The 121,896-nt window shown below is 40.0% G+C and overlaps 1 protein-coding gene across 1 annotated transcript; it reads right to left on the bottom strand.

Annotated features, from left to right (window-relative positions):
- Positions 1 to 2,395: 2,395 nt before the first annotated feature.
- On the bottom strand, positions 2,396 to 58,379 carry LOC126203631 (Golgi SNAP receptor complex member 1). The gene is made up of 6 exons (XM_049938004.1): positions 58,232 to 58,379; positions 57,554 to 57,659; positions 46,475 to 46,553; positions 27,569 to 27,762; positions 17,698 to 17,772; positions 2,396 to 4,408 (listed from the first exon to the last, which is right to left on the bottom strand). The coding sequence occupies exons 1-6, from the start codon at positions 58,263 to 58,265 to the stop codon at positions 4,171 to 4,173; spliced, it is 726 nt and encodes a 241-aa protein (XP_049793961.1). The 5' UTR covers positions 58,266 to 58,379; the 3' UTR covers positions 2,396 to 4,170.
- Positions 58,380 to 121,896: the final 63,517 nt, after the last annotated feature.

Raw genomic sequence — 121,896 nt, 5'->3', positions numbered from 1 at the left:
AAGTGTGATGCAGTCAAGCTGTGCCATCCTAGAGACGCAGAAAGTAGACCATGTTCTACAGAAAATTGATATTAGTGCCATGTTAGGGGACTGAACTGTGGCTACAGATATAACTGGAGGCTGCAATGATCTATTAGGGAGTATTAGTTTTATTCCAAGTAACATAATACTCAATTTTACTGTGCTTTCTAAATTTATCTTTTCCACACATAGGAATAAATGTTGATACTGGGCCTGCCAAGACTGAAGTAACTACTTTGTTTTCACGTGGAGAGAAAATGGCAAAAAAATGTTGCTCATATTTGTAAGGCAATGCAATATGTTACAGCAACACGTAAATTATAGTTCACAATAATTTCACTGAAAGGATTTGTATCAGAGTTGGCTGTCACCACCACAACCTCATTACCATTGATGTCCTTCTGACTGAAGTCCATTTATTCGTACATTAATAACCCACTGCTGCCATCAGATACAAATTGTCCAATTATCCTCCTGCAACACCCTATTCATTGCACATCATCAGCCATTTGGCATCAACTGCACGATACAGGTTGCCTCCTGACTACTTTGTGCACTAAGTTGTTCTTATATGAACCTATGTTACTCCTGCATGTTTTCTGTCCTCCTTTACTACGGTCACTGTGTCTTGTCTATGGTTAACTTAAGGAATCTAGCAGAGAAGTTGCTTGGTTTACTTAACATCCACTTATGTGGATATATGCCAACTGTTGCATTTTCATTACAGTCATAAGCATGTCTTTCACACCATCCTTTTTTAGTGCTTCATGTAAGTTTTTCAGTTCCTCCTAGTAATTAACAAGATGCACCTCTCCACTGCCTGTTGAGGAAGTGTAAGTTTTTGCATGGTTTTTATGAAAAGTCTATACCTTTAACTGCCGCAAGTCAAAATTAGTAATACATGCTGATGGTTAACTTTCCGTTCCAGATATTTTACTATATAGCTGCACTGTACCATCAACTAACATACTTCCTTGAAAGCACATACCTACAAACAAATCTGCAGTATAATATTGAGCATTAGTATGTCCTCCCCAAATGCCTCTTCTCTTCATGAGCTGCCTGGTAGAATCTTACCTACACTCTTAGATCCACACTTCATGTGATTCAGGTTCATTGACACTACCTTTGTCATTTGCACAGAGTCCTAGTTCCTCTATAACCTCAAGAATTTTTGTTCAGCTAGTTTCACTAGGGTTCACTAGTGACCTAACATCTTGGACGTTGACATCTGTCTGTTGGAGCTCTGTAATAGCCTTACCCCATCAATGAAACACCAAAAATGCTGCTAATCCATCCACACCATAAATACCCTTCCCTTCAGTCTTACTGTCTGTGGCTGACATATCTGCTATCACAAGCAACACCTCTCCGGGTACGGTTAACACGACATGCCAAGGCTTTCATAGATCGACACTACCCACCAAAAATGGTACATTAAGGGGGATAAGGGAGGAGAGGAGGGGCGAGTTAAGTTTGTCTTTCTTCTAACACTTCTTTAATCCCTGAGAGATGTAATGGGATTAATGCATAATACGTAAGCAATGGCGGAGAAATGAAAGAAGTTACATGCAACCACAATTGAACTTTTCCACAACCTGAATACATGTTTCATGATTGGACTTATCCAATTTCAGAAAGTTGCCTATAGGTTAAAGGCCTGTTGCATAGTGTGCATGTCCTTTGAACACATGATATCCTTCTCACACAACTTTTATTATTTTGGTTTATCACAGTAACTTATGTCAAACAGTATAATTTTATATTCACCTGTTCTAAACTTGTTCTTGACTTCTTACCTGTAAGGTTAATGCAATATTTTTGCATTACAAATCTGTCTTTGTGCATATAGTCACATACCGCATGACTGCAAGATTATCACAATGTAACCCATACCTACAGTTGTTCTAATTGGTAATCTATTGCCAGGAACAATATATGAGGCCAGACAATGAGTGTGGAGAGATACAGCAACTGTTGGAAAGTCATACTCACAGTGAAATGAATACTAAATGCAGAGGCGACCAAATTAAGCTTTTATCACAATTCATTTAGATAACATGCACAAATTTTACTTACAGGAATGGACAACTTCAATCATTCTACAATGGAAACAGTCTTCAGCCTTACCTACCTTCCTTATTTCACTTTATATCATCCCCACTTTTAGTAGGTTTGTTAATAATCACAAAAACACAACTGAAATCTGAGAACAAAGTTACATGTACTATTGTTACATTTGTTTGTACATAGTGCCATATTTCTGAATACCAGTGTAATTAGGCTATGTTGGTACCCATATTAAAGAATGCTGCAGAAAAGTAAAGACAAAGGTGATGTCATCGAGGGAAATATACAAGAATAACACTGTTAATATCAAAATAAATAGCCTTTAATATGAAAAAAGTTTATTACATATGTAAGTAAACTGCAAATTCTTGCAGTTCTCTCTCTCTCTCTCTCTCTCTCTCTCTCTCTCTCTCTCTCTCTAACACACCAATTAACAGTACATGTTATCTTTAGTTGTTAACATCCACCATTCCTACAATATTTACCAAAATAACTAAATGTGCACACATCACAGTTTCTGTCCCAGATACAAATTTCCAGGGTGTTACAATTTTGTATATGTTTTATGCAAAATACCAAACTGCTGAGCAGCATTTTATTTACAATACAGCAGCGAATAACTTCAATTGTAATGACTCGGTATTTATGAAACAATTGAGAAATGATAATACACGTTTCTTCAGGAGTATTAAAAATTAAGTGGCATGATACATTGTGAATGCAACCATTATTTGCTTTTTATTCTGCTTATACAATGAGCTCTAGTCTTTGAATTGCAAGCATTTCATAGACAAAATTTTCAACTGAAAATGTGAAAAACTTTATGACCTATAAAGAAAGTTCAAAGCACATTTACTTGATACAAATGTAAATAATAGTAAATTATTTTATAACTTGTAAAATGATACACACAAAAAAATTTACAATAGCAGCAAGTAATTATGGACCACATAAACATTTATGATGGAGAAAAATCAACACATGTTAAATACATCAATTTTTACATTGCATGACCATTAATTTTGACCATCAATCCACACTGAAATCTGTTTGTTTACAACAGGTTTGGTATTAGATCACTGCTATCTAAGATAATATGCAACTCCAGTATGTAATGTGATTTGAGACTGGAAAATCTGAAAGAGTGAACCACACAAATGTTATGCCATCAAATCTCTACAACATTACATGAAGACTAATTACAGAAGAGAGAGAGGAATGTAACAAATTTCACGTAATATAATGCTTCACTAGTGATACCCAAGAAGAACAAAAATTGACCACCTGGGGTAATATCTGCCACATCCATTAAGAGCACTTTTTGTGTTGGTATGTCAATTGACTTATGTTCCTAAAATGATGGCACAGATGCTTTTGCTGCAAAGAATTTTTAATTGGAACACAGAGGACTGTATGAGGGTTTATAACATACAAGGTATTATAAAATAATTACATGAACCCCACGATTTAAGATCCAAATGTAATTCTTCATGCTTGTGGACTGTTCTAGATATCTTACAGAAATCACACTCTTACCATAAGCTGTCATGAAAGCAAGAAAGAGGGCAACTAAGTTTGCGATAGATGATCTCAACTCAATGGCCATGATACAAAAACTTTTGAAACACTTTCAGTTCTATGGTTTACTACAAAACACAATCCTTCAAATTCACTTAATGAAGAATTTAAACTAATGCTAATTTACGAAGTAACTACAGTTCAGAATATAAATTAAATAATGAAATTAATCCAGCCAAGAATAACTAAAAAAAATTTTAAAAAATCAACAAAATTTAAATGAATGTACACAAAAACAAGAATTAAATCTTTACATTTTAAAATACACAACCATGACAATAGTTCTTACTTTTAGCAATATCTGTTGTAAAAGAAACTAAACACAAGAAGAGAGAAAAAATTAAAGCCAACTACTGTCATCATCAGTTTCAACATGGTGAATTTCACAACTTAGCCTTTTAGAATGATGCATAACAGTTTAAAACTTAATATCTGAATGTTCTTCTTGGAGAACAATTCAACTATTGTGGACCCAGTTTTTTGACAAATATTTTTGCACTGCTAGCGAAATGCGTACATTAGTAACAGAATAACGCACACACTAATGACAACACCCAAAATGATAGAATCTCTACGTTTCCTGAAGTTGATCCTCTGCACGAGGCTGCTGATCATTGGGAAGCGGTTGGATAAATCGTGCATCCTTGTCTGAAACTTCTTAAAAGCATGTCTCTGAGAAACTAAGTGTTCCCTCGTGTCCAAAGCAATTGAAATCTGCTCGTCTATTAGACGATCAGAGCTGGAAGAAAAATTAATTTTATTACACTCTACGTAATTTGCAGGTGACTATGGCATCTTAATTTAATTACAGGGAGTAACAAAAATATATTTGTAGAACATATGATGGCTGTCACAGAGGACTCAGTAGAGTATTTTCATGCAAACAACTTAGTTACAGTTCTACAGGGGGAAAAATTACAATGTAACATCAAGCTCAAAAGTGTTCAAACGACCTGAATTGCATTTCACCTGATCTGTATGCAACCCACATAACACACCCATCTTGTAAGTGGTCTGTTCTCTTTCCAGTACAGGCGTTTGACCATACAAAATGGTTACTGCAAGAGACTGCAAAAGGTAACTGCTCTGTATGGCTTTCAATCCAGATGCAAACTAATGCCATGATAATGCAAATATCAGAAAACAAGTTATTAGACATGATACAACCATTAAACTTGTAAACTCAAATTTATTACAATAAATGACATTTCAAAAACCAACATTAACCTTGAAATTATATGCTGAAAATGTTGCAATAGACTAGGATCCCGCACTGTAATCCATCAACTATTGTTCATGTTAACTAACCACAAAAGATCTTAAATATGGCTTCAGTCATAAGTAACAAAGTTGCACACTTTTAAAGTTGAAATAATGTGACTACAGTTTCGTGTCGGATGGAGATTTGAACCCACTGGATTGTTAACTAAGCAGAAACAAATGTTTAAAAAAATCATAATTTTTCAATAGTAGTGAGATGACTGATACGACAAGATGAAAAAATTTTGCATTATTGGGATTCGATCCCAACACCTATCGTTGTTGACTTCTAGTCACTGACAGACTTTGAAAATATGTTTACTTCACCAGCAGATGTCTAAACAGGAAATAACACAACCAAAAGTTCTATGTTGACTGGGAATCAAACCCTACACATATCATTATTGTTGACTACACAAGGAAAGGGATTGAATATCATATACTTTTTCACCAGTAACTAGGAGTGGCATTTTTAAACCTGAAATGATAAGATGAAAAGTCTGTGTCTGATTGGTAGTTGAAACCAGTACCCATTGTTATTGTTGGCAAAGTATGGAGAAACATCAAAAAATTATAATAATTTGACACCTGTAGTTTGGTGCGCGCATGCTACAACTTGAAATAACAGGATAGAAACTTTTGTGACACACCGGGATTTGAGTAGTTCAGTGTCATGGGCAAACAATGAAACACTGGAAATTTATTACCTCAAAAGGGTCAAACCCAATTAAAAGGAGATGTGAGTGTGAGTCTAGGCCAGTATCAATATTTTCAATATTTCATGTTCCAGCACAAGGAGAAATAAGTGCTCTATGACCTTACATGATGACTGGCTCATTAATAAAAGAACTCTTGTACAAAAGCTTACTGGTGACATAGTTTCAACATGGCATGACTTCCACCACTGTCGTGGCCCAATCTACATCAACTCACTTTCAGTACGTAGCGATGGGACGCCACTTTTAGTGTGAAGTGGGAACCTTGGTGCAACTATACATTGGTCAACAAGCATTACCAGACGTGAAGAGGGGATGTTTCTGCTTGTTAAAGTGATTGTCTGATGTGAGAATTGGACCCAGACCTTAAGCATACATAGCTAGAATCTTTCCAACAGACCACCAACCTACGCAGAGCACTGGTTCACAATTGTATCGTAAAGAAGGATGATCCATGCTGAAAGAGAATCCAGATTCCCTTGAGGCTGATTACAAACTGCAAAATGTTCATTTCCTTGTTTGTTCACATCAATCTTTACTAGCTGTCTTGGCCACCTAATATGTGCTTTGTACTTTATTTTATAATCCCTGAAATAAAATCACATAACAGCCAGCTGCATGAACTGGCATTGTGGTAGGATGCAGAAATTTGCAGAAATTTCTGCAGGTAGTGTTGCTGCTTACCACTTGCAATTCTGTATGTTCTTGTAACCTTGGTTCAACATGTGTCCAGTTGTCTAGTAGGCAAAGATCCACCATAGGCCTTGATAACTTGTTTAATGCATGCGGGCATTGATGCATGTAAGGCACGAATGGTGTCCTGTAGTATAGCCATCCATGTGGCATGCACCCATTGTTTCACCATATCCTAAACATTTTCGACTGGTGACAAGTCTGGTGATCTCGCAGGCCAGCGCAAAAAACGGACATTCTGTAACACCAAGAAGGCACATGTTTGTGAGCAACATGTGGTCAGTCATCACTGGCTTACTGAAAAATCGCATCTGGGGTGTTGTGCAGAAAGGGTATGGCCACAGGTTGCAGGATGTTATTCACATAGGTCATACTGGTCACAGTGCCCTGTACCCAAAAGAGCTCCCACAACAATAAAGCCTCGAATTGGCACTATTTACCTCAAGCGAATGAGTCACAGTGATACCACTTGTCTTTTCTGTGGTGGATCAAAATGTGGCCATCATTTTCAAACAAACTGAACCTGGATTCATACAAAAATGCTATCTGATGCCATTCCTGTCCACAGTGGCATCATTCCATGCACCATTGCCATGTAGCATGTTTCTGTACATTCATCAAAGGTAGGCGGAGAATGGGACGACGTGCACGTAACCCATGCCATAATACATGGCAACAGACGCAACCCTGATAGTGTACGATGTGTTACACTGTTCCAATGTTGCGCCAGAGCTGAGGAGGATGCTGATCTGTCCTCCAATGCCTTTAGGATTTGGCATTGATCTTCTCGGGGGATGGTCTGCGTGGTGTGACCTGACCCACCTTGTCATGTTCTACGGCCTTTCGTGAACCATTCTGCACACACCCAATGCACTGCCAAAAAACTTAGTTCCAGACGAGCAGCAGTTTCTCAGAGGATGGATGCATGACATTCATCCCTCAAAGCTACCCACTCTTCTTTTATTGCATTTCTTTCCCCCATTCCTGTCAATCGTTCCCTTATGCTCTCCCTGAAACTCTCTACAACCTCTGGTTTTGTCAGTTTATCCAGGTCCCATCTCCTTAAATGCCCACCTTTTTGCAGTTTCTTCAGTTTTAATCTACAGTTCATAACCAATAGATTGTGGTCAGAATCCACATCTGCCCCTGGAAATGTCTTACAATTTAAATCCTGGTTCCTAAATCTCTGTCTTACCATTATATAATCTATCTGAAACCTTCCAGTATCTCCAGGCCTCTTCCTTGTATACAACCTTCTTTCATGATTCTTGAACCAAGTGTTAGCTATGGTTAAGTTATGCTCTGTGCAAAGTTCTACCAGGCAGCTTCCTCTTTCATTTCTTACCCCCATTCCATATTCACCTACTACATTTCCTTCCTTTTCCTACTATCGAACTCCAGTCACCCACGACTATTAAATTTTCGTCTCCCTTCACTATCTGAATAATTTCTTTTATCTCATCATACATTTCATCAGTCTCTTCGTCATCTGCAGAGCTAGTTGGCATATAAACTTGTACTACTGTGGTAGGCGTGGGCTTTGTCTCTTATCTTTGCCACAATAATGCGTTCACTATGTTGTTTGTAGTAGCTTACCTGCACTCCTGTTTTTTTTTTTAATTTTTTATTTTATTTTATTCATTATTAAACGTACTCCAGCATTACCCTTATTTGATTTTGTATTTATAACCCTGTATTCACCGTACTCCAGCATTACCCTTATTTGATTTTGTATTTATAACCCTGTATTCACCTGACCAGAAGCCTTGTTCCTCCTGCCACCGAACTTCACTAATTCCCACTATAACTTTAACCCATCCATTTTCCTTTTTAAATTTTCTAACCTACCTTCCCAATTAAGGGATCCGACATTCTATGCTCTGATCTGTAGAACACCAGTTTTCTTTCTCCGTGATAACAACTGAAAAATTCCTCACCTGAAAACATTTATACACTATACCTCCTTCCGAGGACACTTGTGATGAAGCAAGTAGGGATAATTTTAATTCCCCTCCTGTTTTGCCATCTGCCTCCTTAAATTAGTTTTTCCACTTTTAACAATTTACCATTAACATACATGAATATAATCTGCATTTCCATAAAAGAGAAATGTTGGCCCTCAGTTTTAAAGAATGTAACACCAGATCTGATTTTGTGCTTAGTGTTAGGTATGTGATTGATTTTCTGATTTATTTTGACTATTCCTAGTTACTATCTTTTGTTATAGGGCAGAATCAGTAATTGTTTCGTAACTTAAATTCTATTATTGACTTACAAACAAATATAAATTCCGTACTAATTATAAACATTTGGAAGACGAAATGCTTGTAGTCTTAAAGTATCTATTTAGCTCTATTTGAAAACGTGTTAGCAAAACCAGCCCTTCATTAATTCCACAGTAATTAACAGTTTTGTAAAAAGTATTGACTGCATAACTATATATGTTAGTTACATCATTTAAACAAATAATACGGCCTAAATCTTGCAGTAGATGAAAATGTTAAAAGACGGAATTTTTCAATGTATTCAGTTAATTTAATGAGTTAAGTTGTAATTGTAATTTCTGAAAATTAAACTTCAAACAATGTGTAGTTTCAGCACCTATTATTGTGGTGATATACAAGGACCAGTTTCTGGTCATGAGACAGTCAGTCCAGAGCCGAGTTTCAGACGAGAAACCTGTGCTGCTTAGAACGACAACAATGCATCAACTTAACAGTGAAATAAGTGTTACACCAATAGACCGTGTGTTAAAACACTGACAATGTCTGCTCCATATGTACATTTCTATTCTTCAAGAACTGTGAACTTTGTGGTTAGGTTTTTACTGCTCGTAGATGTTCAATAGTAAACTACTGTAGCAGTATGTGGAGGTTCCCTGCAAACTATTAATGAGGCACATCGAAAGTTAAACAATAGTGCACTGGCCATATAACTGTATTATTGCAGGGGTTGTGAACAGTGAAATTAAAGTACTGTGAAATCAACTGTGCACCTGTCGGGTACATTATTTACAGTAGTCAGTGTCGGAATCCACAACCCGTTTTTCAGCCAGTGTAGCAACACAGCACATCGACACTGGGGACAACAAACGAAGAAATAAATAAAGCAGGTGGAACCAATACATGCTCTCTGGCCCTGATGCACTGCTGTTGACACCGACATGCATCATTTTTTTTGCAGTACAGCAGCCGACCGTTGGCTCCTCAACATGCTGCACGTTGGCATTGTTGCCGTGGTAGATTCCTTAGTCCATAGAACCACTGAACTGATCCATCCTGTCATCACTTACTACCCTGCTACTTGAAGTAACAACTTCTGACAGAATTCACCCACTGATTTATTTTTATGGGTATAAATTTATATTATTTGTAGTTTAATGGCTATGCTACCTTGAAAAATCTAGTTTGTCGAGTGTGCTCCAAAAAACAGTAACTGGATCACATTTGACAAAACCTCTGTGATGCCTCATACTAATGGCTTCTGGGACAGTGTAATTAAAGAAGCTATTGAAATAAAAACCATTGAAAGCTCTCTTATTAAAGATTACAGGCTACAGCTCACCACAGTGTGGGATCCAGCGGTCGCATGGTTGAAGTGGGTGCACTGAACATGGTGTCAATGTATGCCCATGTATGGTGATGCTGTAGGCACAACTAATGTCACAGCCAGCATAGTGTAAATAAGAGTGTATCCGCAGCTCATCAGCAGACACTTCACATGACAGTGGCCAAGGAGTACTTGGTCAGAAGATAGAGGCATTTTTAACCACCTGATAAGACTGGAAGCCCAAGAACATTTTATTCAAAATTACCACAACAAAACTGTACATTCTTACAGCATAAGTTTAAATTGGCTGGGTTTCAATTATCGTCTTGTTTTCCTGTCCAACAAATTCAGGAAACCCAACAACATGTTAAATAGTACAGGAAATTGGACACAGAATATCCTTTGAAGAACAAAAAATTTGTCAGCTGACCAATAATAAACAAAAACGCAGTAGAAGAACAGAAAATGAAAATCATAGGTAAATGTATATATGTAGATGGAATCATAAAATTTAAGCTCAACATGAAACCTATGTGGCAATACAGAATTAACAAACTGATAAAAGTACAATGTATGACAAAGAATACAAATAATAAAAAAGGCCTTACGAGAATAGTGGAGAAATTATGGAAAACAAAGAGCAACACCAGCTGGATTATGGACATCATGGAATGTAAAAGAGACCTACATTTACAATAGAAGATTTCACAAGTGGACACTAGCGATCAGAAATGGAGTGAGTACAAGTCTAATGTGGAGGACTGCACACACCAGAAATCCAGGTGCCATTGTTACATCAGTACAATAACACTTGCTTGCTTGCTTGCTTCCTTCCTTCCTGCTGTAATTCCACGAGTATGACGAGTCTGAGAATGGTGGTGCTGCAGTCAATTCCTACTCATTGACTATTTCTCTCTTACCAAAGCGTGTAGAAGTACAGGGCTACTCATGATTTAGTATGACCGATTTTCAGGGTCAGATGGCCCTAATGAAGCTGTGTTTTTTGAGACTGTGGAGATGATACAAAATGAAAATTAAGTCATGTAGTGTATACAACTGTACATGTGCTCCATTCACTAAAAAGTCTGATGCTATAGTCCACGCTACAGATTAAAAACTTTCACAGTTCATGCAATGCAAACAAACTGATTGCATTCTTATTTATTCCACCTTCACCACAAGAAAACATATATGCTCTATCAAACAAAAACTGGGCCCAGAGCAACATCTCTGTTATGTCCCTGCGACCAAAAAGTGTGCTATTTGTGTATTCTTTTCAGCATGGCAACTTGCATTTTTCGAATAATAGCAAAGTGTGGAGCTCACCGTTCACTACTGTAACTTTCTCAAAAACTGCTGTAAATTTCAATAATTAATCATCATTTAGAGAAAACAATTCATTGTTGTTTCCCATACTGTTTTCACAAACTCAGCAATGTGCCGAAAGTGAGTGTATGTCAACATAATTATTATACATTTTCTGAATAGAAATTAAATATTAAGGTAAATTTACAGCAGTCTTTGAAAATTTTTTATTCATATTTATATACACATGCGCACACATACACACACAGATATAATTTATATTGACATATAGTAATTGTAGTAATCATCATGCCCAATTACTACCGATGTAGCAGCAATGTGGCAAACCCTCAGTTACACCTGCGAACTCTAATACTTGCTCTCCTTTCTTTGCCAGTATAGTCCATTTGTAACCAACAACAGACTCAAGTCATGAGTTTTCAGTTAAACAGGCAGCGATGGAGACTTGTGAGTCTAGTCTCCGAGGGTACAGAGACAATGTAGGATCCGCTGGTGAATTTAAAGTAAGTACACTTGTACAGAACTCATTTCTGTTCTCTAATGGGCACCTCTCATCCTGGACTCCGAGTGACATGCCCTTCCTTTTTAACCTTCCCAAACCTATACTCCTCTCCCCCGTGAGGAAGGAATAATAGTTGCAGAAGGTAGGATAGTGTGTGTACGTTTTGTGTGTGTCAACTGACAGTACTATACATTTCACTACGACAAAAATAGAACAGGCGACAAACTATTATCAACAGACAGACATCCGACAAAATGTAATAGTACTGGGTCACCAGGAATTTGAAAACATTCAATATAAAGTTAAATAACTCATTCAATGTACACCATAAAATGAAATAAATAAAAAAGAAATCACAAATGTGAAAGTTTTCAACTTTATTATACATTTTTTCTGTGTAGGTATCTCCAAACAGAAAACACTTTGGTAAAAAAATTCAATTCAACATACACTATGTGATCAAAAGTATCTGAACACCTGGCTGAAAATGACTTACAAGATCGTGGTGCTCTCCATCAATAATGCTGGAATTCAATATGGTGTTGGCCCACCCTTAGCCTTGATGACAGATTCCACTCTCACACGCATATGTTCGATCAAGTGGTGGAAGGTTACTTGGGGAATGGCAGCCCATTCTTCATGGAGTGCTGCATTGAGGAGAGGTTGGCGTTCCAATACATCCCAAAGGTGTTCTATAGGATTTAGGTCAGGACACTATGCACGCCAGTCCATTACACGGATGTTATTGTCATTTAACCACTCCACCATAGGCAGTGCATTATGAACAGGTGCTCGAGGTGATGTTAAAGTTGGACCTCTTAGATGAAGCTTGAGTCAAGATGTGGCATGTATCATGCCTAATCTCTTTGGCAGCATCCTTAGGAAGTTTTGAAACAGCCTACTCCATTCCACTAATCACATCTTGGATGGGAATGGTCCCTGGTGTAGGTGCAAACACCAAAACTGCAGCACCGTCCAAAGTCTTCTCCAGGAGATCAAACACGGTACGTCTTCTTGGCAAGTCTTCTTGCATTCGGGCTTCGAGTCGACCATATTTAGTCATTTGATGAACCTTATCTTATCGTTCAGTCCAGTCAGCCAGCGCCCAAGTGGTGCTGTCTACTCAGCTCCAGGATACCGCTGAAAGGCTTGCCGAAATCTTCAGATGGAGTGATAGTAATTGTCTGGACACCAAGAGCAATTCCTGACGCGTATAGCGCATCCTTTCTCTCACAAGTGCCACACTCGCCCATTGTTTAATTCTAATGGCAGCTGCAGAATTTATACATGTTTAAATTTAGCAAACGTAGGGATGGTTTGCTTGTCATGGCATCTTAGTAAAACTGCAAGGCTGCTTAACAATCTACCTCTCTTGCAACGTAACTTTTCAAACTCACATACATTCTTCGCCATCTCCTCCCCGTAAAGGTACCAGATGTGACTCATTAAGCTTTCCCGGTGGATATGTTGTATATAGTCTCCTTCATGGGTTTGTCACCAGATCACTTTGTGCAAATTCCACAATATTTCCTCAGAGCAAATGTCCGACATCTTCAGTTGGTTCAACCTTGCTGGTGGCTGGGTACGACTGACGGTATCCGCACATCGACGCCCTGTTTCTAGAACATGCGCGCGATGAATGTGCAGGTGCGGAATTTGCGCATACACAATAATTTGCAGATAGATGGTGCCATATTCAAACTCCCTCTGCCGAAAATTGCAGAGTGGCACTCTTATGTGCGCGCTGTACACTGCTTTTGCCAAAAGTGTGGCCAGACGTTACTCACCAACGGCCATTTTAGACCAATGTTATGACAGGTCTGTTATCATTTAATAAGAAATGGTATCCAAGAAAGCTAGTGAGATGTGTACATCGATATGTATGGGGTAGCATGCGTACCTAATATGTTTAAAAATGCCACACATACAAATGGTATTTTTTGGCGCTCATAACTCGGGTTCTGTTGGTGATGAGATAGCAGGGTCGAGTTTTTCGTATAACCATTCATATATCCAACGAAAGGATAGTCTTAGTGTCACTATCCTATACTACAGGATTAAAGTACAAGTACTACACACTTCCCCCTGTTTAGGTCATTTTGCATTTGATGTCATCTACAGTGGGCTTGATGGCACTTAGTGAGGCACCTTTAATTCATGGGCAATTCCTCAGAATAACCCACAAAAGGATTTATTTATATTTATTTATTTTTTTTGCTGTCACCAACAGGCCAAAACCCTACTGAGTACTTAGAGTCAGTTGTACACAGCAAATGGCTGAAATTTTTAGATATATTTCAAAGATTCAAATCTAGAACAACCTTGAAAATTTTCTTAATATCTTTATCCATTTGCAAAATACTGAGGCACAAAGTTACCCTAATTCTAAGCAAAAAATACAGTACAAGGCGAAAATCTAAATAATAAGTAATCACAACAAATTGCTCAAATTTTAATGGTATGTTCTCTAGGCATTTATCTAGAGGAGCCATTTCCCAGTTTCCAAAAAATCTTTATCTGTTATTGAGAAACATCCCAAAAACTTGTTTTTTGGATACCAAAATCCAGCTCTGGATTCTGAGATGGCTATGCACCGTGAATGGCTCAAGTTTTTAAGATATATATTCCTTAGATCCTGATATCGAACAACCTTAAAAATTTTCTTCATATTCCTTTCAATTTTTGAGTAATAGAGGTTCCAATTTACCCTGCTTGTACACAAAATATGCATGTAAAATCCAGTGTGAGATGAAACTGTAGTTCATAAAGTGACATGATATGCTGTAAAGCATCCCTGTTATGATCTAGGAGCCACACATTGTAGTACTGAAGCACATTCAAAATTTTTGTATGCATAAGATCCGGTCTGAGGTATAAAAGTAGTTTTGCATTATTTCAATTTTACATAAATAAATTCTACTAACCAATACATTTCTTTTCATACAAATCACATGCCCTGCTGCAGCAGAAATTCTCCTATCGGAGCGCAAAAAATGTGAATATGTTCCTTTTTATTTAAAAGACTGACTGAAAAGTGGGGTACCAGTGCTCCCTCCTACCTTCCTCAGCACGTTTCAAAAATTTTCCAATAATTTTGGCATGCAAACATATTTGTGCATTCTTGTACTGAGTGAGAACAACACAGTGGCAAAGAAATGGAAAAGTAATAAATACAAGAAGACAGTAGACAGTGGGTGTGGTAAGGAAAGAGCAAAGATGAGAATGGCAATGTGATAGAATGGCAGTGGAACACTGTTGACAATGACACAACAGTGCTAGGAAAAGAGTGAAGGAGACAGTGCTGGCAGGAGAAGGAATAAAGACAAGGAGAAAGTGGAAGTGGGTGAGAGCCAGTTATAATGAAAGATAGATTATATGACAATGACAATGAGGAAGAAATGGATAATGACAATGAGAAGAGACAGCAGCAGTAGGAAGGAAGGAATGAGATATTAGCAGCGAGATAGAGCAAGAGGGAGACAGTGACAGTGAGACTGTAGCAGGGGGACAGAACAAAGGAGATTGTGGCTGTGACACAGCAGACAGGACAGAGAGACACAAAGAGATAATGTCAATGAGTCAGGCAGAATGAGTGAGTGAGAAAGGGCAACTGGGAACAATCGGTTATGAGCGACTTCAAATGATGAACTAGAGAGTGTGAATGAGTTACATTTAGGGGAGTTTGAGGTGAGTTGCATGTTAAAGAAGTGCAAATATGTTTGCAGGCCAAAATTTTTGGGAAAGTTTTCAAGGTGTTGAGGGAAGTAGAATGAGGAAGCTGATACCCCACTTTTCAGTCAATACCCCACTTTTCAGTCAGTCTTTGAAAGAAACAGGAACATAGTTGCATTTTTTGTGCTGTGATGCAGCATTTTTCTGCTGGTGATAATCCTCATTAAAATGATGGGCAGAGAGAAGTATGAGGTACTGGCAGAAGTAGAACTGTGAGGTCATGTTGTGGGCTGTGCTCGGGTAGCTCAGTCAGTTGAGCACTTGTCCGTCAAAAGCAAAGATCACAAGTTTCAGTCTCAAATGGTTCAAATGGCTCTGAGCACTATGCGACTTAACTTCTGAGGTCATCAGTCGCCTAGAACTGAGAACTAATTAAACCTAACTGACCTAAGGACATCACACACATCCATGCCCGAGGCAGGATTCGAACCTGCAACCGTAGCAGTCGCTCGGTTCCAGACTGCAGCGCCTAGAACCGCACGGCCACTCCGGCCGGCAATTTCAGTATCAGTCTCGCACAATTTTAATCTGCCAGGATGTTTCAATAATGTCCAGATTGTTCTAGTTTTATTCTTGGTGTGTTTTATTTATTGAGTATAGGGCCGAGTCTGACATTTTTGATAAGAGACTGAGAATTTTAAAATACTAAGTGGTAATGGGCATTTCAGTTCTTGTCGATAGCTTGTCCTATAAATTAGGGCAAGCTATCTCTTCCTAGGGCATGATACTTTAATGAGAGAAGTTATCCATCCTTATCTTTGTTTTGATTCAATTTTACACTTATTTATCTGAGAGGAAAACAAGATTCAAAGTTCTGTAGGAACATGTTTAAGAAAGAATTATATCTTCATCTACAATAATTACCTTTGAGCTTATTAACCTTAGAATTTCCTTTTTATCATAGGAAAAATAAATATTAGCTTCTGATGTGATGTCAATTTCAGTTTATAAACCGTTAAGTGTGTAATGTAAAAATATATTGACTGCTGGGAAAGAGACAGAAAAGACAGGAAATTCTTGAACACAGCCCAAGGATGGCCCACATTAGTCTTCAGTCTGGCAATTGATATTTTACATTCTTCAAACAGAGTGCTCCGCTTGTAATAAAGTTATTGCCCTCCGATGTAATCTAGACCTCATGCTACACTTCTGGATATCTGTCACCACAGCTAAGACTACACATTCACATTCATTGCCAATTCACAACCAAACTGTAAACTTTCATGTTAATCTAGACCTCTCAGTATAAGACACATCCATCTGTGATGATAAACAAGATTTCATGATTCTGCTGAAATCCACATTAACTTAGCAAATAAATGCAATAATATGTCATACACCTGTAACAATATTGTCAATATGAGAAAATCACAGAAAGTGAAGGATGGGCCATCCACACAATGTGAGGACTTTTGTATTTTCCTGGATATGTATATAAATACATATCCAGGGCGCTTCGAAACTACCTTACAAACTTTGGGAACAGATTCCTTACATCAAAACCAGAAACAATGTCCAGTAAATATGGGCTCTAAAATGCACAGCTATGAGCAGTTGTTTATCTTTGTTACTGTGAGATACATCTCTTCTACTGACCAAGTGCTCACTGTTTGTAAGGTATGCATTTTAGAGCCCATGTTAACTAGACTTCTTTTTTCTTGTTTTGGTGTGTAAGAAACTTATTTCCAAAGTTTGTAAAAGTATTTTTAGAGCACTATGTATAGTTAAAAGCTTGTGTACTGGCTACCTCGTACCATCCGTCCATTGGCCTTTTCAACCTAACATGACTACACATTGGCAACCTGCATTCTACACTCTGCACAAGCCCAGCTTGTGGCTAGCCCTTTGCAGAGTTTATCTGAACTGTACTTAAGCTATTTAATGTCAACTATTTTCACAGTCAGAGAAAATGCAACAAATAGTGTGATTAACACCCTGAATTTCGTAGCTATATAAGTTTATGTTCAGAATATTCTGTTACTGCTACAATTTACATCAAATGTTAACAAAAATTTTCTTTTTGTAAATGATCACTAGTTTAATTTCCTGTTGCCACAGTGCTTCAAAGTAAACACTGCATAAAATAAGAGTTAAATTTAGCATAAAATTGACAGAATTTAAAGCTATAAGTATCTTAACTACTCCAGATTACCAAGAGCAGCCACTATGGTAAAGTGCATCTTTAATTTTTACTTACATGAAAAGAAAGTACTCACAGCATATTGTGATGGAAAAATAAGCAATACTTACTTTCGAACATGTTGACTTTCCTTCAGGTACATATCCATTCGTCTATTCAAGCCACCAGATGAAGATTTGAAAGAACTGTGGAGAGAGAAGTAATAAAATAAACATTTGGACGATCAAAATCAGGCCAATCAAAACAGTTTTCAAGTGATAAAGTGGAAATTACACTGTTGCCTATTTACTAGCTATATTTACCAAAAAGTATTACTTATCCTGACTGAAACAAGATATTACAATTATGATTTTGTATTCACATATTTACTGCAAAAACAGATGTTTACATGAGAGTCTCTCACTTCTATGTACAGCATTCAAAACATTTGTAATACAGAAATTGAAGCTGTAAGCATGTTCAGTTTTTATGATACCAAAAATAATCAAATGGATATATAAAAAAAATCTACTCACCAAGTGCACACACCAAAATTAATCAAATGGATAGATAAAAAAAATCTACTCACGAAGTGCAAGCACGTGTGCGCGCGCGCGCGCGCACACACACACACACACACACACACACACACACACACACACACACACACACACACAAAGGTTTAACTTTTACAAGCTTTCAGAGCGAGTGGCTCCTCCTCTTGGCAGAAGAGTTGAAGGGGAATGAAGTAAGGACGGTGAAGGAAAAGGATTGGAGAGGTTTAAGGAATGGGGTACAGTTCTGAAAAGTCACCCAGAACACCGGGTCATGTGAGACTTACCGGACGGGATGAGAAGCAGAGACTGATTGTTGGGACTGCACTGCATGAGATTTGAAAACTTGAGAGCTTAAAGATGGAAGACAGATAATATGCAAGACAAGGATTACTACTAAAACATCACACATGAGTTAATAAGACTGAAAAGCTAAGAGAATTGTATACAATTAATATTTCAATCAGCTACTTCAACAAGGCCATGACTTCCTAAAATCATGCCCTGAAATGAGATCCATTCTGTCTGAGATTTCGCCCACCACACCTAGAACAGCTTTCTGTCACCCTCCCAATCTCCACAGTGTCCTTATCAGATCTTACACTACATCTGCACCCCATCTCTCATCCTTTTGGCTCCTACCCCTGTGACTGCCCGGCTTAAGACTTGCCCTATGCACCCTCCAACCACCACCTATCCCAGCCTTGTAATGGCAAAACATATACTCCAGACAGAAGTAAAGCTGTGAGGACGGGGCGTGAGTTGTGCTTGGGTAGCTCAGTTGGTAGAGCACTTGCCCGCGAAAGACAAAGATCCCGAGTTAGAGTCTCGGTCTGGCACACAGTTTTAATCTGCCAGGAAGTTTCAAAACATATACTATCAAAGGGAGAGCCACCTGTGAAACGACAAGTCATATACCAACTTTTAGATAAACACTGTTCGGCCTTCTACATCGGCATGACTACCACCCAGTTATCAGTCAGGATGAATGGGCATAGGCAAAAGGTGTATACTGGCAACACACAATATCCTCCTGCAGAGCACGCTCTACAACATGACAGTCATGACCTCAATACCTGTTTCACCACTCATGCCATCTGGATTCTTGCCCCAGACACCAGTTTCTCAGAACTACACAGGTGGGAACTAGTGCTATATGTCCTTGGTTCTCGCTACCCACCTGGCCTTAATTTGTTACTTCCTTCTGTCTCAGAATTTCTTCACAGTAACTACTCCTATCCTCACACCATTTTAGTTTTCTACATCTTTCATTTTCTGACCTGTCTACTTTTCGCCACCCGCTCCTACCTCTGTTACATACAATGCTCTTAGCTTTTCACTCTTATTAACTCGTGCATGATGTTTTAGTAGTAATCTTTGTCTTGCATATTACCTGTCTTCCATATCTAAGCTCTCAGGTTTCCAAATGTCATCCAGTGCAGTTCCCAACAATCAGTCTCTCCTCCTCATCCCATCCGGTAAGTCTCCCGTGACCCGGATTTCTGGGTGACTACTGCCACTGCTTGGCAAGTAGATTTTTTATCTATCCATTTACATTATATTGTCAATTTTTATGATTGTATCATATGCAAACAAATCTGCTTTGGGTGGTTTATTTCTAAAAGACACATTGCAACTGTTTTACTCCATAGGTGCTCAATTTTTTTTTTTTTTTTAGAACTCCTTTACTCTCCATATGGTTTTTCCTGTACAATGTTAGAGTTTCTTATCACGATCACAAGATTGTTTCTAAATTATTACTGTGTATTGGCCACACAGCTGAAACCAAATCATTATCTGCTAAAGCCATTTCCCCCATTTCATGGTGAAATTATTGCAGGTAAATATTGTCAATTTCCCAAACTAAGCAGCTTAACAGCTTTAATGCCAAAATTTTATATTGGAAATGACAGCTAATGAAATTAGAGAGCTTCTGAATAAAAAGTTCCAACAGGTGAAATCCTTGGAATTCATTCAGGAATTTTTCATCATGATTCAACTTTAAGAAAACTAATATGCATCAGAGTTCAGTTATAACACTGGGAAATTGGAACAAAGAAAATAGATTTCAAGCAATAGGAATAATTTCTTTCTTTACTACTTTACCTTTGGGTCACAGCAGTTAAAGTATGTCTTTTTAGTCATAAGCCATCCAAGGCAGTTTTGTTTGCATACAATATAAGCATAACTGTTACACATCAGGTCATGAACTGAATAATATCATCATGTTGTAGATGCAAGGAACTTACGGTTCTCAGTTAACATGTACCAAAGATAATAATACAATAAACATTATAGAGCAAAACATTCTTTTTGAAGGTAAATTATTTGTGCTCAACTTGTCCATGTATAGAAAGAATTGTGAAGAAAAAATCACTAACATTTGAACTCATTTCTGCAGTCTATTAGAGGGAGGCTGCTTATAAGGGGGATGGGACACATGGCAGACAGGGGTACAGCTGCATGTGAGAAATGAGCTAATGTGAACTGAACGCCACAGATAAGAATGAAAGATGTACTATAACAGAGTAATCCCATTTATGCAACTGTGAGAAGTTGATCTTGGTGGGAAGGATCTGGATGGCACGGGCTGTGCAGCAGCCATTGACATCATATATGCTGTATTTGGAAACATGCTCTGCCACTGGGTTCTCGACTTTGCTATTGGCCTCAGTTTGGTGGTGTCCATTCATTTTGGTGAACAGCTGGTTAGTGCCATACCCACACAAAAGGCTATGCAGAAATTACGGCAGAGTTGATTTACAAGACAGATACACCTGTAATAGGATTTGAGTATAATGGTGTGGTTGTATGTGGCATGTGTTGCCCCTGAGTATTTTACAGGCACATGGCCACTTCAGCAAGAAGTTAGGGTTGACAGTAAACAAGTTTAAATCATTGTTCCCAGCACCTGGAAAAAATTACTATATCATTTATCTTCTGCAAATACAAAGCTTGCTATAGTACTTCATGCAGAAGTAATTATAAACAGTTTAGCTGATTAACGGACAACATAGTAAGACATTCTGAACCAAGTGTTTAGCTGAGGCATCATGATTTGCACTCTATTTCCATCCTCCAACCAACGTAAGACATTCCTATCAGCACAGGAATCTCATTCCTACTGCACTGACAAAGATGATACCAGCAGTCTATGATAATACTGGAGGGTGAGTTGAACAAAATAACAGTAATTTAAAAAAAAAAAAAACCTTAATGATGATAAATCTATGAAGAACTTTGAGTGATAACAGCACTTTCAGTGCATATTAGAGAATATTCTGTCACTGGTGGAAATTGTGTTTTGCTGCCTGAAGGAACTATATATGAACACTGCTATGAGTGTACCTGACAGAGAAAACCACAGATGAAACAAAAATGTACAAAAAGTGAGACAGTGCACATGTGAACTCAATGGAACAACTAAAAACATCTAAGGTCACAAAGGACATAGAACAGTTGGATGACATCCTTACAGAAACAGAAAGATGTGTGTGTAAAAGAAGGGCACAAAACAAATGAAAGATGACAGAATGAAGGCTTTCATGATCGGATGACGCTACTGCTGGTAAACCTTTTGGGATATAAGGTCGTGGTCCATGAAACTCTTCTGTTTCTAATGTTTTGCCCAGACCTGCACTGGACATCTTCAGAGGTGTTGCTGTTCTGTTGAATCCTGCTGACTGATGTGTCAGCCATCTGAGAGCGACATGTATACTGCACTATAGCTAATTTCTATAGGGAGAAAACTGAGCAGTTAGCTTTAGAAAAAGCACATAAGAAACCATCTAGCTGGTACTGTTTTGTGGATAACACATTTTTGGTCTGGCCGTATAGTAAAAAAGCTTTGGACAAATTCTTTGGTCTTCTAAATAATATAAATCCAAAAATCCAGTTCACCATGCAAATATAAAATGACAACAAAATACTTTTCTTAGATGTTTTAGCTATGAGACAGGCCAACAGACGGATCTTCAGGTTTTTCAAAAAGTAACGCACGCGGATAGATATTTACACAAGAACTCTAATCAACACCCACAACAAATGAGAGGTGTCATTAAAAGTCTTGCCAAAAGGGCCAAAAGGATTAGCATACCAGAACACCTGGATTTTGAATTAAAACATCTAAAGCAGGCTTTTGAGAAAAATGGCTACTCAGGAAAGAAGGTAAACAGAATTCTACATCCAAACAACGGAAGGCCGAAGGACAAGCATGGAAAACGACAATGGAAGAATACAGTTTCTCTCCCTTTTCTTAAAAAAGTAACAGATCAGATCTGAAAGATTTTATAGAAACATTACATTACACTGGTTTTTAGACCAACAAAGAAAGTGATATGTGAACGATACACACACTCCTCTGTCAACATGTGGCATATATAAAATTCGGTGTACATGTGGTAAAGTTTTATTGGAACAACAAAGAGAAGCATGAAAACACAGCTAAAGGAGCTCAGTAGTCTTCACCGACTATGGAAAATAGACAAATTGGCTGTAGCAGATCATGATCTTCATCCAGGAAGTCACGAAGTGAAGTTTTCTGAAAGAAAAATTTTATCTACAACAAACTATTATCCATGGCTATGTAGAAAACCATTGAAATATATAAACATAGAGATAATATTAATTGAAAAGAAGATACCATGAAACTTAGCAACATATGGACAGTACTTCTGCAGAATCACTACACAGTTATTTATCTTTGACAAGGATCATCTCTGCTTATGTGCAACTCCTGCCATGCCTCTTTTCTACAGTATACTGTCGCTCTCAGATGTCCGACCCATCAGTCGGCAAGACTATGAAGAAGCAATGCCTCTGAAGATGTCCGGTGCAGTTCTGGATGAAACATTAGGGGCAGAAGAGTTTGGTTGACAACGACCTTATACCCCGAAAGGTTTACCAGCACAAATGAAATAACTGTAAAGGTTGAGGAAGAAGACTGGCAAACAAATGCTAGTAATGGAAGGAAAAGGAACTCAAAAAGGTGTGGATGTTTGAAGAAAATAGTATCTGAGAAATGGCCAATAAGGCTTTCAAAAACTGGAAGGGAAAGGGAACGGAATGGGGGCAGTTGATTTACCTGCAAGTAAGGCCTTATTCAGTTATTAGAAAGAAATTTTGCTGTTTTAGATATCTGATGAATCTTACTTTGTCTTTTTTCCTATGGACAACACCATCAGAATGATTAATACTAACAAATACTTAATGGTGATAAATTATATTGTACACGTGAAACTTGTTTTTCCATATTCTAATCTCCTGTTTACTTGTTCCATGAAATTGTTTTGATTTTCTTGTTTGAAATGCTTGTGACAGTTTTCATATGCCATCTGTGCGTTCACTAGAATTATACTGAGTTATGACCTATGTGGTTGATGTCAAACACTGTATCAACCACAAAGGATACAATTATAGTTCACTACAGAGTACACATAGCTGGAACCCTTTCAAAATCCAGTTCAATAGGCCCGGAAGATTTACGACAAAGACTTCATGTATAGTGGAAAGGAGTGGAGATGACTGGAGACAGAAATTTAGTCAAAAGGTTTCCTTTGAAGTGGGTCTTGTTGTGATATAATTATACCGTCTCCAGTTCAGGAAGGAACATGTTTGCAATTTCTCATAATAATGGTTCACATTTTGGGTTACTATTTAAAAACTGGCCAGGTGCACGTAGGTCTCATGCACTGAGAGTTCCGTACAAACTTAATTATGAATACACGCAGCACATAAATTCCAAGAATCTAGAGTCTCTACAACTTTTTCCTTTTATTGACATCAGTTCTGGCGAGATATCGGTCTCATGGATTCAAAGATCTTTGAGAATGTTTTAATTCCAATAATATTAATGTGGTAGTCATGCAGGAGGCACGCAACCTTTATTAAGTTGTATGTGAAATGCCATATCTTGGTTCAGTAATCGCTCCTGGATATCTGATGATGGATAAATTCTGAAACGTGTCATATGAGCGACAAAGTCATTCTTTGCCAGATGTTTGACTGACCCAGTCAGCTTGAATGCAGAGCTACTGATCGTTTTAATTTCAGTTTTGACATCAGGAAACAAATGAAAAAAGAAATATTTTTTTCTACTTGCCATAAAGAAGACACATCAAGAGTTTCCATTGCTTGAAATATTTTTTCTACGTGATGTAATTTCAAATTAACAATTTGCATTTTTTTCACTTTACTTGTATTGTGAAACCTTGCTTCTTGCTAAATTCCATAATTCTAGGTCAACAAGAAGTACTCTATAGGTTTTGATGAATGGGTTTGTGAGTATCACAATAAATGACATAAAGGGCTATACCTTTTGATTGCACTGACTTAGAAGCTTCAATTACTTACACTGCCAAGGTACAATATCTCATAGTATGTGACACACATTTCAACGTGAAAAAAGAGCTTTCAACAGCCAGCCAGCCAGCCAGACAAAAAAAAAATGATCCTATAAGTTTGACACGTGCGCGCGCACACACACACACACACACACACACAAACCAACCCCACATGTGTGAAAGTTGCATTTGCATTTGCGCGCGCGCGCGCGCGTTCGTGTGTGTGTGTGTGTGTGTGTGTGTGTGTGTGTGTGTGTGTGTGTGTGTGTTGTATTTTTCAACAAAGGCCTTAATGGCCAAAATCTATAATAGTGAGAGTCTTTTTGTTGTGCCTATCTGCGACTCAGCATCTCCGCTATATGGTGAGTAGCAACTTTCCTTCTCATAATATTGTTACATTCCATCCTGGATTTTCCATTGTTTGATTAAAAAAGACATTCCTTAGCTTGACATTTAGAACAGCCAAAGACAGCTGCTTTCCATTTGGCGGGTTATGTCAATTTTGTTCTTATTCTTTGGAAGTTTAAATTAAAGTAAGTGAAAGTGCAAATTTCATAATTTATGAATGTATCATTTTCTGGAACATGACAAGAACATCTAGACCGCCACTTGGGTCCTAACTGTGTTAAAAAGCATGCGCATCTACACCATGTCTCAAAATTCTTACAATAAACAACAACAAAGAATCTGCAGATGTTTACATGTGCTGTGAGCAAGATTTTTAAACTGTATTGGATAATTAATTTGATATTACACATGTTGTTGGTCTTGGCAAAGTGAAAATCAACAAAGACAAAATATTCTTACAGCAATGAAGACTATCAGGGCATTTGGGCCATTAAGCAGCAGTACATAAGAAATTAGCTGAAAATGAAGATTCTTCAAGACAGAGAAAGATGGGTGGTGGGGGGGGGGGGGGGGAGAAGGGGAAGGGGCAGACACAAAGAAGATACTTTTTGTGTATAACTGATTTCCAAGCATGATTATTTTCCATCCCTAGCTCAAGGAAAACAGTATTTCTCTGTAGATCTGCAAACATACTCTGGTAACTGTGAAGTGCATGGCAGATGGTACTCAGCATGGTACTGCATACTAGGCTTCCCTCTTGCTACTGTCCCATATGGAATGTGGGAAGAATAATTGCTTCAATGTCTACGTGCATGTTGTAATTGGTCTCATCCTGTCCTCATAATCCCTATGGGGACGATGCATATAAGCCTGATAAATACCTCTACATTCTCCAGTTAACCCTGGTTCTTGAAATTTGTAAGCAGTATTTCACAGGATAATTTGCACCTATCTTAAGAGCCCGGCCAATTCAGGTTTTTAATTTCTGTGATGCACCTCTATGAGTCAGACTAATCTGTGCCACCCTTTGTGCACATTTAATACCCTCTGTGGAAAAGTTCTTCTGCTTGGAAGTGTGTATTTGTGAAGAGAAAATGTAGCCTGTTTGAAACCTAGAAGAAAAGTTTCATCTCTGAAGGATGTGAATCAGACAGCAGAAAGAGCTTTCAAACTGATGCTAGGTATTCAAGGACTGATCACAATCAAGGAGCAACAGTAACAACTTGACTTGGGTTGCATACTAGAGCATAGAAAGCCCTATCCAAATTGTAAAACTGTTACTTCAAAAAGGAAATAACCTCATTCTGATAAAAGTGAATATTATTATGCTGCTGTTTACTACACATTTAATTTACCCATTATAATTTAGTTGCCAGTTTACTGCAGGATCGATATGTAAATTTCAGCACAAAACTTTTAAAGTGATTTGGCATGGTCTCCCATCACAGTTAGCTAAATTTTTGTATTTGAATATGCTTTCGTAGTGTAAAAATGTTTAAATAATATGCATTATAAATTTTGAAGAAAGCAATTGTTTCACTCACTGTAGGTACACCTTAGTGTGCTGGTACATGGAAAGGAATTATTTGAGCAGGAATTTGGAAGCAGAAGGTGGCACGGCTGTGTGGATTTTAAAGGAGGGGTCATGGAGGAGGTTAGGCGGACAGATATGCATAGACTACAAATAAGAGACCATTGGAGTACAAGTGACAGTTTAAATACAATACAAATGGAAAGGAAATCAAATTTTGCTGACACAAGAAGCATAAAAACTAAAAGAGAGCAACGTAAAAATGAAATCACAAAGGTTTATATCACAAATCCTGACACAGTGGATCTGGCCTTTATCCACACTTCAATATAAACTGTTCATGATTCAAAAATACCGTCTCCTCAAAAGACACTGACACTTCCACAAAAGTGTGTATATATGTCTGTGAAATTATTTTGAAAATACTATTTTTTCTTTCAAACAATTGAAGCAGAATAGGTAACCTCTCATCATATGATTAAAGCATTAAGAACTTTTAGCGCAGATTTTGAACAATGTCCTTCCCCTCTCTATGACAAGTGTCTACTTTTACTTCTTCCATTGTATGTATTTCACCAACACTTATGAAGTATCGTATTAGCTTTCTCTTTCAAGAATTTATCACAGATAACATATTAGAAATGTAAGAAAAGATAGGTTGCTACTTACCATAAACAAGACACATTAAGTTTCAGACAGGCATAATTAAAACACACTTAAATAAAGCTTTTGGGCACAGCCTTCATCAGCAAAACAGAAACACACATCATTCATAGACACAAGCAAGCACACCTCACACACATATGACCACCAACTCTGGCAGCTCGGGCCAGAATGCAGCTATCACATGGGATCACATCCTTGCTGAGCTGCTGGTGCTGGTGATCATGTGTGCATGAGGCATGCTTGCTTGTGTGTACAAATGGTGTGTGTTTTTCTTTTGCTGATGAAGACTGTGGCTGAAAGCTTTATGTAAGCATCTTTTAATTGTGCCTGTCTGCAACTTAATGTGTCTTTTTTTATGGTAAGTAGCGATCTATGTTTTCCTACAGTGCTGATACTCCTACCTGGAATTTCCATTGTTAGAGGAGATTATTTCTCTTACAAATCTGAATTGCTGTTTTATTGAGATGAAAGCAGGATTGGTTAATATGACACGATATTGTCCAACATATGTATAAAGTCCTGCATTTGCAAAATGCTTCTGAATTTATAAAGTAGTTCTTACTCTATATCTTTCCGTACACTTCGCAACAGGTCTTCTCTCTCTCTCCTAGCTCTGTAATTGTCCTGTGTTTTACGGAATTCTTGCGTGTAGTCCTGAAGGATCTCTCTATGTCGCTGAAGTGTATGCTGCACAGCAGGTCCAGCCTGGGTTTGCGTGGCACGAGCCTCTGCCATCCTCTCATTCAGTGAAGATAACTGAAAACAATAGGAGAAAAATTTTTTTCGTGATATGTTACACAAAGAAAATTTGATTGTCCACAGCCAGAACAAACAATACTGTAAGAACACATAGCAGTTAAAATGTGACAAAAGAAGCTTGCATCATATTTGGCAGAAATATTTTATTTGTGTACATATTGCATATGCTTTTTATAAACTTACATTCAGTTAAATATAATTCTCTGCACAAATAACAATGCTGAGTGAAATTAGTCATCGTCAGTATTGTATTTTCTTCAAGTAAAAACAAAATTTATACAAAGTATGTAGAACTGGTAGGAACTGGGTAGTCAATTCAATAAAGTATATGTCATGAATGTTTCCAACGGACATGTATTAGGAGATGTATTAGGATATGCTATCACAATGAAACATTACTATCTATTTATTCACCAAAAGTTAGCAATAAGAATGTTGTGTAAAACAGGAGAGCAATTTTTCAAAAATCTGAAATTCTTACACTTACTTTCCAGTACATCTGCTCCTTAATGATAATTGTGGTTAATAATAAAAAGCCAGTTAAACTGCAATATACACTACCAAAATACTATACTTTCAAGATAAGAAAACTAAACAGGCATGAGATTCAGCTGAAAAAAATCTACAAAATTGGAAATGTCTCCTAATAATGTTTGAAAATGATGATCTTAAGGAAGAACTATAAACGCATAAAGGCTTCCAGGAAAAGACAAAGCTGAAGGCAGGGAAACGTAGACCAAAGAGAAGGAAGAACAATGCCAGAAATGAATGCAGGATCACTGACCAACAGTTAAAGTCTGGAAAAAGACACCAGAAATGGTGTGGTCCCCAGCTGGTCAAACAAAGAAAGAAGACTATCAAAATCAAGACATGAAAATAATTTCAATATAAACAATGCTGACTTTTCTAGGTTTCATGGTATGGTTCTATATTGGATTGGATATTTTAAGCTCTAAAACAATAGTGTCAGTGGCTAATAGTAAAGGTCTGGTTGTATTGCCATGGCATGTAGTAAAGGTAGAATCAAAGCATTTAATGCAATAGTGACGCTTCAGGTTAGAGTAGCTGGATGAAATGTAAATTGAATGTAGTGTTGGGTCAGCTTAGGGGAGCAGATGAAGCCCCACCTTACACTCCTAACTAACTTGATGCTGGGATCGAACAGTGATTTAATAAAATATGCTCCTTCACACCAGTGGACAGGAATTCAGTGCATGTAAAATGTTTTCAAAATTTGTAGATGGATATAGAACAAACATGCAAACCCCTGGGCACCCTCTCTTGGTCGGTGCAGTTACCATAGCAACTGTAGCTGGAACTGATCTTAGGACTGTGAAAGATGGAATTTTTGCACGACAATACATATTGCAGCATAGAATGACAATAGTTGTCATAGTTCAGGAAAGTGACAGTAGTACCCTTTACAATTCTACTGCAAAATCACCCTGGAGTAAACTTGCATGCAAGGGAATGGAGGGATGAATAGGCGAGAGTAGTAAATCATACACAAGTCTCTACTCAACAGGTGTTATGAGGTGCTACCCAAAAATCCTAGAATTTCATTGTACTGGTAAAACCAATAGCATATGACATTCTGCCACTAAATGTCACTAGGCATATGTGTTAGCTACTGTGGCACAAAGTTGTGTCATCTTTGACGCACGCCATTACAAGTTGTCATGGTGTGTGTCAGGTTGTGTTTCAGTGCTTCTGTGTATTGTGAAATGCATAATGCGAAGGCACAACAGATTTGCATCAAATTCTGTTTCAAGCTGAAGAAAACTACAGCTGAAATCCACCACATACCAACAGAGGCATTTGGTGAGAGTGCACCGAGTCAAGCATGAACATTTAAGTGATTCAAGTGCTTCAAAAAAGGCTGAGTGTGGAAGATGACAAACATTTTGGTTGACCATCAATGTGACAACACCAGAAATTATCACGAGAGCATGCGACATAAGTCACAAAAATCAAAGGCAAACAATTCACAATGTTTGTAACAGACTTGGGCAGTCTTATGGCACAGTCAAAGAATTGTAGTCAATGAACTGAACATGAGATGACTTGCAACGAAGTTTGTCCCTTGTCTTCTCACCATCGACCAACGAAACCTCAGGATTCAGGCCTGTACTGAGCTGCCACAAAGAGTTTGGGAGTTCCAAGATTCTTACCCAGAGTCATAACTGGTGATGAATCTTTGGTCTACATTTATGACCCTGAAATGAAGCAGGGATCATCATAATGGAAAGACCATCTTCTCCACGGCCAAAAAAAGCTTGACAAGTTTGCAGCAACATTCGAGGAGTTTGCTTCACCCGGTCAGACTGTCAATGAGCAGTTTTATGGAGAGGCTTTGAGGCAACTGAAGGAAACTGTTTGGTGCAAACTGCCAGAATTATGGAAAAAGAAAGACAGGTTGGTGCACCATGATAACACACTAGCGCACACCTTGCTTGTTGTGAAGGAACTCCTGGATAAATGTAATATGGCAATGGTCCCCCATCATCCTTACTCACCAGAACTACCCCATGACTCAATTGAAGACATCCAAGAGGAATCACAGCCGGTCAAGAACACCCTTTACCCTGCAGACTTCCACTTTGTTGCATACACGCCCGACGTGGTGGTGATGGAGGCCGTTACGATGTACGTACAGTTTTTTATTGTTGCAATGAAATTTTTGGACATTTTGGGTGGCACCTCATACAATGTCCAGGAAAGTATTTGTAGTAGACAGCTAAGATTTGGCTGATTTCATTTAAAGACCAGAAGAATAATGGAAGTCCATGGTCTGCAACCTGCAGTTCCTTAACGTGCTGGCCAGGGTCAGGCTGTGAGTCTTTCAGGCCGAAGGTGATGGATCGGGGACCCTATGTTGGTAAGATACAGGATGATAAAATTGTCAACTCTGTATCACATGAAGACAGTTTTGTGAGAGTATGGTGAGGGGTTTATGTCATCTGGATGGGCAGTGAAGTTCTTTCCATGGTTGTCATAATTGTGGGTCCTGCCCACTCATCTCTTATAGGGTGCCTAGGAAGCTGTTTTATCAGATAGCTAGACAACGTACAAGCAAATCATATTAATGGAGTTTAGTACAGTAATTGAAATGACAATATTTAACTTTGTATGTACAACAAGTTGTCGCAAGCAATTGGCGACATGCAAATAATCAATATCCTTTGCTATATAGAATTTCCATGCAAACTAATCATACAAGTTCATAAGTCACTGTTATTGTTAATATCACTGCTCGTCTTCTACTCTGGCTTTTCTAGTGCCCAGTTTCTAGTGCAGCCGAGACTAGGTGGCATCTCGCTTTATGCTCTTCGTGTAGAGGCCGCTCCTCTCGTGGTGACATCCTAGTCAGCATGCTATTGGCTGTCGTCGTCTCACAGCCCTCTCTGCTGTATTGTTCATATTTCACATCAACTGACTTCCGATCAAAAACAAAAACCCACTGATTGGTGCAAAAAAACTCTGGAAAAATTCGAAGGGGGCACTTCAAATTTCATTTTAAACATCATTACTGATAATCAAAATATCCACGGGTGTACTGCTGGTCTACAGTGTCCAACGGACACAATATTTCAGCGATCATACATGTCGCCATCATCAGGTGAACTGACGGACTGAGCTCCTGTGAACGTGCTGGCACGGAGATCCGTATGCTATGGCTGCTCAGAGGGAGCTGGGTTCGGTCACGGCGGCGGCTGATTTAAATACCCTCCGCCCGTGGCACGCTCCCTCCGCTGTCCGTGCCCTGCGCCACGGTCGAGCGGTGGAACAGATTGCGACGGCATCTGAGATGACGTCGGAGTGATGGATCTGTCCGCCGTGGTCATCACAACTATACATTTGCTCAATTTACTGTTGATTAACCCAGTCGCTGGTTCCCAAGCCTTGCTAAGATTATAGCCACAGTCACGGTTTATGAGGTCGTCATTGGTGCGAATTTCGATGGCCTCTCTAACAACGCTATCCCAGTATCTCAACGTCTGTACCAGAATCTTCATGCGTTCATACTCCATAGCATGATTTTCCGACAAACAATGTTCAGCGACTGCCGACTTGCTCTGGTGTTCATGGCATCGATCCTCGACAGTACGCATCGTCTGACCAATATACGACATGCCACATTGACACAGAATCTGGTACATGCAGGCCTTCCTCAAACTGAGGTCATTTTTGGCGCTCCCCACGATTGCATGAATTTTATTCGGAGGACAAAACACAGTTCCGCCCCGGTGTTTCTTCAAAATGTGGGCGATTATACTCCATAGCGTGATTTTCCGACAAACAATGTTCAGCGACTGCCGACTTGCTCTGGTGTTCATGGCATCGATCCTCGACAGTACGCATCGTCTGACCAATATACGACATGCCACATTGACACAGAATCTGGTACATGCAGGCCTTCCTCAAACTGAGGTCATTTTTGGCGCTCCCCACGATTGCATGAATTTTATTCGGAGGACAAAACACAGTTCCGCCCCGGTGTTTCTTCAAAATGTGGGCGATTATCCCCGAGAGTGAACCTGTATATGGAATAAACACAGTGCCTTCCTCCTCCCTCGTGATTTCATCCATCTCCACAGGTTGTGCTGTAGTGGTTGGGCGGAGAGCACGTTGAATCTGCCACACTGAGTACCCATTTGATTGAAATACAGTTCTCAGCTATTCCAATTCCTGGGGAAGACTCTCTGAGTCAGAGATAGAGTGCGCTCTATGTACTAGAGTTTTAAGTACCCCATTCCTCTGTGAAGGGTGGTGGCAGCTGTCTGCGTGCAAATACAGATCAGTGTGCATTGTCTTCCAATACACCCCATGACCTAGGGTGCCGTCAGCCCTTCTCTTGACCAAGACATCAAGGAAAGGTAATTTACCCTCCATTTCAGTCTCCATAGTGAATTTGATGTTGGAGTGTATGGAGTTTAGATGTGTAAGGAAGTCAAGGACTTTATCCAAACCATGTGGCCAAATGACGAACGTGTTGTCCACGTAACGGAAAAAGCAAGTAGGTTTCCATTCGGATGACGACAGGGCTTCCTCCTCGAAGTTTTCCATGTACAAATTCGCTACCACCAGTGAGAGTGGGCTACCCATGGCGACTCCCTCCGTTTGTTCGTAGTATTCTCCATTAAAAAGAAAATACGTGGAAGTCAAGACATGCCTAAAAAGTTCACTGGACTTCTCAAACTTCTGACTAATCAGTTCTAGTGACTCTCGCAGGGGTACCCTCGTAAACAAGGAAACGACGTCAAAACTAACCATGATATCTGACGCATCCAACCTGAAGCTATCAAGGCGTTTAACAAAATCCACAGAATTACAGATGTGATGAGGGCATTTACCCACATAAGGACTTAATATTCCTGTCAGGTATTTGGCCAACAAATATGTAGGTGTCCTGATGTTGCTGACAATGAGGCGTAATGGTACCCCCTCTTTGTGAACCTTCGGGAGTCCATATAGTCTAGGCGGTACAAGACCTTGGGGTAACAATTTCTTAGCGTCATCCTCCAGTAAATCTGCGTCCTTGAGAAGCGACCTGGTCTTGTTCTCCACCTTCTTTGTAGGGCTAACGCTGATCTTCCAGTAGGAATCGTCATTTAGTGGGGACTGCATCTTATCAGGGAGAGAACAACTGTAGCATTGCCTTTGTCAGCCGGTAAGACAACAATTTCAGAGCGCTCCCTGAGATCACGAGGAATATTAAGTCCTTATGTGGGTAAATGCCCTCATCACATCCGTAATTCCATGGATTTTGTTAAACGCCTTTATAGCTTCAGGTTGGATGAGTCAGATATCATGGTGAGTTTTGACGTCATCTCCTTGTTTACGAGTGTACCCCTGCGAGAGTCACTAGAACTGATTAGTCAGAAGTTTGACGAGAAGACCACTGAACTTTTTAGGCATGTCCTGACTTCCATGTATTTTCTTTTTAATGGAGAATACTACGAACAAACGGAGGGAGACGCCATGGGTAGCCCACTCCCACCGGTGGTAGCGAATTTGTACATGGAGAACTTCGAGGAGGAAGCCCTGTCGTCATCCGAATGGAAACCTACTTGCTTTTTCCGTTACGTGGACAACACGTTCGTCATCTGGCCACATGGTTTGGATAAAGTCCTTGACTTCCTTACACATCTAAACTCCATACACCCCAACATCAAATTCACTATGAAGACTGAAACGGAGGGTAAATTACCTTTCCTTGATGTCTTGGTCAAGAGAAGGGCTGACAACACCCTAAGTCATGGGGTGTATCGGAAGACAATGCACACTGATCTGTATTTGCACGCAGACAGCTGCCACCACCCTTCACAGAGGAATGGGGTGCTTAAAACTCTAGTACATAGGGCGCGCACTATCTCTGACGCAGAGAGTCTACCCCACAAACTGGCACATCTCAGAACTGTATTTCGAAAAAATGGGTAGTCAGAATGGCAGATTCAACGTGCGCTCCACCCAACCACTACAACACAACCTGTGGAGATGGATGAAATCACGAGTGAGGAGGTAGGCACTGCGTTTATTCCATATACAGGCGCACTCTCGGGGAAAATCGCCCGCATTTTGAAGAAACACCGGGTTGGAACTGTGTTTTGTCCTCCGAATAAAACTTGTGCAATGGTGGGGAGCGCCAAAAATGACCTCGGTTTGAGGAAGGCCTGCGTGTACCAGATTCCGTGTCATAAGCGGGCGCTGTCGATTCAGCCGTCAGGGCATTGCCCGACCGGCTCACGTGTTTCTCAGTTGCCGTATGTGAGCAAAGGCCCTCGCCTACATCCCAAGAGCCAATGACCGACGTAAAGAAGATTCTTCGAGAAGCTATTCAACGTGACAGAAGAGGCAATGACCGGCTCACGTGTTTCTCAGTCGTCACATGTGATCAAAGGCCCTCACCTACATTCCAAGAGCCAACGACCGACGTTAAGAAGATTCTTCAAGAAGCTTTTCAACGTGACAGACGAGGCAATGACCGTGAAGTCGTTCACCTCCAGTAAACTGAAGTGAATAAATACGCGAGACGCAGTGGGCCAGACAGATGAAGACGGAGACAGATGGAGACAGACGGGGACAGACAGGGACAGAGTCGAAGACGGAGACGGAGAGGAGAGACGAAGAAGACGAAGAAGTTTTCAGTCAGTTTTCGGTGCTGAAGACCGTCATGCAAGAAGAGACTGCATCATGCACAGACACACCAAGTCCGCCGCTGTAGTGGAATAGCAAGCAGCAGCCGCGGCGCCAGAAGACAGAAGTTAAAAGGTATTTGAAGTCTGATTTTGACGTACCCGGGTGACTCGTGAGGACGGGAAGGAGACGTCCTCACATCAGTAGTCACCTGTGAGCTGGGATGAAGACCTGACAGCCAAAGACTGGCAAGCGGGAGTCCGTGGTTCGAGTCCGGGACACTGGCCTTCCCCCACTGCGCCGCTCCACTGGTCGACGCACAACACACGCGGCCGCATAGAGAAGAGAAACACTGGGACGCCACACCCAAGGTATCATCCGATGCACGACTTCGCTCGCAATAATTAAACCGGCCACCTCACGCTGCGTGTCTCCAGTCAGCTGGGCGAGACGGCGACACGAGATACACACCGCTACGCGTAATCAGACGCCGCCGCCGCAGCAGAAGACTTCACAAACGACACAGCTGCCGCTCTCCGAACCAGAACATTCCGTAAGATACAGTTGTACAAATCTTCAATAAAAGTTATCTTATGTAAAAGTGATGTTTCATTCGACCTCATACCCGAGCCAAGGAAGAACCCACCCTGCCCACATGTTGTTAAGAGAGAAAAGTTAATTTATTTAATATTTTCACCCTGACAGAATGCTTTAGAATGCTCATCCTGACAATTGACTTGCATCGAAAGAGAAAACCCAGTTACATTTGGTATCAGAAGCCGTTTTAGTTGTTACATTTGGTGTCAGAGAAAATACCCTTGGCTCAATATGAGGTGTGAATGACAGTCACTGAAGGTTCACAGTTAGTATTGTTTAATGGGTGAAAGGATAGAGGTTTGCACAGCAGTCGTAATATTTTCTTTATTTTGAAGGGTATTCTCTCTCATAATTTTAACAGTTTGTCAAAAATATTTAAACATCTTTTGAATTCAGTGTGGTAATATTGTGTAACTAATAGTTTGTAAAATGATGACACGAAATCGTACAAAGTCAGAGTCAGCACCACAAGTGGTTTCTACTGATGAAGCTATTCAGAGCTTAGTTAATCAAATAGCACAGCTTAAAAGTGATGATAATGTATTATTTAAACAGTTGAGTGAGGTTAGGCAAACCAGTTCAATCCCTCCCACCCTAGATTCCTCAGCAGCAGCCTTAGTAACTCCTTTTTCAGGTAAACCTGGCGAGGACATAACAGCCTTTTTTGATGATTTAGTAGCAGCTGCAAAGTTAGTATCATGGTCAGATGAACAGCTCTTACAGATGACAAAGTTAAGATTGCTAGAGGAGGCTAAAGCACACGTATTATACCATGAAGAATTACGGAATGCTCCAACATTTGAGGAACTGAAGAAAGGATTACTTAAATGTTTTCAAAAACAGAACAGCTGTAGATTTTATAGGGAACAGTTAAACACTATCACTCAGAGGCAAAACGTGTCGTTAGAAAGTTTTGTAGATAGGATTAGAAAAGTTAATATTAACACCTATCAGTTGACAACTAGTGATGAAGCAAATAAAGTTATTTTACAAGAGGCAGAAGATAGAGCTCTGGATACATTTTTACGTGGGTTGCCTCCTGAAACGTCCCGTCGTGTCAGGGCAGAGTTTCCTAAAAATTTAGCGGAAGCTGTATCTGTGGCGACGGCTTTTGAAGAAATTGACATTGCCACCAGATACAAGGAGAAGCGAAATGTATTTTCAGCAGGAGTACGATGTTTTAGGTGCGATCGACAGGGACATACAGCAAAAAACTGCAGACAACCTCAATGCACTAATTGTCAAAGAATAGGTCACACATTCAAGGAATGCAGGTCTAAGAAAGTTTTTGGAAATAGAAATCAGTTAAACTCAAACGGGAATGTCGGAGCCGCCGCCAGGCGTTCCCAATAAAATTTCATGCCATTAAGGCGAATGTGAAGGCGGAATGCTGGTTATCTGCTACCATACAGGATAAAGAGGCAAGGATACTAGTGGATACAGGCGCAAACGTATCAATAGTAAGTAATGAATGTATTGGAGAAAAGAAATATGACCCTCCAAGGTATAGATTGAGTGGAGTAGGAGGAGGTACAGTGAAGTCATTAGGATGTACATCATTGATTTTCTATATTCACGGTGTACAATTTGAAGAAGATGTAGAAGTGGTAACAAAGGTAACTGACGGGTACGACGCGATCCTAGGACTGGATTTCCTGAATAAACATCACGCTAAAATTGACCTCAGACAGCAAACTGTAGAACTTAGCGAAATAGTGTTTCAGCTAGGTGACACCGCTGCAAAGGGCCCTCTGCCGCAAGATTTCCCTAACCGGAAGGCGAAATCAACTATACTGCGTGCAACGTCCTTGAAGGTTGATTCGCGGGATCAGATACCATCTGGCTCAGGAAAACTTTTCTGGATGACCGTTGACTCCGAAGTACCTACAGATACAGTGTGTCTAATAGAGCCTTTAGAGGAAAATGAGGAATTAGATGTATCACATTGTTTTGTACGAAGGAGTGTTGTACGGGTTCAAGACGTTGAAGGAGAAAGAAAAGTACCGGTACATATTGACAATTTCGGAGTGGAGGACAAAGAGTTGCATAAGGGAATATTAGTAGCTACAGTCAGTACTTTTGAAGAAGAAGATTTCATTTGGTCAGATATTAACGATGGTCGGAAACCAGACGCCTATAAAACCGCATTACGCCAGAAGATTGAGCACTTGAAAGGAAATGATAGAGACACGATAGAAGCAGTTTTAGTTGAGTTTCAAGATTTATTTAATGCAGAAGGTACACTGCCAGCAACAGATATCACACAGCATAGGATCCCAACAGGAAATAGCCCCCCAGTTTATAGGAAGCCTTATAGAGTTGCGCATCACTTACAGCCAGTACTGGATGAATTTATAGAACAGCATCTAAAAGATGGAATTATAGAATATTCTGATTCGCCTTATAATTCAAATATCGTAATTATTCCAAAGAAGTCTCCCAACGGTACGAAACGATATAGATTTTGTTGTGACTACAGACACCTTAACAAACAAACTATCTCAGATGTTTATCCTCTTCCAAACATTACAGATATCATTGACAGTTTGGGTAACAGTAAATACTTTTCAACAATCGATCTACGTAGCGGATATCATCAATTGGAAGTTGCACCTGAAGATAGGCATAAAACAGCATTTTCTACCCCTGGAGGCCATTGGCAATTTAAAAGAATGCCTTTCGGTTTGAAAAATGCACCAGCAACTTTTCAAAGACTACTCGATGGAGTATTGCGAGGACTCAAAACTAAGCAATGTTGTGCATATCTAGACGATATTATTGTATTCTCCAAAGACATTAATGAACATGCTGTGCGTCTCCGTAATGTTTTTCAGAGACTTAGAAAAGCTAAATTAACATTAAATATGGAAAAATGTAGTTTTGCATTGACAGAGGTTACATACCTATGGCATGTCATTAGTGAAAAAGGAATTAAAACAGATCCTCAATTAATTTCGGCAGTTAAGGACTTCCCAACATCACAACGCGTTAAGGAAGTACAAAGTTTCATTGGTCTCGCATCGTACTACCGGAAATATGTTCAAAATTTCGCTGAAATTGCCCGACCCTTAACTCAATTATTGAAAAAGGGTGCAAAATTTCATTGGTCTGAAGATTGTGAATTAGCATTTCAAACCCTTAAAGATAAGTTAACACACAGTCCAGTATTAGCCTATCCAGATTATAATAAAGAATTTATTTTATCCTGTGACGCAAGTGGTCATTCAGTAGGAGTTGTTTTGAGTCAGAATATTAATGGCGCGGAACACCCCATAGCCTACGCTTCGAGACAACTAACAACAGCAGAAAGAAATTATTCCACAACGGAGAAAGAATTGTTAAGTGTTATTTATGGCATCAAATACTTTAAATGCTACTTGTACGGTAGGAAATTCAAGGTCATTACAGACCACGCAGCTTTAAAATGGTTGCTTGGATTAAAAGATCCATCTAGTCGTCTTACCCGTTGGGCCCTATGTCTTTCCGAAATGGATTTCGAAGTTATCCATAAACCAGGCAAAAAACACACGAATGCAGATTGCCTAAGTCGGAAAATAGCACTTTTGGAAGCAACAGGCCGAGATACTGAGGACTGGAGAAAGGCACAAGATGAGGATACAGAATGCAAAAAATACGCAACTCAAAAACAATTTTGCTTTGAAGATGGTGTATTATGCCGTAAAACAAAACTTGGACCGCGAATTGTTGTTCCCCTACACCTTAGACAAGAAATAATGGCAGAGGCCCACGATCATATCCTTGCAGGACACGGTGGACAGCGGACAACCGAAAGACGTGTAGCAGAGCGATTTTGGTGGCAAACCAGAAAGCAGGATGTTGCGCAGTACGTTCGTAATTGCATTGCGTGCGCACAACGAGCTGAATTTACTCGTTCAAAAATACCCTTACAGAGGCTCCCTGAGGCTTCATGTCCATTTCAAATCTGCGGACTGGATCTCTACGGGCCATATCATAGAACACCTGCTGGTAATAAGTATGTTCTTACGATTATAGATCACTTTTCACGCTATCTAGCTATGGTGAGTCTCCCAGATCAGCAAGCAAATACAGTTGCCCAAGCTTTAGTTAACAACTGGATACTTAAATTTGGCATACCTGAAGCTATTATCACAGATCAGGGATCTAATTTTATGTCTGAATTAATGAAACAGCTATGCCACTTACTAAAAATACGTAAATTACGCACAACTCCGTTACACCCTCAGTGCAACGGGCGCACAGAAAGAGTTCATCGGACAATTGGCAAGATGCTTAGTTATTATATTAACGAACAACATTCTAATTGGGATACGTATTTACCAATAATCGTGTCGGTATACAACGCTAAAACGCATGAAGCAACTGGCATGTCACCTTATGAAGTGGTCTTATGGGAGAAAAATGCCGTCTCCTTTTGATGTAATCAGGCAGAAAAACGGAAAAGTCGGAGAAACAGTAAGAGATTTCAGTCGAATGATGAAGGATTTATGGAAAAAGGTTCAAAAATCTAATACAAAGGCTTTGGAACGACAGGAAAGATTACGCAATACCCAAGCTAAATATCCAAATTACAAAATCGGTCAGTGGGTTATGCTTTCAACTCCTTACATAGCGAAAGGAAAAACGAAGAAATTTGTAACAAACTACAGAGGTCCTTATCAAATTATTGAGATCACGTCACCAGTCAATGTCAAACTGCAACTGCCCACCCGAACTACTATTGTCCATGCAAGTCGTTTAAAACCTTTCAAGGGCGCTCCAGATGTAATTCCTTCAACAATAGTGTCTGCTTTTCCGAAGGGTGGAGGAAGTTCCCGTAAAGGAAAAAGAGTGGCCACGCCAGCACAACATACAGACATGGCACCATACAATCTTCGACCAAGAGTGCGAATGTCCTAGTTGAATCTTAGTAGACTGTGGATAGTATACATATGTAAATAATTAATAAATGATAATGGTTTCTTTTTTAAGAAAGAAAAGATGAACGTAGAAACATGCAGATCTTGTAGTTAACAATGTATTCCTTCATTTCTTTGTTTTTGTTTTTAAGAGATTGGTAGGTTCATAACCATGTTGTTTGCTTTTTTCAGAAAACGCCATGCAAGCATTTCCTACACAAAACCTGTCCTACCTCAATGACTCCCTTGACAGTTCCCTTCTGAAGTTATTAGATATGTTCATAAACTCACAGCAAGGCAAAATTGATGCCAATGTTATGATGCAACATGTTTTAAAATTAAAAGGTGAACACAAAACTAAAATTATAATGCTAGAAACGGGTATATCTGGAACCTTTGTGTTGGTGTTTCTACTTTGTACAGTTTTCTTTTATCTAAGACGAAAAAATAAGCCAAATAATAATATACCACTTCATCAAATCCCTGTTAACTGGATACCACACTCTTAACTGGTGTACTTCAGTGGTTACTCTTGAGCATTAGTGTATTAATTTTGTTATTGTAATTCACTCTTTACTAAACAGTCTTATGTTAAAGTAAACAATACTGTAGAATAAATATTCTTGCATTCATATAGGGTAGATTAAACAGGTATTGCTACGTAAATTTCTAAGTGAATAATCTATTTTTTGTTTATTCATTGTCATCAAGATTTGTTACACTTATTATAACCATTTATGTGTGAACTATGTGATTCATGAGCGTACAGTGCTTTAGTAAAGTGCTAAAGTATTTTCAACATACTTAATGTGAAGCGTGTGTAATCTTCTAAGTCGAGAGTTTTCATTGCTTATGTTAGTGCTTTTGCCGTGTGAAGAGTGGAGGAATGTTGAGTGGTAAATTCGAGGGCGAATTTCTCCGAAGGGTGGGGGAATGTTGAGTGGTACTTAAGTAAATAAATCAGTGAAATCAAAGTGAACTAGAAATTAGGATATAAATGAAAAACTTGGTTTAGTTTAGAGAGTTACATACTGGCATTCAGCGGGCAAAACAGCAGAACAGAAGAGACAATGACCATGAAGTCAGCAAGTTCCACATAAGCGGGCGCTGTCGATTCAGCCGTCAGGGCATCGCCCGACCGGCTCACGTGTTTCTCAGTTGTCGTATGTGAGCAAAGGCCCTCGCCTACATCCCAAGAGCCAATGACCGACGTAAAGAAGATTCTTCGAGAAGCTATTCAACGTGACAGAAGAGGCAATGACCGGCTCACGTGTTTCTCAGTCGTCACATGTGATCAAAGACCCTCACCTACATTCCAAGAGCCAACGACCGACGTTAAGACGATTCTTCGAGAAGCTTTTCAACGGGACAGACGAGGCAATGACCGTGAATTCGTTCACCTCCAGTAAACTGAAGTGAATAAATACGCGAGACGCAGTGGGCCAGACAGATGAAGACGGAGACAGATGGAGACAGACGGGGACAGAGTCGAAGACGGAGACGGAGAGGAGAGACGAAGAAGACGAAGAAGTTTTCAGTCAGTTTTCGGTGCTGAAGACCATCATGCAAGAAGAAACTGCATCATGCACAGACACACCAAGTCCGCCGCTGTAGTGGAATAGCAAGCAGCAGCCGCGGCACCAGAAGACAGAAGTTAAAAGGTATTTGAAGTCTGATTTTGGCGTACCCGGGTGACTCGTGAGGACGGGAAGGAGACGGCCTCACATCAGTAGTCACCTGTGAGCTGGGATGAAGACCTGACAGCCGAAGACTGGCAAGCGGGAGTCCGTGGTTCGAGTCCGGGACACTGGCCTTCCCCGCCGCGCCGCTCCGCTGGTCGACGCACAACACACGCGGCCGCATAGAGAAGAGAAACACTGGGATGCCACACCCAAGGTATCATCCGATGCACGACTTCGCTCGCAATAATTAAACCGGCCACCTCACGCTGCGCGTCTCCAGTCAGCTGGGCGAGACGGCGACACGAGATACACACCGCTACGCGTAATCAGACGCCGCCGCCGCAGCAGAAGACTTCACAAACGACACAGCTGCCGCTCTCCGAACCAGAACATTCCGTAAGATACAGTTGTACAAATCTTCAATAAAAGTTATCTTATGTAAAAGTGATGTTTCATTCGACCTCATACCCGAGCCAAGGAAGAACCCACCCTGCCCACATGTTGTTAAGAGAGAAAAGTTAATTTATTTAATATTTTCACCCTGACAGAATGCTTTAGAATGCTCATCCTGACAATTGACTCGCATCGAAAGAGAAAACCCAGTTACATTTGGTATCAGAAGCCGTTTTAGTTGTTACACTTAGGATATACTGCCAATTGGTACACAAATGCCTGTCTACCACAATTTTTTTGGAAAAAGTTTATGAAAAATGCCCAAAAGGAAAAACAGTTTTAAATCAACGCATGCAGCAAAACCAACAACTGATTATCTTGGTGTTCTAAATGTCAGTGCCCTTGGCACTCCACCGCACAGCCCTGACTTGACATCTTGCGATTGCCTTTTGTTCCCAAAAACTAAAGATAAAATGTGTGGAATCACTTTTTCTTCAGATGAAGCAGTGAAACATTTAAAAAATCTTGTTTCTGAAGTGCCTCAAGAAGAATGGCATCACTGCCTTAAGGCCTGGTTTTGTCTAAAGTAAAAATATATTGTTGTTAAAGGGAAATATTTCAAAAATGAATAAAATTATTTAATTTTTAAAATCAATTCTTATCTGATGATCAAAAAATTTACCGTGCCATTTTTGTACCTGTACAGTAGTAGCCGCTCACAATGCAGGGATCACACTGTTGGTGTTGGCACTGTAAACTCTCCACACACAAGGAGAAGTTGCCTTTTGCAAAAGACACACAGCGGCTCTCTCCTAATCAAGACAATAGGCTCATCTCTGTCCCAAGTCTTACTTCTGTGTACGTCTTTGGGCAATATTCCAGTTTCTTTTACTCTCCATAGGAGTTTAAACAAAACACAAGTCATGTCTTTCAATGGGACTGGTTATTAAATGTGGATGAAAAAATACGTAACAAACTACAACTGCAAGGGGTACAATTCCTCCATTTACTTGGAAGGGTCTGAAGTACAGCAGACTTGATACACGAGCATTTATTCTAGTATACGAGGGGGACTACACTCTCAGAGAAAGAGAAGATCTTGGTTTAGCACTGTGATGTTAGGCCCTACATATCTCCACCTACAAAGTGCATTAAATGCCTCCATTTTGGACATTTAAGGGGTACAGAAATGTTGATGTTTTAGTTTGAGAAGATTCCCACGAATTTCATCTTTGATTTAAAATTTCTGTACTCTCTGCATAAAATTTCTGTACTCTTGGCATTACAAATGAAACAGTAAATATTGTAGATTGTATGTGATGTGTTGGTGAATGTGCCAACACCTTGTAGATAGAGGAGGCCGAAATGCACGCTATCTAACGCAGACGGGCGTGAATTCTGGAACAGGATAAGTAGTGAATTCTAATAAGAAAAGTATGCAGCTCCTCGAATACTTAACTTTTATTTATCCTTGTTGTGAATACAGCATTCTTGATGAGACATTTCATACGATAACTATCAAACTATGTAAGGCTAATGGCGCCTTGCTAAGTTGTAGCCATGAACTTAGCTGAAGGCTATTCTGTCTCTCGGCAAATGAGAGCAAAGGCTTCGTCCGTATAGTTGCTAGCAACGTTGTCGTACAACTGGGGCGAGTTCTCGTACGTCTCTCGAGACCTGCCGTGTGGTGGCGCTAGGTCTACGATCACACAGTGGCGACACGCGGGTCCGACATGTACTAATGGACCGCGGCCGATTTAAGCTACCACCTAGCAAGTGTGGTGTCGGACAGTGACACCACAGTATGTTTGATAATATGAATAACCATTAAATAAGGTCTTGATTTTGGATATCAATGATTTATTTAGGTAACATGTATAAGGTTAAATTCCTACAGTGTGTTTCATAACTTCAGTTTGAGGTACTCATTGGGCTTTGTGTGGCGTTGTGAATGCAGCAACAGATGCTCTGACATCAGCACAGGTGTAGCAGAGACCACAACACTGTATGTTGTTCCATGGAATACTTCTAGCAGAAGTCTTCCTTGGAAAAATGTTAACTGTGTTGCATAAGAAAAATGTGTCTCTCTTTGGGTAGGAGAGAAAATCAGTTGTTTGAGATCCTGTAAGTTGAAAAGATCTATGTCTGTAAGCATGCCAATAAATCTGTTTGCTATATTGAAATTCCCAGTTAATCAATGAAGTAAGCCTGAGTAACGTAAGTACATCTGAAGTTAGAAGAAATAAAATGGACAAGTGTTCTGCAGGACCAGACGACATATAATTTTATCCTGCTGACCCCTCACGACATATGTCATCTTGATGTCCCAGTGAACCCACCTGTGGCAATTGTCCCATTTGCAAGAAAGAATGGATAACCAAGAGTACAAGCGCTTTGACCGAGTATTACGCTTCAGTGTTAGAAAGATGTACATAAGCCTAGAGCCCCTTATTAATGTTCCAGTGTATATTTTCATCACTGCCTGCAGTTCTTCGGCATCTTCACAAATTCATCATTAAAAAAATAAAAAATAAAAATTATTTGAGTTTGCCGTACCAGTTACAAATTTTTGTCTTACATCAGGATTCTTTAAAAATGCATTTCTAAGCTGATATTCAGATTGTTTAGATGCTATATTCAAATTGTTTGGATGCTAATGAAGATTTGAATTTGTAAAAAATCATAAACTGGGTATGTCCTCTTGTGAAATTCATGTTTGGTGCACAAAAACTCTTTAGATAATCATAAACTATCAGAACAAACTAAACAAACTACATGACAGACAATTCTCCAAACATCAAAAAGTAACCATCAAATATAAAATATCTTATTTGCTTTTAGAACCACGACATTCTAAAATTTTCAGTGTATCCCTTGTACACAGTGATCCCCCCTACAATGAATTGGCTATAGCATTAGGTTTTGTTATGGCAGGTAGTGAGACCAGAACAGGGTTTCACATTGGTTGCACCAAAATAGAAAGCACAATTTGCACTCCATAGATAAAATAAATTTAAGAAAGATAGACAGTAATGCAAGGGGTCATGAAAATAAGCCAGGATATGCCTTTCGTGAGAGCCAAGCTGTCACCAGTGGAGTGGACAAAGGGTGAGCAAGAAAATATAATAAGAAGCAGGAATTGCAGTCTAAAACAGAAGGTGTACTGCAATGGTGCAGGGATTATGCTCGCCACAAATGTACTCATGAAAGTCAGATGTCCTCTGGGCAGACAGTTCTGTATTCTGGCGCTTAGGTATTCAAGTTGCCGCCAAGCACAATGCGAGGAACTGGGAATCATTGTAAATTTAAAAAAAGGAAAATTAAATACTAATCTTAGTTATCACTCTCAGATAACCTACATACAAGGATTGAGGACTGCTGTTGGCAGCAAGACCAAGTAATAATACTCACTGTAAACAGGTCATTTTTACAGCATGCAAATAACTATTTTCTGGTGATTATTATTGGCATAGCCATTTTGATATCGAGCGAGCACTAGTTACAACAGCTACAGTCAGGCCAATGGAGGAACATTCCTGACGCTTCACTCAAGTGGGGCACATTGTATGGACAGGGACACAAGCACAAAAATCTGACCTCTGGAATTTGTAAACATTGTTTTAGTGATAGTCCTGTGTTGTCACCCTTCAACTCAATGTTGTGCTTAGTCCGCCAATATGCGACCAACACAGTGTAAAAATAAACAGCTGCATAGTAGCATTGGCAACATAGCTGCTGTGTGTCACAGATATTCTTTCAAGTGGCTGAAATATAATTAGTGCAAATGAGATGGCAACAATGGTTTTTCCTCTTCAAAGTAGCTGTTTTCATGATAATTTTTTGTTTATTTGGTCTGTCTAATCAGATTTAGAATAAAGTGTTATAATGGGTACATGAAACATGAGTGATTTCACATTTCCAAATGCTTCCACCTATTTCATAAACTTGTACCCATCAATCAGAATGTGTCTTGAGCAATGGATAATTCTGTATGTTACTAACCTTATTTAATAGTTGCTCTATCTCAAGGGCCATCGTCTCGAAAACATGCTCCCCACTGAGAAGTGGTACAGTATCCATGCTGAAACAAAACATGAAATTAAAATTTGAGTATTTCCACATCATCAAATTAAAAGTAATTTGAGTGACAGGTTCTTCCATGAAATTGAAGAAGGAAAGAGGAAAATTCTTTCAAAACTAAAATGCAGTTTCTTCTTAACTTACAGTGTTGTTACGGATGACAGTACCACTAAAGCACAGTTACTAAACACACTTTCCCAAAAATCCTTTCTGACAGAAGAGAAAGTAAATACTCCTGAATTCGAATCAAGAACAGCTGCCAACATGAGTAACTTAGAAGTAGATATCCTCAGTGTAGCGAGGCAACTTAAATCACTTACGAAAGGCAAGGCCTCTGGTCCAGACTCTATATGAGTCAGGTTCTTCTCAGAGTAGGCTGACACGATAGCTCCATACTTAGCTCGCTGATCAAAAGATCCATAACTAAAGACTGGACAGTTGCACAAGTCACACCAATACTCAAGAAAGGAAATACAAATAATACACTGAATTAAGGACCAGTATCATTCATGTCAATCTGCAGTAGGATTTTGGAACATGTACTGTGTTTGAACATTATGAATTACCTCAAAGAAAAAGAGTTATCGACATATAGTCAACACGGATTCAGAAAATATCATTCTTTTGAAACAGGACTAAATCTTCATTCTCATGAAGTATTGAATGATATCGACATAGGATGTCAAATTGACCCCATATTTTTTTAATTTCCAGAAGGCTGTCAGCACCATTCCTCATAAGCGGCTACTAATCAAATTGTGCACCCGTCTCTGTTATGGGACTGGATTCATGATTTTCTGTCAGAAACATCACAGTTTGTAGTATCTAATGGAAAGTAATAGAGTAAAAAAGAAGTAATATCTGGCATTCCCTAAGGAAGTGTTATAGGTCCTCTGCTGTTCCCGATCTACATAAATGATTTAGGAGACAATCTGAGCAGCCCTCTTAGATTGTTTGCAGACGACACTTGTTTACTATCTTGTAAAGTCATCACATGATCAAAACAATTTGCAAAATAAGGTAAACAAGATATCTGTATGATGCAAAAAAGGCAATTGACTCTAAATACTGAAAAGTGCTAAGACATCCACATGAGTACTAAAAGGAATCCACTAAATTTTGGTTACAGGATAAATCACACAAACTTAAAGGCTGTAAATTCAACTAAGTGCTTAGGGATTACAATTATTAACTTAAATGGGAATGATCACAAAGATAATGCTGTGGGGAAAGCAATCCAAAGGCTGTGATTTATTGACAGATTGTGTAGAAAATGAAACAGGTCTACTAAAAAGATTGCCTGCACTACACTTGTCTACCCTCTTTGGAATACTGCTGCATGATGTGGGACACTTAGCAGACAGGATTGATGGAGGACATCAAAAATGTTCAATGAAGCACAGTTCATTTTGTATTATCACAAAATGGGGGAGAAAGAGCCACAGATACGATACATTAATTGGGGTGGCAATCACTAAAGCAAAGACAATTATCGTTGTGCCAGGATCTTCTCATGAAATTTCAGTCAGCAAATTTGTCCTCAAGAGTGTGAAAATATTTTGTTGGTGCCCACCTACATAAGGAGAAATGATCGTCACAATAAAATAAGAGAAATCAGAGCTTGCACAGAAAGATTTAAGTGGTTGTTTTTGCAGCGTGCTGTTCAAGAATGGAACATTAGAGAAATAGCTTGAAGATAGTTTGACGAGCCCTTGGTCAGGCACTTATTTGTGAACTGCAGAGTAATCATGAAGATGTAAAAGTTATTGAGTTGATCATTCATACAGTAACCTGTTTTCAAGTTTCCTCAGTATCTGGATAACAACATTTACAAGTACAAGAATGACAGCATGAACATCATAGTATTGGTGTTAACAGATATAGATATAACTAATCAGGCATGAGAGAGAGAGAGAGAGAGAGAGAGAGAGAGAGAGAGAGAGAGAGAGAGAGAGAGAGAGAGAGAGAGAGGAGGGGGGGGGGAGGCGGGGGGTCGACTGTACAAAGAGTGCAAGAGAATCGTGAATGGACAGTATATTACCAAATTTTACACTGAGAAAAGCTGACTCATTTCACATCACAGTGAGAGATTGAAATTGTTATCCACAGGCATGCATATAGCTTGCTTACTTTTAGTTTCAACTGAAGCAATCTTAAAATCTCACAATGGATTCAAGTAGAGAACTTCGTGACATTTTATTTGTTAAGAGAGGAATATTGTGAACATTATGCCTTTAGTGCTCTCGCTCTTGATCCAATGCCTTGCTTCACTGAAAATCCTTGTCTGAGATAACACTGTCAAACATGCAAATTTTGCCCATTGCCTCGACGACATATTCCAAGAACATGTCTGTCAGAGAGGGCACCTTCATACCATATCCTGAAAAACGTTCATTGTCAATGGTGAGCTCAATAATGACAGACAATATGTAGTTCCTTGCATCAGTCTCCAATGTTATACATCTTCTGGCTGATCTGTACTATCACAGCTGCATGAAGTGTTGTATGAGCCTCAGATCTGTAGAGCCAGACAAACTTTTAAAGTAAAAAAAGGATGACATTAACATAATAATACTTGTGGAGACTCCAACTAATACACAGGGAGAAACTGAAGAATTATAACATTTAAATTTAACAATAAGAGTTAGTATGTTGTTTCTTTTAATTTCTCATTCTACGATCAGTATCTAAGCAATATTTTTTGTGTAATAGGACTTGTCCATAGGAAACAGTTTTGTTTTAGATTTAAAATATGTTATGTTAAAAATGAAGTTTTTGGGCTCAACTGCTAGTTGGCTAAATACATTTATCCACAATTATGATTCTGGCTATTCTACCAATTCCACATAACACCTAACTATGATTTGCATCAATGCATATTCATTTCTCTTAAGAGGACATCACCCTCATTTCAAAAATGATCTCTTAAGAGGAATGAATATGCTCTGACAGACTGCATAGTGAGGTGTTATTACTTGGGAATCCAAAATAATGAAAGTAGATGAACACATCCTGTAACAGTCCAGGTCTAAATTTTGTATTTTCTTATACACTTCAGCATTGTGGTCACAAGCAAACAGAAATTAATTTCACAACATGCTTTTATGCTCAGACATTTTATGTTATTGTGGATATTGTTCAAGAGTCACAGACAACAAAGACAGGACCACGATATGGCATTGTTGGAGAAACAACAAGAGCAGTACGGAGGTTGAGCAGGAGAAAGGCAAGGACAGAAAGAATAAAGAAAGAAAGAATGACAGACAGAGAATGAAGGAATTTGTTTATGTGAAAGTTTCATCTCTGAAAATAACGAAATCTGTCACCAGAGAATCTGGATGGCTCACATGCTGTAACAAGCACTTAGGTTTTAGGTGAGTTTTTCTGTAATGCATGCTCAGAAACTTGATACTGGGTATACTCATTGCAGACTGTTCAGCTACGTCTGTTTACGTGTCTCATCAACATCATCATGGTCATCGCTCTGCCTTTAATGTTGCAGTTTGTTGCCTGTGGTGGGTGAATGGTGGTGTGTGTTGCAAATGGCTCTTTGGCACATTCACGTTCAACTGTCTAATCAACCACCACCTTCATTAACTTGGGATTAATTTCGGGGTGACTCGTCTTGCCCCCCCCCCCCTTTTTTTAAATACTATATGCCCACACTGGAGCACTTGAACCCATCAATATAGAATTAAGTCTTCCAAGCAGGGATTTGACTTTTCAACTTCCCAGCTTCCTATTCTGCTCTCGAATCTGACTTGGCTGACCTTTCTTCATGTTATTATGTACTGTTCTTGTTTAAATGTTTTCAGCTCAAGTCTCATTCTCTGTTCCTCAAAGCTGTCTTTTGATCCATGTTTTCAGTTTGATGTGTTGTTATATTTAATGCCTCCCAGTGTCATAATTATTGAATTAGAAAATTTATTAAGTGTTTCTTCTTACAGGTTGGTCAGGTGTTCATTGAGCTTCTTTCAGTTTAGTTGCTCTGCTTTCAGCCAAGGCTTTCTCATACTGAATTGTCCAGTTAAATAGTAGTTGTTTCAATCTTCAAGGTTGTCACAATTTGCTTTTCTTCTTTAAACAAAATTTGTGGTCCAGTTTTTACCAATATTTTTTTCAATTTTATTTAAATTTTAGCCTCTTTCACATTATTTGCTAGTAATGCAAGATCATCTATGAATGCTGTGCTATTAAGATTGATATTTTTTTCAATATTTATCTTTATTTGGCATTTTTTGATCCACTCTTGCATGACTTTCTCCAAGAACAGTTAAACAGTAATTGTGAGATCCTTGACTCCTAAGCCGCGAACATCAACTCCATACATCAGGAGGTAATGGACGATGTTGAGGATGAGGTTATTAACATCTGGTACCAATCTGCACCATCAGTTGAATGCACCCTGAATGATGGACCTCTCCATTTGGTCTTCTGCCGCTGCCATCAAACAACCATCCAACATCCAACCAACATAGGGGCAACCAACTCCTACACAAAGTAAAAGTTCCATAGAAAAACAGACATTTGGAGTACGAAGGACAACATGCCAGTATGTTTTCACTGTGGATGCACAGTACATTATATGCTACTGCAGAGAGAGAAGACAAGTGTTCCACGAATATTACACTGCCACACATCAACTGTCACAATTTTATTCACACCAGCTATCTGCAGATGATTACAGTTGACCTGTGGGCAGAAGCTTATTGCCATATCCTGGACAAGGTCACTATCCAACAACACAGTACAGCCTTTTCCTGTTGCTGTATGGAGGTACCAGCTACTTGCCTAGCCACTGAATTGAGGAAAACTAAGTAAGGCAACAATCTGGAGGTGAGGCCACAACAGATGGGAATACTCCATGGATAACAGTTACCAAGATGACTGGAAATCTCTTCAGCATCATCATCGATGGCCAATCAGTCTGGCACTAGACGGCTCGGGCTTCTTTTTTGTTGGTGTTGAATGTTACTGTCACCAGTAAAGAAACTAAGTTCTGTCATACAAAAGTGATTGTGCTGAAGGTCACACATGGGAAATACTCATAAGTTGAGGTGACAGGATCGACATTGTGTGAATAACTATCAATGGCACAACACCGCTTTTCAATTCTATAGTTTTAACAGAATGCAATCAAGATATTATTCTCTGATGGGAATTCTTGCAGGCATCACAAGCAATCATAGATTATGTAAGATCAGACATATAGATCGACAAAACTATTCTAACAAGCGTGCATCAAAAAGACTACTCAAGGTGGTTGTTGGCTGTTGAACATGTTGTTATCCCACCATCATTAACGAGTTGGGTTATAGTCATCAGCTGAGATGCACAGTTAAACTATGAAGCTTTTGTCGACTGCAAAAAGCCACTCAAGCTCACAAAAGAAATCTACATTCCAGCAATGATCACAAGCATTGTAGGGGTCAAGGAGAAATATGGATCATTAACTGTCAGAGGAAGTCACAACTCATTCCTAATGGTATGTGCATAGGGACATCCAACCAGTCTGTGTCATTGATGAAGAATAGTGCTCTGCTACCACTACAAACAATGTAGGGAGGAACCTACTATCAAACTGCCAATAAGATCTGGCCTGATTGAGGAACAAGGTTTGTGAACAATAGCCATTCTGCGTCAATTTTTGGATGCTTTCAAATCTGGAGTGGAGAAAAGGCAGACCAAGTGTCCCATAATAAAACAAAATATCAACAATGGGACCAACCAACAGTCAGCCAGTGCTCATATAGTGTGTCGCCAACTGAATGACGGATAATCCGGGAGGAAGTGGAGAAGATGCTGCAGATGACATCATTAAACCTCCAGAGAGTCCTTGATCCTCTCCAATGGTTCTTGTGAAGAAGGCTGACGTGTTCTTTCTGCGTCACCTACTGATGATTGAATGAAATCATAAAGAAAGACGTCTGTCCATCGCATGCACTGAGGAAACCCTGAACTGTTTGAAAGGAGCGAAGATTTTTCTGCTATGGACATGCAGACAGGCAACTGACAATGACAAATTCAGCTTGACGAGGCCTTCATAACCCCCTGATGACCCCAATGAGTTCAAAGTTATGCCATTTGGACTATGTAACACGCAGCCATATTTGAGTCTTTGATAGAAAAATTGTTTCCACACCTTAAATAGATGGCATTTCTTTGCTATCTGGATGATACTGTCGTTTTTTCAAAACATCTGAGGGGCGTCCAAGCCAACAGACAGCCCTGTCGAAATGTGTTCAAACTGCAGATCTCCATCTCGTCTGGAAAAGTGCCTCTTCATCGTGCATGACACAAAAATCTTGGGGCACCCAGTGAATGCCAAGGGAGCCTGTCCCAACCCATTGAAAATAAGAGCAGTCACAGATTGCACAGCAACTGGCACATTCATTATCAAACAACTTTCCTCGGAATGTATGCATACTACCAGCGATTCACAAAGGGCATCTGTAACAATACATGTCCCTTGCAAGGACTACTGCAGGGAGAAGACAAACTTTCCTGGAATGAGGTGTAAGAAAGACCTTTTTTTGTCCTTAATGAGGTGCCATCATCATCTCTAGTTCTAGCATTGTATGTTGGGAATGCCAAGACAGAACTATACACCAGCACTAATGGTTTCAGTACAAATTCACGAAGTTGCTGAAAAGGTAATCCCTTATGCCTCCAGAGTACTCTCCAAATCTGAGAAGAACTAATCTACAACTAAGAAAGAGTGCCTTCCATGAAAAATTGTATAAGAGGGACTGTGATCCGATGAGGCGGAAATGGTTGCTTGTCATCACAGCTCACTGGTGCACAGGGGTCCCAAACTACTTTCATGACGTTCCAACATCTAGTCATCTGAGGTTCCTGAAGACTCTAGCTCAAATAAGACACAAGCATGACTAGCCTGGATTCTACCGACCCATTAGACACTAAGTGAGCCACTGTAAGGAATGCCAATGAGGGAAGCACATGCCATAGTTACCTCCAGGACATCTAGTACTAATCGCACCTGTAGCAGCACCATTCCGCTGAATGGGAATCAAATTCTTGGGTAGCTTCATGAAGTTGACAAATGGAAATCACCAGACAATGGTCTGCACAGACTATGCCACCTGTTGTTGAAGTGATCAAGTAAATTTTCATCACCATAAGAACTCTTTTTCCCCATTGGGATCGCACATGGGTTCTGAGGCAGACATCAAAAGAATGAGAGAACACAGGTTCTGAGAGAAATATTGTATTATACTCAAATTTAGAACAATAACTCTCTGATGAAATCCTTATTTGAGTCCTTGGCAGGACCTTAATAGACTGTTGCTAACTGGAGCTACTCAACAATTATGCAAGATCTGTAGTCAGGCAGCCCCTTGTCCACATGAGGTACGGCGCCAATGGTGCATCAGCTCGGGGGCATGGCACACAGGCAACCGTGGCTGGGCAGCACCAGTCATTGTCAGTCCTTCTGTCGGACAACATTGAAACCTCTAGTGCTAACCACTGTACATGGAATGATGGCATCCTGTGTGGTATTGAGTGGCTACGGTACTACAACCGTGCTATTCCCAAAGCTGTGCCGGCTGCCAAAGCTCTGGAAATTGCTAAGTTCCTTGTAGAAGACACCACTTTGAAACACAGAGCACCCTGTTTGGTGATCTAGATTATGGAAGTTTTCCAGTTGAGTATAGTATCAGTGGTAATTTCATGTTGCAACATCACCCACAAGATAACTAACTACCATACAGAGTCGTGTGGCCTCACGGAAGTCTTTAATAAGACATTGGCAGATATGATCTCAATGTATGCTGATGTCTTCTGAGTAGTTTGGGATACAATGCTGCCTATTGTGACATTTTCATATGATACAGTGAAGCAAGACACTACAGGCTTCACACTTTTTCTGCTTCACGATCATGGGGCCCCAAACGACAATGGATACACAGTTTCCATTTCAATCAAACAAATGCTACATGGAACACCTCATCACTAGGACTGAAGAAGCAAGGCAGAAGGCATGCATTTTTTCATTCAGACCCTGGATGCCCAGGAGGAGGACAGAGAGCATAGTAACACCAAGTGCTGGCCATGAGTTACACCACAGGAGACTTGGTATGGATTTTTATGTCTCTGCAGAAAGTAGGACTACTGGCTATGTTACTAAAGCACTACTTTGCGCCATATCATATTGTTCACTGCTAGTTGGACATCACACATTAAGTCATCATCAAGAATGCAAAAGTGCAGACACATCATCCATGTCATCCTAACAAAGTCCTACAATAGTCCACAGGTGCAGATCGAAAATGCGAGGTTCAAGGAAACTGAAGATCTGCTCTATGATTGTGAAGCTTCAATGAGAGGGGCTATCTTCACTGTTAATCACAGTGAGAAAGTTATAACATCAGCGGAACATGAGGATCTACCAGCACCACCATACACAAGACCAGTGACAAGATCTAGATCCAGGGTGCTGTAGCTAGTCCGTTGAGGGTCTCTGAAACAGTGGATCCCAGTTCTGCCAGGAGAGGGAGCAATGCTGCGGCCTCTGGTGTCATCAGTGTGGTCTAGTGATTAGCGTTATTGCCTGGCTGCTGTGAGCTGCCTATTCACACTCTGCCACCAGCAATTATTTATATCCTATTTAACATTTCTGTAAGGTTCTTGAAATATTTTATGTTAATATACCTAGAATATTCAATGGTTGTATAAATAGTAGCTTCTGGGAACATTCAATGTTCCATCTATGAGATAAGTTCTGTTTTGATGTACACTGGTGTCAATAAAGCATGCTCTCAGTTCTATGTGTTGTGCTTCATTGACAACCCTATCTTTGGATTTGGATTCTCTTGTGGTTTTGGAATGATAATATGATTTATGGTGAGGACGCCACTGTTTAAAATATTTACTATGTACTCTTTCGTTTTCTTGAAAGAAACATTAAATTCTGTAACAGAAATTCCATAGTGCCTCTAGTATAGCATTTTGATACTACTTTCTAAATTTGTCATTTTTTTCCCCTTAATTAGTAGTCTCTCATTTTTGCCCCTGCCCCTTTTCTTTTTTTTCTTTCTTTTTATCTTATTTTTGGAAAAATGACAAAATCAGTAATTCTTGAAAAGTTACCCTTCATTTAAAAATAATTTTTATGATATCTTTCAAACTGGCAAACTGTCCTCATCGATTTCAACACATCCTCTACAAATTTAAGTAGCTTCAAAATTTTAATCTTCTTTAATCCAAATTATTAATCACAAACATACATTATTAATTAATTAAGGACTTAGTCTGATTCCCATCTTTGGATGTAAATGTCACTGTGTAAAAAAGTCTGTGGGATTGGAAAAATTTTGCTGACAGTTTCAAAATCAGATATTTCTGTTACCATACTTGCAGCTCCTTTAGTAAAACTTTTTAAGGCCCATGATGTGGTACTGACTATATACAAGGCATCTTACAAGCTATGGAGTCAAAGGTATATAATGCACCATCATAGAAGGCAATCCCCCCCCCCCCTTCAGTACTGTACTCGGCTGTAATTTGTCTTTATTGAAGGTTACAGAAGTAACAAGAATAGGTAATTCGAATCAAAGACTGTTCTGCAGGTAAGTGCACTGTGAGGCACAGCTGCAGCACTACTGGAGGATCAGACAAAAAAAAAATTTACCTTACACGGCAATGGAGTATTCACTAGCAACATGACAATCAGTGATATCTATATGGTGCCACAAACAGCATGACAAACAGTGATTACCATCAAACAATGAAACCCTGGAAGACTCACTTGGAAGTTCTTTGACTTTGAAAAGAATAGCGGCAATTTTTGGAGTACGGCATGTATATACCACAGAACTTATCCTAGAAATTTGATAAATCTCCATTTTCTGTCCGAACTTTAAGATTTTTAGTTATCTGCTGAATTAACAGTAGCTTTTGGGAAAAATATGTTCAACAAATAATATATTAGACCCTTCTTTAGCATGTACTCACTTAACAAACTTCATTTCATTCGACAGTGTGTATTCTAATACTTTACCTTGACATCATTCAAAGTCTGTTTTGCATGGCAATATCTCTGAGCTACATAGTCCTATTTTTTGTTTACCAATTGTCTGTCAAGGTAAGATAGTAAATTAACGAATTAGTGAACACTTTTTCTCACTGTATGGGTTAACTTGTAGAATTTTGAATCTTTTCTTATAACCACACACACACACACACACACACACACACACACACACACACACACACACACACACACACACACTGGAAATTTGTTGCTAAATTGAGATCTAGCAGATAATGTTTACAGATTACTTTCTCAATCAATATTTCATGGAATCTCTTGGGGCAAGTGACAACAACAAATCAGAACTTTACAGAGCTTAAATTTTTTCCAATGGTCTCTGGGCCATAGAGTATAGGCCTATTTGCCACTAAAAGTTGCAAGCACAATGATATGGAAGCTGATCTTCTACGACTACTTGTTACAATATTTTTATCTGTATTCATCTATAACAAATTTTGCAGTGCTTACAAAAACAGACCTTGCATATAGAAGATCACAGCTTACAATCACTAATATGATAGTGTTCTATTCCTGTGATGTTGGCCAGGTACAAGATATCTATCTCTTCCAATTCCTCATCACCTCTAACTACATAATCAGCTCATCTAACTTTTACTTCAGATCTCATGATGTTATGAAATAATAATAATACTTCATTGTGAACTTCTAAGAACTTGATGCACATATCATGATTCAACTTCTTGCTGAAACTATCTGCCTGACATACAATAAATAAAAAGTAAAATAACTCATGGCGATCCATATTTATCCCTCTTCCCCCACCCCAATCAACAGTTTTAGTTTTGTAACTGCTGTGAATTACTCTGATAGCTTATCCTTTTCCATCCCGCACTGGCACTGGTGCAAATACAAAGCAAACAGAGATATGCTGAGTAGTTTATCTCTATTTATAGAGTAATAAATACAACATTGTGTTTGGCCAGTACCTTTCAGACTTGAAACCATGGCCCCCAACTCCTGTCCCAAGCTTGCTGAAGGAAACGAGTTTGAGGTCAATCTCATTTTCAAGCTGCCGTGCTTGTTTCCGTAGATCTGAGAAATAGAAAGAAACATGGAAATTCTTCAGAATGACTGTCACTTCACACTACAAAAACAAATAACGCAGGTTATCTTGTGCATAATATACATTTTATGCCCTTCTAAGCTAATGTTTATACTGTTATTGTCACATTATAAAATGCTAGGAAGTTGACAAAGTAAACACAGAAATAGGATATCCATATTTTATACACGATCTTTTTCTCTCTATACAATCCTATATCGCGATGTATGTAATGGTTAGAATTTGGAACAGTTGTTAACGCAGTAGAGTTCCCTAAAATGCTACCACTCCCGAAAGCCGTATTTTCGCATACTGAAGCTTGAACGTCATAACATAACAACATATATTTCTTTTGAAACCGAAATCGGTTTAAAAATTAGGGCCGAATTATTCACATAATCATTAGCAAATCGTCACCGCCCAATGACGTGGACAATAACAAACGCACAGAACCGCACGCAACTTTCATAGTGGTTTGTCATTAAAGGGAGTTAACATGCTTGTGATCCAACAAAAAACGATGTAGTCAAATGCAGATTTTTTTTTCTTTTCTTTTTCTAACCTTCCCACCCTTCCATACCAACGGACGTTCCCATCTTCACACTTTTTATCTTACTGTGCTGTCATCTTTATATCTTAAATTTGCACTTTTCGTGCTTTTCACTTCTCAGCTGTCAGTCGACTTAGCTTTGTATCTGCAAAGTTATAACACACTTGGTAATGAAGTTGGAAACATCTTTGGAATATCGATCTATTTCGATTAAAGAAGCCATTTTTTCCCCGGACAACAAAAACTATGCATGCTCCCACCACCACATCAAGGCCAATACACACTGGCCGTCGCGTCACGTCACTTCAAAATATTCTTCAATGCATTTCAAAAGGCGGCATCCACACTGGCCATCCCGTCATGTCAGGTCACGTCACGGCGCCGTCAGCGTTTCTCTGGAGGAAAATTTTGACGGCTGACGTCATCCGTCGGTTGCTGATTACGTGACCCACAAGCACATTTCTTCCCGATATACGGCGATGGGCAGATCTCTACATTTCGTTTCGTCGCGGTTTTCGTGGTTGACATCAGTTGTTTGTTGTTCGTTATTTGCTATTTGCTATAAATTGTTTCGTTTCGTTACTTCTTTTGTTAAAATTTATAATGAATAACGACAGAATAAGACTAGTTAGTAGGTGGAGTTTATTTGTGTGTTGTCAGGCATTTTTAGTGTTAAAAAAAATAAATGCACTGAAACCTTTAGACACTGCAAGTTGTTTGTTTAGATATTTATATGTGGCTGGCCTATTGATTGTTAAGCAGCTCTCCGAATTGTGTGTGAAACACTTTTGCAAGCATCAGTGGTCAATATTTATGTGGTTTTACTAACTAACCCCAGTGCAAATAATGCTCGGTTTACACTAGCAAGTTATTGCAGCAATTTACTTGCGCGGATGAACTTGCCGCGCGATTTGCGAGTGTAAACATATCGCCAAGTCGACTTGCGACTGTAGCAATGTATTGCGGAAGTGACTTGTTGCACGTTTTCCGCTTCCATTGTGAACACCACGCAAGAAGTATCTGCAAGTAACTTGCAGCTTTTAGGATTTATTTCTATTTCCTGCAAGTAGGAAGCGCAAGTTATAGTAAGTATGTTGTCTGCATAACATTCATATTTAACATTTTACTTAATGTGGTGACTTAACTTTATGCAACCATCTTACGTATTATATGCAAACAAATGTCAGAAATGGAGGAGAAACGGGAATGGATGAAGCAGGATACAGAACATTTTATTGAAGCCGTGGAGAGCTACCCCGAAATATGGAACGTGCGTAACCGAGACTTTAAGGATAGAGTGAAGAAGATGAGCACTTTAAATGAAATCTCGTCGATATTCGACACATCTATAAAAGAAGTACATAGAAAGTAGCATAACTTGAAGACACAACCCCTTTGCCACCTGCATCCACTCGCTTGTTGTTTTAGGAGTCTAGAAAAAGACGATGTGTAGTTATTACATGTTCTATTTACTTAGCTTTTCACTTTCCATTTTATGAGCATTAGAAAAAAAAATTTTATAAGCATATCATTCTGTAAAATGCAGTTTATTTCAATAAAAATTTAATTTCATTGTTGTGTTTTCACATACCTTCAAATAATTTTCCCTTTTCAAGACGTTAAAAAAGGCTCTACATACATCGGGTACGATCAGAGAAATCGTGCAGACGGGAATATGAAACAAGTACATTAGGGACTTGTATGAGTCTCCTACAAAGAAAAGATTTCAAAAGTCAAACTTTTTTGGTTGTATCTTGCACATAAATAAATGAAATGCCTATTTTATTCGTAGCTCACCGCTAGCTATAAATCATAGAGTGACTAGCAAATGTTCCTTTGCTAAAATAACTGTACCAAAGTTTGTGTCTCGTTTTGATATGACGGGCACTATTAACATCAACAAATACTGATGATCATTTGAGGACATTCTGCAAAAGTATCCATGCTCTCGATACTAAGTTCTTGCAAAAGGTTATTACAGGCACCATTTTGAGATCTTCTCATTATCTACTCTCTAACAAAAATACTTCTCTTTTTCTTTTTCACGTTTTGCATTACAATTACAAGAGCTGCAGCATATCTCACCCACCTACTTGTCATTTTACACTTTGGCTGACACTCGTAGTGGTACTGAAAGCATATGTAAACAGTATCAGCAAGTTGTTGACGCAAGTTTCTTGCCAAAGAATTTGCGGAAGAATCTTGCTTAATTCTTGCGCTGCTGTGTAAACACAGCCGCAAGCGGCTACCAATAACTTGCACCAATAACTTCTACAAGCGACTTGCTAGTGTCAACGCAGCTTAAGGCACTTGATCTACTAAACCTATAGGGAAAAGATATTTAGGTAGATATAACTATTCTACAAAATTTTGCAGTTGGCTGGCAACTAAATTTAACCTTAAAGAAACTAATTTTTTATGGGATTCAATGGCAGTTCATAATACTGTGTTTCTTTTAGTAATTCTGCATGCAGTTTAATAAATAAAAAGAAACTGATACTTCAACTTTCTAAAAAATAAAATGTAGATTCCACTTCCTCAAGCACTTTGTATAGTGTGTGAAATACCCCTTCTGCACCACATAATCAAATTTTTCGGACCCACACTCTTTCCTTGCTTTGTTTTGCACATCGGTCTTCTTTCTCTAATATACAAGTTATCCCTGCAAGCTGCAAACCATCTACGTTCAATAATCGTCGTTTTTGTACAAATGTGGACTGCAGCATCCACATATATAAGCTATCGTATTGTTTATGTACACTTTGTGTGTAAAAACAATTGAAAATCATCTTGAAAAAATCACAATTCCCGCAAAAGAGAAAAAAAAAGGCGGTTGAGAACAGTCATGCTAGTTGAGACCATGTGAGTTGAACTGACTTGAAATGCCACAACGGTCAGTATGAACACTCCTTAACCTGACAGGGACCGTGCAGTGATGGCTTATGAGAAATAGCATAACACTATCAGAGGACTGTGCATATAGTATACAAGTGTTGTATAATGCTACCCCTTTTACTGGATCTGACCTGATGTATGGCTCATGCATTTGGAAATGAGACTATTAGTTCCTTTTCCTAAGAGTTCCCTAGATGTTGGAAAGAAATGCAGTAAAATTGGATAATACTGAATCTACGACCTTTCTGTACCAAGTTCATTAAATGATCTGTTTAATGGATTTGTGGTCACCATCCTATCTCGGCAACGAAATGGTTAAGTTCCAGAAACGCAGAAAAAGTAAATTAGGCCTATTTTCCTATTGTTCCCAAACTTAATTTCACAAATAAATACGAGGGCTATCCACAAAGTACATTACGTTTTCAGAATGAGATTTTCACTCTGCAGCGGAGTGTGCGCTGATATGAAACTTCCTGGCAGATTAAAACTGTGTGCCCGACCGGGACTCGAACTCGGGACCTTTGCCTTTCGCGGGCAAGTGCTCTACCAACTGAGCTACCGAAGCACGACTCACGCCCGGTACCCACAGCTTCACTTCTGCCAGTACCTCGTCTCCTACCTTACAAACTTTACAGAAGCTCTCCTGCGAACCTTGCAGAACTAGCACTCCTGAAAGAAAGGATATTGCGGAGACATGGCTTAGCCACAGCCTGGGGGATGTTTCCAGAACGAGATTTTCACTCTGCAGCGGAGTGTGCGCTGATATGGTGAGCTTCTGTAAAGTTTGGAAGGTAGGAGACGAGGTACTGGCAGAAGTGAAGCTGTGGGTACCGGGCGTGAGTTGTGCTTCGGTAGCTCAGTTGGTAGAGCACTTGCCCGCGAAAGGCAAAGGTCCCGAGTTCGGGTCTCGGTCGGGCACACAGTTTTAATCTGCCAGGAAGTTTTACATTACGTTTTCGTTTGTGTCCGTTAGGGGCGGGGCTAGCGCGGCCATCTTGGTGTCATGGTATTCCGCCGGTCAGTCGGCATCCTGCCGTGCTAGTGAGAGGTTCGTGCTGTACTCCGTTGAGTTACTGTGACAGTTTGAAATGTCAGCGTTAATTGAAAATGCCGCGAAGTGTGAAGTGTGTGCTGTAATAAGGTTTCTGACTTCAAAAAACTGTACACTGATAGAAATCTATTCCCAGCTTTATGAAGTGTATGGGGACAACATAATCACTGAAGGTGGAGTGCGTCAATGGGTCATAAAATTTAAAAATGGCCGAACTAATGTTCACGACGAAGAACTTGTCGAAAAAGTCGATGCCGTGGTCCGTGAAAACCGTAATTCACAATAACGGAACTCTCTATGAGCTTTCCACAAATTTCACGAAGTTTGTTGCACGAAATCATTACCACAAGTTTTGTGCAAGATGGATACCAAAAATCTTGACAGAGATTCACAAAAATCAGCGAACGGCTGCAGCGTTAACGTTTTTGGACGTTTTCGACAAAGATGGCGACTCATTACTCGATCGCATCATTACTGGTGACGAAACATGAGTTAAGCATGTGAACTGCGAGACAAAATTGCAGTCAATGCAGTGGGGACACACAAATTCCCCCCCAAAACCGAAGAATTGCATGCAGACAATGTCGGCAAGGAAGGTGATGGCGACTGTCTTTTGGGACAGAAAAGGTGTGATTTTTGTGGATTTCCTGGAAAGAGGAACTACAATAAACTCTCAAAGGTATTGCCAAACTCTGCACAACATCAGAAGAGCAATACAAAACAAGCGCAGGGGAAAGTTGGGCTCAAAGGTCTTGCTGATTCACGACAACGCCCGGGCCCACAAGGCAAATGCCACTCGTGAAGTTCTCGAATCTTTTAAGTGGGAGTTGTTTCCTCATCCGCCGTACAGTCCCGACCTGGCACCGAGCGACTTCCACTTATTCCCAGCAATGAAGAAGTGGTTGGCTGTGCAGCGTTTTGATGATGACGCACAGTTTCAAGAAGAGGTAACCACGTGGTTGAAGGCGCAGGCGGCCGAATTTTACGACGAAGGAATTTCCAAGCTCGTCCATCGCTACGATAAGTGCCTTAATTTAAATAGCAACTATGTAGAAAAGTAGTATTTAAGTGTGGCTTTCATCTGTATATAATAAAAAAAAATTCCAATACTTTATTTATTTTTAATTCCAAAACGTAATGTAGTTTGTGGATAGCCCTCGTATATTTCCAGGGTACAGTTCTGAGAAAGACACAGGAAACTTTCAACTACTACACCCACATACATACATACTTTTGATCTAGAAAGTTCATGGATATTTAATCATCACTATGTGGTAAAATAAATTTGTCCAGAGGGGACTTCTATGTTTGCATTTTCCACTATCAACAGATTAGATACTTAAATATTTGGATAGCATAATAAACACATTTAATTTATTAAGACACTTTGTTTATAACTTTCTCTTTACAAATGATCTTTCAAATGTCAAAAGTAGGGTGTGTATTTTTATGCAACAGTGTTACTGAGCCACAGATGCAAATTTCTTTTTATAAGTCTCTGTGCTTTACTGAATTTCATTTTTATCTTTACTTTATTCAAAACTTATTTACTCGCTTTCACTTTACTTATTGCCACAAAGAGAGTCGAATATTCCTCCTACCGAACAGGGCATGAAGGCCCAATGGTACTGACCAGCCGCCGTGTCATCCTCAGCTCAGAGGCATCACTGAATGCGGATATGGAGGGGCTTGTGGTCAGCATACTGCTCTACCGGTTGTATGTCAGTTTCCGAGACTAAAGCCGCTACTATAATTCCAGAATGAGATTTTCACTCTGCAGCGGAGTGTGCACTGATATGAAACTTCCTGTCAGATTAAAACTGTGTGCCCGACTGAGACTCGAACTTGGGACCTTAGCCTTTCGCGGGCAAGTGCTCTACCATCTGAGCTACCGAAGCACGACTCACGCCCGGTCGTCACAGCTTTACTTCTGCCAGTATCTCGTCTCCTACCTTCCAAACTTTACAGACGCTCTCCTGCGAACCTTGCAGAACTAGCACTCCTGAAAGAAAGGATATTGTGGAGACATGGCTTAGCCACAGCCTGGGGGATGTTTCCAGAATGAGATTTTCACTCTGCAGTGGAGTGTGCACTGATATGAAACTTCCTGGCAGATTAAAACTGTGTGCCCGACCGAGACTCGAACTTGGGACCTTAGCCTTTCGCGGGCAAGTGCTCTACCATCTGAGCTACCGAAGCACGACTCACGCCCGGTCGTCACAGCTTTACTTCTGCCAGTATCTCGTCTCCTATCTTCCAAACTTTACAGAAGCTCTCCTGCGAACCTTGCAGAACTGGCACTCCTGAAAGAAAGGATATTGCGGAGACATGGCTTAGCCACAGCCCGGGGAGATGTTTCCAGAATGAGATTTTCACTCTGCAGCGGAGTGTGCGCTGATATGAAACTTCCTGGCATATTAATACTGTGTGCCCGACCGAGACTCGAACTCGGGACCTTAGCCTTTCGCGGGCAAGTGCTCTACCATCTGAGCTACCGAAGCACGACTCAGAAGACTGGCAGAAGTAAAGCTGTGACGATCTGGCGTGAGTCGTGCTTCGGTAGCTCAGATGGTAGAGCACTTGCCCGCGAAAGGCTAAGGTCCCGAGTTCGAGTCTCGGTCGGGCACACAGTTTTAATCTGCCAGGAAGTTTCAACACTATAATTATTCAGAAAAAAGTTGATTTTGAATTAATGGTTCACACTCCTAAATTTCAAATTATGCAGTTCATAGCCTGTTGGCTCTAGGCTTTGGATGTGGCAGATAGTAATGCCAGCTACACTACCAATGGTACAGTGCAAAAGTTTCTTGAAGATGGACTAATCAATTCTTGTCGTCGTTTTAATATCTATATCATTGCCCAACGATTTGTACTGAAGCCTTAATAATTCAACAGTCTTCATTCAAGGCTATTGTGTAACAGTTTCCATGTAAGGCATGACTTGCTCCATCTGAATGTTGCCTCTTTCAGTGCTGAATACAGACTGTGTCCTCTCATTCCAGCTTGCTCTGCATGTAGCACATCATAACCCAAGCCATCTTTTATGATTCCCATAGTAGCTTCTGTACAGTACAAATGCACTCCATCTTTTACATAACACATATCCTACACATTGTCCCTAAGGATATACCATTTTATACAAATGACAAATTGCACAAATATATAAAATTGCATGTTTTCATTTCAGTAAGCCATGACAAATTATTATTTAGTAAATTATACATTTCATATAGTTCTTTACATAAGCTGCAAATATCCATTAGCAAAGCACTCTAACATCACACATATCATACTTTCCAAATAGTCTTTGTGTATGACATTTACATTACAATAAAATACAAATGCAAATAAAAATTATAAATTAGGTGACTGATTGAACAGTGGTGTTATATTGTGACTTAATAGGAGCAATGTACTATCATGCTTATGGAGTGGTAACTTATGTACAATTAACAGTCAAGAATGCATAACTATACCTTGTATCTGATATCAATGACATTCAAGAAATTACAGTAAAAGTAGGAGAACTAAAAGTAATTGCTATATAGAAATCTCCAGCTACCTCGTGGGCTCCACAGGACATTCTGGTATCATAACATCCGGCAATACTCTGAGGTTTTAACAATCACCACACTCAATGGAGGTCTTACATTTATTACTACAATTCAGATTATTGCTGCACTTTGCAATACTAAACTGCAGTGGGTTCATTAATATGATATGTATCCATTCCTGTGGTTCATCAATTTGGTTGGTTATCCTAATTTGCCTATCTGTTACTTATTTGCCATCAGGAGAAAACTATCAGTTTTTTTTCTGAAGCTAGGCAACTAAATTGAGAGTGGTGTTTTATGGGTTCATAGTCAGTATCATAGATAACTTTGTTTGTACAACATTGAATTTCTATTAAAATACACTGTTGTATTAATATTTTAGTATTGATTTCTGCTCTAACTCATTTTTTGTACGGTAAAAGAACAGACATCCACACTGTGGAAAAACGTACATTTACGATGATTTACGACGTTTATGAATATATGCTCTTTTTTATGAGTATAGCACTTTGTTACCATGTTCTTAAAGGCAGATGTACCACTATTTTATATCCAGTTCAACATAATGGTTTTATACCTGACTGTGCGGTTATGGGCTAATTTTCTATCTTACATGTCATATCCTATTGTCTTTCAAGTTTGTTCATGATTCTGTTAGTTGGTATTCTTAAGATTTGTTTTTTTCTATTACTAGCTTTGCCAAGATGTTCAGAATTTCTTTCATTGATTTGCTGAGTATGGTGCTGGAATGATGATGTACAGATGCCTCTGTGCTTCCATTATAAATTGCCACTTAAATATCTTCTTGCTTTTGCTTGTCTCTGAAGTATTTATTTTGTAATGCTTGTTACCACATGTGTGGCCGACCATTTTATAAATAACTGAAAAACGAGAAAAACATATATGTAAAATACATATAGACACTACAGTTCAAATAAGTACCTCCTACCCAAGTCTCACTAATATCTTCCAAACTTTGATATCTTGGTTAGGTGAATGAAGTTCAGCCATGTACTGATTTATATTAAAGATGTGCTTGACTGCAATGACAATTCATGTGGCCGTCATAATGTATGTTACTGCATAGCTTACTGGTATGTACCAATCATTATCAGTTATCTTTGTACTGTGTCATAGTCTGTAATGTACAAAGTGATTAATACTTGGTTTCTGGTTTTTGGGATGATCTGACAATGAATTTAGCCTCAAAACTAATCATCAGATAGTAAAAGAAATCAATATTGCAACTATGATGGTTCACTGTCATTTACTGCATAATTTGTTTGATCTGAAGTATACTGGGTAAAAAATGGGACAAATGTTTTGACTGGATTTTCTCCAAAGTAAATAGCTGTGAGGGACTTGTTAGAGTTATGATAAGTATAGGAAACAAGGCAACCCCAAGGGGCTACCACAAGCAATATATTCCAGGCTGGAATGAAAGTAACATGAAACAGTATCATGAATTTCTAAAAAGTGGTGACCCAGAGATAATGGATAACTTGCTTCATAACCTCAATACAGCCAGATATATTAAGTGGAAAGAGACCGCTGAGTCACTGAGTTTTCGAATAAGTAGAGAAGTGTGATCATTACTAAGGAAGTTGAGTGGGAATGAAATAAAAATAAGGAACAACATTGGTGTATCGGCTAATGGGACTGTATCATATTTACTGGGTACATTCAGAGCACCAAGGGATAAAACTCATACAGGCTACTTCAGACACAAACTTACACTGCTCAAAAAATAGTGCTAAAGAGCAATCTAAGTTGTCAAGACCTCTCTGAGCATCTGAATTTTCAGCTGTTTTTAAAACTTTACAACCTGGAAAGACATCCGGAAGTGATGGAATACGTCCTGAATTTCTTCTGCATCATGAGAGCTATGCAAAAAGATGGCTGGCAGTTTCGTCTCTGACATTAAAGCTGGTTCAATCTTTCAAAAAAATGAAGCAACGAACAATCATAGCAATACACAATCCCAGCAACTCATCAGACCAGCCAAAGAACTATTGCCCTATGACACTATTGAGCATTGTTTCTAAGTTCCTCGAATGAATTCGTGCAATCGGATGTCCAGTGGTCTTACAGAACCTTCCCATTGAGCAAGATGGCTTCTGACCAGGATGAAGCTGCACTGGTCAAATTTTAGCATAAAAATAATTCATTGAAGCAGGATATCAAATGAAGCAGAAAACATCAGTTGCTTTCATCGATCTATAAGTAAGTTGAACATTTGAACTGGTTTGGAAGCGAGGGTTACTTTACAAATTATTACAACTTATTCCATGCTGATGGACAACAAAAGTAATCGACAACATGTTAGCTGGAAGAACATTAACTGTAACTGCAAGAAAAGACACTAGCTTTCCTCTACAGTTTTTACCCTCTACAGCTTCATATCCTATCATCCTGTCCCATCTACTTGTCAGTGTTTTCCTCATATTCCTTTCCTCTCCGATTCTTCACAGAACCTCCTCATTCCTTACCTTATCAGCCCAACACGTCTCAAATGCTTCGATTATCTTCTGTTCCAATTTTCCCACGGTTCATGCTTCACTACTACACAAGCTGGGCTCCAAACGTACATTGTCAGAAATTTCTTCTGCAAATTAAGGCTGATGTTAGATACTAGTAAACTTCTCTTGGCCAGGGATGCCCTTTTTGCCAGGGCTATTCTGCATTTGATGTCCTTCTTGCCCTGTCCATCATTGGTTATTTTGCTGTGTACGTGGCAGAATTCCTTAACTTCACCTACTTTGTGACCATTAGTCCTGATCCACATTCTGTACTCATTAGATTGTTCATTCCATTCAGCATAATGTGTAATTCTTCTTCAGTTGAACTCAGGATAGCAATGTCATCAGTGAAACATATCAATGATATCCTTTCAACTTATATTTTGATTCCACTCCTGAACCTTTTTTTTATTTCCATCATTGCTTCTTCACTATACAGATTGAACAGTAGGGGTGAAGGCTACATCCCTGTCTTACATTCTTCTTAATCCGAGCACTTCATTCTTGGTCATCCACACTTATTATTCTCTCTTGACTCTTGGACATATTGTATATTATCCATCTCTCGCTGTAGCTTACTCCTATTTTTCTCGAAATTGTCGAACGTTTCTCCCAGGTCGACAAATCCTATGAAGGGGTCTTGATTTTACTTTGGTCTTGCTTCCATTATCAACTGCAATGTCAGAATTGCTCTCTGGTGCCTTTGCCTTTCCTAAACCCAAACCGACCATCATCTAAGTGATCCTCAATTTTCTTTTTCATTATTTTGTCTGCTAATCTTGTCGGTACTGTGGATGCATGAACTGTTAATCTGATAATTCACGCAATTGTCACCATTTGCTGTGTTTGGGATGATGTTGATATTCTTCAAAAAGTCTGACAGTATATTACCAGACTCATACATTCTACACACCGATGTGAATAGTGTTGCCACTTCCCCCAATGATTTTATAGATTCCGATGGAATGTCATCTACCTCTTCTGCCTTATTTGATCTTCAGTCGCCAAAGCTCTTTTACATCCTGATTCTAATACTGGATCCCCTTTCTCTTTCCTACCGACTCTTGTTTCTCCTTCTACTATATCATCAGACAAGTCCTCCTCAACAGATAAGTCCTTCCCTCAAAGTGGCCTTCAATGTTTTCTTCCCACTTACGTGCTCTCTGCTCTCGATTGCACTCTTAATGCTACCACCTTTGCATTTAATTTCACTGAAGGGTGTTTTGACTTTCTGTACATTGAATCGTTTCTTCCAACAGTAATTTCTTTTTCGATTTCTTGAAATTTTTCATTCGGTTATTTCGCTATGGCTTCCTTGTACTTCCTACTTATTTCATTCCTAAGTGACTTGTATTTCCACATTCCTGAATTTCCCTGAACATTTTTGTACTTCCTTCTTTCACTTGTTTTGTTACCCATGGTTTCTTACAGTTACCTTCTTTGTACATATGTTTTTCTTTCCAATTTCTGTGATTGCCCTTTACAGATATGTCCATTCCTCTTCAAGTGTACTGCCTACTGAGCTACTCCTTATTGCAGTATCTATAATCTTAGAGAACTTCAAGTATATCTCATCATACCTCAGTACTTCCATATCCCACTTCTTTACATATTAATTCTTCCTGATTAACCTCTTAAAGTTCAGCCTACTCTTCGTCGCTACTACATTATGGTCTGAGTCTATATCTGCTCGTGAATATTCCTTTCAACCCAGTATCTAATTTCAGAATCTCTGTCTGACCATGACGTAATCTAACTGAAATCATCCCACATTATCCGGCCTTTTCCAAGTTTACCTCCTCCTCTTGTGATTATTGAACAGAGTATTCACTATTACCATCTTCAATTTATTGCAAACCTCAATTAGTCTTTCTTCTACCTCATTCCTACAACCAAGCCTATTTTCTTCTGTAACCCTTTCTTCTACTCCTTCCCATAGAACCACATGCCAATTTTCCAGGACTATTAGATTTTCATCTCCCTTTATGCACTGAATTACCCCTCAGTACCCTCACATACTTACTCCGTCTGTTCATCTCCTGCTAGTGACATCAGCATGTAACATGAGCTATTGTTGTCGGTGTTGGTTTGCTGTCGAATCTGATGAGAACAATCCTACCAGTGAGCTGTTCACAGTAACTCACTCTCTGCCCTACCTTCTTATTCGTAACGAATCCTACTCTCGTTATACCGTTATACCATTTGCTGATATTAGCATATAATAATCCATTACACTTCATCTGTATCTAGACTGGGCCTTAGCATTTCCTTTTTTCAGATTTTTTAGCTTCTGTTCCAGGTTCAAACTTCTGATATTCCACTCCCTGACTGGTAGAGCGTTACACTTTCGTTGGTTATTCAGTCTTTTTCTCATTTGTATATGTCTGATATTCCTCTATTCTACAGCCTGGGAGACAGTCAGATGTGGTAAAAATGTTAATACATTGTTCCAACAACACACTGAAATGCGATATTACCTCTTACAATATAAAAACGGCTATTCCAACTGGAATTAGACAAAATCTGGCATGAAAATGTCTTATTGCAGGTCAAGGCAAATAAAACGATTAGCTGAAACATAAACGAGCACCTTAATAACTCGTCCAGCCCCTGTTTACAGAGAGAGAGAGAGAGAGAGAGAGAGAGAGAGAGAGAGAGAGAGAGAGAGACTAAGCCCAGGCAGGGCCAGCACAAATTACCTATAGCGGAAACATGCCTCACTTTATCACGCCTACCGATCGGGATGCCAACGATTGCACCGCTATTAAGTCACAACCGAAATGCTCATGGTAGCATTCCGGATCAGAGCTGCACTACAAGAGTTGGGCAGTCAATAGCTGCAACTAAGAGCAGCACATGGACTTACAACACCCCACGCTAGTAAGTATAACGAGTTGCTACAACCAAGAACTGGGACCGGTTGACATAACGACCTCCTCTCTCAACAATTTTGTTATCGCCCCTCAGTATGCATCCGCCAACAGAAAAATGACCCCATCGCCAACCTAACAAGGATATCAGATTTGTTCTGGCCAGTGAAACTAGTCCTCATAGCTCAAAGGTTTGGAATACTGGAGTGGCGGCCCTCTGCCACAAAATAGTAGCTGCATGAATTTCAAACTAACGTTTCTGCCAGCGTTTGTGAACCTTCGCTATTTTGCAAAATATCAAAGACCAGCTTAGCGCCCGCTGCTTCACGTGTGTAGTCTTTATGGTCTGCACAGATTTTTTTTGTTTTTCTTTAATCGAATTTTATGTAGTTCACAAATAGCAGTATCTTCTAAATGTTAGTTAAGGCTATAGTAGCATGATCATTTCAAAGTGCTCTTCTGACCAAAGCGCTTCTGATAGCTGGAGTCCGAGGTCTTTGAAAATATTGCGTTTTAGTTCTTGTGGTGATATTTCCACAAAAAATTTCATACCCTAACACATGTTTCTTTAGCAGTCAAATTCCAATTTTCATACATACAGCGTTAAAAACTTTTAAAATAGTGAAATATTTTCGTAAAAAGTTTCACCCCTTATTTCACCTCCCGAGGGACTCTATTTCCAAAACATACTGGATGACGCATTTTTTTCATTTCTCATCGAAAAGCCAAACACAAATTTTCAAGGATTTAGCTTAAAAAATCCTTTCGCAATTGAATATTTCCGTAAAAACGTTCATCCCCTGTTTCACCCCTTATGGGTTGATGTTTTTCACAAAAAAAACACTAAAACACAATTTTTTATTTCGAACGGAGAAGTCAAACACCAATTTTCATAGCTTTAAAATGCTTTAACAATTCTTTAATAACGATTAAAAAAAATTCACCCACTTAGAAGATAAATATCCAAAATTTTTAAACACGTATTTATTTATTTCCGATCAAGAAACCAAATACTAATTTTTGTAGTTCTAGCTTCAAAATATCCTTAATACGAATGTATTTTCAAGAAACTTTTCAGCTTCTATTTCATCCCCGTAGGGGGGAGAATTCCGACAAATTCCTTCTTGAACGATGCCTACAATATAAGATCAATACCCTCTGAAAATTTCAAGATTCTGTCCTTAGCGATTTGGACTGAGTGATGGTGAGGGAGTCAGTCAATCAAGTCATTTCCTTTTATACAGGGTGTCAGCCACATTTTAGCTGGTGTTTCGACAGATATCTGCTCGTCAGATCTTTCAATGGAAACACAGCGTCGGTTTGTTTCCCGTTACAAGGAAAATGATTTTTAAGTCGGAATTTTACGTCCCTATTCGACATAGCAGACCAAAATTAGTCTACTGCGCTATTCGTATTAGGCCGGTATTATACTATCATATTAGGGGTATTACACTGTCATATTTTTCAACAAAGTTCAAGTTGGCGGACAACAACAACTTCTGAAACTTCCAGGCAGATTAAAACTGTGTGCGGGACCGAGACTCGAACATAAGACCTTTGCCTTTCGTGGGAAAGTGGTCGACCATTTGAGCTACCCAGGCACGACTTAGAGCCACTCCTCACAGCTTTACTTCCGCTAGTATCTTGTATCCTACTTTCCAAACTTCACAGAACATCACAGAAGCTCTCATGCGAAAGGCAAAGATTCCGAGTTCGAGTCTCGGTCCGGCACACAGTGTTAATTTGCCAGGAGTTTCATATTAGTGCACACCCCGCTGCAGAGTGAAAATTTCATTCTGGAAACAACAACTTCTTATAATGCGCTTCAGTTGCTTGTACCACAACTGCATTGTGTGTGCATTGAGAAGACCTGAGGAAAAGGAAACATACTTGCGAGAAGACATGGATTTTACATGGAGATAATAACAGCATTCAGCAAAATTTGTTACGAGAGTTGCAATGGAGGCTGTCAAATCTTATCTAGATTACTTACAAATGGAAGAGAATGCATTTCATTACTTACACGGTAAAGTGGATACTCATATTACAAAGCAGGATACTCACTTGAGAAATGCGGAAGATAAGCTCACAATAACAATGCTATTTCTTGCTACAGGAGAGTGCAAGTCTAGCTTACAATACAGCACTCGAATACCACAGTGTACATTAACCAAACAATTCCAGATACGTGTGAAGCGATTTATAAAACACTGAAGGAGGAATATCTGAAGATAAATAAACGGTTAGTAAGCAATATGGGCATTAAAAACTATATTTATTTTTGAATAATTTATTTAATAGAATTAGTGTTCCAAAAACCACAAATTAATAAAAAGTACGAAACACTTAAAGCGCTTTTTAACTTGTGGCTTCCAGAATTCATAAATAGACAAAGCAGAATGGAAAGCTAAATTTTTTTATTTTATTTTAGAGCAAGTCGTCCTCTACTCTGGATTGCTGAAAATCTGTCTGAATGTTGTTTACAGACTGCGGCGGCTGCTGTGCAAGAGAACAAGAGTATGTTAACACCCTAACTTTCGACATCTTGCTGATTTATCGGTTATTTTTCTTTGAATGCTGTTAAACGTTACATAGATGCTGCAAGATGAAAGGTATGGCACTTAAATCTACTGCGCTGCTGTTCCTCTTGACTCTGTGAAACTCGCACCAGGGTCTCGAGCACACCTTTACTTGTGCGTGATTTAAGGAGCTTTTGTGTATGTGCAATTCGCTTGTCGCAAATGCCTTACAGGCCAAATACACACGGATTTGAAAAACAACATTCACGGTTCACGATGTGCACAGCTATCCCTTGCCAATCAGCTAGAAGTTTACGTCAGTGCCACCAGGTGGTAGCATACTACGACAGACTTTTATCTCCGTTCGCTCGGCATAAATCCTGCTAGGTGATAGCACACACCTCAGATACGCTAATTCATTCACTATATAGTACAATTGAATCGGTTATTTATGAAATTGCTCTAGTCACGAAAAGTAAACTGTTGGGAAATTAAAAACAACTGTTTATTTACCTAATATTACTAAATACGACAGATTTTTTAATTCTAGTTATTCTGATTCTATCAACTGCTAATAATAATGATGATTAAAAACAATTATGTTGTTTATGTTGCATGATAGTGCCTATCAAAGTTGTCTGACAAGAGTCCTTTCATCAACAAAGGGCTGACAAAAGCCAATTCATAAAGACAAAAGTAAAAAAGAATGCAATGATTGATTGAGACTTTATGATGGCTATTTATTTTACATTAAACATTGCATACACAACTGAGATTGCCTATAACAGACACATAAGAATGGGTTTTTAACAAACACAAATTAATATTAAAGTCTCATATCATTAAATTTGACAGTTCTTTTTCAACTCAAGGGCACTGAATCACCTCATCATAAAAGGAACCATGTTCCTCAGGGGCGAACTGAACAAGCTTCTTTATATCATCCATTTTCTTTTTAGGAATAGGCATTCTTTCAGTGTATGCTTCGCGTATAGGAAGAGAAATGCATGATTGTGTTGGGATAGCTAGTTTGGATGTGCTGTAGAGGATTCCACTAATAAAAAGCTGAAACTGTTACTTTTCCTTTAGTTGATTACTGATGATTAAAAACAATTATGTTGTTTATGTTGCATGCTAGTGTCTGTCAAAGTTGTCTGACAAGAGTCCTTTCATAAACAAAGGACTAACACTGTACAGGTTCAAATCATCAACATTTTTGTTATATTATCATTGATAGACTTCATTATAAAAGAGAAAACTTCATTGCTGCTCTTTCCTGCAACCCCTTGGTGGTACAACAAAAGGATGCTGTTTCAGTACTGCTGTTGTGGATACAAAATGGATAAACTGACAGCTGCCTAAGGTAACAGACGTCTTGAACTCGAATTATGGACAAAGAAACGTTTGCCATGTAGTCAAAACACAAAAGCACACCATTATCACGTTCTGCACAGTATTGTTTTGTTTCACGTAATGAAGTATAAAATTTGCTAGCGTGCCTTTTGTGCACGAGTAACTGTACAATAGCTACTCGTTTTGCTGTATTATGAAGCTAATTTTTGATTCGCGTATTAAGCATGGCACACTCACAGCAAGAGTCAATTTGGGGCCTTCCAAACCGGTAGTTTAAATGTTAATTGAATACCTTATAATAAAAATTATATTTTACATCACAACCTGATATTTCTGTAGAAACATGTTGTACATTTCCTTTATGTTAAGCCTTGCATCCAAATATTGTATTTCTTTCGACAAATTGTTGCTAGTTTTTAGGGTGAATGACTTAATGTGGTATTTGATTTGGTCAGTATAACCATGTGGAAAGTTCTTATGGTTCTTCTGTTGTCCTCTCAAATCTCTAGGTGACTCACCTTTTAAAATTAGCTTTTTCAGTCTTCTAACTTTTTTATCCCCTATGGCATACAAACTCAAAACGCTTGTTTGCAAACCTTAACTCGTTGTTCACCAGCCTCAACATGAAACGTAAATGAGCTCACATGTTCAACAGAATGCGTAGGCTTAGTAAACTCCTCTTCTTTGTCATTTGTGGGGTTAGATTTCAACCTAGAACTTCTGCTTTTCCCTGGATGGGCTTCTATTAATGACTGATAAAATAAGTCTTGTTCAACTTTGCTTGCAAAGCTTCTGCCTTTGCTAAGAAAGTTAATTTGGTCCTTCTCAGAAAACTTGTTGAAACATTTCATTCTGCACCTACGAAATGCAGAATAAGTTAGTCCCATTTCTTTTAAAATCTGTTTAAAAATGTAAGACTTGAAGATATAGGATAAGTTAAAGCTTATGTAGAACAACAAAACGCAATAAATTGAAGCATAACCAACAATACAAACCTACAGGACTGTCTAGATACAAGGTATTTCAAAATAAATAAATCAGTTTACGAGCATGGTGTCCTTGTTTTTCGTGCTTGAGAAACATTCCCTTTGTAATTAATATACTCATCACCAAGGATCGTGTTTTTTGTAATAGATTTACTTTGTAGTTTTCGATCTCGTGAACTCCTCTTTTAGGTTCTTAATAACTCTTAAATTAATTTTAGGTTAAAGAAATCACTTGAAACTAACCTACAACAATAACAATCACAATGAAGAGAGAGGAATATAACTGTAAACTACACAGACTAGTGAACAGAAACAGATGGTTACCAGACCACTGCTGCCAACCATGCTTTATTTAAGAAAGGGCTGTTGTCATTGACATGAGCCGTTTCATAACTAGACACAGATTTACAATGGCTGTATCTTGAAAAGAATTGTTGCGAGAAGAGACCTTTCATAAGTAAACGACGAGCAGATGTTGGCACAACCCATTTTCATAATAAACTCGTATTTGAAAAAAAGTGGCATGAGCCTTATCATAAATAACTGATTAAGTTAGATAGGACGTCAGTATATGTTAAACTTGTACTGACTGTAAACCTATTTTTTGTGGGTTTCTGAATGAGTTCTAGAGTATTAAGTTATGAATTTTATCATACAGTAATCCATTTGAGGCAGTGTGAATCATAAGGGCCGTAAGCACATCATCACCGGTAGTAAGATGGTAGCATTTATTCATGCTTCTGAAATCTGTTGATCTTATGGTGAGTCAGGTTTATCTGTGCTGTATGCCCACTTTGTGTATATGAAAATTCACGAGTAGTTTTATCACTGGTTGCTCTGATATTCACTTAAATGTGGGATCGATGGCAGTATACTTTAGGCCCTTATGGATCTCAGCACCTCATTTGTATTCTAGTCAAGTGATCATGTTGGTAGACATTACTATTCGAGTTTAATCATTTCCACAAACGGCACTTTGTGTTTGGAGTTGGTTGTTTACTATATGGGAATCGGCTTTCATGTGCAGTGTATTCAAACATTATGAATCACCTCGGAGGGAACGATCTATTGATACGTAATGAGCATGGTTTCAGAAAACATCGTTCTTGTGCAATGCAGCTAGCTCTTTATTCGCACGAAGTAATGGCCGCTATCGACAGGGGATCTCAAGTTGACTCCGTATTTCTAAATTTCCAGAAGGCTTTTGACACCGTTCCTCACAAGCGACTTGTAATCAAGCTGCGGGCCTATGGGGTATCGTCTCAGTTGTGCGACTGGATTCGTGATTTCCTGTCAGGAAGGTCGCAGTTTGTAGTAATAGACGACAAATCATCGAGTAAAACTGAAGTGATATCAGGTGTTCCTCAGGGAAGCGTCCTGGGACCTCTGTTGTTCCTGATCTATGTAAATGACCTGGGTGACAATCTGAGCAGTTGTCTTAGGTTGATGCTGTAATTTACCATCTCGTAAGGTCATCCGAAGACCAGTATCAGTTGCAAAGCGATTTAGAAAAGACTGCTGTATGGTGTGGCAGGTGGCAGTTGACGCTAAATAACGAAAAGTGTGAGGTGATCCACATGAGTTCCAAAAGAAATCCGTTGGAATTCGATTACTCGATAAATAGTACAATTCTCAAGGCTGTCAATTCAACTAAGTACCTGGGTGTTAAAATTAGGAACAACTTCAGTTGGAAAGACCACACAGATAATATTGTGGGGAAGGCGAGCCAAAGGTTGCGTTTCATTGGCAGGACACTTAGAAGATGCAACAAGTCCACTAAAGAGACAGCTTACACTACACTCGCTCGTCCTCTGTTAGAATATTGCTGCGCGGTGTGGGATCCTTACCAGGTGGGACTGACGGAGGACATCGAAAGGGTGCAAAAAAGGGCAGCTCGTTTTGTATTATCACGTAATAGGGGAGAGAGTGTAGCAGATATGATACGCGAGTTGGGATGGAAGTCATTAAAGCAAAGACGTTTTTCGTCGCGGCGAGATCTATTTACGCAATTTCAGTCACCAACTTTCTCTTCCGAATGCGAAAATATTTTGTTGAGCCCAACCTACATAGGTAGGAATGATCATCAAAATAAAATAAGAGAAATCAGAGCTCGAACAGAAAGATTTAGGTGTTCGTTTTTCCCGCGCGCTGTTCGGGAGTGGAATGGTAGAGAGATAGTATGATTGTGGTTCGATGAACCCTCTGCCAAGCACTTAAATGTGAATTGCAGAGTAGTCATGTAGATGTAGATGTAAACACGGGCTACATGTATATTGAACCGCCTTTAAATGCTAATAGAAAAGTAAAGTTGTGAGGACACGTCATAAGTCATGCTTGGTTATCCCAGTCGGTAGAGCACTTGCCTGGAAAGGAAAAGGTCCCGAGTCCGTTTCTCGGTCCGGCACACGGTTTTAATCTGGCAGGAAGTTTCATATCAGTGCACACACTACTGCAGAGTGAAAATCTCATTCTGGGAACTTAAAAGTAACATATCAGGAAAAGTTAACGGCAAAAGAACTAGGACCTCCGAGAACAGATCCTTCGATTGAGAGAGTGACGAAATCAAATAAGTGTGACTACAAGCGAAAACTTAACAAGGGAAGTGTATGGTTAGCACAAGTTGTTGTGTAGGAACAGCGTAAGAATATATGATTTTCAGCCTGGAAGTAAATTTGTTTACTCATACATCTCTTATGGTTCTTTTACATTTGTCAAAAAAAAGTAAAATCACAAAAACTTCCACTTACAAAAAAAAAAATGCGAAATGGAGAGTTGCAAAAGTTACATATTATTTCGTTATTGCCCTAAACTGTGCTTGATTATGGACAAAACAACAAACTTCCACAAAACAGTTCTTTTTTGTGCGATTATGCATCTTGGTAGGACATGTTCTGAGGCATCAAGGGATCACCAATTTAGTATTGGAGGGCAGCGTGGAGGGTAAAAATCGTAGGGGGAGACCAAGAGATGCATACACTAAGCAAATTCAGAAGGATGTAGGTTGCAGTAGGTACTGGGAGATGAAGAAGCTTGCACAGGATAGAGTAGCATGGAGAGCTGCATCAAACCAGTCTCAGGACTGAAGACCACAACAACACATGCATCTTATTATTATTATTATTACTGTTGTTATTGTTATTGGCAGTGGCTGTAGCCCTATAAACTTGTTGACATGCATAACTGTTACGCAACAGATGCTATAAATTTCACGTTTCCAAATTTATCTGAATCTAAAAAAAATTGTGAACACCCAGAATATGTACTTACGAGCCGCCACTGCTTAAAGATTTAGAGTTGGGTGGCTGTTGCTATGAGTGTAGATTTGAAGTTGCCTGCTGTACATCCCACATGCCCATTAGCACACAATTAACAGTGGGCACTGTGTCTCTTGCTCGCCCCCACCCCAGTCGAAGCAAGGTTATTATAAGGAGTCAAAGGAACGTACCAACTAAGCTTTTGAGCCATGTTTACAAATATGCTACATAAATCAAATAGCTGTAGCGATGCCATCGGTTACATTTCACATCGGAGGGAACAGAGGCCCTAAATTTGATTATATTTCTTTGACGAAAGGCGAGCTTTGACAAATTTCCCTATTACACTACCAAGTTTCTTTCACACAGATGTTTGACATATCAACTTTGACAAAGAAATATGATAGCGTGATTCCAGCCTTATCAACATGAATTTACAGCAAATCTCACTGCTGCAGTTGTATATTACTTTAAGTGTATACTGTTGTATCACGGTATGGCTGTGTATATGTATGTGTGTGGCCTTTATCACTTATTATGGGATAATTATATATTTTTATTTTTATAACTATATTTTATGATTTTGGTTGGGGTGGCTTTAAATATTGTGGGCTAGCATGAGAATTTTAATTAACTTATACCGCGATAACAGTCGTACGGACATCGGCTGCCCCGAAGTACGTACGATATAATATTTTTTAAACACAACGCGCGACTCACGCCTTTTAATAAATAATTTTCGTGAGCGCTGCTATATCATAATTATTAATATGGGTCTCAGGGGCTACTGGTTATTTATGTACCAAACTACATAAGGATTAACTGAGATATTACGGAATGTAATGATTTCCAATATTTCTTGTTCATTATTTGAAAGGCAAAACTGGAGAGAATCTCATCTGCCGCTAGGTGCCCAAAATGAAACGTACTGAACTCATTCAGTGCTGTGAATTTTAGTAAGTGAAATTTATCACTACGCTTTTTAACTTTGAAATTAATGAAAGATCAGAATTGAGAAGTCTCTCGCATTTACATTTAATATTATGACACGAAATTTTAATTAAATAATACAGTCAGCGTAATGGCTGATTAAATCCTGCTAAGAGGAGATGAGCTCCCTGCACTACGAAGTTCTGTAAAAAACTTGGTTAATGAGAGGTGACAACTAAGTCAACAATACACACTTTCTAATAACGATTTCTATTACATTTTGCAAAAATACAGAAAAACTTACATTAATTATTATCCAGCGCTACAATAGCGGCCTACCTCTAGACGAAACAAAACAGGAGAGCTTTCAATAAAGCAATAGTCTGTGGTCATGTTCATTTTCATTACACAGATAAAAAGAATGTTCTTTTTTAATTACATCGATACTTGCGCTTTTTGGTGGCATTATTTAATTTCTTTTTAATCTTTCTTATACATCGCGCACACGTACGCAGTCCTGAAATAATGTATAATTCACACGTGACACAAGCAAAAACCTTTTTTCTTTTACTAAAATGTCAATTTATGTGACGTACCGTCACAGTTGCTGTTAATGAATATCGATAACACGCATATCACACTAGAGTAATTTAGGACAGCTCTGTCGAATGGGCACGCAAAAGTCCGATTTAAAACCCATTTTATTTGTAGAGGGAAAGAAACCGACGTTTTCCCCTGAGATTTGGCGCCAGATGAGTGTCTTAATGAGCAGTATTTGTTTGGGCTGACCCTAGCTACAAATTGCATGAACGAAATTTCAAATATCTGCTGAAACTGGAGAGAAAATGCTCCTAATCACCCATTGGAGAGACTCCCAGTATATAGATATAATTCAACGGGAGTTCGGAAAATTACTCCACCTCCCACGACACGGCTGTTCTCTGAATAGGCAAGTGTACAAGGGTCTAATTGTCGAGGAAATCTGGTTTGATACCATTTATTTAACAATTTATTCCACCAACATTCGAAATAATAATCTGATCCACCACTGACTTATGTCGATCGATTCATAATTTTATGGACATAATAATCTGAGATCAGAAATGTAAATTATATTTTATTTAATCACTCTTCCTTTGTGAGGAAGCTGGACAAGGCAGCAGACATTTCTTCTGCCCCCCTTGTGGTCTGTTAGAGAAAAGTTTCTGTTCCACAACACAATAAGCCAATTAACAGAGCTAGAAACTCTCTTTTAAGAGAGCGTGACTCTTGGCTCACGAATCGGCGAGACTATATTGATGTAGTATTTTAGAGTGAGAGCACTTATCGACTTCCAACAAAATTCGCCGCACGGGATTGGCCGAGCGGTCTCAGGCGCTGCAGTCATGGACTGTGCGGCTGGTCCCAGCGGAGGGCCGAGTCCTCCCTCGGGCATGGGTGTGTGTGTTTGTCCTTAGGATAATTTAGGTTAAGTAGTGTGTAAGCTTATGGACTGATGACCTTAGCAATTAATTCCCATAAGATTTCACACACAATTGAATATTTGAACAAATTTCGCACGTATTTTAAAAGGTTTCGAAACATTTTATTGCTGACATCCTCCATAAAGCAATGAAAGAAAAAAAAGAAACTTTATCGCTTACTACATTTTAGTTGTCACGCGGTGGAAGTTCAGTATTAGACATGACCTTTTAAACAGTTACTGCTGTGCTGCTTTGTGAAATGTTTTCGATTATCGGGAGCTGATTATGATGCTTGGTCCCGAGCTGGGGCGCCCTCTGTCTGGCAAAGCCGTGGAAGAAGAGAAGGCCGGAGCAGTCGCGAATGTAGTGTGGGGATGGGGAAAACCGATCGCTTAAAACCGGTGCCGGTATTTTAGTACCGAACAATCGATATTTTGGTATTGTTTTGGTCTCGATTGTAACATGTTTTTATTTTTACTATTAATCGGATAAAAAACCGAAATATCAATAAGCAGTAGCATCAGTGCTAATTTTTTTTAAGAAACCTTTTTTAAAGAACGGGTAATTTTTATTCTTAAAATTTGCATTGCTTTGAAATACTACATAATTATAGAAAATGGTAATGCTATTTTTTGTATAATGATTTCGATAAATACGTGATACAGATATTGGAAAAGCACTGCTGAACAACAATTTATCTGTTTACGATGTGACGTGGCCTGTCAGATGGTACGCGTGTTCATGCAGTGTGCAAGACTTCTTGCCTCATATGGTCTATAAGGTAATTTCTCGTCGAACATAAATTGTATTACATACAGTATGACACCAACCCTAGTCTGGAAGCATTTTATGAAGTGGCGGTATTAATGAAGTAAAATGCTCCATTTGCTTTAAAAGGTTAAAAACAGGAGAAGCCACAACAAACTTGTGACGTAATATAAGGAGAAAACTTAAAACTTAATCATTCATTCATAGTTGCAATAATACAAAGCTGCTGCTCTGCTGCCTGTGTCTACATAACACACCTTTATCTGCCTGTAGTCCTTGAAAACGGAAGAAATTAAAACGAAAAATACGATTTTTCAGCCTCAGCTTTCACCATCACTGAACTCTTCGTACTGTTCAAATAGTGGTATGATAGCCGATTCAACATGATTTTTTGAGCAGAGTTTCAAAAAATTAGAATCAGTAGGAGAATACTGCTGATCTTTTGTACTATTCAACCACTTATCACCTTTCGGGAAAAGCAGCAAATGGTGGATGGACTGTTTTCCTTTAAGTGCCCATTTAATTTAATATTTTGATTGTGTGTATCTTGAACCCGAGTAAGTAAAAATTTTCCAACCTTTGTTCGAGCTTTATTACAGGAAATAATAGCAATAAAAAACCGAAAACACTTATTTCAGAAACCAGTTATTTTGCGCGGTTTTAACAGTTCGGCTAAACTGATGTTGAAGAAAACGGATATAACCGAAGACCGGCTGTTTCAGCGATAACCGCCATTGCTAGTGTAGTGCGAGAATCCAGACGGGAAGGCTGCCTGAGGGAATAGTTAGCGACTGGTGACTGCTAGCCGGAGTCCATTTGTAGTGCATCCAAAAAGAAGCGGCATGGCGGCGAGACCGTGGGTGTCGCCACCTGCTGTACATCGTTTGCCTTCATCTGTCCTGGAGTTCGTTGTAGCGCACTGGGCAGTGGATGTTCGACGCCAAGCTTCTCAACGTTAACCCTACTGCATCTGTTTGAGTGTAGTCGAATTTCCAGGAGGGATTAAGTGCTGAATAGTTGCACTCCATTGAACTACGTTTCGAAATGCCAGCAATACGTTCTGACTTATTCACGTAAGTTCCTAATTGTAGACTGGTTTCCCAGCGTGTCCCCTCTTCTCAGATCTCGCACTTCGATTTGTCTAAGTGGCACCTAGTATCTTTCCCGTCTTTTGGTGTTGACTGCCAAAGAGGTTTTGATCAGTACTAGCAGGAGTCATCGCTCCGGACTTCTTACAATGGTGTTGTACACAGCTAGGGATGCAGTGGGGCCACTTGTGTGATAGAAATACTAACCACTACGAGTGTCGTGAGTGAAACGTACATTGCCCATTTATAAACTGTTTATTGGGCAAGAGCTAAACCTGGGGGCTGCTGTCTTAAACTGGCTTAAAATTTTGGATCACAGAGGTGGACAGAAAGTGTAATAAACCTCTTGTAGGCGGTTAGTTTAAGTACTTATTTTAAACATTAATATTAAGTATTTGTATTAAGCAGTTTGTTGTTAATACAATTGTGTAAGCTTCCGCGACCACACTCAGTTGACTAAAAGGTTTTCTGAGTATTGTACAGCGCCATTAAGTAATAATCTTTATTGGAGAAACCAACGGTTCGGCCACGGTTACAGTGGCTGCACCTTGGTTTCTTCAACATAGTTTTTTCGTCTTGATGCGGTACGATACTTAGAAAACTTTTATCTCAACCAGTTTGTCGTTAACTGATTAAAGGTTATGTGTGGATTGCTCGGGGTCTGAACGATTGTTATTTCCCTCGTGTTAGTTACCTCATGAAGGTATTTTAAGCTGTTTCACTGGAATCGATGTTTAAATTTTATCTCAGAGCTGGAAGTGACCCTTTAAAATATTGTTTGTATAACATGACTGAGAGGACGGCAGGGATCGGGGGTGCAAGCTTGTACCTTGACCAAAGTCTAGTGTAATCTGTTTTTCGAACGAGCGGAGACTCCACTGTGTATTATGTTTTACTGGCTGGTCAGCAAGGACCACACCTACAAGCTATGGAGTAACGTTCATGTCCAAGAAGTGAAGGCGGATACTCAATGTTTTGAAGTAAACTGTCTATTCCTGAAAGTCACTTCTAGTTTTCCTACGCATCCTAAAATCAGCACGATTCGGGCTATGGAGTTTGGACCATCCCCGGATGTGCATGAAGAGAAGCATAGATCGGTGGTCTTTATTCTGTATGCTGGGGGCATATTGTTTAAGACTGGGAGAATTTTAAGGAGTTTTAACGTTAAGAGTGTGTTCCGTCCACCTTCCAAGATTAGGGCACTACTCGGCTCGTGAAAGATGGTTTGGCGCGCAGGAGGCCTGGAATATATAAAATTCGGAGTCAATGTGGGAAGGCTTACGTCGGCCGTTCGATTCGCACAGTTCAGGATAGGTGCGTTGAGCATCGCCGTCATACGAGGCTACAACAGCCGGAAAAATCGGCGATAGCAGAACATTGCTTGAACGAGGGACACGGGATGAAATTTGACGAAACTATGATAGTTCCCAAGACTTCCGGATTTTGGAACAGTGTTTATCAAGAGGCAATTGAAATTAGGTTTGCGGATAATTTGATTATTAGAGACAATGTGTTTTCTCTCAGTAGCACGTGCAACCCTGTACTGTCCCGCATCAAAATAGAACGTTTCTTCGGCGCGGCCAGTCCGAGTGTTTCGAAAATAGTCTCTGAGTGCGATATATCGTCGCCGGTGTTCTACAGAGGGCGGCGCCACCTGCTCAGTCTTGGAGAGCAGCAATTGTGGCGGGCGGCACATGCGCCGTGTACGGTACGGAGGTCTGTACAGGACGTCGATTTGTTGTCAGCAGGACTCAGCGGCAAAAAAAAAAAAAAAAAAAAAAAAAAAAAAAAAAAAAAAAAAAAAAAAAAAAAAGCGGCAAAGGCAGCTTTCTCCTGAATGACGCGAACATTTGGATCCCCGAAATATTGAATCGAGTGGTGTTTAGGACCCGGCAGCAAACCCGATGAGACTTTCAAGGCTAATTACGCCAGGAAAGCCTAGGAAGTCAAATTCTCTATTATCTGCTGTGGCATAGAACTTTTTTAATTTTTAACATTTATTGATTCGAGAAAGAAGCAAATGGAACAATGGTAATAACCATTAAAACAAAAGAGAGAAACAGTTATTAAACTACAGAGGGGTCCAAAAAAATGTATCCACTGTTTAGAAGTCCATAACTTGCAAACTAATTGACGGAGTTGTCTCATTTTTGGTGAAAGTGTTGCTTGAAGTCCAACTTAAAGATATCACTGTAGGTGTTCGAAATGGTCACCATTAACATCCACACACAAACGATGCCACCGAACTGCAGCACGAACTACTGACTGCAACGTGTTCAGTTGGATATTTGCACATGAATGTACGATGGATTCTCGAAGTTCATCCAGTGTACGTGGCTTTTGTCGATAAACGACGTCCTTTAATGTTCCCCACAGGTAAAAGTCCAGAGGAGTTAGGTCTGGGGAACGTGGTGGATACTCCACAGCACCTCTACGGCCTATCCATCTTCCTAGTAGATTTTTGTCGAGATACGCCCTAACACTATTTAGGTAGTGGGCTGGGGCACCATGTTGTTGAAAGTAAACTCTTCCGTCTCCATACAAGTCTCGGATGGCAGGTAAAATGGATGTCTGAAGCTTCTGAAGGTACACCTCACCGGTAACTGTGCCGTCAATGAAGAATGGCCCAATCAAGCCCCGGTAAGACAACCCACACCACACATTCACTCCTAGCAAATTCACGGCTTTGTCTACATGGACGTTCGGATTTTCGGCGGCCCAGTAGATGCAGTTGTGGCGATTTACTGTACCATTGAGTTTGAACTGTGCCTCATCAGACCACTCAATCATCTCTGCAAACTCTTCATCGTTGCGCACCATGTTAGTAAACCACTCGCAGTACTCTGTTCTACGATCTGGGTCGTCCTCGTTCATTGCGTGTAGCAATCGTGGGATGTAGCACTTCCACTCTGCTGTCTTCAAAATTCGCCGAACACTCGAGCGACTCACTCCAGTTTCACGGGCACACTGTTTCACAGACTTCTGTGGTGAGCGAGTGAATTATTGTTAACACACGACGGGAGTTAGCTGGACTTGTTACTGTTACAGGTCGTCCAGATCGTTGTTTGTGTGCATCTTTAACACAGCCTTCGGCTTCCAATTTGTCTCGAATGCGACGAATCGTTAAACGTGTCGGTAGCTCTGTTTGATACTCATTTCGACATTGTCGTTGAACCTGATTAATGTTTTCGTACTTAAAATACCACTTCAAAAGTGACTTCCTTTCATCGAATGCAAGCCTTGCGCCAGCCATGTTTACTCGAGTAACTAGGTGCAACTAAGAACAAAACACTGATTATCTGGCGACTGTCATCTGACAAAACAAAATAACGCTATACAACGCTTGTGTGGCGATTGAGGGAACTACAAACTATTACACTACCAAAGATGAGACAACTCTGTCAGTTAATTTGCCAGTTATCGACTTTTAAAGAGTGGATACATTGTTTTGGTCCCCTCTGTATACAACTGTTGCCATAATGTTGCAAAATCAACTGCGCTCGGAGTCGCGAGCTGAAGACCGTCTGTGCAAGTTGCAGGACATGGTTAACGGGCCAGTAGGTGTTCCGTGGCAGTTACAGTTGGTCATAGCCACAGGGAAGTTCCATTTCTGAATGTTACTCCTGGATCTTCCAACTCCGGATCGGAGTCGGCTGAGTGACCTCTGCACTTTCCAATTTGGTTCAGGTGCAGATGGGTTTCGGAAGGGGGTGGCCAGATCGAGTCAGTCTCAAGTCAAGAAATCCACAGCTGTTTCCTTGTGCAACTGCGACTGTTTGCAACACTGAAGGGGTACTGATGAAACTTCTTCCACACCTCAACCCTGGGACTGCTGTAATGTGCCCATTTAATGGATGATTGACCTGATAAGCTTGGTTTGTTCGCTCCGCATTAGCAGCTACTTTACGACGAATATCTGGCGGTACTATGCCTGCTAGCTGGTGAGTTTTACAAGTGATGTAGGTTTCAAACATTCTGTAATAAGGCTACAAGTTTTAATTATTGCCTTGTCAACTTTGTTTGAGTGGGAATGTTTGTAGCAGACTGGGTACACATACTCTGCAGCTCTGTGGTATGTTGCTAGTGCCGCAGTTCTCATGGTTCGTTGTCGAAAGTCCCATGTGCTACCAGTGGTATTGCGGAGGATGTTATTTCTGGCTTCCACCTTCATTCTCGTATTCTCGCGGTGCTGCCTGCACATGTGAGCACGGTCCAGAGTGCCTCCCATAAATTTTTGATCGGCCATATTTACTAATGGTATCTCTTGCCATGTGATGTTAAGTCTTTGACATGCCTGATTGTGCTGAAGGAGAGACCCGGGCCCCTATCTCGCCCATGTTAATTCACCTATGTTAATGACACATTATCTCAGAGACTGTTGTAGATACAGATTTGAAATTCATGCCATATATTAACTACTCTTTATTCTACTGATCTACAATGGAAGATTTTGTATAAAAACAAGTTTTACAAATTTTTTACTCAATGCCTGTATTTTTGCAAAAATTTTGTTAACATGAATATACATAAAAATAGCTGAGCTGAACGTGTATTCTTGGTTGTAGATCCAAATGTATAAACTGAGAAAAAGGACTTAAGTTTTCATATGAAATTTCTTACCTTTATTGTTACATGATGTTATTAGAAACACCCTGCTCCATATCCTATGTCATCTTTATCACCAGTTCTATCAAGTAACAGCTGCCTTCTCCTTTTCCTTGCCTCTTTGGTCACATGTTTTGCTGAAACCTCAACTTTTTTCACTCTTCCGATGTCCACTTTGTGAAGACCTTCCACTGAACACTTCCCCAAAATCACTCCCAGCTCCTCAAGTACTCTCAGTCTGCCACTACATCCATTATTAAATGTGATTACAGTGTCATACGTTCCTAACTGTAGGGTCTTCATCCCAACAAATACACTTTTTGGTATGTGAGTCCAGAGAAGATTATTGAAAGATTCGTTGAAGTTTTGTGTTTTCCCATGCAGACGCCTTTTCAACAGATCTGGATGGGCCAGATCTCTAAATATAGGCTTCAGAGCCTCCATTACTGCTCGAGGCAAACTGTTTTTATGCTTAAAATCTGCCAGAGATCCTTCAGCTTCAGCTTTTCTATATTTGCACCATGTCTCAGGAGGAGGAGGAAGACACAATCAATATTCGGGGTTGTTATCAGTTGAAATTTTATGATAGTAGACAGCCCACACCGCTCCCACCATCTTGAGCAAATCATTGGTGTTGTCCCTGATAGCTTTGCCATAATAATCTTGAAACTGATCTATCACCTTGTCAGTCACACTGCCAGGACCTTTTATTGTTTTACCATCTGATAGCTTTGCGTTGCCAAATTTTATTTTCAACTGTCTGAGACGTGAACCTATTCTCTTTTTCACATGGCCTACACACTCTAGTTTAGTTATGCGCACACTGCAAGGTTTTCTATCCACTAATGCTTTGAAAGACTTGCTGTCTCCATCTCCCAAGAACTGAATGTACCTGACTCCCCTTTCTTACTCAGATTGCTGAAAAATATCTACTGCAGCAGCCACTTCCATCCCTCTGCTTCTTCCCTCATAATTTTTTTCCACAATTTGGCTTATGGGCTTCTACTCTCTCTCTCTGTCCACGCCAGCTCAAGTGCATCCTTGACAATATTTTGTTAAAATATCAAAACCCAGGACTTTGCCTGGGTCAACACTTGTTGCCATAGGAAATTCATTCTTAGATTTGTGTCCTCGTCTCTGCCAGGAACCATCAAAGGCAATACTGATATCAGTGCAACCATCATTTGCTTCCACTGCTTCTTTTGTTGCAGATACCATGAAAACTGTAGCCACTTCCTTTACACAATCACCAATGACATTTGTGTAGTGTTCATACTCTGTAGGAGGACCTGGCAAACTCACGATGCTGCACAACATTTTCCCAGCTGCCTGACCCTTCTCAAGGCACTTCAGTCCATATACTAATCTTACATTATTAGTATACAAGTTGTTTTTGCACTTGCTTGATGTGCAAAACAATTTGGAGAATTCGCAGTTCTGACAGGAAATACGTAAAAGACAAACAATTCCTTTCCTATCTGATTCATCTTCAGACAGTGTTACTGCACCACCACAAAGAGAACAACTCACTGCTTCACTTAGAACACGAGCCAAAATAAAGAACTTCACAATTATATTCGTATCCATGTCTTTTTCTCAACTGAGCTCTTCATAAAATCTTAAGTCAACTTTCCTTTTTGAAGCACTAGGGGGAGAGGGTGTAGGCACTGCACTTTTCTTGTCACTGGTGTCGCTTGTAGCTCCTTGTGATATACTCAAACAAGCTTCATCAGCTACACATTTTCGGTAAAACATGTTACCTTTCTTTCTTCGCTTCTTGAATATTCCGCGTGGTTTTATCGTTTTTCTTCTGCAAAATGCTGTCAATGTCTGCTTGCTGCGCGAACTAAAACCCACCAAACAGAAAGTTATTCACCAAACACTTCGCGCCATTGAAACAAAGAGTTACAGAAACAATACACTGTGTAGAGCAGACTGTCAACTACAAAACAACAAAACCACAGCCTTCTATAGTAAATAGTTTCGGAAACATGACCGTTCAAATGAGTCAGTGTATGTCGTGAGGAGGAAAACTGACAATGCAGATGTACAGTTCAGGACGGTAATAACAACAAGATAATATTTCCACCAAATAAATAATATATCAGAATGTTCAGGAGATTCCGTAGATTTTAATGAATCAAAAAAATAAAAATCAATTTTTTTCCATTTTTTTGCCCAGGGTCTCCCCTTAAAGTGAAACGCATACTGAACTCTCTCAGTGCGTCTGTCAGGTAGGTTTTATCATCTTCAATAGATTTTCCCTTGATTCACTAACGCGAGATCATCGGCGTAAAGGAAACTACTTGTGCTCGCCGGTACTCGTATTCGTTAATTAATAAATAAATGTTAAGTAGCCATTCTGCACCTATTTACCCAGTTATCACTCCCACTATCAACTCAGTTCTTTACTGATAACTCTGATCGCAACGCATTTTCCAGACTGCATCCATACGTACTACTCATTTGTGACTTAATCAGACCTTTGAAGCTGACTTATACAGGGGAAGTCGATGGATCCTTTAAAGAATTAGGCGGGTTGGTGGGAGGGAGGGTGGAGAGAGTTACTAGTTTCTGCTTAAGTTGTGCATTAGTTTCCTGGGGTTAACTCAAACATCCTACAAAACCCCATTATGTCTTGCTGTTAGTAAATGCTGTTAACGTTAGGCATAATTTCTTAAAAGAAAATCAAAAGCGAAAATTTGAATCATATGATGATGTCTGAAAGAATGAATAGTGACGAGTGACATGAAGAGAAACAGGAAATTTTGATCATTCTTTCATTTCAACGAGAGTGTATGTAATGCTGCGTCAGAACCAATTTAGGTAGGAGAACCAAGGAGATTTTAATCAGAAGCTGAGAGTGGAATATTTCTGAGAAATACATCAAAAGAGGAGAAATGGAATCACAAAGCGATTACACAGAGGGCCAACAGAGAGAGAGAGAGAGAGAGAGCAGCTTCAGTTCGGTCAGCTTCAAATATCCGGTCTGAATTATGAGAGAAACCGCCATTCCGGAGTTGATCTCTAGACCTACCATGAGAAAAGTACAAATTAAAGAGTAGGGTTCTACATCACACTTCTTGCAGGAAGAACGGGTAGGAATTCCCCGCTGACTGCTTTCGACCGCAGCGAGCTACAACCAGAAGCTGCGTTTCGCTCCCAAACGCCATGAGTAGCTGACCACGCGACAAGCAAAACAGAAGCACTTATCGACAAAGTGACAAAAACAAAGGTAATAACAGAAAGACCGTTCAAAAACCAAACTCACAATTCAGATTCCCTCGGCACAAATACCTCTTCAGAGAAAGCCTTATTGCAAAGGGTCGTCCAGAGAAACATCCCCAAACGAAAAGGAAATGACTCTAAGATTAACTAGAAAAAGGAGAATCCATTGACTGCAACACAACCCTCAGTTCTCGCGTCCGTCGGCCGTCGTAATTTAATATATTATTATTATTTTGATTGTTGCCGGCTTACGTGGTGGGCCTTAATCAAAATGATATTTCATTTTATTTTGACCTACAATTAAATGCTTTCGTAAAGTTCTCCTTTTTAACAATATTAATCTTAAATTATTTGTTACGTTAATGAATGTTAGACTCGCTGAATCTTAAAACATGAGCATATAAGTTGAATAATGGAATAAACTTTTCATATTAATTTCCTCGGCTAGTCAGTTAACTTTAAAGCAAAAAATCTTTAGTTATTAATTACAATTACGGCCCACACACGCGCGAGAGTATTTTTTCTTACCTCCGTTAGGCTAGGCGCAAATTGAGACGCGTATAGCACGTGTGACGTGACACGACACTATAGCGCGACACGCATGTGCTGCACGAGTCGCGCGGGTCCAGCGCATATTGCGACGCGTACACCAACTTCGCACGCGCCGACTGGCGACGCTCTGCGCTGACAGAACCGAAGCGCGCGCAACCTGTTATCTTTCTCAAACAATTTTACAGAAACTATTCACTGAAAATATTTGGTTTTTGTCTTAATTGTAGCGTTATATGTCAGCTTCGTGGCGAAATGCCCATCATCTCGCTAATGACCATTCTTACTGTGATGTACACATTTTAGTAAGACACTACGCAAAACTCAAAAAGTTTGCAATTAGGGGTCGCTGTGATATTGCGTTTGGTGTGTATTACACCATATGTTGCTGCGTATGAAATTTAGCTAACATGTTGAATTGTTTTTTTTTTTTTTTTTGGATTTGGGAGGAGGTCTCTATGTGCCTCCGATCTCGAGAAAATGAATCCTATGTAGCGCGCTCACTTCCGATCTCACGCCCGCGAGAATGAAATACTCAATACTCGCAACATCTCTCATATCTCCTAAACCGCTCAAGACATCGAAACGAAAGTTTGGCGAATGATAGCACACAAGGAGGAGAGTGTTTTCCCAATTCTTAAACACACGGAACTTTCTTATCTATGGCGATATAGCAGTACTTATACTTCCCTTTTTATTTATTTCACACCAGTGACTGTAATTTTTCAAGAGTTATCGACAGCTAGCGAAACAAGAGCTTCCTAGTATGAAAATAAACATGAAATTTCTTCTTTTATGTTACTGCAAACCGACACTATGAGGTTTTTGGTAAGCTATTGAGCTCTGTGATTGCCAATTACTTGTTTAATGAGGCACTCCATGTTTCAGAATTCTGTCGCAAAGCTGCTGTGAGATGAGTTTGGCAAATGACACTGTGACAAAGGAAGAACAATTAAACCAGTCACCAAGAGAAATGTGGCCGTTACTCGCAAACCGTGATGCTTCTTCGAATGAGAGAAGGTTAACAAATCACACAAGAATAGATTGCCAATTCTGTTGGAATTATAGTGGAATTCCCGTAACCCATCGTATTTTTAACACTAAGCGACCGGAATGGAAACTTACCAAAAGTATTTTAGTCGTTCTCTTGATCTGAGGAGTATTAAAATGACGAGCGTTCCTTCAGACGGAATGATAGGCACATGCTAGATACTGGTTACTCACCTACGGCTTGCCAAATTGACAATGTGTGATCGCGAATAAAATAGTTGTTATTGAGAAAAATAAACACTTGATCTGTCGCTCAACACAATGGTTAGGGTGTTGTCAGCAACGAAGGATAATGAGCGCGACAGGAATGCACAAGCTAGCCATGTGTGCCTTGTCAGCTGGAGTTCGAAAAACATTCTCATGAAAGTAGATCTGCCTTTATCAGCAGTATTAAATATTTCTAATCATGACACTCTTTTAGGATATTCCTACTTTCGTAATAATACCGACCATTTTATTAATTTGTGTAGCCTGTTGTATAATGAGTTTATTAATGCTGATAATGTGCTAGCAACAATTGAAATGCTTTTTCACATCACGGCGAACCAATTAAAACATTGTTATTTGTGACTGCTTTTCGACTGTTTCTGGCTTGCAGTGGAAATGTAATGTTCACATGCTTGTAGTACAGTGTGTCGTATTACATTATAACATCCATATCATAGTAATCACAGTGAGACTTATATACTTCAGATCTTGGACGCTTTTTACCAGGAGCACAAAAGGATCACACCTGTGGAGATTATCTCTTTCTAAATTTTTGTAACAGATTGTACAGATACGCCAGCATACTAGGCAGCGAGAAGATAACCTTGTTTTACATTCCTACCTTGCTTCTTAATCACATGAGTTTATAACATTCCTTGCTTCCTTATTCACTACCCTCTGTCCCTTCTTGCGATCTGAAAGCATCACGGAGGCATATGATACAATTCCAGCGGCCAATGGCTCATCAGTTACTGATGTATGCACTTTTCTTGACAGAAGAAAAACAAAACAAAACAAAATTATACAGATATAAATAACAGAAAAGTATAATGACTAACGAAGAAAGCTGGAGCGTTTAAATGACGAAAAACGAAACACTACCCAAAGGCAATGAAATTTAGTACACAGTAAGGCAAAATTTATCGTATTGGCAATACTACCACTGCTGATATGCACCGTTCCGATGTGAGCATATGGCCGGGCTACTTTTCCGCTCCCCGCCTCGAATTTCCCTCGGTGCTAGCGAGGCACGCGCGACGCGAGAAACTGCGCCTCAACCACAACGCCGCGCGACCTGGCGCAGGCGCGTGTCGCGTCCCACTCGCGTCGCGTCGCAATTTACGCGGTCCCATTTGAACCTGCGATGTTACAAAAACGCGCGCTGCGTCGCGCCACACGCGCTATACGCGTCTCAATTTGCGCCTAGCCTTAACCGTTGCATTGTAGTCGGAGTCCTGGCTCTGGCTCTCGGCTGTTGTACTGAAAATAAGAATCTTAAAGCTACGTATTTTCTGCAACGTCGGGCGGCTGTGGAGAAAAATGTATATTATGTTAATAGCGGGCGAGTTTTTCGCTTCCGCTAATTTTTTATAAGTTAATATCGCTACGTAATGGCGTCGTTGGCTGCATCGGCCGCTGCGATTGTTGAACAGTAAATTACTCGAATGCTGGTTAATTCAAAGGAAGGCGGACATGAAATCGGGATCACCTCTTACAAATTAAAAGTGAACAATGGTATTAAATCAATATATTATCTGCTTAATTAGTACAAATATGCTTACATTTGCCAGCACTCGCAAGATGTCCGTCTACACGCAACCAAGACAAGAGAAGAAGTAAAGACGACTAAAAAATTAACAAAAGAGCGTATCTTGTCGTCTCTTTAGATCATTTTGTTATATTTCTTTGCACTCGAAACTTACACAGAGAAATTGTTATTTTACGGGTACATGATAAAAATATATATATTATTCAATTTTTAAATGTTTCTTCTTTATAAAGTCTTTTCGTATTATTTCACTGGGGACGCTATACAGTGTTAAACCAAACAAGGTATAGCGGAGTAAAAGAAGAAAAGAAGCTAGCTAAGCAGCCACAACTGCGGTTTTTTGCCGGTTTTCTGTCAGTCGTAAGGCGTATGCCGGCTTGTGATTAGGGACACAGTCTCAAACGAAAAGTATTGTACGTTACGCTAGAGTAGTATCGTAAGAAAATTATCGTAATAGTAAAAGTGTCGAAAGAAAAGTACCAGTACCTTGAGGTATTGGTATTTCCCTTTGACAAAAAGATTAGATACTCTTTATCGGCTTCAATTTCTTCCTCCTTGTTTTTATAATCTGTTTGTAAATGAGAGAGATAGTCAATTTTAGCAGGCTTTAAATAGAATAATGGAAGTGTTAAGGAGTATTTTTGTGGCGCCATTAAGTCGTCAAGAGTTGCGGCGACTTGAATCCATGGCGAGGTACCAGAAGCGGTGGAGTGTGGCGCTGTCTGCTGACAGTCGGTCTTTGCCGGCCACATCGCGACCTCTCTGGTGGTCCAACCGTCCGACTAGCAGGGTCGAAGAGTCGGCACGGCTTCCTGCAACACACCGCTCGCCGCACCGCCGTGTTAACATTCTGGTCTGCATCGGCGACAGTGCCGCTGCCCATTGAACCTCACGTTTTTACAAGTGGTTAAGGGGATACGGAATCGCCTACCCCCGCAGTGTTAAAATATGCCTACTATAGGGAACATTTTCTCACAAACTACTGGAGATAGAGAGATCAAATTTTTACATTTATTTTTAAGTAAATTTTCTTCGTCACTTTTTACTAGTTTATCACTCGTAAGTCTTTTGTAAATCAAGGAATTAAAAAATCGTTGTTTCAGTGTGTAAAAGAAACCCACGTGACTAAGTCATAAAAATTTTAGACTTCTACGTTCACCAGTACCTGAGATAATCTTCCTAGAAGAAGTGAAAAGCAAACTTACAGGAAACGGAGAAAGAAGATTAAAAAATTCCTGATCCATAGCTAATACCCCCTTCACAGTCTTCATAATCATCTTCAAGTCTTCTTTTCGCACCCCTCTGCACCTGTATTGCTTTTTTCACGAATGCCTTGATTATATTGTCAGCGTGCCTTAGTCAGCGCTGATCTAAAGTCAACATAGCACGTACTGTGCGGGAACAAACAGGCAAACACAACTTTTGAAGGACCTGGCATTTAGTTATATTCCCAAGACTGAAGGTTGCCACAGCATCATTCACACCAAAATGTAGTGTATTAATTCCGACAAACACTGTTTCCGGGAGACGATGCCATATCACACTATTCAAGTACTCGTTGGGGTTCTGCGTTTTTTCATGAAGACATTTCATCAGAAGACTTCTGTCAGCCAGATCTCTGAATATCGGCTTTATTTCTTCCATGATGGCTAATGGTACTCTGTGGTGGTGAATGTATTTTTCTTCAGTTGTTAGTCCTCTGTTGTATGTACACCAGCTCTTTTCTCCTTTGGGGGCACAAACTATGTTCTGGATCTCATTTCTTCAAGATTGCCCATATTTTGCCTGATTGCAAGGCCATAGCAATTCTGAATGTGGTCTATTATGGCATCAGTCAGTCTTCGTCTGCCGTGCAATGTTTTCCCATCATCTAGTTTTTTCCCTTTCATAACTGATTTGAACCTCCTCAGCCTGGCACCCATTCTCTTCAGCACATGTCCTATACATTCAAGTTTGCTTATATTTACACTGTTCCAATGTGGTTTGCTTTCCAAAACTTCTTTGAATGCTTTAGAGTCACCATCTCCCAGATACTTGACATAGCGAACAATTATACCACTCTGAAGAGCGATGAAAATTTTTTTCACCCCAGCAACCTCCATGATACCACTACTACCATAATAATTAGCAACACAGTCATCACTATGTTCATTTTTCAGCCTGTCTATGCATCTACAGTATTTAGACATCATTGCATCATCAATAACCTTGCCAGTGCCAACACTAGTTGTTATTACAACACCATTCTTGGAGGTGTGACCCCTTCCTTGCCACGTGCCATCAAAAGCTACTGTGAGGTCACGACTGCCATCATTTTCTTTCACTGCTTCTTCCACAGCTACCTCCATTGACTTCTGTGCTACATCTTCAACTGCAGATCCTAGTGCATAGTTGTAAACATCAAACTTCGAAGGTACACTTGGAAGATTTAGAACACCATATAGCATATCGCCACCTGCTTTGCCCTTACCAATTGCTCACAATCCGTAGACTAACCTAATATTTACACTACAAAGTTCTGTTTTCTTGTATCCATTATTTACAGTTACTGAAACAGAACTTGGAAAGTTACAGCTGTGCTTACAAACACTGCATATTAAATTAAACTGGGCAGCCAGGCCAACATAGGATTCTACTTTCAGAGAGACGTTTCCTTGACATTTTTTGCAGCACACACCGTTTTCAACATCTTCGCACAATATACTCGTATCAATGAGTCCAAAAACTTCTTTCACTTTATGATGTAAATTATATTTCTCTTCCTAATCTCTTAGTTTTTTTATGAGAAGCACTGTTTTCATTTGGAGTAAGTTCGTTAGGCACATCAGTAGTAAGTGGACTCACAGTTTCCAACAGTGATGTTGAAGAACTGCTTTGCTTTGCTAATGAATCATCATTTCTTTTCTTTTGCCAGTTCACACGCTTTTTAAACACTTTTGATCTAGCTCTAGGCATTTTCACTGCGAAAAATGAAGCACTAAATACGAAATAACTCGACAACAACAGCTTTCATATAGCACACTGTTTACAAAGAATCCCGTCACAAAGTCAAAGAGTAACTTGAGGAAACCAGAGGGTGTTTAAAGAGTCGCAGGAAAGTGGGCTACTTGAATTCATGTCACATAAATGTACTGCCGAAAAGTTTATGGTCAGCCACGAGAGACTTGTATAACTAAAGCGCAATACCCGATCTCACAAATATATATAAAAATAAAATAGTTATAATTCTAGCAGAGTTATGTAAGATACGTCATTTTACAGAGGAAACTTGGTGGAATATAATACGTCAATAAAACGAAAACAGATTTTTTAAGCCAAAATCCGATTCCGTATCCCCTTAAGAAAGACTTCCTGTTAGGCGCTGCTGAAAAACTTCGTCGATGTACTTTAGCGGGAGCTGGGTCTGGTTATTGTACCGGCGCTATTTAATGCAAGCAAATTTGTTCATTTGGTAAACAGACACTTAGTGTGGGCTACCTCGGGAATAGAACTTTTATGGTAGTCTTGTTGATGTATGGAGTGTTGAATTTTTTTGTGATTTAAGATGGTACATTCTCAAATTCATTTATCTGTCTAGTAGCTGGGGTGTTCAACTCATTAAATTACACGTTCAGCTGACCTAAGTCATTGGAATCTACTGTTTGAAATTGTGCATCATTTATTGTGTCAAATATTATAATAACTATTTCTCTTACTGGTGATCTTAGACTTTTAAAATGTTTGCTGTTTTTAAAATTACAATAAATAGTTGTTCGAAAGAATGTCACACACACATCCTCCTAGCCCTTCCACTCATTAGTTCTGTTACAGTTTTTATTTCCATCATAAACTGCCATTCTTAAAAATTTAGAACTTGAAATAGGGAATTACAGTCCGGATTATCAGAAAAACAATTGAATAGGAGCTTAAAGGAAATAAATCACATCTTACCTAAACTTCCCATTCTTACCGCATACAGTCCTGCAACATTTTGTCCAGTTATTTCGCGAATAATTTGTTGTAAGACTTCGACAACATGCAATCTGTCTTTGAAAATTGCCATGTACTTGTTGACTAATGTATACAACTGGAGGAATAACTTGCTGCTCTGAAGGATTAACCCACAGGTGTTGCTGTATAAAGGCTCATTCCATTCTTTTGAACAGTCAGAGCAGGTTCGAAAGAGGCGCCTGCACCATCTAAAAAGAGTTGAGTGCTGTCTGCTAATGTCTAATGTTGACACCGTTTCACTTTCTAGTTCGAATTGTGATGTGACGTTCCGACTATATCGACTGTACATTCGCATTTTTATTTCCTCTTGCAAAGCAGTAAGGTTAGGGTGATATTGAAAAACACTTGCTAAGTAATGGAATCAATGCTGGTAGTGGGATATTGTTCCTGTTCTTGCATTAATTTCTTTGAAAAATTGTTCTAGTAATTTTCGGGCTACCATGTACAAATTCGACACGTGCGAAAACGTAGTATCTGGTCGTCCGCGGCGTGTGGGGTAAGAGCAACCTGGCACTAATCCGGCAGCCAAAGAGCGTCCGGAGGCCACTGCATTTTAATGACGACTTGATATAAATTATGTACACACCAGTCTTTGCAGTGTATCCGTATCTACCAGACGAATTAATATTACTTGCGCCAGATCAGATTATTAGGTTGAAACTGTTACTGGATGATTTTATTTAAAGAAAGACAACTATGGAATTACAAGGTGCAATGCATGTAGCATTTACTGTCATAATATACATTGAACTTGTGTTATTCAACCAGTTCGTTGTTTGTATTGATGGTTTGAGAAGTTATGAATGACTTTGTGAATTTACAGTGTGTTACATGCAGTGAAACATATTTATTGAATTGAAGAACATTGCGCAAAATTAGAACATAAGTATATGAAGATAGTATCTGTTCTTTCGGACATGTCCGAAAGAACAGATACCATCGGTAACCTTGCAGCCCATTGTTTTAGAATGAAATTACAATTAAATCACTACGCTTAGCTGCATACAGGCGTTGATATACGTCAACGGGGACAGGTGAAAATGTGTGCCCCGAACGGGACTCGAAGCAGGGATCTCCTGCTTGCATGGCAGACGCTCTATCCATCCTTTTTTTATCTCATTTTGTTCGTTTTAGTTCGCTACATCTGCTCGTGTCGGACGTAGCAAGACACCCGTTCACCCGTTTCAGTTCGTCGTTGATCCATTAACTCAGTTTTTTTATTACAGAGGGCAGCTAGCCCTCCGACCGAACACGGTGAATTACCGTTCCGGCTCCATCTCAGCCACCGAGGACACAGAGGATAGCGCGACTGCAGGGATTTACCTCTGACACGCCTCCCGTGAGAACCACATTCTCAACTTATTGTCCCGTATTATATTCATAATGCCCCTGTCCATTATACTCATTACTCGCGGCTTTTTGCCGATTCCCACAAGAGTTCGAACACTGTGCATCCGCACAGAAGAAGGTAAGTTCAGAATGTGGGACTCACGGGAGGCGTGCCAGAGATAAGACCCTGCAGTCGAATTCAAATGGCTCTAAGCACTATGGGACTTAACATCTGAGATCATCATTCCCCTAGTCTTAGAACTACTTAAACCTAACTAACCTCACACTAACATCACACACATCCATGCCCGAGGCAGGATTCGAACCTGCGACCGTAGCAGCAGCGCGGTTCCGGACTGAAGCGCCTAGAACCGCGCGGTCATAGCGGCCGGCTCCCTGCAGTCACGCTATCCTCTGTGTCCTTGGTGGCTCAGATGGATAGAGCGTCTGCCATGTAAGCAAGAGATCCCGGGTTCGAGTCCAGGTCGGGAGACACGTTTTCACCTGTCCACGTTGACATACACTCCTGGAAATTGAAATAAGAACACCGTGAATTCATTGTCCCAGGAAGGGGAAACTTTATTGACACATTCCTGGGGTCAGATACATCACATGATCACACCGACAGAACCACAGGCACATAGACACAGGCAACAGAGCATGCACAATGTCGGCACTAGTACAGTGTACATCCACCTTTCGCAGCAATGCAGGCTGCTATTCTCCCATGGAGACGATCGTAGAGATGCTGGATGTAGTCCTGTGGAACGGCTTGCCATGCCATTTCCACCTGGCGCCTCAGTTGGACCAGCGTTCGTGCTGGACGTGCAGACCGCGTGAGACGACGCTTCATCCAGTCCCAAACATGCTCAATGGGGGACAGATCCGGAGATCTTGCTGGCCAGGGTAGTTGACTTACACCTTCTAGAGCACGTTGGGTGGCACGGGATACATGCGGACGTGCATTGTCCTGTTGGAACAGCAAGTTCCCTTGCCGGTCTAGGAATGGTAGAACGATGGGTTCGATGACGGTTTGGATGTACCGTGCACTATTCAGTGTCCCCTCGACGATTACCAGTGGTGTACGGCCAGTGTAGGAGATCGCTCCCCACATCATGATGCCGGGTGTTGGCCCTGTGTGCCTCGGTCGTATGCAGTCCTGATTGTGGCGCTCACCTGCACGGCGCCAAACACGCATACGACCATCATTGGCACCAAGGCAGAAGCGACTCTCATCGCTGAAGACGACACGTCTCCATTCGTCCCTCCATTCACGCCTGTCGCGACACCACTGGAGGCGGGCTGCACGATGTTGGGGCGTGAGCGGAAGACGGCCTAATGGTGTGCGGGACCGTAGCCCAGCTTCATGGAGACGGTTGCGAATGGTCCTCGCCGATACCCCAGAAGCAACAGTGTCCCTAATTTGCTGGGAAGTGGCGGTGCGGTCCCCTACGGCACTGCGTAGGATCCTACGGTCTTGGCGTGCATCCGTGCGTCGCTGCGGTCCGGTCCCAGGTCGACGGGCACGTGCACCTTCCGCCGACCACTGGCGACAACATCGATGTACTGTGGAGACCTCACGCCCCACGTGTTGAGCAATTCGGCGGTACGTCCACCCGGCGTCCCGCATGCCCACTATACGCCCTCGCTCAAAGTCCTTCAACTGCACATACGGTTCACGTGCACGCTGTCGCGGCATGCTACCAGTGTTAAAGACTGCGATGGAGCTCCGTATGCCACGGCAAACTGGCTGACACTGACGGCGGCGGTGCAAAAATGCTGCGCAGCTAGCGCCATTCGACGGCCAACACCGCGGTTCCTGGTGTGTCCGCTGTGCCGTGCGTGTGATCATTGCTTGTACAGCCCTGTCGCAGTGTCCGGAGCAAGTATGGTGGGTCTGACACACCGGTGTCAATGTGTTCTTTTTTCCATTTCCAGGAGTGTATATCAACGCCTGTATGCAGCTAAGCGAAGTGATTTAATTGTAATTTCATTCTAGAACATAAGTATTTACTCCTTCAAAAAGATATATATATATATATATATATATATATATATATATATATATATATATATATATATATATATACTCTTCGATACCTGAACATAGTTGATTATAAGAATTAGGAGTTGCTGGCAGGCAGATGAACGTTTTGAGCCACAAACAGACTTTAAATCAATTATTCGGTGCGCCTTATCGTTGATTTTGTGTATTAGGCTCCTGTTTGATGGAGTTTAACCAGAGCTAGAATCAGATTATCTCTGAAGCACTCGGGGATGGGAGGTTGTGACAGTTAGGAACTGAATCCAACGGTTCCAGGAATATTAAATGCTAGGAACGTCACAGCGGAAACAAGGGAATTCCAAGTGAACGACCGACAAATGAAACATTGTCAAGGTGAAGCATTGCAAATGTTTTCGTACACTAACTGCATTGCTCGTACACATACTGCTCGTTCATTTGTTGTTGCTCAGTAGTTGAAAATATTGACACTGAAATCATGCGGCCAAAATTTTGAGTAGATTAGATGTAATAGAATATTAGGATTACTCGATATGATACCCGCTTCAAAGTACTGTGAGTAAAGGTACGAGAGTCATTTCAAAAGTTCTGCACACTATAAGATAGAATTGAAGAAAATTATTTATTTTACAGGATAGCTTCACACCTTCAATATACCGTCCATTCCTGCTTATGACAGCTTCCCAACGTTTTGTCTACTTCTGTATTCCGGATAGGGTACCTCCAATGTTGAGCTATTTGAGTATTCCGATCATCTCACTGGAAACTTCATCAATTGTATGAAGACGTTTTCCACGAAGTGTTCATTCTAGAAACAAAACAAAGTCTGGTAGGCTCATATTAGGACTGTATGGATGGGGAAGTATTTCCGGTCCATATTTGTCGAGCGTTTCTCTTAATGATAGAGCAATTTTCTGTCTTACATAATCGTGCAAAATGAGGATAACAGCTGCAAGCATGCCAGGCCTTCTTTGACGAATTTACGTGCGCAAAACATTTTGCAGAAAGAGCTGCAACGCCCCACTATATTTGTTTCTCTATGAAATGTAGCCCAATTTTACCTCCCACTTTATAAAGGTCTCCACAACTGTTATACAACTTAAACTCGAATGGTAACCTCTGACTAAACAGAACCTAATTTGAACTGAATTGTTACTAACCTGAATACGACTTGTCTTTGTATTAAACGCGGAACTGAAGTAAAACAATTATCTGGCCCTAATCAAAATTTCCATTTACCTCGCCCCTTGGCAGCATCGTTGCAGATTTCTCGAAAGCACAACAGCTAACAGCAAGCAGGCATCGGCTAAGTTAGATTTCTATTTCTAAATAAAATTTCGAACTGTTGCATACCATCTGTGGTAATGTGTAACGATAAACGATGGGGTGGGGAGAGTAGCTGTTCCTATGAAATGACATTCCAAGACAACGATTTTAGACCGAAGTGTATATTCAAGAAGACAGAGTAAAACTTAGCGTAATTTTCACACATAGCACAGGTCTTGTACAATACTATGCTTAACAAAGCGAACAATGAGTTTAAAAGGGTACAGTATTAACAGAGAATTTCTATAAAAATCAATCAGTTTAACCATTTAATATGTTAATGCATGACTCAGGAAAGCGGTGTCGTCTTTCTCTCAGCTCCGAGCAAGTGAACCAGGTTAAATATCTTCCAACGATCATTTCTACAAATTAGGTACACAGTGCTGTAATCTTACCTCAAACTTCTTCTCTTCAAAAAATAATTACTAAAAATTTGTATTCTCTCCGCTTTCTAATATACACATCTTATTCATCCTTGCTGTCCTTTACAATCAATCTTCTTCAGATTAAAATTGTGTGCCCGACCGAGACTCGAACTCCGGACCTTTGCCTTTCGCGGTCAAGTGCTCTACCAACGTTTTTGAGCTACCCAAGCACGACTCACGCCCCCTCCTCACAGCTTTACTTCTGCCAGTACCTCGTCTCCTACCTTCCAAAGGTCTCGAGTTCGAGTCTCGATCCGACACACAGTTTTAATCTTCCAGGAAGTTTCATATCAGCGCACACTCCGCTGCAGAGTGAAAATCTCATTCTGGAAACATCCCCCAGTCTGTGGCTAAGCTATGTCTCCTCAATATCCTTTCTTTCAGGAGTGCTAGTTCTGCAAGGTTCGCAGGAGAGCTTCTGTAAAATTTGGAAGGTAGGAGACGAGATACTGGCATAAGTAAAGCTGTGAGGACGGGGCGTGAGTCGTGCTTGGGTAGCTCTGTTGGTGGAGCACTTGCCCGCGAAAGGCAAAGGTCCCGAGTTCGAGTCTCGGTCCGGCACACAGTTCTAATATGCCAGGAAGTTTCATATCAGCGCACACTTTGCTGCAGAGTGAAAATCTCACTCTGGAATCGTTCTTCATCTAACAGGTACAATCACAAGCCAACACGGCACTACAGAATACTTTGCATGGGGGCTTAATTAAAAAGAATAATGAATAAATGCATTAATTTTAGTAGCTGTGTGTCCGGTTACAAAGTCTCGTAACCGGTTGGCCCTGACTAGTATTAGTACGCAATCTTACTGCGTAAAATAAAAATAAAGAATGACAAGAAATTTCCATTAACACAATTGATTAGTTAAGTCCCCTGCAACTATAAAAGCTACGAAACAACAAAGCACAAGTGTAACTGTTCTGTGTGGTAGTGTGCCTCAACGTACATGTATCTGGCTCGGTTCTTCCTCATTACGACAAGATATTTTAAAAACCAATTACAATGAACTAATTGAAAAACCACAAATACTATAATTGCACGTGGAAACCAGAATTACAAGTCTAATACATGAACATGAGCCAGATGCTTTGTTGACTGTACCTGTTACCAAGAGGCATTGTCATAAAAGAAATCTGTAATACTTTTTTTTTACCTCCATTGACGAAAAATACACTGTGATCACTGCAACATCTTCCATCTATACATTACACCAACCGAGCAGCATCTACTCTCTCGCTCAACAGAACAACAACTGCGCTCGACATGCTCTGAACTACTAATGCCCTCGACAACCTCTGAACTACTACTGCACCAGTGGAGGCGGCGTAATAATAATCTTCGGCGCAATCTCTGGCGCTGTGACGCAGTGTAGTCACCTTTCATATGCCCCTCCTCCACAGGCTAGTATTTGGTGGTATTTTTGCCAGCATTGGTGGTGAAAATACCACCAAATTCGTCCAAAAAATACAGACAAAAATTAAAAAGTAATATTAATAAGTAAATATCACATAACTAAATAAATTTTGGCTTTGCACCGACCCTTCAATAGCCTAATATATAAAAAACAGTAAGGAATACAGATGCTTGCATACATATGATTTTACATAATACTTTACACAAGTATCATGTGGTTAAACAATTCAATCAATAGCGTTAGCAATGACGAATAGGTGCAGGTAAGAGTCTCATAACATCTCATAAACAGTAAACACACAAAAAATCAGTTTATACAAATATTCACATAAAATCCTTTCAATAGTTCAATAAACAAGTAGGACTCCTCAGAGTAGTTGACAGTTCCAGCAGTAGCACCCAGCAATGTTGAACAGGTGCAGACACCAACAAGTGACATCATTTCAGTAGCAGCAGTTTCGACAGTGGCACCCATCAATGGCGAGCAGGTGCAGACACCAACAAGTGACATCCCATCAGTGGTTGAGCAGTTCCAACAGTGGCACCCAGCAATGTTGAACAAGTGCAGTTAACAGTCCATAATATTCACCAGCAATAATTACACAGTTCATCAGAGTTCCTCAGCAGAAATTAAACATTTACAATTGGCACCCATCAACGTTGAACAAGTGCAGGTAACAGTCCATAATATTCACCAGCAATAACTACACAGTTCATCAGAGTTCCTCAGCAGAAATTAAACATTTCCAAGTGGCACCCATCAATGATAATAGGTGTAAGCACGAACAACAGTTTGAATGCACACACAATTGCTTTTACAAAATTATTATCAATGCTCTTACACTAAACATACAAATTATAATGAACACACAAATGATATCAGATAATTGTCATATTAACTATTACAAATACACAAATATCAGTAAACCTATAATATTTATGGGTGTCAGTGCAAGCCACAACAAACAAGTAAAATAATATTTAGGAGATTGGTCGGTACCAATTATCTGCGATTAGGAAAGGAAAACACACAAAACACACTCACTCATCTTTCATCCACATTAAGTACTACTGTGTAATTGAATAGTGTTAACTGTGTAAATGTAATTCTGTCCAAGATTTGATGTTCGACATGTGTATCAAGTAGGAGTGGCAGCAATGTATAACAGTCAATAGTAGTTAGTCAACGTCATAGTCATCATGTCAAGACCAAAATGTACGGTTGCTGAACAACTGTCAGTGTGCCAAGATATGCAAATACTTCCTCTCTCTCAAAAAAAAAGAGTATATACTGCTTATTGATTTAACAAAGTGTGTGTGTAGACAATCTTCCTTCCACTGGAGTGCTCTAGTCTGCCATCTTCATCCTTCTTGTTCCACATAAACAAAAAAAAAAAAAAACAAAAAAAAATGCTCCTCACTTCCTTTACTTCTTATCCACCAAAACTCCAATAATCATGAGCATAACATAATCTCAATACTTAAATTATACCTCTTCAATACATCGATACATATAAACCTTATCACCAATATCATTTCAGTTCCATAACAACTCTTTCCTCTAGTCAGTCTCCTCGAACAAGTACAGATAAAATCCTAGTGCAAACTTTAATTCATCATCCCATACAATCCGAAGACACAGTGTCCACACACAACCTCTGTGTAATCCACCTGAGCCAAATCGTTTACTCATTATGAATTATAAAATACATTTTGGTTACCTTGTCCATCATAAAATAAAAGAAACGCATACATGACCTCTAACAGCCTTCAGTTTGGATAACTTTCAGTTAGTAGGTGCGAGTACGCAGTATGAATGATCACATAAGACTTTGAATGAATAAATAGTAATATTTCACAATGTGTGCACCACTTCAAGAATCATGGCAGAACAGAAGTAAACATGTGGAGTACTTCTTTGTATCAAGTATCACTTGCTATTTCAATTACTCATGGAGAATGCAATGTAATAACTGTCAATGGTCTAAAGCTAGTGTTGGTATTTCATGTCGTCAGTTTCCTTTCTATTATAATGAATTAATACAGCCTCCATAAAACCTCCAGTTCATGTGACTTCAATAAAGTTTCTTATACCCATGTAGTTCGTAGAATTATAGCAGTTACCAGTAGAGAACAGAATGTCAACAAGTGGATGCAGCACAATCCCTACAACGAGGCTCTGCCAAGCGAACAATCTATAATTAATACCATAGTGTAACCTAAACTCCATGTTCGTACACAGTATACAAGCATTTCTATATACCAAATTAAAGAGTAGTTATGACAACAAAAAAGAAATGTGTAAATATGCAATCCATATGCAAAGCATCAAGTATGTATCCAGAATGAGATTTTCACTCTGCAGCGGAGTGTGCGCTGATATGGTGAGCTTCTGTAAAGTTTGGAAGGTAGGAGACGAGGTACTGGCAGAAGTGAAGCTGTGGGTACCGGGCGTGAGTCGTGCTTCGGTAGCTCAGTTGGTAGAGCACTTGCCCGCGAAAGGCAAAGGTCCCGAGTTCGAGTCTCGGTCGGGCACACAGTTTTAATGTGCCAGGAAGTTTCATATCAGCGCACACTCCGCTGCAGAGTGAAAATCTCATTCTGGAAACATCCCCCAGGCTGTGGCTAAGCCATGTCTCCGCAATATCCTTTTTTTCAGGAGTGCTAGTTCTGCAAGGTTCGCAGGAGAGCTTCTGTAAAGTTTGGAAGGTAGGAGACGAGGTACTGGCAGAAGTAAAGCTGTGAGTACCGGGCGTGAGTCGTGCTTCGGTAGCTCAGTTGGTAGAGCACTTGCCCGCGAAAGGCAAAGGTCCCGAGTTCGAGTCTCGGTCGGGCACATAGTTTTAATCTGCCAGGAAGTTTCACATCAAGTATGTATCTTACATAATAAATAGGTCAATAGCGTCATATCAGCATAAGCAAATAAATGTTCATGTGTAATCTTAATAAGTAAACATGAAAGCACAAGCAGATAAGTCACATAATATAACTTACATACATAACCACATCAGCGCAACTAATCAGGTGACAATTATAATTCGAATAAATAGGCACAGTAGGCACATAATAAAAAATATGACATCAGTGAAAAAGCAGAGCAGCCAAGCGATGCATAATATACACAAGTAACAACCCTGTTCATTAATAAAACATTGTCAAAATCAGCAAATGTACGCAAGCATGTCGCTTCACAAGTATATTCATAGAACATAAAATTTAGCACAAAGTATAAATCACGTAATTGCGAGCAGCAAATTACGTATAAAGTACATACCTAAGTAGAAATATGTTACCTGAAAAATAAACTCAATTAATAGTTACCTTTTTAGTTTATTACTTCTTCTTCGAAATTACATTCTTCCTGGTCAGACACGCACATAATTTACCTGAAGTTCTTAATATTTTATACAACTGTATCCTGGAAAAACTGAACGTTAATAACATAAGTTATCAAGTCACTATAGCTTTATACTGAATTTAATCGGAGACATTAGACTGTGTATTTGTCTACGGCTGTCAGTGCATTCGCACTGAGCGCTCGATCAACTGTAGGTAAGCGTGACGTAAGAAGTAATTGTTTGCGGTCAACGGCTAGCTTGTGCGGCGCGCGAACTGACTGTCGCTTTGTGTATGTGCCGCCGCCAGAACACGGCGCGGTATCACTGTATTCTCTGCGTGTTTACGTGTAACTGTTAATTTCTCAAAAGTATGTCATTCCACAAAAATTTTAACGTTCGATATATGATGTATTCCCTTAGAGCGCCGTGATTTAAGAGTTTCTACTTCAACAGTGTTATCATGAATAATTTTGCGAACTCTATATGGACCGTTATAAAGCAGAAAAATTTGCGACACAAGCCTTTTCCTTTGTGAGACAAACGATGAGACTTAATTAACACCTTTTGACCAACTGACAAAGGTTTTTAAACGACCGGGACGTTTAGCTGATTTCTCTCTTCTAGCAGCCGCAGATGCAAAATTTTGTAGAGCCATGTTGACAACTTCAGAATGTCGCAGTTTCCGTGTAGGCGGAAAAGGAACTATTTCAGAAATGCGATTTGTCGGTGCTTTATTTTTTAATATCAATATAGGCGGTAAAGAAGTTGAATCATTAGGGAGACATTCAGAATGTTTTGAAAAATATGAAGATACTGATCCCACCTTTTGTGATTATGATGACAATAAAGACGATACAATTAATTGATTTCCTTCATCCATCTCTCTGAAGCGTTAGATTGAGGGTGAAAAAATGAAATGAAAATTGGTTTAATCTTACGACGCCGTAGAGTACGAAGCCAAATTTTAGAGCGAAACTGTGATCCGTTATCTGATATAACTTTATCAACATGACCCACTTCTTTAAGAAAATTTTTGATGAAAGCATTAGATACTGAACGAGCTGTTGCTTTGCGTAAAGGTGTAAAACACACATATATTGATGTCAATTCCACTGCTACCAAAACGTACGCAAAACCATTAGTAGAACGAACCACTGGAACGAACAAATCGACTGCAGCCATCTCCTTTAATTTCGCTGGAATGATAGGAAACAATGGTGCTCTGTGAGAAATAGTTGGCGGCTTAGCCTTTTGACATAATTTGCATTTGGCAAGAACAAATCGAATACGTAATACTCAGCGAAAACATCAGAAGTAAGAAACCTTAAACAATTTGTGTCTGATTCAGATTTCGTTACACACTCGAAAAATTTCAAACATCTCGGCATTCCGGCAACAGCCAAGTTCACACTTCCTTAAAGTTTAAAATGGCCTTTCATGTGTTAAGAAACTCCATACCTTATATAATTTGTGTACTGAGCAATGGAACAATAATAAAATTAGCAGAAAATTCATATCCTTGACAAATGAAATTTAAGTTGGTCTGTTGTTTGACTTCCACACTTTTTCCAGAAATAGCTCCTCGAATTGTAGTTTTAGAAACAGGTAACACAGGACAAGCAATAGTTCTTACACATATACGAAAAACTGATTCACTAATAACATTCAATGGGCTCCCAGAATCTAAAACCACAGTGAACTTATTCTTACTCACACATGCTTCAATAACAGGATGTAAAAATGCGTCTACATTATTTTCCTTTTCCTCTAGCAAAATATCTCTCATGTCTTCCAAGCGTACGTAGTGTAAAGTCGTAGTGTCATTACTTTCTGAACCGTCTATATTGCTGCCAGAAGCCGAAGCTACAAGTCATTGTCGATTGTTTGCGTCACGTCTTTGATTATTCGCGTCATTTCGTGGATCAATTTCTACGATTTACACTTGTCTCTCTGAATTTCTGTCACGTGGAGGATGCCAATTAGGTCCCTCCTGTCTGTTATATGTAAATTCTTGGTTGTGTCTGTTATTAAAATTTCTATTTTCCTGGCTACCTTCATGACTACTTCTTGTGTAATTTCGACTGTCACTTCTGAAAGTATTGTTAGATCTACTACCCTGGTTATTTCTGTAATAAGAATTTCTATTATTGTATGAATAATTTCTGTCTTGATGAAACCGATTACTGTTTCCGTATGATTGATCATTCCGGTAACAATTTCTGTCATTATACTTGTCTGTGTAATTTCTGTTAGAACGTCTGTTATTGTCATAAGGCTGGTATCTATTGTCCTGTCTGTTTCGTCTGTCATTTTCAAAATTACCGCTATAACGTCCGTTCCGATCATTATCCCTTTTCTCTGAAAATCTATTGCGATTATCGTTAATGAAAAAATTACAAGAAGTTCCGTCGTCGTTGTCATACTCAAGTTCTTGTAGCAGTCTTAAAAGTTTCAATGTCGTCTTTACATCTTCCGGTTAAAGCAATGCGTCTTATCGATTGTGGCAGCTTAGTTAAACAAATGCGAATTAATTCAGTCGGGCTATAAGGGTTGGAAAGGAATTGATTCTTTCGAATCATGTCTTCAAAGTCTTCTGCCGGCGTGCGGAACTCAGACTGTTTAAAATTACGCTGCATAATAAGACTATGTTTGACTCTGTCTTGTGTGTTTTCGGACCAATATGCCGATAGAAATGCATGATAAAAATCATTTAAATTATTACAATCTCTAATAAGTGTGCGTAGCCGGTTCGTTTTTCATCAATATCCTGAAAACTGTCACTTTTGGGTAAAATAGTCATATCCGGTTAATCTTTACTGACTCCTTTTCTAGGTAGATTGATAAAGAGTTGTTTTGATAGATACAAAGAATAGTAAAAGAGTAGGCAGCAGTGCACAAAACTAAAAGGGAAATAGCACCACTACAGCTCGGGGCCCTGTGCACGTTACGGCACATATTCACTTAGTGTAGTGAATCCCCTGAGGACTTAAATAGCCACACATAAATTCCAGTTTGTAACTTAGTGGCCAATTTGGCGGAAGTACGTACATAAATTGATCTAACCATGAAGATGGATGTATGTCATTATTAGAATTGCGAAAGATCTTAAATTTCCGAACAGGTAAAAGGTGTTTATAGTCAAAGTTTTCGCCTCGTGGCGACAAAGACCTACCGCGTGTGTCCCAGTCCGAATGTCGATTATTGTCAAGTTCGCGCGCCTGGCGCTCTTTTGTTGCATCTCGTAAATGAAATAAATTATTTTCTTCAAAACCCGCTGCTATCGGTGATTCTAAATTTCTTCTACTGTCTTTTCTTACGATTTCACTTTCAATTTGTTTAACTTGCTTTCGTAGCGCCTCAAATTCCCTTTTAACGCGTTCATTAAATTTTCCCTGATTTTCAACATGTTTATTTATATTCTGGTACTCTTCTGTTTCTGCAAATGGCAATGGAGCTGTATCATCTGAATCTCTGTCCCCATTTAAACTAAGACTTGTCAATTTATCTGAAATCTCCTCAACTCTCTCCGATAAATCACCTATTTGTTCTTTCTGTTTATTTACGTCTTCCGTAAGTGTCACGACTCGGTTTTCAGTATTGACACATTTAGTAGTTAACTGTTCAAATTGTTGTGTTAGGTTATTTATTCTGTCATTTGGCACGGATTCATCGATTCTTTCAAATATTTCTTCCTTATTGTGTGCACGTTGTAAATTTAACTCTGAAAATTTTTGTACTATCGCGCGATCACTTTCTTCCTGTTCTCTATCATGTTCCTTTTGTCTAATTTCTATTTAAATTAATCTATTATTGTGAGCATTCAAAACCGGTTGTACTTCTTCTCTAATTTCTTTCTTTAATTCATCTTTCATGTTTTTAAAACATGTCCCTATTCGTGAGTCTAACCGTGTTTCCATTGTTCCCATATCAGTTTCTAACCGTGTTGCCACTGTTTTTAATTCAGATCCTAACTGTGATCCCAAATTTAATATTGCACTCATCAACTGCTCCATATTAACTGGCTCGAAATTCTTTTCGCCCCTAACATTTCCCGCAAAACTAACTTCCTTCGTCATAGCTGTAAAACTATCTGTGTTCGATACTGTTCCAGAATCTTCTGTCGTTAATCCCGTATTCTGAAAATTTTTTTATTGTGAAATATTTTGAACTGGTTCCGAACTATTTTCCCGGCTTATTAAATTGTTTTCTACTTCATTATTCATCATACTGTTCTCCTGTGTTGGCGAGTTCGCCATGTTAACAATTTCGTCATTCTGACTATCCATCATTTTTGTCTTTTTCATCGATCGCGTAATCATTTACAAAACATACAAAACCCGTCACTATACGAAAATTACACACAATATAATACTTTATCACCAACAATACCATCCACACGAAATGCTTCAGGACAAACACGATTAACGAACAATTAAAACCTTCACGATTGCACCAAATTGTCAAACCCGTAAAAGACTCATCAGAAATTAAATTCTACAAAAATACCATCAGAAGAATGACAAGACAACTACAAAAGTTCAATTACAAAATCTATACGTGCAATATAGACTACAATTAATAAACTACAAATTACTACAACAATACTACTGTCTACTATTTTTACTATCAGAAGAATTCCAAGGGACGATCCGAAGCAGCGGTCGCCACGTGCATGGAGGCTTAATTAAAAAGAATAATGAATAAATGCAATAATTTTAGTAACTGTGTGACCGGTTACGAAGTCTCGTAACCGGTTGGCCGTGACTAGTATTAGGTCGCAATCTGACTGCGTAAAATAAAAATAAAGAATGACAAGAAATTTCCGTTAACACAATTGATTAATTAAGTCCCCTGCAACTATAAAAGCTACGAAACAACCAAGCACAAGTGTAACCGTTCTGTGTGTGGTAGTGTGACTCAACGTACATGTATCTGGCTCGGTTCTTCCTCAATACGACAAGATAGTTTAAACACCATTTACAATGAACTAACTGAAAAACCACAAATACTATAATTGCACATAGAAACCAGAATTACAAGTCTAATACATGAACACGAGCCAGATGCTTTGTTGACTGTACCTGTGACCAAGAGGCATTGTCATTAAAGAAATCTGTAATATTTTTTTTTACCTCCATTGACGAAAAATACACTGCGATCATTGCAACATCTTCCATCTATACATTACACCAACCGAGCAGCATCTACTCTCTCGCTCAACAGAACAACAACTGCCCTCGACATCCTCTGAACTACTACTGCCCTCGACAACCTCTGAACTTCTACTGCCCCAGTGGAGGCGGCCGAATAATAATCTTCGGCGCAATCTCTGGCTCTGTGACTCAGTGTAGCCACCTTTCAACTTTCATCGCCTACCACACTTCGTTACCTACCACACTTCAACTAAGAATGTGTCAGACTGAGCCACGACAAGATCAAAGGTTGTTTAACGGTAACGTAACTTGCTTGCTCTCTCTCTCTGCCTCTCTGACGTGCACATCGATAACATCCAAAAATCGAAAAGCCCTGTCCACCTTACACAGCTTGTAGTACGCACCTGTTTCAGGCGTCCCCTGGGGCACTCGATTTGCAGCTATGACTCTTTTCATGTCATAGGCCAACATCATCAGTTTCAACTTTGATTGTTTTCGGCTGAATCTTTTTGGGCGTGGACTTTCGGAACTTTTCAATTGCAACGACTGAAACTTCAGAACCTCGTACCCAGGTTTCATCAAGGGCAACAATCATTTTCAGAAACTGTTCTCTTTTGCGCGATAACATGAAACAATTCTTCTGCGGTTCTTTTGCGACCTTCTTTCTTCTCTTCACTCAGATCATACGAAATCCATCTGGCAGCAGATTTTCTCATCTTTAACTTTTCAGTTACGAGCTTGTAAACTGAAGTGACTGACATTATGGCTTCATATACAGTTTTCTGACATGTTTTCTCAAAATGTCATTACCAATACCTAAGAGGTGTAATCTCTTGCAGTTGATGGCCTTCCACTTCTTGGGTTGTTCTCAGTGCTTACCCGACCTTCACGGAAACGACAGAGCACCGTGATACTGTGCTACGATCCGCTACACTATTCCAACACTCCTCTCCCAAAGCGTTGTTAATTTATTTTGGGTTATTTGCACGGAGGGATTCGATTTGGATGTAGGAACGCTGGTCACTACGTGTAATCCCACCTGACTTGGTTGTAGCTTCCACTTTAAAAGCGAATTACTCACGACATGAATTACGAGACACCACGCAAGCTAGCTAACACATATACGATAGTCATTCCTATAGCCTCGCTCACAAGTGACATGAATTTCAGCTTCATCACCCCACTATAACGATCACGCATGCGTAGTGTGCAGGAATTTTAAAATGTCCTTCGTATCATTTGAGTAAAAAAAGTGTCACTATCGAGATGCAAGTACCAAGCAGTAATCAATATTTTTTTGGGTCAAATGGTGCAAATGGCTCTGAGCACTATGGGACTCAACTGCTGAGGTCATAAGTCCCCTAGAACTTAGAACTACTTAAACCTAACTAACCTAAGGACAACACACACATCCATGCCCGAGGCAGGATTCGAACCTGCGACCGTAGCGGTCGCGCGGTTCCAGACTGTAGCGCCAGAACCGCTCGGCCACCAGCGGCCGGCTTTTTTTGGGTCCCTAGGTGCGATATGTATCAGTCTACGCTCCCAAGAAACTCAGAGATAAGATTATAGAAAACTTCACGAAAATTCCACCCCTTCTAAAATAAACAAAATATGTAGTTTCCAGCATTTTCTACTACATCATTTCTACAACGCTCTCAGTATACGCTCGTTGCGTCTGAAGATTCTTTAAGGACGACGTGCAGTGTTCTGTTTTAGTCTGATATTCCTTCGATGGTGGTAAGGTATGTGGGATCGTGTAGATCAAGAGAACAGCTAGATTTTTTCAGACTAGAACACTGCTTGTCGTTCTTAACGAATTTTCAGACGTAACGAGCGTATCCCAAGGGACTGTTATATGACAGTTGCGTTCCATAATACACAGAAATGATACAGTAGAAAATGTTGGAGACTACATGTTTTGTATCTTTCAGAAGGGGTGGAATTTTCCTGGAGTTGTCTACAATCTTCTCTCTGAGGTTCTTGGGAACATTGGCTGATAGATATCACATCTAGGGACCCAAAGAAACTATCGATACTGCTGGTACTTTCATCTCGATAGTGATACTTTTTTTACTCGATGCTTTTCAAATGATACGAAGGACATTACAAACGTCGTGCACACTGCGCTTGTGTGATCTTTACGGTCCTGCTGCTATATGACTTTTACGTTTCATAATACGAGGTGTGGCTAGAAAAAAACCTGACTAGTACTGGTGAAACAATAAAACGAATGCAATAAGGCTGAAAGTCGCGTGGCCTGTCACGTGACTCTCGCTCCGCCTACTGCTCGAGTTTCATCTGCCTCCTGCACTCAGTCTGCCCGTGGCGTCTGTTTTAAGTAGTTGACGTTTTGTCTGTACGTCGGAAAATGTTGAGCGTACAGAAAGAACAGCGTGTTAACATCAAATTTTGTTTCAAACTAGGAAAATCTGCAAGTGAAACGTTTGTAATGTTACAACAAGTGTACGGCGATGATTGTTTATCGCGAACACAAGTGTTTGAGTGGTTTAAACGATTTAAAGATGGCCGCGAAGACACAAGTGATGACACTCGCACTGGCAGACCATTGTCAGCAAAAACTGATGCAAACATTGAAAAAATCGGTAAACTTGTTCGACACTTTCCTTGTCAACTCCTGTTAACTCAGACACTGCTCTGATTGTTAAACGGCGATCTTGTCGAACAAGTTTACCGATTTTTTCAATGTTTGCATCAGTTTTTGCTGACAATGGTCTGCCAGTGCGAGTGTCATCACTGGTGTCTTCGCGGCCATCTTTAAATCGTTTAAACCACTCAAACACTTGTGTTCGCGATAAACAATCATCGCCGTACACTTGTTGTAACATTACAAACGTTTCACTTGCAGATTTTCCTAGTTTGAAACAAAATTTGATTTTAACACGCTGTTCTTTCTGTACACTCAACATTTTCCGACGTACAGACAAAACGTCAACTACTTAAAACAGACGCCACGGGCAGACTGAGTGCAGGAGGCAGATGAAACTCGAGCAGTAGGCGGAGCGAGAGTCACGTGACAGGCCACGCTACTTTCAGCCTTATTGCATTCGTTTTATTGTTTCACCAGTACTAGTCCGGTTTTTTTCTAGCCACACCTCGTACACAGAAATGTAAGCAACAAATGTTGGAAACTTGATATGGCTGTTCAAAAAATATGCTGTTGCACATAGATGAGCTACAATGCTAGAAAATCTGCAGAAGATCGTCGCTCAGTGCAGAGATTGGCTGTTGATCCTCATAATAAATGTAACGTGTTGTGCATAAGCAGGCGAGAAGACCCCGTATTAAGAACGTAGGCTTCCGCGGCCGGTGTCATAGTGATTATAATTCCTCTGGGTATTATGCCGCGTCATTGCTAAAAATTAATAACAAAAATAAACTAAAACCGACGTTTCGGCCTAATTGCAACGGCCTTCCTCAGGGCACGACTGGTTTTGCATGGGGATATGTGCTTCTATTTATTACAGACTGTCGATGTCTGACGTCACTGTAGTAAAACTCCTTCGCGAAAGAATCTTGGATGCGACACCGCAAAATACGGGAGGCGATTGAAATTATTAAGCGGCCTGACAACATCAACAGAGAAGATGGCTACAAACTCACGGCGCCCTGGCTGCCGGCCATCCCAGTCCAACGGGCCGCGAGCGGTCGCGGGGCAGAAGCTACACGGGACACGGACGTATAACAATATAAACTATTTTTAGGTGAAGTGCCCGCCGTGGGCAGTACACATGTAAACGCTCCAGGTATAAGCAACCAAACGAAGTTTATTTGAATACAGAGAAACACAGTTCAACTTAATAATGTCAAATCATGGGACTCATGAAACAAACTAAACTCGTCTGGTTAAGCACAGCCATTCAATCCTTGGAAGCAGAAAACAAAGTTTCGTAGTTCTGAACTGTCTCAGAAAAGGAAAAACCCAAATGAAGTCTTATGGGAAGAACATAAAAATAGTCCAGCTGTCTGGTAAATATGAAAACAAAGTGGTTTAATAAGCCTTGGCTCTAAATGATAGGAAAACAAGTCTGATCATAAGTTCTTTACATATTTTACATAAACACTGTCAGAGTAAAGTTCTTGACTGACTTAGGAAAATAACTAAGTCTGTTCAAAGTTCACAACACATTTAGAATAACGCCAAAGTCCGATAGATTCTATATCTGAGATCGCAATCCGGTAGGGAAGAGTTAGAGACTAAGTTTCGAAGTGTTCTACTTCCGACGAGGTCGAACAACAGGCAATGACATAAACATTACGAAATCAGTCTTCCTGTCGGGGCCGCGTCTTTTGTAGAGAGACCACACTGCTCGATATAGGGCGAGGAGGCTGGCTCTGACGGCAGTCGCAGCGTAGCGACCCCAGCGTGAGCTCCTGATTGTGCAAGTGCAATAAGCATTCGGCGCCTGGCCCAGAATGTTCGCTCGGCGATAACTGCTGCCTAGGGCCCGTGCGCTGCCCGAAATACAGCCCACGGTGCCAGAATACATTCAGTCTTGCTTCCGGTCACGTGGTTGGCGCAAGAAATAGGTCCGTGGCACCAGCAACCTCTGCTGGCGCTTTCATTGCCGGCTGGTGGTCGCGTGTGCTGCGGCCTCCCCAGAATATCTTCTGCATGAAAGCCGGCTGCCTGTGTAACTCGAATGTAGTTTAGGTTGCAGGCTGGCTCGGCGCAAGGCCTACCCATAGCAGATATAGGTTCACTGGAATGATCCTGATGATGAGCAGTCGACCCACGAACAAAATACACTCCTGGAAATTGAAATAAGAACACCGTGAATTCATTGTCCCAGGAAGGGGAAACTTTATTGACACATTCCTGGGGTCAGATACATCACATGATCACACTGACAGAACCACAGGCACATAGACACAGGCAACAGAGCATGCACAATGTCGGCACTAGTACAGTGTATATCCACCTTTCGCAGCAATGCAGGCTGCTATTCTCCCATGGAGACGATCGTAGAGATGCTGGATGTAGTCCTGTGGAACGGCTTGCCATGCCATTTCCACCTGGCGCCTCAGTTGGACCAGCGTTCGTGCTGGACGTGCAGACCGCGTGAGACGACGCTTCATCCAGTCCCAAACATGCTCAATGGGGGACAGATCCGGAGATCTTGCTGGCCAGGGTAGTTGACTTACACCTTCTAGAGCACGTTGGGTGGCACGGGATACATCCGGACGTGCACTGTCCTGTTGGAACAGCAAGTTCCCTTGCCGGTCTAGGAATGGTAGAACGATGGGTTCGATGACGGTTTGGATGTACCGTGCACTATTCAGTGTGCCCTCGACGATCACCAGTGGTTAACGGCCAGTGTAGGAGATCGCTCCCCACACCATGATGCCGGGTGTTGGCCCTGTGTGCCTCGGTCGTATGCAGTCCTGATTGTGGCGCTCACCTGCACGGCGCCAAACACGCATACGACCATCATTGGCACCAAGGCAGAAGCGACTCTCATCGCTGAAGACGACACGTCTCCATTCGTCCCTCCATTCACGCCTGTCGCGACACCACTGGAGGCGGGCTGCACGATGTTGGGGCGTGAGCGGAAGACGGCCTAACGGTGTGCAGGACCGTAGCCCAGCTTCATGGAGACGGTTGCGAATGGTCCTCGCCGATACCCCGGGAGCAACAGTGTCTCTAATTTGCTGGGAAGTGGCGGTGCGGTCCCCTACGGCACTGCGTAGGATCCTACGGTCTTGGCGTGCATCCGTGCGTCGCTGCGGTCCGGTCCCAGGTCGACGGGCACGTGCACCTTCCGCCGACCACTGGCGACAACATCGATGTACTGTGGAGACCTCACGCCCCACGTGTTGAGCAATTCGGCGGTACGTCCACCCGGCCTCCCGCATGCCCACTATACGCCCTCGCTCAAAGTCCGTCAACTGCACATACGGTTCACGTCCACGCTGTTGCGGCATGCTACCAGTGTTGAAGACTGCGATGGAGCTCCGTATGCCACGGCAAACTGGCTGACACTGACGGCGGCGGTGCACAAATGCTGCGCAGCTAGCGCCATTCGACGGCCAACACCGCGGTTCCTGGTGTGTCCGCTGTGCCGTGCGTGTGATCATTGCTTGTACAGCCCTCTCGCAGTGTCCGGAGCAAGTATGGTGGGTCTGACACACCGGTGTCAATGTGTTCTTTTTTCCATTTCCAGGAGTGTAGCTTACAAAACCCTGGTTCATCTGGTAGTGAAGTAATGCTCCTCAGGGGAGAACCCTGATCAGTTAGGATTAATAGAAGAAATGAAGACGATACAAAGAAAAGCAGCGCGTTTCGTCACGGGTACGTTTAGTAAGCGCGTAAGTGTCATTGCTACGGTCATTGGACTCCAATGGCAGATTCTGCTGTGCGTTTGTTTGAAGAAGAGAAAACAAACTTCTAGTTTCCTAATGAGGCAAAACTTTATAGCCACCAGCTTACTAGCGTGTCGGTCACACTTTGGAACGCAAAAAAGCAGCAATTCTGCGTGATATGGATTCGGCGAATCTTTGGTAGGTATGTTACACCAGGTGTCTAAGCGCAAATCACACAGTTCCCATAAATGACCAGTGGTTTGTAGGAGCAGAGCTGGCATTAGTTAGTGCCCCAAATGTGTTGCATCAGGTCCAGAGGAAATGAATGCGGTGGCCAAGACTTGCAGGTGTATTCGTTGACGTGCTCAAACCACTGAAGTGTGATTCTAACCTTTTGCATCTTTCCGGAAGATGCGATTGCCGACGGGGAAGACTTAAAGCATGAAGACATGCAGCTGGTCTGCAGTAATGTAGTCCACACCTGCCATATTGCCTTCAATTACTAGCACTTGTCCCATAGAAGACCAGGTGAGTGTCTACCGTATCATTCGTCCGTGTTGTAGTGCAATAAAATAAAAATAGTTGTGACTCTTTTTCTTTAGTGTCAGTGTAATGTAATAGAATGAATATCTGCCGTGACTTATCTAAAAAGGAAACACACATTAATGCAATGACTCAGCATAAATAATGCAGGAATATTATTAACAGTGTAATATGTTGTTTACTTTAGCCCGACGCGTATAAGCACTCAGTAAACTAGCTCAGTTCTGAGAGGTTACGGAATTGTAAATTCTCATTTGTATTACTATTAAAACACCACATATATTCCTCCATATATCCCCAGTCGACGTCAAGTTAAAAGTCGTGTGTTTATAGCACCAGAGAATATTTTACCAGTCCGTTCACTGTACAACAATAAATTCCGTAACTCAAAATCGTGCTTTCGTCTCGATTCCCAATATAAGAGCCGGCCGCGGTGGTCTAGCGGCACGAGGGAGCAGTAACTGCTGCGCAGAAGCAAACCCATTTCTGACGTTCTGCGCATGACGTCAATGAGGAACAGCTCTTGGCGCGCGCGTGTGTACGTCTGAGCTTTGTGTTGTCGTGGTTCGTCCGTGTTGTGTTTCGTGCGTGTTGTTTCCGTTTGGTTATCTTTGTAGACGTTTTTATGATCATCCATCGCCATTCGAGGTAAAGAGCCGGATAAGACTGTTGTTGTTGGGAGCAAACGCATCGTCTGTTGAGCCAGATGAAGAAGGAAGATTCGTGACTGCAATTGTTTTTGGCAATATCCTGCCTGATATGTCTGAGGCGTTGCAATGGTTGAAGGAGAGAAGGAGATAGAAGATTTAGATTTTGGAGTAGGAGAATCCGATGTGCCTCCAATGTCACTGGCTTCTGTTTGTAGCACTGAAGGATTTAAATATCTTGCTGGATATGTACAGGGTGTTTCAAAAATGACCGGTATATTTGAAACAGCAATAAAAACTAAACGAGCAGCGATAGAAATACACCGTTTGTTGCAATATGCTTGGGACAACAGTACATTTTCAGGCAGACAAACTTTCGAAATTACAGTAGTTACAATTTTCAACAACAGATGGCGCTGCGGTCTGGGAAACTCTATAGTACGATATTTTCCACATATCCACCATGCGTAGCAATAATATGGCGTAGTCTCTGAATGAAATTACCCGAAACCTTTGACAACGTGTCTGGCGGAATGGCTTCACATGCAGATGAGATGTACTGCTTCAGCTGTTCAATTGTTTCTGGATTCTGGCGGTACACCTGGTCTTTCAAGTGTCCCCATAGAAAGAAGTCACAGGGGTTCATGTCTGGCGAATAGGAAGGCCAATCCACGCCGCCTCCTGTATGTTTCGGATAGCCCAAAGCAATCACACGATCATCGAAATATTCA

Source organism: Schistocerca nitens, chromosome 9 (assembly GCF_023898315.1).
Source record: "Schistocerca nitens isolate TAMUIC-IGC-003100 chromosome 9, iqSchNite1.1, whole genome shotgun sequence".
In the NCBI taxonomy this organism is placed as follows: domain Eukaryota; kingdom Metazoa; phylum Arthropoda; class Insecta; order Orthoptera; family Acrididae; genus Schistocerca; species Schistocerca nitens.
Note: the sequence above shows the minus strand (reverse complement) of the source record. Positions and strands in the feature narration are given on the sequence as shown.

What these genes read in the sequence shown, in the direction of transcription:
- LOC126203631 (XM_049938004.1), bottom strand. Translation starts at nt 58,265, where the DNA reads ATGGGAACGTCCGTTGGTATGGAAGGGTGGGAAG. An exon ending in TGGTATGGAAGGGTGGGAAG is followed by an intron (nt 57,660 to 58,231) that starts GTTAGAAAAAGA and finishes TCTATTTCTCAG; the next exon opens with ATCTACGGAAACAAGCACGG. An exon ending in TAGAGCAACTATTAAATAAG is followed by an intron (nt 27,763 to 46,474) that starts GTTAGTAACATA and finishes TATTGTTTTCAG; the next exon opens with TTATCTTCACTGAATGAGAG.